This window comes from Corvus cornix, chromosome 6, assembly GCF_000738735.6.
Source record: "Corvus cornix cornix isolate S_Up_H32 chromosome 6, ASM73873v5, whole genome shotgun sequence".
NCBI lineage: Eukaryota > Metazoa > Chordata > Aves > Passeriformes > Corvidae > Corvus > Corvus cornix.
In genome coordinates, this window is record NC_046336.1 from 28,690,610 (window position 1) to 28,819,900 (window position 129,291).

Genomic DNA, 129,291 nt, shown 5'->3' on the forward strand with positions numbered 1-129,291 from the left:
ACAGCAAACCATTCAAACTATGGGCAAAATACTGACATACAATTAGGACTTACATATTTGCACATGTTGTATTCATTTGGACTTCTGTGGGGAAATAACCTTCTCTAAGTATCTTAAAATGATGATTTTAACTAGTTAATTGCGTAAGAGAACTAATAAATACTCTTCTCAACTGCACTACAGGTGCCATAACACACCTTTAAGAATTAGCAGTGTCAGTCCATGTTCATCTGCAATCAATACATTAAAATGTTTAGCTTTTCTAAGTCTTTTTGCCCCCTCCTTTTCTTTTTTCCTTTAATAACAGTCTCATGCTAAAAGCCTGCCATTTCTGTTGGAGAAAGATAGTTCCAAGAAAAAAATCCACTGTAAGCATAAACCTAATCTCCCTGTCCCCCCAAATTTTCTGTCTACAGTTCTATCTACATTTTGCACAATGGCTTGAAAAAACATACAAATGAATAGTCAAGAGAAAGGGATACTTATTAGAATTATGACTTTTATTTTTATTCACTAGAGCAACATTGAGGAAAGAATTTTTACATACAGGTTTTTTAATCAACTTTACAAGCAAATTCCAATATACAGTATTTACTCTGGCCTGTGTTAAAAAACCAAAAACAACAAAGCAGATAGCAAGGGTACCTCTTGTTTTAGCTAGTACTGAATTGAAGATTTTGTTACACAGGAATTATATTGGGTTTATGGTGGTGCTTTTACAATTAAGTAGGCAGTGAGCAGCTTTACCACAACAGTGACTGAATTTCCTTGACAGCACAGTTGTAAGATGACTATACTGAGCCCTACCACCAGGGTCACATTAAATCCACTCTGCTCAGAAAAAAGCCCCTGTAACAAGATAAGGAACAGTTACGGAAGCCCAATTCAAGAACTGATTTCCATTTGTACAGCAAGGAAATGTCCATATTAGGAGGATTATGTGCTGTGCAAAACCAGAAATACTTCCCCCCCAACATGCAACCTACCCCAGTATGACACTTTAGAATGTGCATATGGCTGTGACATGCAAACAAAGGAAGTCACGCAAATGGTATTCAGTTTTCAGGCATTGTTACGACAAGTCAGCATTTTGATCAAGGATGAAATGAACTGGACTGACCTATGATGCAGTCTAGTTGTTTTGTCTACTCTCACTGCTACAAGATGGAAAGCTGAGGAACCCTTTTTTTTTGGAACTGTTTCAAAATTGTGTTGTTTTGGATTTTCAGGGCCTTCGTAATTATTTCAAGAAAGTCTGAGAGATAATATTGCACTTCTTTTCTCAAAACCATATTCTGGGACCATTATTCTTTAAGAGCTATGCTAGTCCTAGGGAAATCTTGCCATTAGCTTTGATTGGCAGTAGGAAGTTCTAGCTTCAGGGAAGGGGAAGGCAATAATGATCTGGCTGCATCATCAGTGTTAGAATTCCACGGTTAAATTAAAGTCATTGCACAACAAAAACTCAGTACACTATATGAATACTTTTAAACATGCTACAGTGCATATTGATTCTGTGAAAGTGATGTGAAAATACCTTGGAAACAGCAACACTACCGGGGAAATTTGTTTCGAACAAAAGCCACACACAGCAGGAGGCATCTAGATTATTTTAGGCACAACTCCAAGCAATAAAGCTCATTTAAAGTGCAATTCTGTTCTCTTCTTTTGTGTTTATTCACTTGTTAAAATGCGTAATTGCCTCTGTACACACATACTGAACAGTAGTTTAATACTTTTGTGAATATTGCACAAAAGAATGAGAAATCAAAACCAAAAAAAATGGCAATAAATCAGTTTTATAAACCTAAAAAAAAACCCCTGAAGATATCAAATACTTAAATGTATGCATTTTGGATAATCTGCACCAGTACTGATGAGATATCTGCACCTTTCATAAGGTAGATATGTTACCTGAAAATACTTACTTAATCCCATTTGACAAGCACTCTCAGTGCCCTCTCATCCATCACTCCCCAAACCCCATCTTTCACCGAGGTGAAGCTTCAAACCTCACTTCACCACTTCTCTCCCAGCTGCCCATCTCCTGACAGCCTTTGCCCGTACTCTGGACTTACTATACGTGCAACAGAGCCTTCCCTGGAAAAGTATGAAGAGCCCAAACATGCAGGTGTCTTAGAGGGATGCGGGTTAGCAGCTGAACACAAACACAAGCCAGGCTAGCATCTGTCTCATCCATGATCAAATCCTGCTGGCTCCAGCTCAGTGTCTCACTAATCTGTCAGAACAAAATGGGGAAATGCTATAAAAAAGGACTATAATCTACTTATGTTCCTTTAACACATATACACATGCCCATATAAATATAACTTTTTTCTTCTGGAAAGAAAAATTAGGAACTGTCTTTTTAATGAAAACCTTGATCATCTCGATTTTCTTTGCTTAATTTGCTTTGATAATCTCCTTAATTTTCAATAAAGGTGCAGACAGATATCTATACTTTTAAATGTAAACATAAAAATTGAAACATCACTACATCAGGCTGGCGATACCTCCAGTATAAGAAGCAGAAGATGACGGATCTCTGTCAATAACATTAGGTGAAAATCGTATTTTTACACAAAATCATATACAACTAACAATAAAATCAGCTTCTCTTCAAGGAAAGTAAACTTAAAAAACACACCTTCCATAGAAATCTATATGGACCGGAAAATGAACCAGGAATCTGATCATTCCCTCAGCAGTCTTTAAACTCCTGAGAAACAGTTAGCTGCCAGGAGCTAGTTTTGGGGAATATAAAAAGTCACTTTTATTTTCTTATTTAAAGCAAATACGTACACTAAATGCCATCTGATCCAATGGTTTTCAAGGAAATAAATTATTCCCGGAGCATAATTGTTACTGCAATCTCAAGTTATGGTTTCTGATCCTATACCAACTATCACAATTAACATTATTTGTCTTGTTATGTCTTGCTTTCATTGTCATCGCCTCAGTTCACAGAAAGTCCTGCAGCTCCCCTATTTCAGACTGATATAAGTAGTTCTGAAAAAGAATCTCCCCCTACCCATTTTTCACCCCCAAGCTTTTCATTTTTCCACTTCATCGTCAGTTAAATAAAATTACAGTGTGAGAAATGCAAAATGATTCTAGAACATCAACTATGTACTGAAAACTCAGGTGAGACAACTCTTTTCCTTCACCCAACTGAGGCGTCCATCAGGATAGACCCAGATAAAGGGCTTATATTATAGAAGCTGAATATTGAATTCATTTATGAAATGTCTACACCCACTCACTTTAATTCTCTCAAAGAAAATACTGTAATATGTCCATGTCCTACAGCCAGAGCCTAGAACAAACTAACACTGTGTTGCATTTTACTGACATTATGTGCTCTTCAGGAACAGATTTTGAGCCAAGTTGTTGCAGCGACCTTCTGCTGCTGATTTTAAAACCGACTCAAGAACAGGAGGAAAAAAATCCCCAACCAGTAACATCCAAGAGAGTCATGGGAAAGAAGGGAAGAATTGGAGATGGGACATAACATCAAACTTCTGGAAAGCTTCTGCTTTCTGGATATGCACACATGTAACTCACATCATTTGTGTCATGGTCCCAGAGTGCACCAAGACTACTTTCAGAAAAAAAAACTTCTCCTAGAGAGCACAAAAAAGTTGATTTTTTTTTTCTGCTTTATTTCCCCAAAAAGCTCCTTACCACTTATCATGCACTTCTTCAGAAATTAAACAAAAAAAAAAAAAAAAATTTACAAAAAAAACCCCAAAACCAAAATAACACATCTCTGAAAAACTCTTAAGAGTACCAGCTCTGGATTAGGACATAGTAGGATTGCTCAAGGCAAGTAAGTGGGTTAATTTTTTCCTTTTTTAAAAAATAGTTGCATTTTTAATATAAGTTTTATTCTGTAAAATAGTTTCAAATTCTTACACATATGGCAAAGTTTGTGCAAAATTTCAAGTCAGGTACTTCAGAGTCTTTCAATATTAAACAGAAATCAATAAATACAAGCAGAACAATAAAAGTTTAAAATATTAATTAAAATGCATGTTGTGCAACCTCAACATAGGTGTTCTGGACCCCTTATTCCCAGAGGTTCCCTACTTACCAGTTCCCAAGAGCCTGCATTGGAAGGTTTGGACAAACATCCTTAGCACTGCATTTCAAGAACCTACACAGTAATGTGTCTATTCAACACAATAAAAACATACCACAATCGTTTAACAAACGATGATGTTTAAGCGAGAAGATTCATTTCACCCTGTGAAATCTGCCGAATGGCTGTGAACAGTGAAAACGGGATAAATAAAGAACAGAGCAACTTCAGATTACAGCAAAACAAAACAACACAACCCACCCAACCCCTCAGATTAAATAACATTAAATATGTCAGTCTTGAGAGAATGATAAATACAAGGGTTTTTGCATAGGCCTCTGGAATACAGAGTCAGAATTATGGCCAATAAAACATCTGCTAGTCAGTCTAATTTTCTACCACTCTGACCTAAGGAGTACTCAGAACCAAGAAGTTAAACAGAACAGCGATTTCATTGTCTAATAACTCAAACAGAGGTAAGAAATAATTTCTGCCATCCTGAAATAGTGCAGCATTCTGGCATTTGTGGTCACCACAGGACTTCAGTATTTGCTTAATGACTAAGATTGCAATACCATCTTTATTACAGACCAACGATAAAATAAAGCACTCTCAAGAGAAACTGCACAGCTCGTAACATCAGCCTCAGAACACGGCAGGATGGAGAATGCAAGCCCTAAAACAGATGCAATTTCGAACAGTGACTTGGGATTTGCAGGCTGCAGGTACGGCAGGCTCCAAGGCAGTCACAACACAGGAAGTGGTTTATGGCATGGCATTGTGCAGTGAGATGTGGGTACGTCCTCAGTGTGTCTTTGTTTTCGGGAGACGGGAATGCCGACCGAAGGCCGTGCTGTCCCCGGAATGCAAACCAGCAGGGTGTGTTTGCACGTTTTCCTTTCTCTGGGCTGGTGGCCTCGGGATGTTAGACTTCAGGGAGGTGTTCTGAGGCTCTGGAGGTACTGGTGTGGATTTCTGACTGCTCACTTGCTTGGATTTAACAAAGGACGTAGTTGGTGGACGAAGTTTAGACACTTTCTGACTCTGTTTACCCTTTAGGTTATCCTGCCCAGATGTTGGCTGTGTCTGAGTTGAACTACTCAGTGGTAGAAGCTCACGTTCCTTGGAAGCAGCGGAATGATCTGCAGATCGTACGAGAACGGCCATGGTAGGAGGCACTAAAGCAGTTGGGGGTTTCGCGATTCTCGAAGTCTTTGGCTGAGAAGCCTGGTTTGTGAATGAGGGTTGACCTTTCACAGATAATCCAGTCTGCACCTCTGGAGCATCAGCTCGTGTAGAGGTCTGAAAGTGGGAACGAGGTGGTAATGTACCTTTCTTATTATCAGCCACCTCTCCAGGGTCTTCAGTGTTTTTGTTTTTCAAATTGTCCATATAGGATGCATTTTCATCTTTTGTGTTTAACTGTACGCTCGTTAAAGAGTTTCCGTCATTCAGGCTATTTGGGAGAGAGACATTTGCAGCATTTGGATTCTGATCATTTCTATTGTCATGCAGATCTGGTTTAGGATATTCACTGTGGGCCTCGGTATGTAGAGTTTTTATTAGTTTTCCCTGGGCGAGGTCTGTGGAATTGGGAAGGCTGCTGGAAGGCTGTAGTACTTGAGGCTGTTGAAGAGAAAATAATACAAGAATATATTAGGCAGAGAAGACACCAGATACGCTCTGAATCCAACGTGCGCTGACTGGATGCTTGATAAGGGCTGTATATCTGGGTCTTTAAATCAAAACTTTGACTGTGGCCAAACAGGATGGCTCATGGGATGCGCACAAATGGAACTTGTAACTGAAGTGAAAAAAAAATATACCAGCACTGAAATAAACAATAACATACAGACCAAAAAGAAACCGATCGGCTTAAAAAAGAAACATGAAGAAGGCATGGTTGATGGTTTCACCCAAATCTGCAGGACAGCACAAGAATTAACGTCGGTGCAGATCAGTTCTAATGAAGTGCTTAACCCAACACAACAGCTGTGTCCAGCCTACAGTTCCTACTCACTGCATACTGACCTCAACTATCCCAACCTTTTTACTGCACAGGCAGGAAAGGAGTCTGATGGACCACGTGCATTTAGAGGTTTTTCCCTGCCTTACTGAGGCCAGAAAATCTGATGGAAGTATGTGGTAATCAGGCTACAGACAAAGCTTAGGTAATCTTGAACTGAATTTAAATGGGCTGATAAAGAAGCAGAGTACATGTGAAACTAGAGATCACACACTACTACACTGATAACCACAGGATAAAGGTAACTGTAGAAGATTTTACATTTTTTCAGAACATACAATCTAATCAGACACGCATCGGACAAGAGAATTGCCAGTACCTCTTCTGGGTAATTTCTATTCTCTTTGCTCTGTCCTGTAAAGAGACTTGAAAGATTAATGGTGTACTAGCTTCACAATACATCCTAGACCTGCAACTTGGATACGGATCTTGGAAGCATTATTAAAAATTCTGCAGTTCGTGGCAAACTCCAAAACCTAATACAATTTAAACTACAGTTTTAGCAGGCTTGGATGATTTTTCTCATTTTCTTTACAAAGGAGGGGAACTGAATTACTACAAATTAGTCATCACTCAACTACCTGGATTCTCACCAGTTGACAGATTGCATGTACACAGTAAACAAGCTTATTCTGTTTACTAGTGAAATAGAGCAAATAAAAATGAAGCAATGTTTGTGTTTGGGAGGTTTGACTAAAAGTGTCATTTTAGTCACTCTCCTGAATTATTCACAAGTTGTAAAGAGAAAACCAGTTATTTGTCTGGTCTTTTTAGCTCTTCTTTGAATCAGAGGGAAGAATGCAATGATAGCTGTGCATGCCAGATTCCTGTTAAACTTTTAGGGCCATAGCCCATCTCAGGATTCTTTAGGCTTTTCATCTTTTCCCTGGCAGGACTACTACTGAAAACTGAATCCTCAAAATTCCTCATCAAGAAAAAATTTAATGGTTAATGAGAGGATAATCAAGGTTTCTCGTTCTATTTTTTTTATTTATGAGCAGTTTTTCCCTTTAGAATATAACAGTTCTACATGTAAGGAAAGGGAAAATCTGGATCTGTGACATCACCTATCAGTGATAGACATGGAAGGCAAATATCCTGAACAGTCTGAATATGACTCTTTTGGAAAGAGGGAAAAGATTTTTAAATAAGACAAAGAAGCCTCCAAAATGGTGTCAAATGAGTACCAAACTATTATTCCTTATGTGACCCAAAACTAGTTTAACTTTGTGAATCCTTCTTAACCATACAACCCTACAGGAAAGAAATGCTAAACACAAGGAATAATTCAGTACACTGAGAGGGTTACAGCTTAAATAAAATTAGTCCTCCAGATATTTTTTTCCATTTTCCAGTGTTTATATATGGGTTACAGAAGTTATTACCCTTCCAGTCTAGGAGCTGACAGGCAGATGTTAGCCAAAACGATTTACTGATTTGAGATTTCACCTGCAAAACCGAAACTGCTAATAATGAATGCTAAAACCAAAGCAGTATGTACCCGATTCCCATGCAAATACTACAACAAATAAATCATATTTTCTAATCCTACTTGAAGGAAAAAAAATTAAAACATTTATAGCACACAATATAGTGTCAAATGTGGAAAAATAGTTGTCAGAAAATATTTCCCCCTCAGCTAGGAAGGGTTTTTAAATGTCAGTCTTTGAAAACACAGATAAATATCTAATCTGATCAATAAAAATTCTAACTTAATATCAAATAATTCTAGGTCTACTAAACAACAAAATTAAAAAACTGGTAAGTCACAAAATAAACTAAATTTGTGTGGAAAATGGAGTTAAACATGAACACATCTGAAATACAACAAAGCCATCAAGGTTTCAATAATGCTATATTGAATTCTTCTGACAAAGACTAGGTAGTATTTGAGCTTTTCCCTCTGGGTAATTTTGCATTTTACATATAAAGATAGCCAGATACATGTTTTCCTCATTATCCTTCATAACCTTAAAAAGTCTAAGCAGCTTATTACTCAGAAAGTTAGCAATTCTGAAGTAGAAAATAGCTACGTGCTCAGAATTATGAGGACACTAAAGCTCTGGTATCAGCTTTGCCCAGTTGTTTTAAGTACTATACTGCTTTCTAATTGTGGATTTCTAGTCAAGGTCTGTCCAATTATCACAACTACAGATTTTAATCTCATCAAATTGCTACACGCATGAACATTCAAGATGACACTGAAAGTAGCAAAATGCCACTTGCAAAATATGCAAGTAACAGTTCACAAGGTACCTAACGCTGACAACTGAATTATTGTCACCACATCTCATATCTTTGCCTTAAATACAAGTTTTCCTTTTACAAAGAAAGTCTTGGAAATTCTGACCATATTACAGGTAAAAACAATGAGCCAGCTGAAGGACTGAAGTACTTGTGAATTCCATCACTTGAAGGAGGAGAAATAGATCAAGAAGCCTTCTGCTTTCCAGGCATACTATTTTATTTCGCACAAGTCCTTGATGAAAAAAGGGTTTCATCTACATTGTTTTGAGAGCACTTCTGGAAATATTTCTGGGCTGGGACAGACCATGACTTGGTACAAACTGCCATGCTACCCAGACTTCTATTTATGTCCCATATAGAAACGTGGTAGACAAACACCTGCACTCCTTTGGGATGCTCCTAAAACACGAAGTTGGACTCAAACAATTCAAGTGCAATGTAACTGGAGACAATTAGTTCTCCTCAAACTGGAGTACATTAGACAAAGTGCTCTGTGCACATGCTCCTTTCTGCACAAAGAAACAGATTCTTCTGTACTGGCAAGAGCTTCAAAGCCTTCCAAGTATTGATGTGCTAATCAAAATTACTCAATTCACTCCCTACCTCTGCTTAAGAGATTTTTGTATTATTTCTCTCAAGTAACACTGGCTGTTACATCATCCAGAAAAAGATGACATCCACGACAAGGATTACTACTACTGCACAGTTATGAAACTACTGAGATTGTACTAGCTTTGTGTTGGAAAACTGAAACATCATGTTGTACTGTTAAACAAGTTAACTGTTAAAGAAGTTAAAAACGTGGTCATGACAGTGATACTCATTCAAAATCTTTAGTTGAAAATCCCCTTCAGTTTTGCTTTGGTTATCTCGATCCCCATCTGGATTCCCTATATAATACCTCCATAGAATGAAATAAAGGCATTTTCTCCCTGCAGTATGTTGAGGAAGGAGGGAAGCGATGCAATGGAAAATCTGAGAACTGCATGCACATCTCCCACAGACATGCATCATGCATAGGGCAAAGAAAAAACCCAACAGTGAAAATGCGTGAGGGGGAGACGGGAATAAATCTGAAGTTGTACTGTACCACGCTTTATCACAGAAGTAATGGACTAACTTCTCAACTCCTTGCCAATGGCATAATGGAAAGCAGAGACAAGAAAAAGACAAGGACAATGATGTCAGAGGACCAAGACAAAACAATGAGCAATTGCCATGACAGAACTGCAACTTTTCCCCATTTCAATTGCAATTACCACATCCCCCATTGGTTTTTAATCTGTCTGCAAGAACCAGAGGTAGCAACAGTGTTTAAGTAATGCAGTACAAAAATATTTATGGCAAGACCTGCATTGAATACCTTTGCTCTTACAACTTTAAGGTTTTTAACACAGTTAATCTCTTACACTCCAAATACTGCAACTAGAATTTCTGTGTATTATTACAACTGTATAAATCAAAAATCTTTGCATCCATGCTTATATACATTCAATATCTAACCACGAACAACAAGGTCATAAAAGGCACAGCATTCTATCCTTGGATCATGTTGCCTGTATTTTTAATAACTCATCTTCCTAGCAACTCATGAGTTGGAAGAGACAACTACCACAGGTTCCTTTTGGAAAGGAGTGGAAGGGAAGGGTCAGAAACCCTGCTTCATAATTCTTTCATTTCCTCATCAGTTGTGCCATCCCTCCTCTCCCTGCCTTGGCACAGGATAAGCCATCATTTCAAACCAAGGCCTGTGCAGACACAGCCCTGCTGAAAGGTTACACCAGACAGCTCTCATTTTCCACCTCTGGAAAACATCAACATTTCACACCTTAAATCTGTAGCATTTGCTAATACCTTCTTTTTGAACTTCATTTTTTTTTTCTTTCCCTTTGATCTAGCTGTATTATATCTATATTTCAACACTGAAATATAGGATTCTGCAGTAGGGAGTATGACTTCAAATAATGACAAAAAACAACCCTAATTTTTTTTAAACTACCATTCACCACCACCATGAGACTAGTAAAATAATTGGTAATGTGGCACAGCGTTACTTTTTTTTCTCCGTAGTCTGTACAGAAACCGCAACTTAGAAAATTTTATTTTCTCAAATAAAAATTACTTAAAGTAATAGATACCTAAATCAAGGCAGGTATTTCATCTACAAATATAGATATATGTGCAGCAAGCAGATAAATATGACGATATACAGAATTAAGTTTTGTTTGCAAACATAAATTTAGTTAGGTACAAGAGACATTTCTCTTGTAGTTGAATCTGCAACTACCCAAATTGGGAGGAAAGAATTTTTCTTAAAAGACTTTTCTTCATAAAGCTGAACATCCGTGGAGCAAAAGTAATTACATTAAAAAGACAGTAAAGTAATGATTCCAGGACATTTTTAATAATTTGTCACAGAACTTGCCAGCTAATGCTCTGGAGCAACTTGGTTCTTCTAACACAAACACTTTGTACACCCTCCAAAGAAGCTGTATTGGTCAATAAAGCTTTGGAAACATTTCAGTGCTGAGCAACGTGCCTTTATTTAAAAGAAAATGCATGAAAAAGCATAGCCTGCGTCTGATTTATAGTCACTGCATAGAGTAGCTTTCTTCCTGGTGATAATAAGCTGTGTGTCACCTGCTAGAATTGCTTAGATTATCTCTGACTATAATGCTTACATACAAAAAGTCTAAATACTTTTTCCAGGACGTGCACAGTAAGTGGAGATGTAACAACTGCAATGCTTGAATAACAAAGCAGTTTTGATCAGCACTTCTGTGTGGAGAAGCACTTGGGGTAAGGGGCCTAGAGAAGGTGGTGTAATATTCTTGTATTACAATACAAGCTCATGATTGCTTCCTTACCAATGTGTATTCTAAATGTTTGTTTCTAGAGCTGCCTCATTAAAGCTCCAGAACACAAATGGAAAGGGTTTTAATTGTATTGAACAAAGTTTGAGATGTCATCAAAATATGTCCTAAAACCAAATGAAAAATAAATGACCATTACACAGGAGTTTAGTTCAAGACACGTGGGAATAACAGAACAAAATTATAAGATTTTTATTCCCAAAATGACAAAATCAATGTACTTTTATCAAAGTGTTTATGAGATGCAAAGTGCTGAATTGTTTCCAAGGCTGGTGAAGAAACATGAAATTGATAAATGTGAAAGTATTAAAAATTAATTGTCATTAAAAGTGAAAAACATACATCCAACGTTGAAGTGTGCTGCAGTGCAGTGATATGCTTGCTGACATGGTGACTGGTGCATAGAGAGAAGAACCATAAACCTACACTAGTGTAATATTACCTAGCAGGGATATATTTCCTGTTCTGTACAGCAGGAGGGAAATTATTTTTAGTTGTTTATACACTGTAATATGAACAGTTTACAGATTTATACCCTCATAATCTACAGTGCCTGTAAGTGATCTATGTATCCATCAGCTATCAACAGCACAGTGAAGAAACCTGCAGAATTCACAAGCAGAGATTATATTTTAGCTTCAGGATCCAGAAGTTAGGAAAGAAGTGCTTGACTTCCAAGTCTATACAGAAAACACAGCCAGACAAAACCTGAGACTACTTCATGTTTCCATCATCTTCTCTGTCTGTATTATTGCAAAAGAACACTGACATTAGTGTGTCAGGCTGTCCTACACTCAGGGTGATGCCCAGCTCACCACATGCCTCAAAACCCCATAATGTGGCATTTCATACCAGCTCAAAAACCTGCACACTGAAACCACTGAACCAAGTGGGAAAGAATACTACTAGTGACCATTCCAGTAATGTTCTACTTTACAGAACTCTTCACACAGTGAAGAGGATTTCATTAAAAATGTCTAAGGAACCTCCTAATTTATACTAGATTTTTATTCCCAGTATGGCTCTTTAGAGTAAACCTAGGACTTAAAAGCTAATGGAACACTCCACTAGTGGAAACTTATTTTCCTAAACAATACATTAGTTATAGTTTAGGTTAACTAGTCAAGGGCCCATTTTCATCTACTTTACTTCCTTTACTAGTACTTCATAGAATGCAATATGCAAGATGCATACTAAAAAATCCAACCTGCTTTAGCAATAAAAGTTTACTGTGAAATCCCAAGTAAGAGGCCACTGTTGTTACTGGAGGAATGAGGTGGAGGCTCAGAAAACTAGCAAGATTAGTAAAGTATTCTTCTTCAGCTAAGCAGCCACTGTGAACGATGTGACACCAGAGGCTCACACATGGCAGCTGGGACACCATCCTCCCATTCTGACTCTCCAGTCACCAAGCCCCAAAACCATAACATTTATATGATCCTCAGGTCTAAAACTGATCTCCTTGAAGTCAGTCTCTTCAATAGGACAGTGAATTACCCAGGCTGTGCTACTGCTGGGCCATCCACTCAGCAACAGAAGGCATAATCATCAGATTCTGGGGTTCTAAGTTCATTACACACACAGAGTCCCACATCAAACACCACAGAAAAATGAAGCACATCCCTTATTGCACAGAGAAAAGCCCATGAAACAGGCTGTGCATTCCCGATGAGTTGTTCACATGAACATTGTCAGAAACGTCAAGAGAGTATTTGAAACACAAATCACAAAATGTAAGATTTTTTCTTGTGATGATGCAAGTAAGGATCATCGCAGTGTGCAATACACGTAAGCTTAGTTTTCCAAGGTGCAGCTTACTCTTCAGATCTCCATTGGCCCTGGAAATCTTACTTTGTTTCCATAATTTTACTTTTTCCTTTATTTCTTGTCCAAATACACTCTTGAGTTTTGCTAGACAAACACTGTAATTTGCAAATTACAGTACATTTAAAAAATATAACTTTAGCGTTACGAAGTAGTTATATTTCTTCAAACACTTATCTGTTCATAATGCAATACCAAAGCACGAAATAAGACTTACCATTTCTCTATGTCTACGTAAGCATACACTTTTAAAATCAGCAATTGTCTTTTGTTTTGCAGATCGAAGCCAAGTGAACAAATGCATCTTACATCAGCCCACATTGTAGCTAGCACATAAGGAACGTTAATAAACATGCAAGTTGTGCAACAGCCACTTCAATGTAAGAGAAGCCTTTTTACAACAAATACCAAGGGGGTTGGAAAATTAGTTTGAGGGAAGCCATTCTAAAAAGTTAAAACTTTTTGTGAGAGACAACGCAAGTGACACTTTCCCACCAACACTTTTCTGTACAATGCGTTCACGTAAATATGCCCACAGACGCGCGTGCGGACGCATGAGCAAACAGAACACACACATGGATGGGAGAGTGCATCACAGCCATGGAGAACAGGGAAATGCAGCAAGCAAGACTGATGTTAAGACAAGACTGGAAACAAGGGCCTACTCGGGTTTGCCTGAAGAACTGCTGAGGTCTATTGGCATTTAATGACTGTTATAAAGCTATAAGTCGTAGCTGCTCGTACGCTGGCTGAAGGAAGCGTTTGGTTAGCCACAGACTATCGTGTATGCCTGGAGAGAGATCTGCCTGAGAAAGGAGGAGACTACGAGATGAACAGTGCGTGCAAAGGGGAAGCTTCTACTGGAACACGGTGAGGGAGATGAGTGAGAGGTACAGACTCACTCTGTCTGCGGTGCGGTGGAACACTCCGAGGGATGCCCTGGAATGAGCCCTGCCAGGGAGAGAAGGAGGGAGCAGAATACCCACCCTGTGCAGAAAGAGAGAGGGGGAGAAGTATAATAAAAAAAGAGAACAGGGAAAAACAAGACACCAAAAAGCCACACCATTCTTTTTCTTTTTCCCCCAGAAAGGTATCATTATATTTCCCAGTTGTCCTATTTTGTAAAAGCAAATGTTACACGCTACCAAATCCCAGATGTCCTAAACTAGTCAGAAATCTTACAAAATACCTCCATTTTTATTCAATATATAAGCACACATTTCTGTCCAAGACAGCCTTCGGGGAAAAGTATAGAAGCTGAGCTTTTCATGATAAAAATACATGATAAAATTGTATTTATACAGCTTTCAAATGTATTTTAGAAATGCCTCACCAAGTAGTAGCTTGCTTAGTTCTAATCTACTGAAAAACCAGTCAACTTTAGCTTACAACAAAAAATTTCTAATGCATAGAAACAAATCTTCCAGCAAGTCCTGGTGCTTTAGAGGCCACTTTACTCCAATTTCAACAGTATTATTTATTGTGGTAGAGGAGAGACAACACAGAACTGTTTTCCTTGCACTTTGCTCTTGGAGCTTGAGTCTTCCATGAAAGGATCAGGGAACTGTGCAGATCCATGCTGTGCAGGGTTTGCCTGTCAGAGCTCTCAGATCACCACAAGTGCGACACATTGTGGTTGCTGTGTTCTCAAAACAAGAAAAAGTAATTTTCTTACTGCTTATCCTTTTCCCCACACCCTTACCTTTGCAAATCCAAGCTGCAACTTCCCTCTTAAAAAACACAATCTTGACTTCCTATTTCAGCAGGACAGGCTTAAGTATTTACAATCCTTTTGCCATTTAAGCAGCTGAAAACTGCTTTTCTAAGTCTAGGAACACTGATACTACAATAATGACTGCCCCACTCCTCCTGACCAACAGCAACTAATTGTGGCTACTCTGTCAGCCAGTAGGCTGAAGGTATCTGAACAACACCTGCCTGACAGAAAACAGGAACCCAGCTTGCCCCTCCTCTCCAGATTCTCTGCTGCAGATCATACTGCCAGGGCTGGACAAATAATAAAGTATTTGATTTCCATGCTTCTTGTAAAACAATGTTAAACATCACATTATTTCTAGAAATAAATATTCTGTGTTTGTCTTAGGAGAGTTTTAAACACTCCCCTGATCTTCCAGTTATCCTAATCTAATTAGATTTTATCCACCACTATTCCAGGTTTCAGTACTGCTAAAATGAAACTTAACACAAGGATTTAACCAAGTCTTTGAATTTGCTAGTCAGAACACTCTTAATCTAGAACAGGAAATAAAGAAAAAAGCCTGACAAGGCTGCTTTACTGTTCTTCAGCAGCTGAGATAGATTTTGCTGCAATAATTGTTTTAAGGGAAAAAATGAAACAAGTTCTTCAGTCTGATTATCTCTAGATGGAGATATTGATTACCTAATGTGTTCTTACAGTCCTTTAATCAGTAGTCATTAAGATCACAATTTTTAGACTGTTGAATGGAAGAACTGGAACAGTACTAGCTTCAGTCAAGCAATGGGACAAAATAATATAACATGCTGCATCAACTGAATAGGTATTAAATACATAAATATTCCTGGGAACACGATTAATCCATCAACCAATGACTGATGAGAAAATTATCAAAAGCTTTGGATTTTCATAGCATGGTACAAAAGAACACTACATTTTCCAGGTTTCCTCATATTTCATCCAAAATTGAATCCAGGTAGCAAAACACCAAGAAAAACTCTCTCCCTTCTCTAAACATATCTGAATCTGCACGTAGTAAAAAGCACATTATTACCAGGCACAAGTCTGATTTTGCAGACTTATCTGAGTTGGCAATGGGCTTTTTCCAGACTTCTTTGAAATTTTTAACACATTAAGAAGGGAGGTGAAAATTTCATATCCTCTCCCTTTTACTCTCTGAAAAGAGAGATTAAGACAAGCACAAGCCATCTGAGCTAGCTAACAGTAAAGACACTATTGTAAAGGCAATGAAATATTTGCATGTCTTGACACGTTCCAGAAATTTTTAAGCATCCATATTAGCACTTCAAAGCACAGCACTAAGTACAGTCTTCTCAATAATTCTTCATACTAGTTTCTCGTTGCTCTGACTGGAGAAGCAAATGAAGAAAGTGCAATAATTTCCTTGAATCTTTTGCCTGCTGAAGTGAACTGGTCTCCAGGCATATTTTAACCCCCTTCTCCCAAATGCTGCAGTTGACATTGCTCCATATAAGTAAGCGTCAAATAAATGTCAGGGGGGTTTTTTGTAATAAATAAATAAATTAATAATAAAAAAAAAACCAAACAAGAATTGTTTAATTGTACATCAATAAGGTAATTAAAATCAACATCAATTGAAAAAGTAAGGATCAGGAGATACAGCACTGGGAATTTATTAAGATGAGTGTTATGACTTACACTGATTATACAAATTATAAAGGATGTACCAATCCCATTGATATAGCACATTATGATTTAAGTATCTGCAAATATGCCTGGCTTATGAGAAGATTAATTTTCTTTTAATAGTATTTATTGTACAAAATTCCAGCAAATTTACTAAGCTTTCTCCTTTAATCAACAACTCATATTCATCTCCTATTAGTGAAATGTGTACTGAGGTTCCCAAGAAATCCAAAGAGGAGGAAAAAAGAAACACACCAATAAACACATCTCCTCAGATGACGGTATGTACTCAAAATACACAGATAAAGTGGCAGTCTCCTACTAAAAGTAAGAAACAAGAAAAACCTGAATCACCACTTACTTATTACAATGTCTGTAAAAGTCTCAAGCAAGGAATGCTAGAATTGAAAGACGAGAACATGACTTACCTCAACTTCTATTAAAAAAACCAAACCCAAACAAAAAAACATTTGATGAGATTCTTCTGGGTTCTGAAGCAACTTTTTCCACTTAGACTTTAAAATTAGACAGCAGTTGGAACAGTCCCTCCCCACAGCTATTATGTGCATCTAGCCGCTACTCTTAAATCCCATTCCTCTTATTTTCAGATACTGGATTTGTGAAACAGCAAAGGCATCCCCAAAGAGAAGGGAATCAGAATTTTAAATCAACATAAGATTCAGGAGTGGAAAAATAAGAGCAGCTGAGATAAAGCAGCCTACAAACCAGAAAGACAAATGTTCTTCAAAGATCCTGATGAATTGTACTATTGCTTTATGTTGTACTAAATGCTTTATGAAGTTCTGACTAACTGCACTGGGAAAATCTGTTGGTTGTTTCTTCTTTTAAATGCTGCTATGAAGCCTAAGGCCAGACTTTTCCATTGTTAGTTATGAGCAGACCTCAGCCTTAGAATAAGAAATCACATGAACAAAAGCAATTGCTTCTGCCAGAAAAGGAGAAGCAAAATATTTCTAAGCTACTGCTGCACAGTAATTTTAGCCCAACAGCCAGATATTCCAGCTCTTTTCTCAAGGATACACCAACATGCAAAACTGCTACTGCTTTAAAAAGTCTTTTCTGCTGCAGAAACAAATACAGCAAATATCCTTTTTTTAATCCGTTCAACTGAAGCCTCTGAGCACTTCAATGAAGAGAGGATTTTTGCTGCCTCTCACCAAGCACTGCCAGTTGTTTCATACACACTCAGAGCTCCACATCATGAACAAACCCAGAAGGACAGACTTCAATATTAAGGCAAACAAAATGTTTCCGCAGCAGTCTCCTGGCCTAGCACCCAGAAAGAAACCATGAATGAGCAGTTCTGACATGCAATAGTCCTTCTGAAAGTATTCAGATAAAAAACACCACCAACACAGTTTTATGTGCTGGTTTACACTAAACCAACAAGAATTGTTTGTGAAGGGTTCAAAGACCTCTCCTCTGTGTAGTCCCTACATGTCATGCACAGTCACAGCACAAGAGACACGTGCACAACATGACCACCTGGTCCAGCTATGGTTTTGTTTCACCAAGAACATGTATAAGAACATGGAGCAAACAGCAGACCATTGCACAATGAGAGAAACCAAGGCTGGATATGAAGGTGAACACTGATACAGTGACCGGACCTCAAAACCTGCAAGTTTAAGAGTTGTGGAGCTGACACAGACAGGATGTTTAAGGCTAAGGTGGAAGAAGATACTAAAACCAAAAGGACAACAGCACTCAAAGACAGACAGAAAGGATGACAAAGGTTCATCAAAACAATTGACATGAAAGGCTTTGGAATGACAAACTGGAACAAAATTCAAAAGGGAGGCAAAGAATATCTCAGTGCAAAAGCAGAGAAGATGGAGCAAAGAACAAGACCATGCATGTTCCCATGCAAACTGACAGGTTCTGTTATTCTACCAGAGACAAGAATGAACTTGAACACACATTTAGGCAGCAAAGCTCATTCTCATCACTGGGAGCTGTTACCAAGGGGAAATACCCAGCTTTTACTGTACACTCTATCTACTCTTGCAGGAAGAGCAACCAGGAACTCAGAAGAACTGGTCCTCACAGGCCAGAATCTTCTGCAGGTATCTTGGACCAAATTCAGGGCTTTGTAGTTTGTTTGCTTGTCATTTACTTCTCAGCATCTGCAAACAACCTTTCCAGCCCAAGAAACCAAATGATTTATCAAAAAAACTTGACTTCTAATCCTCCAAGTCCTAAAAATATCAGTATTTGCTATTACAGAAAGAATGCTGCAAAGCCTGCAAGAGAAGTGTGGCAATAGATGCTCACATTTTTCTTCCTTGTAAGCTGTCCATTAACGTTAATTTCTTCAGGTAATTTTTATCTTCTTCCAGGGTTTGCTTATTTTCTTCCATGATAGTAAAATCCTAAGACACACTAACTGGAATAAATTCTGTATAGGAGATCTGTAAGAGATCCTTTTAGAAATGTCATGGTCTACCCTGCCAGCAAATACTTGTACAAGCCTTCATCCCAAGGATAGTTAACCAAGAATGGAACACAAACAGTAAGAAGTTACCTAAGCTTTGAGCATGTTGCCAGGACGCTTACAAGAAATACCATGTCACAGACACAGTAGACAGGCAATAGGTAGCTACCTATCATTTTTTAAGAAGCCCAATTGCCAAAACATTTCTTTTCAGCCCCTAGTTTTTATTACGGGAGTACTAAGTTTCAAGGATTAACTTAAAGTTACATAGCTTCCACTTATGTACATATTTACCTTTAAATAGAAAAAAACCCCTGAAAGTACTTCGAAAAACTGTGGTCCCTGAAGAGAACACCACCAGACAAGTTTATAATCACATCAGAATGGGCCATTTTCTAGAAATATTTCATAACAAAGAAACTACGTGAACATGATTTTTAAAAAAGACTACGTTTAATGATACCCACTTTAGTGGCAGAACCATGAAATAATCAGAAATAGCAGCCAGTTCAAATGGCCAGCTGAATAGCAACAAATTGCTGCAATTCATATGGTCTTAAATTCCCAACTGAAACAGCTGATTTCTACTCTCACTGTTCCCTAGTTTATTCTAGCATCTATTCTTTATGACACACTACATTAACAATGTTTGTTAGGCACATTTCAGTAAGCATTTAAAGTATTCCTTGGAACACTAAATCACTGTGTTCCCAGACTGGTACTTACTCCTGAGGAATAAACACATTGTATCAGTTCTGATTTGTATAGAATATGTAGAATTTATAAACAGTCACATTAGTCTTGAAAATTTTGATACCTGAAGCACCTGCCTCATATCCACCATCATTTAAAATGACTGGCAGGTCAACACAAATAGGAAAAAATGAAATAGTTAAATATTCATCAAAATTGAAAACCATTACCAAGCTGAAAGAAGCAAAAAGTTTATCTGCCTCAAAGGAGCCGTTCTGTCCTTGCCAAGACTTCAATTACAGTTTGGTTTTTAAAAAAAAACCAGCTACTCTATATAAAACCTGATAATTTCATAAACATTAACAACATTTTAGGATTTATATCACATTTAGGACCAATAAACCTGATTTCTCTCAGTCTACATTCTTAGGTCAAGACCATTAAGTTAAACTGAACAAGAATGTTAATAAAGCAAAACAGCTTCTTCAAGAGGGTTTTTGGGATTTTTTTGAGTAGTGAGAATACGTTTTACTTAGGTGTCTCCTTCTATTTATTGTACTCTTACCTCAAGAAAATAAGAGCTGTGTCTCCTTTCTATTGCAAGAGACGTTTTCTGTTATTAGGTTCCTGATCAAAAATTATTTCATACATTTATACTTCTATTAAGCCATGCAAAGAATCATCCAAATGCATGTTAGCAGAGGGAGCATTAAGCCAGAAAGCTGGGGTCTGACCACTAGAACTGAAATTTGGCTGTAACAGCCAGACCATTGTCCTACTTGAAGAAATCCCACATTAAGGAGTTCCTGTTTCTGTTGGCTGATAGAAAGCCTGTAACCTACAAATACGCACGTGAAGACATTGAAAAGACCCCAAAACATTCTGCTCCAAACTTTCGAGCTATCAAAAGCTCCTGAAAAGCAGCATAGTTTCAGTATTTGTCAATATTTCATGAATTTTCCTAAGTCCTTTATTAACTTCATGAGAAACTTTGCACGTGGATAAACATACTGAGATGTTTACATTGTGCATGTAGTGACCATATGTCCAGAAATGTGTGTATCATACACATATATCCACACACCCAACCATGAATACAGCAGAGGTTCCTTCATCTCTTCTTACAGATACTGTCCCTTAACCCAAACTTCCTCCTGACAATAAAATGTCTTTTTAACAAAACTGCAATGTAACTTAGAAGAAATATATGGGCCAACCTGACCAAAACAGACAATTGTGCTGAGTGACTCCTTGTGCTCGAGACAGCAATGCAAATTTCCCATCTTCTCCAATATCTTTGTCTTGTCAATTCACACCACAAGTTGCACAAACTAAAACTTGTGTAGTTAGCAACTAACTTCCCATGATTATTAGACTGTTTCTGAAGCCATTTGAAAAGTGAGCTAGAAAAAAAGGAACATGGAAACAACAGCCACTAACCTGGAAACAGGATCAATGCACAAAGACATCAAATGAACAACACACACATGAAATTAAAACTTGGGAAAAAGAAACAATGCAAGGGCTCAGAAGCTTCAAAGCAAAAGGAGAAGAAACAAACGAGATGAACAAAGACATTACATGTACATGGGGGAGCAGAGGTGTCAAAGCAAACCAAAAGCTACTTCAGGTTATTATCTTTTGACACTGGGTTCTTTATCAGACAGAAAGAAGGAGGTTGGAAAACAGGGATAAGGCTGTTTGCCAGTAACTGGTGAACACACAGCACGGTGGTGTTTCTGCCCTAGTGCTATATATTTAAAAGAGCGATTTTAGAAGGATAACAGGGGTCATTTTTCTTTACTACAAGCTTACTCAAGTAACATCAGGTAGGATAAAAACAAAGAAACAAAAAAACTAAAACCCATTTTTAACCTTTTAATAAAATCTCCTAGGGTTTCTAGCTAGAGCAGTAGATTCAAAATCCAAATGCTATTTGCTGGTGACTAACAAAAGCCTTGTTTAGCATTCAAAGGTAATTTCTTCTTAATATATAATATCAAATATGTTTTCCCTCCCCCATCTTAAGTATTTTATTGGTGTTCCATGAAGAATGTGAATTTTACATAGTGAAAACAAATGTGATCCATGCAACAACATATGGGAATGAAGATGTCTTTTGTCAAAGTGATTTTCACACAATAATTTTTTTAAATGAGTCAAGTTATTAAAATAAATTATAAAAAAATAATAAGAAGAAACATTAAACAATATTAACTTTTGCTTTTACACTTATGCACCGAAATTTAGAATATACTGTTGCTTTTCCTCAACAAATATGAGAACATCAACAATGAAAGTTTGACCAGGAAAAAACCCAAAGAGACACCTATGACTTTGAAATCAGGATATAAGAAAATATCTTAAGTACAATTAGATATACAGTTTGGATTGACTGTAACTTAAATACTGCAAATGGTGATTATTTAAAGAGAAGGCTTCTGAAGTTTAATTATTTATTTTTAAAGAAATGTGTGTAATATTTGTTTACATAATAGGGCTGCAAAAGAACGCAAGGGCTGCACAGCAGGAAGGACACTACTCACACACAGCACAGAATCTCCTGAACAAGGCTGACTTGTGTGAGAGCCAAGATTACAGAAGGGGGGAATGAAAGGCAGAAGGAGGTACCCAAGCAGGAAGGGCCCACTTTACTCACAGAACTCCTCCTCCAGGAGGTTTGTGTGAATTTATCGGCACACGCACGCGCTGCCCCCAGAGGTTTTTGACTGTCCTTCTGGCAGTTACATCTAGTGGCCTTAATCACCCCCAAAAAGAGAAAAAGAAACAAGAATTAGTTAGAAATTAACCAGTTAAGCCTCTTGACAAGTACAGTTAAGGCCCAGTGTCCAAATACCAAGCATTACTTGACTGTAGAGCGCAATATGATTAAACTGTAGAAAACTACTATTCATTTAACTGCTGCTTTTCCCAAAGGATACTGAGAAGCAATCCAGAACAAATATTGACTTTGGAAAGAGTTTTTGTTCCACTTAAATTTCTGAAGCACTATGTTCTTCAAGTCATCTTTCAATCATTACAAATACAAGTTTTACCCATCTCTACAGCAGAGTTCTTTTGCTGCACCAGTTACAGGTTACTCCAGTAATCAGGTACATGACTGAGCAGGAAAGGAGAAACTTCCTTCTAGGAATCTTTGAAGCCTGATGGTTAAGAGACTAAGTGTACCAAAAAACCAACACTTACTGCAAAATGCTAACAAACAAGGTAATTTGGTTTGGTATGCTGTGATGTGGAATTCTGCAGTTTAAACAGCACAGCAGAATGCCAGATCTTCATCTTTCAGCTCTGTTTTAGAGGGAATGTTCCCAAACCAGAGAGGAAGAGAATGAAGGCCACAGCTCAGTTTTAGTGCACACACCCACAAAAGCACATGCTAAATGTTTCATTAGAGATTATGGTCACACAGTACTGTCTCCAGCTATGATAAATATACATGGTGTGCACCTCTTGGCATCTCATCTACCCTGCCTGTAGGATCTTGTTGTGGCTTGAAATGGCTTGAAAATGTGGGGCTACCTTACAAGAACTGTCACAGCAGGTGAATTTACCAGAACCAAATGCAAAGATACACATGGCAAAATCCAAACTCAGACCAAGAGCAAAACTTTAAAAGACACACGCGATTTTTGCTTGAGGCCTTGTGTCTCCCTGAACCTAATTTACGATGAAAGTGCCCCCATAACTTCTCCTTAGTTAGAAAATTTAATCTGACTATTCGACTTGTTTTGCATTGTTTCCTGAAAAAAAAAAAACCAATCCACTTAGAATATTATCTTCCTCAGCTTTAAATTTTATGGTGCAATTCTTTATTAAGCTAATGGATATTAGAGGAAAGAAGGGGGAGGAAAAAAAACTAACAAAAACTTTAAGCAGAATGATAGGCGCAATACTTGTTCATTTTTAAAATACTTTAAATGTAGCCTTATCTTTTCCTCACTGTTATTTTTGAGCAGTTTCTGTAACTTTGTGTTCAAAACTGTTTTGGAAATTAAATACATTCAACATCATTATAAACATCCTTGCTTTGTGCCACACAAAATCATGACCAGATTACGGAATTAAAGATCCCAGGAGAACAACTGGGAACCCAAACCTACCTTTGTTATAGTGAAAGCGCAGGAAAAAAATCAGCTGTCTAAGCTCTCTTAAAGCCTTCATCAGTACTGCCTATTGAAGTTCTGCTCTGCAGGGCACACCTGGGATTTTGCTAAACATTTAGGATTATACTTACAAGCTGCTGCTCTAATTGGTCGATTGTTTCATCCTTTTTCTTCAGTTCATCTTTAAGCTGCCTGATCTCGTTCAGCAGATCATCCATCTGCAACAGAACAGTGGTTTTCTATAAGGACTGCACTGATCTAAATCAACATCTCTCCAGGATATATGACATTTGGCATGCCTGGAGGGCTGGGAGTGACACAGCACATGCTTTCCTCCTCCTATTCACACAGAGAGAGGGGCTGCAGGCACATAGAATAAAGAGTGAAGAAACTTCACCAAAAGTCTCTTTAAGAGAGGCCAAATTCAGCTGACCCACTAAATTTCCAGGGTAAGTAAATCAGCTGCATTTTTGAAACAGTAATTCATCTGTTGTGCAAACAAGTGACATATGTAGATGAACATGCCCAGTGAGCAAACACTACCTACAGTCCTCTTTATCAACAACAAAAATTACTGAACTCAGAACAGGCATTAGGTTTTAAGTGTTCTTCATCTTCAAGAAGTATTTATAACCTTGTTATATCTTCAGTAAGCACTGTTTCCCTCCCATAAATACAGAATTAGTGATCTTTATATCATGATTTTACAATAAGAGCCAAGCAAAGCTACAAAACCTTACCACCACAGAAAACACAACGTTACAAGTCTGTGACTATAAAAGATGATCCCATTTGGAATATCCGTTGGGGTTTGTTCTGCCTTTAATACCTGTTCTAAAACAAGAAACTTGCCACTGACTTTGTGGGGTTCACCTATGTTAGCATTTAAACAAAGAAAGAAGCAAGAAGCAGTACTTCAGTAACACACAAGCTTTGGGTGTGTTTTCTAAACATAAGCAGGTTTGTACCTCTTATTCTTTAGAGTCAATCAATGTCATTTACCTTAAAAGTTGACTCAGGTTCTTGTGGTTCTGGACTTGATGGAACTGAGAATGTGATGTCCTGGAGTGACACATTTTCATCATTCTACCAGGGGACAGAAACAAGAATACAAGCTTGAATTACTTGTTCAAACAGCATGTTTCATTTTTCCCCCCATAGGAAAGCTTCCCTTGCTGCAGCCTGTGTACAGAGCCCAACTAAGGGCCATGCTAGAGACACCTACACTGAATTTCCATAACTTGGATAGAACACTACATCTCACAGATTTTTGGCACTGTTTCAGTTTGGGTTTTTTTGTTTCTTGGGCTTTTATATAAATAGACTGTTAATTTTGAGAACAGTCAAGTTTACATTGTCCAGCACCCAGCTGTATTCAGTTCTCAAGTAGCTGCTTGTCCCTTCTAGGCCCATGGCCAGCAAGTGAAAGACTGATGAAGCAGCAGTTTACACTTGACATTATGGACAAGTTCTAACAGAGTGCTTTGAAATAATTTGCACAATAATACCATAAAAACACAAACATTATTTAGTTCACAACATTTCTAAAATGCTAGAGGAAAAGTGCAGCAATGAGAATCCTAGAATTACTTACAGTTTAACGAATTATTTTTTGTATATTTATATTGTATTTTATATTTATCTTATATTCCCCAATAACAAATTTCACCAACATTTTATTTTAAGCAATGATTCAAACAAATACACACACTCAGAAGTAAAGCTACAGATGGTCACAGTTACAACTGTGAAATAGTCATCATGGGAATGGGCAAAAATACAAAACAAGACAAACTATTTCAAGCAAAAGTATCTTGCATGGCTTTTCAAAGCTCTGTACCTCCAGTATACCTTTTACTGCTATTAAAATGCAGGAAAGTGGAGCAATAAGAGATTCCACAACAGCAGATTAAGACCTAATTGCAAACAAGTTCAGTATGTCACACACTCCCTGGTGATACAAATCAGTACTCCAGGCCTGGGCTACGCCTGACTCATTCACCAGCAAAGCAGGAACAGAGGTCATCTGCAGCAATTCCCTCACCACTGTCATAATTACCTGAGTAAACATGTAGAGAACACAGGACAGCTGGAAAAGGAACAGTTCTAACATTTATCAGTAGGAACTCAAGCCTCCATTTGAACACATGCTAGGATTAATCTATGAAATGTCTTGTGCTTTTTGTTTCTTGCTCATCATATTGCTAAAATGAAACAGGGCCAATCAGCAAAATAGAGATATCCTTGTACAAAAAAGAAACTAGAATTACCAAAAAGATTATAGACTTAGCAAAGCAAATGCAACTGGTTATATGCATATGCTATTTTTGGCAGGCTAGAAATACTAAGAAGTATACCAAGATATCAAATTTTGGAAACTTGGAGAGTATATATACTTGAAAACTTTAAGTAAAGATAAAATAAACTTTATAAAGGTATCACCACATTGCATGTCACAACAAGCAATATAAAAAACTACCTCTAACATTTTTACAATAGCAGAACACATTATTTATTTTAGTATAATCACTAATTCAGAGCAGTGGCAATTTCACCAGGGTCTACTGAATTTTTACCAAGGTCTAACCGTTGATTCTCAATTCCAAGTTTTCTGCAGTCCAAATCACTCATTTGAACAGTCTCCTTTGCTAGTGGCATTTCTATAAAGATGCAAGCAGAAGATGTGTTAACTGGCCATCAAGCAGAGGGTGCTATCCACCTGCTGACTGCTCGGCATTCTGAGTGTAATTTCATCCCGGTCATGTCAATCTCACTGCCCACTGTCAAACACTGCCACAGTGATGGTGCAACAGTTAAACAACTGCTTAAACCCAAAATTTATCAATTTGATTTGCTATTGTTTGTTCATTTCTTTTGGTTCTGTTTCTTTCAAGCAAATTTAAGTCACTGATGTGAACTATTTTGTGGCTAAGAAAAAATAGTAGTAATTGTAGGGGCAATTCATACAATTTAATACATGACAGAAAAAAGGCTTTTTGTTTCTTAAGTCTGTTTCTTTCTCAACTTCAGGCTTCTCATAAACAAAGATGAATCTCTCTTGTGGATCTCACCAGATGCAAAAAGAAAAGAACAAAATGAGTATGTATTTCAAAGGTACCCAAGTGACTTACTGATCTAAAGCCTCAGCAAAATGTACTGATGCATTTAACAACTTTGCATTACATGGTTCACATCTTCATTCACACCTCTTCATACAAATGGGACATATCTGATAAGCTACAGTGAAGATCTGTGCTTGAAAAATAGGATTTCATTTCCATTCATGAAAGGTAAGTTGAAATGAAACATTTCTCATAAAAGCTGCCTCCCACAGAAAGAAGAGCTTCACAGATCTCACAGTTCTGTGAGCTGCTTTGTGTTTCAGTCCTCCTTGCAAGAGCAGCAAGTGCTGATCTGAGGTAAAACAGGGTGGTTGCAAGCCATTGCTGGGTTACTACAGAGGACGGTCAATCCTTGCCAAGATGAAAGGCTCCAGGGCAACAGAAATAGAACATCCTTATTTAAAATTGTATTAACACATTAGCCTCCACCCAGAGCAGCAAGTTTATGAAATTAATTGAGGAGGAGGGAGAAATTTTTAAGATCAGAAGAAAACTTATTTCTTAATAAACATGCAAATGAAGTACCTTAGTCAATGTTTAAGAGGCATTACCATTTACATGTCAATTATTACTAGAGTTAAACTTCCAAAACATTTTCCTCTTACTGGAGTTAGCACTCCAGTTAAGCATTAAAGAGAGAATGCTCACCAGCAGTACACCTCTCTGTAAATAATTATAACTGCATTTAGCACAAGGACAATCTCCATTTTTCACTCCATACAGGTTAGTATAACAATTCTGGGAAGTCAGAGAAGGTTATACTCACTACTGTGAACATTTTTTGAAACTCTGCATGAGAGAAACTCCTATTGCTGATTGCACTGTTTGAAGGCACAAGAAGATGGCAGTGTGTGAGGAGCAAGCAGGCAGCACGAGTTCTGCTGGCATTGTTATCCTGGTCACACAGAGCTCAGCCAAGGCTCTATTACTCAAATAACTATTTATTTTTCCAAGCTGAACTGGGAATGCAGCACCAACCCCACACTGCTGCAGCTATGTTGCTAGCAATACTCCAGCTAATTTATATCCAGTTATGTGAGCTACAGTCACAGCAATGAGTCCAGTACAGCACATTAAGTCTCCCCAGGAACCTGCTAGGTATACATTCATTATGTGCTGTGCTCTACACTAAGTCATGCTACAGCTGATTAGATAATTGTATAAAACTGAATTTAATTACAAACTCTTCCTATTTTACTGTAACTGTTCCTCTGAGACCTTGTGCCTAAGTCCTGACTATGGCTGTGTTTCTACCTATCCAAATTAAATATTATTGCTGAACGTCGTAACTGGAGAAAGGCAACACATACACTTGAACGTGTAATATTGGTGGAGCTAATAGAAGAACTTCTGCTTCCACTATTAAAGCTGGAGTTTGAAAGCAATTGACTTTGTACCTCGATTTTTCATATTTTGCAAGAAGCTGCCTGTGATCCAGTCCTAGTTCAGAGCTCAGAACGCTGAAGTTCAACTAACTGTTTTCAAACTATATTTCTGTTCAAGAAGTAAAAAAGAATTGCAGAATTTTTACTCATTCCTGTTAGTATGAAGTTCAATGTTTACAGTAAAGGCTTAACACTTCAATGCAATGAAAAAATACTTCATACAAGTTTTGCCCCAATTGTTTAGTAAATTAAGGTAGTAAAGGTCGAAGTTTGCCCCTCTGTAGCAGGCTAATTTACTTCTACATTACTATTCATGTTCTTTGATTAAAAGACTGGATCATACACAGGAGAGTAGAATAAATATTCAGAAGTCCAGTGATGAGTTTTGGAAGTGGTGAGTCAAAACAGGGTTGGGTTAGGTCAGGAAAATACAGCCAAGTATGCCTGAAAAAGTTTGAAGGGAAGAACATCACCTGTTGTTACCAAACTCACTGTTACAGGGAAGAAGGGAAAGAGGATCAAGCATTTGTCAAGACAAGCAGAAAATTATGAAAAATTTTCAAAAAAAAAATTTTGAAAAATATTTAAGAGTAACTGCTTCATTCTGCACATTTAAGTTCTTTTAAAAAACTTAATCTGAGCTACTTGAGGCAAGGTTTTTATTCTGCAACCTGGCTGTTATAACCTAGATCAAGACTTCACATATGGTATTTTGCAGGGCCACACACTGCTTGGCTAAAATGTGCAAAACTTTACACTGTGAACCACACACACAACATCCATCAAGTTGCCAAACTGTCCTTGTGTTAAAGGCATTAAAAGCCCTGGAAAAAGGTTCCCTGCTACCTCTGTATTAATGCCTGGGGCTGTTGGGGGGGCACAGTTTATGGAGCCCACCACTCAGACATCAGGTTCTAAGAACACACCTTCCTCCTCTGACACTGCATTATTTTTTTTTAATAACTGATTTTCCACTGACAAAATCAGGAATACATCTCAGTTAACACAGGAAGCAAATGCTCACATTTCTAAAAGGCACAACTGTACAACTGAATTAGCCTCAAGGTTGATTTGCTTTTTGTTTTGCTGTGTTTTGTTTTAGTGTCTTACTTTTTAGGCACAAACTTACTTTCATTACATTATCCTATTAGAAAAACACAGCAATGAATCTGGTATTAAAAGACAACATCACACAAACACTTTTCAATGCTAATCTGTATATGCCTCCAAAGAAAGCCTCATGGACTGTTCTTTATTATGGTAACAAAGGAATTTTTGTAGCTGAAATGCCATACTTCTGCTGAGTCATTTAGCAGTTTACCAACTCCCACAACTTGCCAAGTTTTGAGGTGCATTGAAAAAGCTCCTTAAAAGCTTTTGACAATTTCATGACATAGGAAGGATAAATTTGAACACTTCCAATGGAGATGACCCAGTATGATTTGCTAAGCTTCTTGTCAAACACACAGAAAAGATTAAAAGAATGAGGAAAACAAAGCCTTAAGAAAAAGCTATTAGCACTGACTTGCTGAATGAAGGTTTAATCCATGGGATCAATTTTAATATTTTTAGGGGTTTTTTTAACTCCCAGCTTTTTTGAATTTTATTGGATAAAAGCTGGTTTTCACATCCACTGATTTTCTTTTTTAATTCCTAATTTTAATTTTACTCAAGAGAAGTAAAATTTAATATTGAATAAATATTAAAAATTTTAGTATTTAGTATGTTTTGTAGTCAGTAAAATGCTGACAAGGCAGAAGAAGTACTCTTTGAAACAGCAATAAAAAGTATACTTACTTTCTGGAACTTTGTAATTCAATGTCTAAACGAAATGCCGATATCCTAATAAGGCCAAAGAGAGCATAAGGCCACCTTGGCCCACTCCCCAGTCTATTCTACTGCTTCAGTTCCTGTGAACAGCTCACCTGGTGCAGCAGCCTCTTGAGCTTGAGGAGCTGGGTCTTGACAGCGGTGCAGTCCTGCACCATGTGCCGCAGGGTCATCTCGTCCAGCATCACCGTGTTCTCCGCCAGCGGCCGCGCTGCCTGGGAACCGCTGCCCGCTCCGTAGCTCTCCAGGTGACCCACAGCAGACTCCAGGTAGCTTGAACCCCTACAAAAAATCCAAAACATAAAACCACAGTGATGACAAACTGGAGCTGGCCAGCATTTGGCAAAAAGGAAAGCGTTACGCAACGTGGGCTATACTTACATACTGTGGCACACAGCAGGAAATAAATAAATCAGAAAATGTCAGTGCTATCTCACTTAAATACAGAGTTTTCCTTTCCACTCCCAGAGACCTCTCTCAAACTGTAAACTACAGTACCCTAAAACCAGGTTGTTCAGCAGAATTTCTATAAGCTGTCATTCAACCCTTTAAGGACTATAGGGTTACATTTACTTTACCAACAAATTAAAAAGTAAAAAAAGCTGTCCAAACTTATAAAATGCAAATAGTAAAACATTGCAGTGGCTTTCCATGGAACACATAAGGTATTTTAATCAACATGTATAATATTGCATCAACACAAACAACAAGTACTTGGAATAAAAACAAGGAATAAGTTGTGAAAAGAAATTGTTATAACCCTCAGTGATGCTTCCACTCAGACATAAAACTATTCTGAAAATGTACTCAGTATCACTTGAGACCCCTTTGTGCCAAAAATGAATTGCTCGCTGGTGCTTCAAACATTTGTGAGGATATAGAAAAGTCCTTTACCTGTTCAAATCATTTTTACCATGGATATAATGGTCAGTATGGCCAAGATGATAGTGATCCTGTGTATTCCATCGCTGCTGAGGTGCTCTTTTCCAGAATCCCTCCTGATGTTGTCTCACATTTCTGTCTTGTCTGTCATAGCGGCTCATATTTTCACATTCTTCTACAGAGAGCATAATGTTAAAAAAAATTTTAAGACTTGTTTCCAGGACCTTGCAAATAAAATATTAACTATGTGCTGGTAACAGATGCAGTGTAAAGTCTGTGGGGTTCGTTGTTTTTTTTCTTTTTACCTGATCCAAAACAGTATGCATTTTAGAAGTGTCAAGCAGACTTCTGTAACAATGTCACATTTTTATTAAAATATAAACTTGTTACAAGAATAAGAGCAGCCTGTAGCAGACACTAAAGAACCCAGCTTTAACAGTATTTCCAGTTTAAGTAGAAAGTCATTTGGAGGAGGTAGAGATTATGGAACAAAATAAATTTAAAAGTAACAGTTTCCTGGCTTTCTTACTGATGGTATCTCTAGGCCTTTAACAAGCTCTAACAACACACAAACACAGAAAGACAACATTGTAAAAAGAGGCCAGTATTGCACTGCAAAAGAAAACAGTTTCGTTACTTAAAATACAGATACAGCTCATCCTATTCATCTTGTTTGGTTTTCAGATTCAGAGCCATTTAATCTGTATTTACCTGGACAACCAGCATGACTTAAAAAAAGGAAAGCAAATATCTCTTTAAAACATCAGCTTCTACAAAGCCGCAGGAATTCCACAAACATCTTCAGGGAACAAACGCTAAATTTGGCAACAGCCTGGAAACAACTGAGAGAAAGCCAAAACAACTTCTACTCGGGCAGCCAGACCCAGCAAAACGAGTCCTAAACTGCTATTCTGCCGCCACACTTTGTCCTTCACTTACCCAAGAAGTTTCCCTCACATTGTCAGTCCTTTTCCAGCAGCAGCTCCACACAAGGGAGCAGTGTTTCCGCGCTGCCCCTCAGCCCCGCACAAGGCTCCCCTACAGGCCTTCCTTCCTGCTGGGTTCCCAGCCTGCGTGGGCTGGGAGCGAGCCCAGCTTCACCCTGTGATTTAAGCGGCCCTCCTCACTCCCTGCATACTTGTTGAGCTAGAACTGTTTCTATAAATAGTGGCCAAGCGGCATCCCAGGCTCCAAAGTGAAACCAGGAGTTTCTGAGGACCTGGAAAGTCTTAAGAGGCTGACGTCAGTGAAGGCGTACATAATTATGGGAAAAGTGTTGGCAAGAAGTGCTCTTAAACATTATTAGAACAAGTACTCATACCTACAGTTCAGTTTTTATCACCTAGGAAATAACCAAAAAATTGCATAATAAAATAAACTTATTCACCTAAACTAACAGAAGATTTATTTTCCTTTAGCAGCATCTTTCTACAGCTCATAACGCATGAAAATTCACAACAAAATAAGCCCTCAGTAAGTTTATAAGCAATTATGATTTTCAGCTTTGGAAAAGTAAACTGAGTAAAGACACGTGGAGATTAAACAAGAACAAGTTTTGCTTTTTCAGGTGGTCATGTTTACGTAAGGGAAAACCTGGAGGTGGCTTTTGAATTCTTCTTTTCAGAACCTCTTTGCTGAAAATACAGCGATTCCAAGCTAAGAAGCAGAGATACCCAGCTTATGCCAGACTAATTTTATAAGGAAAACCAACCTCTAAAAAAATGCCAAAAGTAACAGTAATTAGCTTTTAATATTTTTGTGGCAAACATTCACCTTTAAAAACATGCCCTTCTAGCAGATTTTAAATTAATAATTTGTAATGGAATTACTGATGCAAATGCAGTGCATGTTTCACATATACAAGGAAATTTATGAGAAATTGATTTACCCTTTAAAATTGTTTCTTAGTTTTCCCCAACAGAATTAAATTACCCTTATTGAAAGAATATGCCCTAGGCTTGCATTGTTACCCATTCTGAAAAATTAACTGACTAAAAAAGTAGAAGATTCATACCTGTCAGGGCTGAAAAGTTGCATACTTTTAATGTTCTCAATCAATTCACCACAAGTACTTTGAAAAACTCATTCTGGTATTTAAAAGATTACGTTCAGCACTTCGTTATGTGCACAGTGCTAAAACACGATGTGCCACCATCGTGGTAGATGGAAAACTGTGCTTTATTTACTGTAAATCTGGCTTCATATCTTCATACATGGAGGAGTCTTCATCCAAAAACTCAGAGGTGCTCTCAAAAACCCCTGAATATCCCCATACTTCAGCAAGCAGATGAAAGTTACACAAAATAAGTGAAGCCTTCTTCCTTTCAGTGCCTCTTTGCACTGGGTAGGGCCTGACAGTGCTCCACATTCAGTGTTTCTGTTCACTCAAACATAGATTGGCCTCCACTGAATTTGGGAGTAAAACTAGGACCCATATTCACATAACAATAGCTCATAACAATAACAATACTCATAATTCCTATGAGTAGGTCAGGAATAACAAAAGCAAATGCCTCAAACCTTTCCAGTCTGACATTTGAGAAAGTGCAGCCGTAATTTCCTTTACCGTGTTCATTCTATTCTGAATTTATATTATTGTACTACCTTCTCTGTCAAAATTCTGCCAGCACTCTCACTGAAAGCAAGAGCGCATAAAAGACATTTTGAAAACACATATCTTAAATTTTACACCTTCTGCTACCCTGAATTATATGTATATATATTAGATATTGTCATTTGTAGAATAAGCAATTATCTCAAAGAATTATGCTGTCATTCACCAAAACTAAAAAAAAAATACTGTCCCAGCATTTCCAAATACAGCTGAAACATGAGACTGAAAGACTAACTTAAAACTTTGAAATTGATGCTATAGAAATAATTTTAAAAAAACACAGTGTGAAACAAGGTTGCACTTTTATTCAAGGCAGTACACTTCTATATTGAGAATTTTTCAAATATAAGAATTGTACTTGGGAAAACAGAAATATCTCCCTTCCTGTATTTCAGAAAAGAAAGAGCTGTTACTTTAAAAAAACACCGCAATTTGAAGAGTGCATTGACTTATTAAGTCAAGAGTCGGAAAAAAGCAACTCAGAAGTCTCTTAAGCCCATGAAGCAGTTTCACAGTGAGATTGCTTGGCTGCCTGACTAACCTTTGTCACGAGGTGGGTCCTCAGGCAGGTCCACATCAAGCATGAGATCATCATCTTCAAGATCACATGAATCGAGATTATTCAAGATATCCTACAAGAAAGGAAAAGTGAGATACAGCTGCTTCCATGATATTTCATTTACCCTGCCTTCATAAAAAGTTTTGTTACGTTTTTATTGTGCACACATCCAATGTTAGCAGCAGCTCCTCTCCTCACAGATGAAGATTGGCCCTATTTGAGACCATCTATACAAAACAACAATCATCACACCTCTGCTAATATGACACAGTAACAGTGCTAGATGAAACAAAGATGGATTAAAACATTGTTCTGCCTGATGCCTATGGAATACTCCACAGACTTTTTTATTCATTAATATCTGGCCTTCTCTGCAGTTGCAAGCATTTTGAAACTCAATTACTTTGTTTACTTAGGATTCAAAAACAGCTTTGTGACGAGATGATGCTAAATCCCCTTATTTCGTTATTACAGAATCATTGAAGGAAAGTGGGGAAAACCTATGTTATCTTGACCTTTTAGGAAAACAAAGCTTCAAACATGCTATTATGAGCACTAAATTCTGCTTCTTTTTGTCTTTCAGACTGTGGTTCATATAAAGCTGTCCCTAAAGGGACTAACAAACAATCACGTTGCATGGGTGTGCTAACGGCCCAAGAAAAATGTAATGAAGAGTTAGTGCTAAATGAATTATACATATTAAATATTGTCAGGCATATTAAAGGACTGCAATGAGGGCAAGCCCAATCAGTGTTAAAAAGACAGACACTGACCTCTCTTGCTTGAAGAGTACTGAAAGAAAGAGAAACTGAGGAGGTCAAGGGTGTGGAACACCCAGCTCACAGTGCAGTCAGACACTGCCAGCGCTGAACAGCCCCAACAGCCTGGGCAGAGAACCCAGACACTCTTTCACTTCATTACTCCAAGAAAACTATAGTCACTTGGTGTTAATGAGTTTAACACAAAGCAGGTCTGAGGAAGTGCTGTGGATATCCAGCTGCAGCTCTTGAGCTCCCAGTAAAAGTCAGGCCTTTAAGGCCCAAGACCAGACTCAGGCACTTCACATCGGCCTCTTTCCTAATAGCAGAAACACAGATTTTTCTTAGCTTTATCGGCTACCCCTAAAGGTGATGCCTGGCACCAATACTGAAAAATTTACCAAATGATAAGTCAAATAAGTGTTTTATAACTATTTCTCATAGTAATATGATCATTAAATATTTAAGTGAATACTTGCATACAGGTTATGAACACACTGCAAAACAATATTCCCTTGGAAAGCCACCCCTTTGCTGGCTATCATTTCTTAGATTTGCTTTGTCACAGGTGAAAAGGAAGAACATTAACAGGCACTTGTCAGAAATGTTGCTCCAGCTGTTCTTCAGCAGCCTTCCTACAGTGCTCACAAAGCACTACTGTATTTGATTATAAATGGTAGCAAGAGCTAAGTATATTTTGAGATTCTTGGGGGGGTGAGGGGGGGGTTGGGTTGTGACACAGAACATTAAACATTTTGCATTTCTGCAGGGCAAGTTATTGACTTAGGAGGGAGAGTATGAGACGAAAATAGTTAATACTCACTTTGTAAAACATGAGTAATAAAAAGGAAAGATGGAATACTTGAGACAAAACCACCTGTTTTCATCATATTTCAAAGTCCCATCTGAAATGCTTTGTTCACAAATAGCATTCTGGGCATTTACAGGAAAAAACAGGAAAACTTACACAGCAAGGCACTGGGAATAATAAAAAATCCAACTATGGAAAAGCTTCACAAAAAAATGGAAGTCATTTAAATGAAACATGGATTTAATATTTGGGACAACAAAATGCCTGTATATTTTTGCTACTTTTGCTTCTATTTCTTTACATTTTTACAGAAGTTTTTTAACTAATGCGTATTTTTTTAAACAATTCTGCAAAACACAGGCATGCTTGAGAGGCAGTTTTAGTTTGTTAGTTGATGAATTGTTTCTGTGCCATGCTTTCATCTTCCAAATTAGTGTGAACAAGCATTATTTTCTTCTACTGCAATAACTTCAGTGAGCATGACAAATAAAATGGGAACAGTGGCCACAAACACAAAAGAAAGTGGAAAAGCTTTGCCACTGCTGTGCAAATGCATTTAAAAATGCACAATATAAAAACACACTATGCCACAGAGTTTACTAATAAACCTAGATAAGCCACCTTACTACTTTGAATCAGAACTTCAGAAGCCTAATGGTGTCAGAGAAGGTCAGTATTTGAGATTCCAAACATACTTTCCTGTCAACAGCACATTTCATTATGCTTCCCTAATTATATATTCTTCACCACACTGAGGAAACTCCAGGAAAGGAAACTCCATGCTACAAAAAGACCCCACAACTGCAAATACCAAGACTGTGTAATCACTGAGCCATGTGTGAATGCACTTTGAGCACTTCCCCCTGCGAGCTACTTGGGAAACACAATATACAAGTAGATGTCAGCAATGTCCTCCTGAAATAGCTGTAAGATAAAGTACAAGTTTCATCAGCACATTAGTGCATTAAAAAAAATAAAATTTAGATGCTGCCACTGATACTCTTTCTACTGCATAAGGAACTGCAGTTAATTACATGGGAATAACATAGTTAATAATGTGTGCTTAACAGCAATTAGCATCATGAGCTCAAATAGAACAGGAAATAGAAAAATTCTTTCAAAGTGCATCAGCTCCAACCCTAGAGACTATTACATGTTTCAGCAATTATTACAAGGTACAGAAAAAGAAGAATTCCATTCTATTTGTATAGGTGAAAAGAATAATGTATATTAAAAGGGGTATGTTTTTTACAAGGCTGATTCAGCACTAGATTTTCAAGCTGGTACAACCCAGGAAGAGTTTGAGTTTGGGACTGTGAAATCCCAGGTCAAACTGCAATGCTGTCCCCAGGCTCTCTCTCCACAAAGCTCTTCCACTGGACACAGGCAGTGGTGTTTTGTTTGCTCCTGCAGTAGAACAGGGAAAGCATTAGGTGAGACAGATGACCTGTGCATCCTGGTGTAAGAACTGAGTAACTTGAGCACCCCCACAGTAGGAAACCCTCATAATTCCTAAGGAGAGGCTAAAAAGGCTAGAAGAGGCAAGGGCAAGGCATACCACCAGTGTGTAATTACACCACATTCAGCAGGTTCACTTCATTGTCCTGCAAATCCTTTCTGGAGTGATTGTCCTTCGGTGCTGTGTTTTACCCCGGGTTCACCAAGCACACACCAACAGCTCACCTGCAACAGCTTGGGATTTAACCCAATTTGTTGGATGCATGGAGCTCAGCACCTCTTTCTGGAGAGGCATAACAACATCAAGTTGCTTTGATGCATCAAGTTGCTTCAACTGCTTTGAAGATTGGGGAACTCTATGCAGAAGTGCTTTTGCTGAAGTAAAACTTGAGATTTCATTGTAAATTCATGTTCCCCATAATGAACTGGAGTGCAAAATATTCTTTTCAAAAAGTTCAGTTTCTAAAAATTCCTCATGCAACATGTATCATAAGCTTTTTCTTCCACTGAAGAGCACTATTTTTCAGTCCACCAACCAATATGAGTTCAATTTAGCTTAACAGCTGGACCTAGGCAAGAGGCCTGATTCTCAGCTTTCCAATTTTTTGAGCTGAGTATTGTAAGGTTATAATGCAACCAGAGTAAAGCATAAAGCACCTGAAATAGAAGACAGATAGATACTTGCATTTTCTCCCTAATAAACGTAAATATGTTGACCAGTGGAAGTTTATAACACAATGTATATTACAGTGGAATTAAAAGACAAAGGAAGAAGGCAGGCATTGAGGTTAGTGCAAAAATACAAAGCAATTCCAGATAAACAGCCCTCGAACAATTAATTTCAGAGAGTGTTACCAGAATTGAGAAGAGTCTGAGCTCAAACTATCAATGCCAAGTTAGGATATTTTGCTGGAAAAGCAATTGCTTTGAGGGAGTCATGAACTGATGGTGGTGAGTACTAGGAACAACTCACAACCTCAGACCTCACTCATTTGTTCCACCTCTAGGAAGCAGACAGCTAAAGGAAAATAATTGTTTTTATTACTGATTTAGTGACTTAGGTCCTGCTTCTGATGAGGATGAGAAAAGACCACAGTAGAAGGTAAGTGTGAGTGAAGGGAGAGAACTACAGGACCGTGAACCTGGCCATAAAACTCAGGCAAAGCATTTGAGAGTAGCACAGAAACTAACAAACCATCATTTCAGGTGCTCGAGGAATGAAAAAAGGAAGTGGCTTTTAAAAATAAACACAAAACAGACTGGGTAAATCAGTCATCTGAAGGGCAGCAAAAGGATAACTGCCTAAGTCAAACACAATTCAAGGCTGACAGAAGAAAAGAGGGAAACCTCCAGTGTCTTTTTCAATGCTATTTTCAGCATTTGACAACATCTGAGATAGGGATAAATAAAGAAATAGGAAGTCTCCAGAAAGGCAACTTTATTTAGGAACGGAACAGAACTCTTAAGTGAAGGCAGAAAACACAGAGAGGAAAAGCACATAGTGTACTACAGGGATGAAGAGAAAAGCCCACTGTAAATGAAGTCCTTAAAACAGAGAAAACCACCCAAGGAAGAGGTGGGATAGAACTCTGCAGGTTACCAAAGACAGGACAGGAAAGGAGTACACTCTGCAAGTCACATTAAAGATAATTAAGCCAAACAGCCAAACAAGTATTTTGTAATTTTGCCCATGCTCCGTAACTGAAGGTTGCTGTGACAACAAATGTAACAAGAACTTGGTTTTGAAAATCCAAAACATTTTTTGTTTAACTGTTAAATCAAACGGTCTTAAATAAAGATTTACTATTCCTGAAAACATTTTTACAGAGGCACTGCATGTTCTACCTAGATCTACTGAAGGTATAGAGGAATTCATTATTAGCTTAAGTTACTACATGCTGTATCTGAAGGATCTATACTTGCTCTTTTTAAAAATTTCTTTTTAATATAAAATCAGACATCAGACTGTAAAAAAACTGAAATTCGGTAACACAATGATAAAAGAAAACCAGAAATATTAGCCATTCTGTTGAGACTTCACCAATTCATAAGCAACAGCACTTTCAAACACACAGCACCTCAAGCAGCATTCTTTGACCACCATCTAGCCTCCACCAATGAGGAAAGCTGAATGGGGGGAAGCTGCAGAACCACCCTTCTACAGAATTACAGCAAAATTTAAGATTTCCTATTTTTTTTTTAAATGGGCTGGTGCTTTTAAGTAGAGAGTTTCCTGTTTACTTTTAAGCACAATCACAGAACATGGTCAGCAGTGATCATAAATAGTGACAGAGGAGGAGGAGAAGCAGTCCTTCCTACTCACTGCTTCCAGTCTCTTTGCACGAGAAGGCTACCAATACCAGAGGTCCAGCACTGCTTTTATAGTTTACTTAACCAACAATGGGGCATTTTATACTATTAAGCAATATGTAATTGCTATAGCTACTCTTAACAGGTAGAAATAATTGTGAATGATTCTCACTCCACTGACTTGCACTTGTATTAAACATGCAGTGTTTGGTTTAAGGAAAATATGGAGGCTTCCAGTAATTCCCAGCTGAGAAAGGAACCAAACAATAACCTCAGAGGAACAGCACGGGCATGGCTGTACCAGGAGCTCAGTTGTTTCCTCTGTGCAAGAGTTTTAATTCTACCTAGAGAGACTTTTGAAGTAACCTGAATATGACACATTATCCAGCATTAATGTGTTCTACTCTTACACAGCCAGCTTAATACACTTGTTTCTAATAAAAACCAAAACAATCCTCAAATACCTCCAAACTACTTTGGGGTGATTCTATTTTGACCAATCTCTACATGAGCTGCTAACAACAGCGGAAGGATTCCCTCACTTACTGTACTGCTGCAGAAATGTATTTATGCCACATTACCCTGATACATTTTAACAGCATGAACCAAGAGCATAAAACCTCAAAACCAGCTCACACATGGATATGCAGTTACCAGCTCATACAGAAAACGTCCCTCACAGCCTATGAAATAAACCAAGTGCTAAGTTCCACCAGTGTTTGCTCTCATATTTCACACACACCACAGCAGCTGCTGCGCTCCCTCCCTCTCTTCACCACACAAATCCAAAGGCACAATTAATGGATGCCATAAACAGAACACGTAAGCACAAGTGAAGTTGCCCTACTTGGTTTTACCAGCCAAAACAGCATGAGAAGATTTACTGTGTCAGGTCTGAAGGAAGCAGCTCTCAAAGGCATATAAGCTTTCCCATCCCACAGGAAAAAAGGTAATTTGCCATGAAAGGTTGTTCACAAAATGTCATGCCTCTCAAACCAGCATCACAAGAGGTTTGTGAACTGTAATACAGTCATATAACCTCTTAATGTTTGACAACAGGGACACCTACATCAGACAGGACAGACAGACGGGCCATCTCATTAAGTAATTCAGTTTCTCACCCCCTTGCCTTGCTATTATAGCTAAACTCTGAAGCTGAAGACTGGAGCAGAGGTGGGACAGTAGATGGTGGCTACTTTCACTCTAAAATCAGTCTCTAATTTCATGACATTTCCTTTCTCTGCCATGAGCAGAAAACTGCCTGCCAGCAAACTCCACCAAAGGAATGGCTGAGGAGCTGACAGAACACACTGAAATGAGTTTGTGCTCTTAGTTCTGTATTGACAAGCAACAATATAGACTGAATTTTTCACAGCAGTTGGAGTTTTTTACTACAAATTCTGGACATATTAATCAAGGATGTTCTCCCATTACTTTAGTCATGTTTAGTGTGTTCACAAATATTATCTGTTCATAATGAAGATTAAAGGCAAAAAGGTGACACTGACTTTTGAGGATTTGAAATCAGAACCAAGCAGTCTAGTGGTTTTCCAAACATAACTTTTTAGGCATTGGCTTCTTAGAAATTAAGAAGATGAAAAACAAATGCCACAGATGTTTATACTTGTACTATTGGAAAAATGAAAATTATGAAGCTAGAATAGTACAATTTAAGTAAATCAGAATAATTTTCGTCAGATTCTGGAACATGACATGGACATGTTGGGACAAAAGAGCTTGGAACTTGGACATGAACTTAGGAGCTTAAATGGAAGTTACCAACTACAGCAACTTCCAATAAGCAGCTTCCAATGAAAAAGAGCTGCCAAGGCTGACACATGTATTCGATTCCAATCCCAGAATCACTATATATACCTGAGCAGGAAGTTTGACCACAGAAATGGCAGCTTCCCAGATCATGTATTTCCAAGGAATCCTTCTGTATCCCAAGTAAAAATTCACACATTGTTTGCCATTTCCTAGAATGCATCAGTAAAAGCTAAAATCTCAGAGAAGACTTCCTGTGCTAATGTGGTATCTCTTGCCAAGAGAAATACTGACCTAACCCAGAAGTCAGGCTTTCAGGTAAAGGAGTGTGAAGGACCAATGAATTATTCCATTTGTCCTACAGGACAGAATTTCTCTGGTGATAAAGGCAAATAATGAAAATTCTCTCAGCAGAAGCAGAAAACAGAACTCCATGCTGCCATTCCTCATTAGTGATGCTGTGTGCTCTCTATCCATAAGAAGTGTTCTCCACTATGTTGGGCATGAAGGGAAATGTTGAAGGAGGGACAACACAAATTGAAAAGTATCTGACGCTCTCTGGGTTTGCTCTCAGTCACTCCCAGGAGGTTCACAGACACTTTGTACACTGCATCCACACCCAGTGAGGAGTATCTGCCACTAAGGATTTCCAGCACTGCCCATACACACCTCCACCCGGTGATTTCTGAAGTGCGTTTACCTTGGTTTGTTTGAATACCTCCTGAGCAGATAAAATTACCTCCTCCTCCACTGGCACTACAGTCTTGGGCACATTTTCAGAGTCTCATTCCTCTGCCACACCGATGAATCGTGGTATCCACTCACACATCTACAGGGAGAGGTTACCCAGTTTCCTCCTCCATGGTCCTGTTCTTCACAACAGTGCCCAGATGAACTTGGCAGCTGCAGGAAAGACTAAAATCTCCAAAGCTTTACAGGCTTGGTAGGCTGCAAACAGGCAACAGCTACTTCAAAAATCCAAATTACCCCAATATAGATATATAAAAAGATTCCCCAAGACTAGGACAATTATACTTTCTTAATTAATTATGCCACAAGAATAATGTCTTCTCTCCTTTCAATCTCGCACCCTCACTAGGTACTGGGCATCTAGTAGTGTCACCAGTTCTCACTGTACCACATTCACTAGCAAAAGAAATAAATAAAAAAATCTCTAACCACAAACAAAATTTTAAATCTGTATTTATTAATGTCATAATGAATTCTAGTCAAAATGGCACTGACTAAGGTGAAATAATCCTTTGCTCTCAGGCACAGAACAAACTCAGACCTTACTTCAAGAAGCGCTCAACTGAAGTACACAAATTACTTCTATGAAGCATCATGGGAGCACAAAATGCAATTAATTCTCTGTATTAACTTCACCTTTTGTATTCTAAGAAAGGAGGAAATGCAGTAAGTCAACACTGTTCATCTGAGTACAGCCTCTCAATAAGTATGTGTCTTATAATGCTGTTCACTGGTTTGGGAAAGGTCTTCATTGTTCTTTGCAAGATGAAAAGAAAAAAAGAACTAAATTTCAACTGGCTCATTAGATGAAAGACTTTTAATATGTGCTTCTTGTAACTAGCTTTCACCTGAAGGGCTCATCTCATGACTACTCTTCTAGAAAATTACAGCAAAAAAAGAAGTTTGAGAAAAGATTACATACTTTTACATTACTTGCACTTCTATTTTCATTACAGCTGTAACCAAATGTCCCAAAATTTAAAAAGCCCGGCTTCTCATAGAACAAGAGGCAGTGTTTTGGCATTAACATACCGAAAAGAAAGTTCAGCCAAAGAAAGGAAGATGGGTAGAAGACAACACCAAGAACACTTCACTCTAAGAAAACAAATGTATTAGAACTACACATATTACAAGTCTGAATTCACATTAATAAATTACTCATTTGAGAAATCAAACTGGCAATTTAAACCTTACTATAAAGTCATTCTGAGAAGTGAATTACCAAAAAAATTTAAGGTAATTAACTCTAAATTACTTGTAAATAACTAAATTACTGAAAGACATTAATGACTGAATTAAACAATTCTATTTCAGCAAGTTTGTTTTCTCTAAGAAGTAGAGCATATTTCACTGAGTACCAATGCTTCAGGACCCAGAAGCATTCTGACCAGTCTCAAAAACTAATTCAGACCTGCCCTTTCCCAAGTTCCAGTCACAAAGGGGAAAACTATAACGAAGAACAACAACAAAAATCTTACAAGATTTCACAAATTGCCTGGAAGAAGAGAAAAACCTAAGTGTTTCATACTCAGGCTAAAATTCTGGCCATGTGTCAAATTCATTCATTCCAATGAGATCCAGATTTCATCCCAAGAGCAATTAAATTCTCAGCAAAGCTGTTAAAACCCATCTGTCTCTTCAAGCCAGATTTCAATTATTATTCCTTAATCCCATGCCCTTATAATTACATTGATGCTCACTCTGCATATACCCAAAAATACTGGCTTTATTTACTCCAGGAAAAATTAACACAGCAGAAAGATTCACATTACTACTGGAGCCTACAGGAAAAAGGGGTAGAGAACTTGATCTGATAGTACAGGGAACACTCTGAAAGCTTCCTGTCCAAACCTATTGACCCAAATGAAATTGTTTTAAAAGAAATGAAAAAAACCCAAATCACACCACAACAACTTGTTCTCTTGAGAATATTACAGAAGGAAGCTGAAATTACTGGAATGTTTTCAGTTTAAAGTTTTACTTCTTGCAGACTTTGAGCACTAGAATATTGTAGCACCTTTAAAAACAAGCAGATACCTCAGAACAGTAACAGCTGTGCTATCTACCCTTCTCAGTGTAAACAAGGACTTGGACTTGACAAAAATATTCAAAACTTCACTCTGAACAAACACATATTAGAACTTCTGTTTCTCAAGTGTCTATTTAATGCACTGGAGAAGAGAGAACACCTCAAACCTTGCTACAAGAAGAGAGGGCAAGCAAAGGAGCCATGAGACTGCAGTCAGGACGCCTGAGGCTACACTGCTTACACATATGGTGAACAGTATTTTCAGACAAAAATTAATGAAAACAAAAATCTAGCAAGGCTGATATACTAAACTACAATCAGGAGTTGTACCTCACACTGCTGAGCAGCTTTCTGCCATGAAACAGTAAAGGAACTGGGCATCACGGTCAGCAACTGAAACGCAGGGCAGGAGCAAACAGCACAGCTAAAATCATGTGAGAGCACCTATAGATAAATATTGCCCTTGTTGCTAATTTACAGAGCCATCAGCTGCTCTGCTAAGCATCAGCCAGTTCACACAGAGCTGAGCAGAAACAGCACCAGTGGCTTGGTGCTCAGCAGCAAAGATCAGCTGTTGAAAAGAGTATAAAGAACCCCAACAAAATCAGTGCTTAGAAATTTGAAAGGAGTTCAGCACTTAGAAAGCGACCCAAGTGATTTGTTGACTTCAAAGCTGGAAATGGAACAACAACAGGGATAGTGGAATAAGGTATTTTGTGTTATGCAATTAGACAAAAAAAATATTTTCATCCTTACAAAACCCCACACATTTCCTACCAAGTTCTAAGTCCCTGTCATGGTTTGATGCCAGTTAAGCGCCAGGCACCACAAAAAACTATTCACTTATTTCCACCTTTCAGGCAGCTCTTCTTTTTTTCCTTTTTTTTTTTCCTCTGCCTATAAACACCAGGTTTTGTTAAACCACCACAGTCCCCCTTATGATATTATATAGATTTGTACAACTCTTAAAACCCCAGCACTGGATTGCACATTTTCTCTATAGCTGTTCACTTAGTTAGTGAAGAACAACAGAAGAACTATATTAAAAGAGGCCAAATTTATTTTATTCTTTGCCCTCATGTCTTTATAACAAAGATGTACTGAGAATAGCAAAGATACTGGCTTTTCTGCTCCCCAAAAAGGAACAGCAAGCTTCAGGGGCCAACAACTTCCTTCTGTTGCCTTCCTGTGCTGGTTCTCATTTTAGAAGCCCAGTTAAAATCCCCCTTTCAAAGATGGTCCAAACACTCCTAATCTAAGATTACCCAACGAGAGCTGCACTGCCATCTATGGAAAAGCTTAGGAAAAGCATTTAGCATTTAGTATTTGTTGATACTAAGAAGGATACAGCTTAGAACACTAACAAAACAACAGCAGGATGGAAATGAGAAAGAAGAAGGCGAATTGTGCACTAAACATGACCAGTTACTCACCACACAGTTCCCTGAATTGCTACTCAGCTGCAGTGCTTCTACTCACCCCAGCCTGATGCCACGGGAACTCCAGAACTACAGCTTTGGTGACTGGCCTGGAAATACTAAATCCAAGAGGCAGGCAGGCTGGCATTAGCCCAAGCACTCCAAATTCTTAAATCTGACTCTCATCAATTGGATTTTGACACACAGATAGGAACTGCTTTTAACTCACCACACTAGAGGATAGAAACTGCATAATTTGATCACGTATCTCCCAGCAATCAAAACATCTGATGTGTTGACTAATCACAATAATTATTCTCAATGCCTTCACTTTTTTGTCTTTATAGTCCTTGCTTGCAGAGAAAAGGAAAAACATGGAACAAAAGCTTACAGTAACCTGCTCAAGAGCACAATTTTTCAGAAATAATGAAAAACTGCATCAGAAATTCTTCTGCATCTTCAGATTACAAAAGATCACTGTTTAATCTTTAGGCTAAAGAAATCAAATATGTCATAGTTTCTACCAAAACCAACAAGTACAGGAAAAAAACCAAAACAAATCCCACTACGAAGAGGCAGTTCAACACTTCAGAGCTACATTTCCCCCTTAAAACTCAAGCTACTGAAAATACATTTCTGCCTTGAAAAAATAAAATGTGCTATTGATGCTTTTCTCATTCAGATAAAAGTCACAGTAGAGTAAGCACTGAAATTCTGGAAAAGCATTAACAGGATAAAAATCAAAATGGGTGGAAGCAACACAATTTTCTAGATTCAACATCAAGTCTTACAATCTCCTCCTTTCTCCACTTCCCCAAAAACTAGTAGTACGTTCTTCCATTTTTAACCCCTCTCTAAAAGCTATTTACTTTCAATAAAGAAAGAAATAAACCAAAATAGTGAACAAGAATATCAAAGACTTCTAAAGTACCTCTGCTTCACATGGCTTACAACAGCTTCTGTCAATCAGCACATTGATTCAGTATCAACTCATACACATGCACAAATTAATTGACAGGGGCTACATGTATCAAAACCCAGATATACAGTCCAAAAGCACGGTAATAGAAGTGTCTTCCCTTTGTTTGTTACATTTCAGAGTATGTATCAAGATATATTTAAAACTTACCAAGGACAAAGCTTAAAAACTTCCCTCTTTTCCTGGCATGTGCATGCATGTGTCTGGGGACAAGAATGTTTGTTTCTGTAGTGGCCTACATTAAACTTGGGTTTTTCCCCATAAACATCAATAAAGCTACAAAACTCATACTACAAAAATCTCTAACAGCTTTTCCAAGCTGGCCACGATTGCCACAAAAAGTTAATAACCACTGCTAAACTCTTTCATGCACTATATCCCAACATTATAATTTAAGACAGAGAGCAAACAATACCACAAGCAGCTGAAAATAGATCCAGAGTTCATATTTAGTTACACACAAAGAATATAATTATGTATCTGTGCCCAAGTCTGAAAGTGGTATCTACATACTAAATTGGCAGTGATGACACAGTACCTAACACACCTTAAACACACGAAGCATTACAATTGATTAAACCAAATTGGTTTTGTTAGATGTTCTGGTTGTTAACATCATACTAATAAAAAAGTTGTTTAATTCAGAAGTCTGTGCAGATAAAGGAATATGAACAGGATAGACATAATTTTCTTCAGGCCCACTGAAATCCCAAGGTTGGCTCCCTGATCTCAGATGGAGGATCACAGCATGGCAACAACTCTCCATCCACTCCTCACACTGAATGATGTTTCTTGCAGATCAGTTTGAGTTTAGCAGCAAGAAAAAGGCTGTGCTGCATCTTGTGTATCCCACAGAAGATGTATGAAGAGCCCTGCTAGTGAGCTACAGCCAGCTCTCTACCTCAAAGATTCTATGCTTGAACAAACTGAGAAACCAAAAATCAGCTCCAGCTCACGAGGGCCCTATGAGCACAAAGCACAGAAACAAGAAAGGCAAGAAGCCACACAGGCAACAGCTATCTTCTGGCTTTTCACTCCTACGTTTAGAGGTTAGTAGGAGGTATTGAACTTATCCTTTGCAGAAATCAAATCCCTTTATTCTTTGTGAGCACTTCTATGAGACTGTGTAAGGAAGGATCTGTTCTGTCCTGGCTTCAGAATAAGGAAAGAAAAAAAATGTGTGCGAACAGCCTAATCAAGGTCACCTGTCCCGAAACAGGAGTTCCTAAACAAGAAGTTTCACAAAGCCATCAACAACAGAGGAAAGAATTATCAAATTAAAAAAAAGGCACTAATATTTAAAAAATATACTTAATAAGCAATACACTCCACACTAATTATGCAGGTTATGCACAGAAATACATACTATGCTGTTCATTTCTGAAGAGTCGTAACTTCCACACGGATGGACACTTCCTATAGGTTCCAGCCCCTCTTCATCCCACATGTATGTGCCGTCAGAGCTGTCAGACGGAGAAAGCTCAAAGGAGGAGCCAGCTCTGTAGTTCATCTCTGAAGAGATGACATTCTCAGTAGTGTGTTTTGTGCTTTCACTGTTGTCATCCACTGCTTAAAGAAAACAGCAACGGTTAAGATTCCAAAACCAATCCAATATTCCACAAATAAAAACTGAAATGCCTGCTACTGGTGTGCTAACTTTCTGTTACAGTACAGCTCCAGCAAAGACCTGAAAGCCTTCTACAGTACTGCTCCCTCATCCCAGAAGGGGGAAAAGCTCAAGGTGGTTTGGCAGCTACAACTAAGGAATCTTCCAACCTACATCTTTGCTAACCATTTACACTGCCCTAATTCACCCACCGTGGAAGCTACTTTCTAGAAATCTGCATCTCTTTAACATATTAGAAGGTGGGTCCAAAAATATATCCTTTGGATCTCATCTTTCAATTGCAACATCTCTCAAACAAGCTTTTGTCATGAGAAGCCCATCAAAGACTTGAAAATGTGGCTTTCAAAAGCATCTTCTTGTGTCTTCAACTAATGTTTAAAGAATCAATATGCATCAGAAAAAAACCAAAAAAACCCAGTAACAATCCTGTTTATAATTGAACTCATTTAATTACACATCCTACACTTATTTCCACTACTTAGAAGCAGTTACAGCTGTTCTCTGCCTACAGAGGTGGAGGGAGCACGAGGTGAAATTTTCTTAAAATATCACCAACCCAGAAAATGAATGGCAAAGAAAGGATATGAGAAATCCCACAACCACACCACAAATGTGTTTAAAGGAGGTCACCTTCATTTTTATCACAAAGAGCTCTTCAAAGTAATGCTTGGGAAAAAACTATTATGCAGAAAAGGCATAAGCAAACAAATACACCAGCATAGAGCCAAGTTCCACTCTGAAAAAATGCACAAGCAATGGGCAATTACATTCAGTAACTTAATTAGTGTCATAGAATTTTGATTTAGCACCTAAAATTTCAAACAGAACAGAAGAAAGGTATTTACCAGACACATTTATATCAAGCCAGTCATCAGCATTACAGCAAGATCCTCCACCTTCCTTGAGAGATGTGAACGGCTCGATGGACGTTCTGCTCCCATGCTCTAATTCCTGAAGGCAGCTCTCCTTCTGCTGGATTTGTACAGGTCTGTTTGCATCTTCTATATCTATGAAATCATCACTGAAGTCTTCACTCAGATCGTTTTTCTCCGAGGATGACAAAGAAGATATAGAGATCTCATCTCCATCATCGCTCATACACATGACTTTTGACCCATGTTTTCCCAGACTTTCATACAGGCCCTCACCAGGTTCTGTTCTTTGAGCACTGCTCTCTAGAATACTGTTTTTATCCACAGCTCTATTGATGTTTGCTGAAATATCCACGTTCTCCACAACGCGCGTGTCCAGAGCCGCGCTTTTGCTGCCATCCACACCAGTATTCCCAGCAAACCGCTGCCTGGTAGGCTTCAGCAGAGAGGGCCGACTAAATCTGTATCCATAGGAAGGTGCTGACCCAGATCCATTTGACAGCGGGGGTTTCTTGGAACAAGGAGCTGACATAGCCGAGTACGGTCTGGTAAATCCATACTTCATCGGTTCATTGCCATTGGGTACATCCAACTGACATGCATTTCTTGACAGCAGAGTAGACCTCTGCGACGTCCTGGCAGCAAGATTTTGACTATGATAAGGCCTTGTAAGATCCACAGCTTTATTAAAGGAATGTGACCTGGTTAGAGATGCAGTGGGAAGGAAAGAATTCTGAATGGAATGTGAAAAACTTTGTGATCTTACCATTTTGTCACAGGAGAAAGCCTTGCTGTTGTCTGTGGATTGTGCCAGGCTTTCTCCTGAACTTGTCCTTGTGGTACTGGAATTAGCTCTAGGTCTCTGCAAACCTACCACCGGCCGATTTCCATAAAATCCATTCAGATTTGATCTTGGAGCACTGAGTCCAGAGTATGTCCTTCCTGACAGGGTACCTTTGGTGAATTTAGCTGAACTAGAGAGTCCAGGTATAGACTTTGGGTTCAATTCCTCAGTAGAAGATACAAACATATTGGTTTGCTTTGCTGCTTTTGACACAACTGAAGCAGTCCTGTTCAAACCCACCCTGAGCTCATCATTGCCCAATGCTCCTTGAGATTGAAAATGTTTCTCAGAATCAATTAATTTTTCATTACAGTTGCGTTTGGAGTTGGCTTCCCTCCCATTCTGATCGTTAAGCTGATATTTATTTGATTTTTTCCAGTTGAAAGCAAAGGAAGACATTCCAACAGTGCCATTGTGCTTGCCAAAATTTTTGCCACCATTACTCCCTGCTAAGTTCACAGCTGTCCCGTTTGGCATAGGTTGCAAAACACTCCCTAAAGTTTTCGTTCCATATTTCGGTAGCCTGGAAACCAAGGATGTCCTGGTTTGATTTTTTTCTTCCATGAGCTATTGGGTACATTGGTCCTTAAAGGGTGCTTGAATCTAAGAAAGAAAAATAAAATAAAACAACATTAAACCTGAATCAACCACACATTGAACCATATAGTTTTCTATACATTTGCAGCTATAGGCTTCCTGCATGTCTGTGCCTAACTCCACCATGCTGATAAAAAGTAACCCAGACACATTTTGGGAACTCCAGAGTCACAGCAGTTATTTGGCAGTAATATGCTTCAGATCACAGCTCCATCCCCCAGCTTTCATTCTCTACATAAACCATCTTGGTTTTGTTTTCCTTTCGTAATCTAGAAAATAAACTTGAAAAGGGGTTGGATGATTTTTTTTTTTCCATTTACCCATTTTGAGTAACAAACTGAACCTTTCAACTGTGTTACAATTATTAACCAATAAATGTAAGATTTAATATTTTTAAAAAAGCCATAAATATGACATAGCACAAACCTGTGGTCAGCAACGTAAACCTGCAGAAACTATAATGTAACATCTGATTAAAAGCTCATTTTTTGAGATTTTTTTCAGTTTCCCTAATGCGTAAAATGTAGGAAATAACCACACATCATGCATCTCACCACAACATTTTTTGTTCCCAGACCTAATTGACATCCCCAAATCAAGATTCACATTCCTAGTCACTGTTTCTTCTTTTTATAGACACTGTAGTCTATTTTGGACATCATCTTATTCATGTACAAGACCTGAAGTACAGTGCAACAGTTGCATAAGGTCAGTGTCAGTAAGTGAATTTAAAAGTTCTACTTACTCAAAGTACAGAAAATATCTTGTGTAACCACACCAAGCATTACCCTAAAGTGAGTCACTCCCCAAGCTGCAAGACCTCACTAAGGAATGCTTAGTTTAAAAACACTTAGATAAAACGGAAGGTAAAGTCAAAGATAAAATCGAAGTGGCATTAAATTCATGCAAATTGAAATACCCTTAGGATTTGTCAGTGAATAGGATGTCCCAGAGCAGTATCTTCTGGAAGCAGATCTACATTACAAAGACAGAAAGAGAAAGGTACTGAAGACAGGGCTTTTAGGGGCTCCTAACTTGTGAAAACATCAGAATCCACATTCTGCAACTGGTGTGTGCATGTCCATTTTGAAATACACAAATCCCGACTTTTCAAATACTCAGTGAATTCTTGTGCACCAGAGGCACAACCCTCACCCCAGGTGTGCAAAGAAGGACACAACTGTTTCCCCCTGGGACCAGCAGAACATTCACTACATATGACGCCCGCCTGCATGTGGATTGAAGTGTCTCAGGTCAGACTTCTTGCCCACAGTGCACCTGCATACCTTCCACAGGAAAATATTATCAGGCTTTAATAGCAACATCAAAGTTGCTATTTACTTCATGTCAACTACATACAATAAAGCATACCTTTTTTTTTTAATAACTCCATTAATAAAAAATGGCCTTTACCATGCTGATGAATTCATTCCCAGCAAGCATCATACTGCAGATCCCTCAGAAGATAACGCAACTCTAAAGAAAAGGCAAGTCTTGTGAAGAAATCATCCAAACTGAAAAAGTTAAATTAGAAAGCTGCTAATTTAACTTGCATGCTTTATGGATAATTCCCTTTTCACATCTGTCTACCATCTCTTAGGTAACTGCAAAATGTAAACGAGGCCATTAATTAGATTACTTTAATCCTCCACCAAGTGCTGCAAATTAAACGTGGAAAGGAGACCTTTCAGTTCTCAGTAGTAAGGGCTCTTGCTCATTTATCCTTTCGACAACACATTATCTTCAAGAAAACTATGCTGATAGCTTAGAACACTTCAGATAATTAAATTAAAAGACAAACAATACTTGTCTGTATTTTATTAGCCACTTAACTGTAACTACTGTGCCATCTCCTCAAGTCCAGGTTACATTTGTTTCATTGAAATACAATGTCATCAAAAAAACCACTAAAACTTAACAGCATTGTGTCTGGCAGATGTTTCCCAGAAAATGGGGAATTTTCTTATTAAGTTCTCTAAAACATTCTTAATCTTTACATATGTATACTAGGAAAGATTATACTAGCCTAACAATGAAACTCCCTTATCAAGCAGCACTGTACCTACAAGTTAGAGTATGATTTCTGCATCCCAGAAGATTCAGGTTCAATACAATTTAAATTGTAGCCTGCTGTACTATAAAGAAATTCAAAGTATTTTTAGACAAGCAATCTATGGAATTTTTAAAAACTGACATTTGGGCAAACAAGTTTTATATTCTTTGCCTTGGGAAATTCATTATCTAGTGCACACAAGCCTAATCGGGAATTAAGCTAATTATAAAGAGCCTAGCCTTACATAATGATCCAGGGAAAAGGAGTTAAAATCCACAGACCCTCTCTGAAGTAAAATCTGAATTAACTGAAAAGCTGCTACATCCTTACCTTCAAGGATATTCAAGATCCTGGTGATAAGCAAAAGGATATTCATTCTTGCCCTCCTTGGTACTTTCTCTACAGGATTATTTACACCTAGACAAAATGCTGCACTGTTAGTGGCAAGCACAACATTCACTCTTATTTCATTCACAGCTTTTTTCAGCTCCACCAGGAAGGCAGTTTCCTATACATTAACTTCTCAGCAAAGTCTAGCTTTGCATCTGAGACTCTATCCTACAGAAGAAGACAGGTTAAAGATTCATCCATTTGAAAGTTTAAGCACCTGAAAATACTGCCATCCCTATAATCCCTGCCACCAGGAAGATAACAGCATTTTCCAGTTCCAGATTCCTGAATGGGACCAAGTTCCCCTCCTATTGTCACAGCAGTGCAGAATACCCAGCTGATGGATGAAACACATCTGACAGACTGGTGCCAGGCCAGAGCAATTCCCCTCTGCAGATCTATCGCCATGCCAACAGTTTCAGATCTGTGCTTCATTCACAGGAATGAAAGTGCACGTGTATTTCAGCTCTGTCCTGTGCACAGCTTATAAATCACCTCTTACACCTCTGGGTTTTAACACTGCAGCTGCTGGTTATTTATTTGTTTTTCAGGACAAATATTATGCAGATCTTTTCACCACTGATTTGTGGTGAAACAAACACAACTTAAGATCTATTTTTCTTAAAGATGTAATTAAAAATGCATTAGAGCAGTTACGTGAAAATAGCTTATTTTCACCAATGTAGGGAGGCATTGAATGTCACCAGGGAATAATCTGGGAGGTCCCTGCAACAGAAGCAGCAAAAGACTTCTTTAGCACGCACTTAAGAACATTGCAAGATGGGCAGCACGGCTGCAAGTCAATTTTCAGCTTTAAGAGGACCATGGGAGCTTAACAGAATACAAGAAACACGCAAGAGATCCAGCTGGCAAACACCTGCTCTGAGCATGACAAGCCCCGGGGAATTAAAGACCACGAATCCTGAGGAAACTGTGCGTGCTGTATGAACTCAAATGAATCAGAATGCAACCAGAAATTCTGATGGCTTCAAGACTGAACCTTGAGTATTTACAAGTTTTTGTGTTGTTTCCTCTGCACAGACTGGTTTCAGTTTAGCCAAAAGCGCCTTCTCTCCCTCCACTCCAAGATCCAGTAAGATTTATCAGCTCTGCAGTAAATTCCTCCAAGCCTGCCTTCCTTCTCCTGTCTTCAGTTTCTCCAAGACACCTGTTCTTGAATCAATTCCCAATGCTTTATGAAGCCATCCATGAATTTCAGCCTCTCTCCCTTTCCTGTGTCCAAACTGCTCTGATTAACACCAGCTGCCCTCACACTGCCTTGTGAAGCAACATAGTCAGGAAGTATAGCGGGCAATTCCAAGATGGTGAATGCTTATTATTCTATTTTTCTGAAATCACCTTGCTTTTCTGTGTCCCAAGTTGTGGGATTCTGTTTTCAGATCTCAAGACAGCTTAGAGATATGTCCTTTTCTATTTTTCCTCCTTCACATTTATGAGGTTCTAGCCCCTTTTAAGGGTTGATCTATCAAACACCAAGCAAACCAGTTATCCAAGCTGCTCTTGTGCTCAATTTTACGGTCAAAACATACTAGGTCAAAGAATATCAGCAGAACATAACAATGAATAGAGATAAAGGGAGAAGGAAGCAAGAAACACATCATAAAGAGATTCGAGTTTCTGGATTTTTAACACTGAGCAGTATCTTTAGTCAATACAGCAGAAAATATGACATCCCATGCCATCTCTAAAAGCATTCTTGTGATTCATCAGAATCCTTAATGTTTGATAAGACAAGAGGACATAAGCACTTACTGGAGAAAAAGAAATAGGGAAATGCAGCTCTATTTTGTAGAAGAAAGCTACCACAATGCTTCCAGAATCAAAAACTCCCTTTGCATCCCTCAGGGCCACACTGGCAATTCACTTTGCCATTAATGCTGTTCCACAGAGCATCAGGCACCTCAAGGAAGCAAAAAAGGGCTAAGTGCTATCTGCCCAGACATGGATGCTTTGTAATTGTTGCCCAGTTGTGTATTTCATATTAGTAAAACAGAAACTATACATTTTTCAACTCCAAATTTTTACACCAAACCTTACCAAAACATTGAAACAAAACAGGGTATGGGTTATCACAAGCCCCTTTAGATTTTATTGAAAAAAAAGTTATGCATATTTTACCTACAAGAAAGACCTTTGCTAAACATCTGTTTCTCAAACAAGTAAAGTTGCCCTGATTTTCGGCATTCTTACACAACTAACAAGGTGGAAAGCAGCCAAGGTCCAGATGTTTAGCCAGCTGCAGCAAGGAGCAGCTTTAGCACAAAAAGAAGAAGATGGAAGTAACTGGGGGAAAGATAAATTATTCTCAGTGAAAGAGAGTATCAGGGTCTGTGAAAAGGAAGGAAGACTTGCCAGTGCAATTTCATGTTCCTCTTAAGTGTTAATGCAGGTTATTATGGGTTGTTCATAAATGAGACATGAAATGCAATGACAGTTACTCTTTCCTGCATTATGGTGACAGCCTAACTGTTGTCAGGGACAGAGGTCAGCTAGAAATTGGAATAAAGCCCTGGAGATGCACGACTCCTCTCTGAAGCTGCTATTCATCTGATGCATCCTCTTAGAAGAAGTCATCAATTCCTTTCTTCAGCAGATCCTGTTAAACCTGAGCAAGCAATGTCCAGCCTGTACCTGCAGCAGATATGAACAACAGGCTCGTCTATGCTAGTCTGCATACTCCAAACTCCAACTCCAAAACACAAGAACCAGAACACAGTGGAGCTCACTGGACATCCAAACAACACAAGGCCCTGATGATAAAAGCACTACAAGTGCTGACCCCAAGAACACTGCAAGAGGTGGGAGGGATGTATTGCCATGTATCAGAAACAATTAACATAATCAGGAGCAATATATCTGGCTCCAGAGCAGAAACACCCCTGCTAGAAGGAATTCAATTACGTGGATTACTTCACTTGATGTGTTACGCAAGGAACAGGCTCCTGTGAACTGAACCAACCCAAGAGATTCGCCCCCAGTGAGCAAGTCAAGCTTCTTCACTAGGGTTGCTTAATAGGTCTTAAACTGCAAAAGATGCATTGTTTTCAACATCTTTGTTGGAGAAACGAAGAGCCTTTACTTGCTCCTCTCTTTGATGATACTTAAAACTGTTACCAAATTTGCAGGTATAACAAACAGAAAGGAGGGAAACTGAAGTAAGAAAAGACAGACACTGTCTGCCTGCCTTACAGTTCTCTTGCCCTGCAGCCTGAAGACAAAGTCACACAGCTGCAAAGAAGCCAAAACCTGTTAATTATTCACCAGCACCGCCTCCCAAAAACAACCCCAAACTAAGGTACTGTGACTATAAAGCACGTTTATATCTAGGTTCCTATGTTGCCTTAACATTTCCTTGCATTTAAGCAAGATTTCTGTCCTGGAAGATAAGCCATAATTGTGCATATGCTTGTGTGCAATAGATGCTGGGGATTCTCCCACCAGAGTCTTTTTTCCAAGGTTTCTCAAACAGGTAATTTTTTGGCATTCTTACATGACTAATAAGGCAGCAGATAACCAGAAACCTGCCTTTCTGAAGAGTTTTAAAAGTAGCATCACTGTTTACATCATAAAGGCAAATTAAATTTTATGCTGTGTCTAAGATTGACCGAAAAATCCCAAACATCAGTTGCAGTCTAGAATTAAAGCTTTCTACCAGTGAAATGTCAGATCTCGATCTCTCCTTAAAAAAATTTGTGATTATGTCAGCATCAAAGCAACTGACAGCAGAAACAGGCCCCTGCTCGTGCTGATGCTATTAGTCCTTCAGCAACAGCATTTCACATTGGTAACTTAATCTGTCTGTAAGAATAAATCCAGAAAGATTGCATCTGTCTCAAAAGCAATGTCCTACTGCAAACCAGTAGGAATTACCTGCTGTTCTCCAGCAAATATTTCACTTAAAACCAGAGGAATAACCCTTTTTGCTCAGCACTATCCACTGTCACCAAGTGATTCAAACACACCATTCCCATCTCTAACTGTTCTAGGAAAGATTTACTTCACCATTGACTCAGTAACAAAGAGCTGGTTACCAGTTACTGTTTTCTACTTCTTACATAGTATTGCATGTTAGCTGGAGCAGGATTTTCTTGCTGATAAGAACAGGCAGGCTGAAAGCTAAGTGAAACGTGGTATACAACTAATTATAACTGGAAATATCCCTTTTTAGACTGCCATGCTGTCCATCCTACTCCTCTAGTTTGCTTATTCAACTGATGCATGTTCTCCATGTAAAAACACTGAGCTGTCTTGAGCTAGAGCCCTCTTACAGTGGTATAAATGTATTTTTCAGTACGTATTTTGCAATGATTACATAATGACTAATAACAGAACCAATACTTCCTGTCTGAACTGCTGATGAACAGTTTATCTATGTGAGTATTTTAAGATTAAGAATTTCCATGGGTTTAAATCTTCAATGAGGCTGTGCTTCCAACCAATATGGAAGTTGCTTTTTTCCCCCCTCCAGCCACATACACTCATTCTTTCATTTTTTCTTTCTCCTGCTGCCCGAGTAAGAATTCTAGTTATAGGTTAAGCTGAATGGCAAGCAGAGATAATAGGAAGAGATGGCATTTGATTCATAGACTCGCTGCTACTGGGATATCTTCAATAAGCCTGAAGAGGTTCACACGTGATAACTGAGCAAGATTAGACAAGCTGAAGCAGAAGAAAGGTAGAAAAAAGTAGTTCTGAGATTTTCTTTTACATATATTGCCAATGCTGTTTCAATATAGTTCAGTTTTTCACAGATCGTGATCTTGAGACAAGAACATGTCAGCACATTGCTATGCACCTTAAAAAAAAAATCACATTGTTAAGTCAGCCACTGCTGGATTGAAAGAAAATACTAGAAAAAGGACTGACAAAGAAAATCCTTAACACTGCTATCATCAGAGACAGACAGTGAATCCTGGATAAGCTGGAAATATTATGTAAATCATGGCATTTCACTGTGTGTGGATTGTGGCACTTCACTGCCCAGATTCAATTCTCCATATAGGTCCGCCAGTCAATTTTATTTTAGAGGTAAAGAATACAAAAATCCCATTATCTCCTGTGGCTGCCTTAAAATAAAAATGCACCAGGGAAGGGATGATCAGGGCAAACACAGAATGTGACTTCCTCAACCTTCAACTGCTTTCAATTCACAGAATTTCTTAAATCTGATGCAGTTTGTTTAGGAACCCTCCACAGATCTCTTGTCCACTATTTTGCATAACCTATCCTTGAGCCCCCAAAGTTTTTGCATCCCTGACTGCCTTAAGCAAGGAGTTCCAGAGCCCCAGTAACAATTCTTTCAAGGTTATTTCATTGTCTTGCACAGATTCCCAGGGAAAACTACTAAAACTACCTCTAAACTCCCTACATTGCCAGAAGAGGCTACTGACACCTTCTCTCCTTGCTACCAAACACACCAGTTTGTTTCATATCTATGTGCTTTCAAGAAGATACTGTATTATTTGAAGTTTGACTTCTCTTTAACATCCACCCTTGATCAAAAATACTGCAGCCATACACTGGTGTATTACAGCTTTCAGCTAATCTTTTTTATTTGTAAACCACATCTTCAAAGTATCACTTTCTGGCTACTGAGTTTCATTTCATTAGCGCTGGACTCAACGCAGCTTCAGTCTACAATTCCACAGCTATATATCAGTTCCCAGTCTCAAAACCAAACTCTCTAAAAATGTTTGAGTACCAAACAACTTTGCAGGTTTGCCACAGCATAACAAATGCCAACATGTTTTTGACAACAGACTGGCAACCTCCGGTATTTTAACGCATGTTTTGTGTTTTCCTACCAGCTTTCTGACACACCAACAGCTATATCTGAATGTACTTATCAAGGTCAGTTTCCTACAATGTGGAAGACACAGATATTTGTTATATCCTGAGAGGTTTGCAACTGAAGGGGAAAAAAAAAAAAACCAAGATTCTCCAAGAAACTGAGATGCAATTTTCAGTTACCAGTGACAGTTTGTCACATGATCATTTTCAGACTCAGTCATCTATGTTGTATTTTATTCAAACTTACAGGAAGGAGATATGTATCATTTGTTTTGCTTAATTGGGATCTCAATGTAGTCATAGTAAAGCTATACTTACACAAATTACCATTTCAGAAAGCTTTCATGATTAAATGATTTACAGAGAACGATTTTTTTCTGTTTTTATCTGTTTACTGATAGACAAGGCTACGCAGGTTGACAGATTGTGCTCCTCTCCTCAAGGCTCCTGCTACCGACAGCAGCAGCCTGGGCCTTGCCAAGTTTCTACCTATGTAAGTCTGTCTTACTGAGATGAAGGTTACTCAAAAGCCACAGCATCCCTGAACTCATCAAAAATATGTATCAATGTGGCTGTGTAATGACTTTAACATATGAAACCAGAAAAAAAATCCACTTAAGTAAAGCCTATCTTTAATACAATTTACAAAAAGAATGTGTATTGAAGTATCATCCAAACCCACACTGTAGTGATAAACTCTGCATCTATCTAGAAGAGATTTTTGAATCTCCAGCCTAAAGTAGACATATTATTGAGTAAAGAGAAGCTGGGACATTCAGTTCTCCCGGGATGCTTCCCTTGTGCTGTGTGTGTCACAAGCCATCTGCGCTGATTAGCCTAAAAGCACAGAATTTCTTTGGCTTCAGGGAATAAATACAGAAATTATTTGCAATTTAAGGGTTATTCCTGATCTGTAAGTTGTTCAGTCACCTCATCAATGTAAATCCTTATCATCCATTCCCTCTGGCTAAGAAGCCAAGCCTCCTTGCAGCGAGGACATTGCCGGCATTGCCAGTACTTCTTCAATAAAGGCCATTAAAATGCACTCTGCAGAGCAGGACCTCAACTCAGAGCAGACTAAGTGCTCATGAAAAACCCAACACTCTGCAGTGAAAACAGCATTTTAGCAAGAACTTGCGACACCAGTGCCCCATGTGACCAGGGATAAGCAAAAACCCCCACCCTGAGGAGACTTTCTTCAATTCCTATAGGATATTGTCAGCAGAACTGCCACAGCTGAATCCTCCTTTGAGAACAGAGAATGGCTACTGAGCAAAGTCCACATCTCTGCAAATCAAATTACTTTTGATAAGGAGAAAACAACATTCTCAGAATGTCTTCCAAAACGCACCTACTTGGTAGCAGTTTAAGAGTGAGCTGGGGTGTGTGTCCCAGAGCTATGAAGAAATGCAAAGACCTTTCCTGACTAGCCAAACTTCAACTTTGGGACAATTATTCAGTGCTGTTGGGATTTTACTGTAACATACACGCGTGCAGGTATCCAGAGATTTACATAATCTGTTTTTATTGCTCCAACCGAAACACAATACAGGATTTTAAACCTAATTATCAAAAGCACCATTAGTATTTTGATCTCCTTAGCATCCCTGTTGGCATGGAACTTAACCCTGCCTGAAAGCTTCTAATTAAGAAGATGGTGCTGCTGTTTACAGCGAATGGTGGCTAAAAGAGAACACCAAAACCACTGTTGATATATTTTATCATATTACTTTCTGTAATCTTATATTCCTTCATCTCTTTTCCATTTTGAGAGATCCACACTTTCTAAAGATTGCAGGCGAGCAATGTTCATCTCAACATTGATGGCATGATGGCTTTTTATCTAAAGAGCCCGTGCCAACAGTTCCTACTAACTGGTTTATTCCAAATAACCAATCCCTCTTAAAGGATGATCAGGTCCAAAAGTAATGGATTTTACTTCACTGAGCTTTTACACGAACAGTTCCATTAAACAGGATTACTCATTAGTATAACAATACATTAAATGAGATCATTATGTTAATTGAGACTACTTCTACAGTTTCAACAGCTTTACAATTAAAAGACAATACTGGGCAGTTTTTAGAGCCCAAACAATGATATTTCTATAATGAAAAGTACTATCCATGAGCAGAAATTAAACCTCAACTCCAAAAACAACTTTTCTAGTCTAAGTTGTATATTCACATAGATCCTTGGCTGACATTTAGGTAGCTGGTTTCTACTCATGTTCCATTTGTTAGGCCATCACCTCTTCAGCTTGGAGGCATGTATTTCAAAATGGCCCCAGAGAATTTCAAGTTATGTGATCATTACATACATGAGAAAAAAATCTTGCCGATTTCATTCATTATCAGCAAACAATGTAAATATTTACTTCCTCCAGCTAACCCAAGACTTTTGTATATTTCTCCAGAAGAGAGGAATTTACTAAAGTCTCAGTGAATACGTGAAGTGGCTCTCAATTGAAAAACATAAAACAATGAGAACTTAGATCCAACTTCACTTCACTTTTAATACCTTCATAACAAAAAATTCTATTCCACACCAAATCAAGGCTCGAAGCCCACAGACACCAAGAACAAACCTGTTATGAACACAGAGTTCTAACCCTTCATGTTGCACCGATTCCCCTGAAAAGTGCTTTACATCTTTACACAGCATACCAGATGGAGTACCAGATCGACAATCCTTACCTTAATTTGTTGTCTGGCCTGGACACTAACGCTCTGCTACAGCATAAAGTTCCCATGCAGTTTTGCTTTCTTAAACTGAAGATAAACAGCTCGACCTCCTCCAGCTCAAAGTTAAAGGCTGAGGTTGCCTACGTTTCATTGTGTGCCAAAGTACATTTGACAGAACGTGAAGTGAACAGCAGGCTCTGGGTGACGAAAGCAAAGTCTCAGTGTCATTAAAGTGAAATCACCACAACGTACAGAACATCCCCTTGGTATGAATCTCAACAGATCACTGCTAAAATAGAAATGCCACCATTATAATTCTTTTCCACCGTTACTATTCTTTTTTTTAAACTGTTGTCTTTGAACAAACACACACTGGGTGCTTTTGCTGCTTCTCCTTTTCGGAGATTAAAACCTTCGAGATACGAAACCTCACGCTACAAGACCTCTGCGACCGGGGCTCGCAGCAGCTGCTCCCAACGCACCTGCAGGTGCGTCTCCCCGAACATCGAATTAAAGGGACGCACAAACCACCGCAGAGCCGGCACCGGGGCGCTCCCGGCGCCGGGCCCGCCGTGCCAGGCTGCCCCCGAGCCGTAGCACGCGGGCGGCTCGCCCTGTGACATTCAGCCGGCCCGGAGGTGAGCGCTGCGCCCGCCGGGGACGCGCAGGAGGCCGCCCCGCCCCGCCCGGCCGCCCTTCCCCGGCCTCCCGCGGCCCGCGCGGCCGCCGCTGCCGCAGCATCCCCGGCCGAGCGGCGACCCCCGCCCCGGCGCAGGGCGGCGGCGCAGGGAGGAGGCAGGGGCCGCTCCCCGCCGGCAAAGAGCCCCCGATGAGGGGCGGCGGGGGGCAGCGCGGTGGTGGCGGCACCGGCCGCCCCGCACTCACCGCCAGACAGCGCGGGCCGCTGTCGGCCTCCTCGGGCAGGGCCGCTCCGCTACCCTCGGGTCCCCGCCGCCCGCCCCGCCCGGCCCCGGCCCGGCCCGCGCAGGGAGGGGCGGAGGGCGGGAACACGCAGCCGCCCCGCGCCCCTCGGCCCGCCCTGACGTCAGCGCGGCCGCCCCCGCCCTGCCCATGGCGGCGGCGCGGCCCGGGGGCGCATCGCTCGTGGCTCTGATCGGCCGCAGGGGCCCCCTCCGCCGTGGCCCCGGGAGCCAGCGCAGCTCGGCACTGTCACGCTGCCACGCCGGGCGGGCAGGGCCGCGGCCCGCCTCAGCCAGTCCGCCCCAGCCATCGTCGAGCCCGCTGGCAGAACCAAGGGCAAATGAGAGTTGTTAAAAGCATTGCAGGAATGGGCCTGGGGGTGTCCCGGCCCTGCGGCATGGGAGGATAGAATCGTATCATCGTCAAGGGCGGAAGAGAGCTTTAAGATCACCCAAAGCAGCCCGGCACTGCCACTGCAACCCCTGAACCATCAGCCAGCGCCGGATCCCAATGACTCGTAAACACCTCCAGGGACGGTGGCTATACCACCCCTCTGGGCAATCTATTCCAATGCCCAACCACCCAAACAGTGAAAAAATCGTCTTCTAGTATCTAATCTGAATCTCCCCTGTCTAAGTCCCTTTCCTCCTGTCCACTCTCTGCAGACACGGCAGAAGAGACTGGCCCCAGCTCAGTACAACCTGCTTTCAGCAAGTTGCAGAGAGCAATGAGGCCCCTCCAAGCCTCCTCAAGACTAAACAACGCCAGCTCCCTCAGCTGTTCCTCACAAGACATGTTTTCTAAACCTTCCACAAGCCTTGTTGGCCCTCTCAGGACACACTCCAGCTCCTCAATGTCCATTGTAAAGTGGGGGCCCAGAACTGAAGGCAGCACTCGAGGTGCGGCCTCAGCAGTGCCCAGCACGGGGATTGGGATGATCCCTGCCCCGGTCCTGCTGCCCACACCACACCAGAGAGCGCTCACTGGGGAAAGGCCTCACAGGTGACCGAGCTGTACAAAAAGCCTGAAGGACTCCTGCAGCCAACTGCAGGAGACCAGGTGCATGCTGGTGCTCACAGAATAAATTGAGTTTAATTTCCTCAAATTTTCTGCCTGTGCGAGGAATTAGAAGGCACTGACAGAAGGTTCAGGAAGTTCCTTGCCAGTGAGGTGGATCACTGAGTCACTATTTACATCTCAACGCTCTGCCTTAGGGCTTGTGTTTCTGCATCTCCTGTGGTTTGGGGCCTTCGTGTTTGTGTTGTCACAGCATTTCAGCAACTCTGTTGCTGTGCTTCAACATCAAATGTTCAAAGTTTCTTTTCTCTCAAAAGTTTTGGTGGCCAATTTTTCTAAGCTTTTGCCTGCCTGCTTCGCTAGGCCTCCCAGAGGGAAGAAGCCATGCAGTCGCCTCAGGCTATGTTTGTGTAGGAATAAAACCAACACCCTGCAATTGATAAGCCTTGTTCACCTCTTGACTAGAAGCTGGGCATGCCCAGATGTCAGCCCATCTGCAAGTGCCTCCTCATCTTTCTAGACACAGGGCATGAAGACTTTGGTACATTTGCCCTGTAGGCAGCAGAAAGGCCTTTTTTAAAAAAGAAGAAACAAGAACTGAAGCATTTATATGTTTTGGGGTTTTTTTGCTTAAACTTAAATGTACCGGCCACATTAATGCATTTATTCTTAGAACAATCTGAAATATAATGACTCCCCTGTGGTACAGGAAGGGGGGAAAAAAAAGGCAAGCAGAGAGATTAAATCTCTTGTTTAAAGCTGAAGAGATAGCAAAGCCAGGAAATGAACTCAGATTTCCTCAGTCAGGCATCAGTGCTTTAACCACACAATCATCCTTTCTTGCAGTCATTCTCAGCTTCTGAGCAGCAACTGCATTAACATAGATTTGATTTTTCCCTACTTTGTTCATCAAAACAACTTCACCATTCCCACTGAAATTTCTTCCAAATAACTTTCTTCTCCATTTCCTTCCCCAAAATAAAAGAAATTATATTACAGACCCACTGGGGGAGTTATATTTCCCACTGCCCTTCTGCAGGCACTGGCGGGTGTTTCTTCAACACCAGTGCTTGAAGTCCTCTCTCACAAAGCGATTGTGGAGCTCCCCTGGTGCATCTCTGAGGCACAGTGGGCGAGATCAAGGAATAAAGATCAGACAACCAGGAACACTTGTAACCAGCAAAAAGGAGGCACATAAGCTGTGTGTGCTGACCTGGAAGTGGTGGTATAACCACATTTTTTAACTCCAGCTCATGCTTTTATAATCTGGAAATAATTATGAAACAGAGCTCTGAAAGAAAACTGCATATATAAAAGAAGAAAGCAACCTCGAGATATTTTAGGACAGATTTGAGAACCTCCACTATCTGTTTAGGCATTTAACAGATTTTCATATGCTTATATAGGCTAAAGATTAAGATCCAGTCTTGAAGCAGAATTCACAGTTTTTGAAAAAGGAAGCATTACATCCAGCACTCCAGCTTCTGTCTGCTTATCTCAGAAAATGGTGTTAACCCTCCTAGCGACAGAGTGCAGACTGACGTCCAGCTATGATCAACTGCAGTATCTTTCCTACCAGTTTATGATCAGATGTTTTCAGCTTGAGGTCTTCACCTTGAGGTCTTCACCTTGAATTGATTTTCTATTAAATTGATTTAAATGGACATTACATTACACTGGGAGATGGACTAAAAGCTTGTTATTATCCCCTTTGCTCACTGACCTGGCAGTATGCTGCCTCCAAAACCAGAGACACAGCAGTGGGTGACACAACCACCCAGAGAAGAGCTGGGTACGCAGCTAGTAATATTCACACAAATATTCTCCCAGCCCCAAGAGTTCACAGGCCAGGGATGCCACTCAAGTGGAAAAGGAAAGAAGGATTTCTCGAATTTGACCATGTAACAGAGCCTTACACACTACAAAATCTGAACTGGATATTCCTAATTCTCTGCATTACAATGAAGCTGAGTTAGTCTGCTTGAGTTAAAATTATCCTCAAAGCAGGGACAGTCTGCTTTCTATATCACTTCATAAAAATTGTCTTTACCATGATGGTCTTAAAAAGAATCCTTGCTAAGTAGCTCATATTCTGTGACTGCTGCAAACTAATCTGTTCACAATAATTTCACTTCTACTTTGTGCATCCACTTTCTGTTACTGCATTCAAACATGTTCTGCTTGTACTCAGATTTTATGCTTATTGATGAGCTGTATTTTCTTTGTTTGCATTCTTTCTAGTTCAAAAGGGCTAAGCACCCAGGTGCCACTGTTTTTTCCCCCCACATACAAGTAATAATTTATTAATTGTGGGCATTTTACTTTTACAAAATACTGCAGCATGGACTCTCACTAACTCACCAACATTCAAGAAAAGGAAAACAGACATTAGAATTAGAGGCCATATGCTTCTTGGGGGTCTAGGTGGACTTTTGATTAAAAGGATGACAGTGCATGCAGTTGGATGGTTAAGGGTTGAAGTTGTTCATTTCAAAATATCTCATGATTCTGTAAAATTTATTCATCAACAGGCATAAAAAATGAACTTTCAGCTGTCTTCTTAATCTGTGTCTCTACAAATAATGTTTTTCATTAAGGAATAAATACATCCCTTATATTTTGCAAGTTTCACTTTGACCTTACAGAGTCACTGCCTCCAGAATTATTTGCTTTTCAACTTCTTGTACTTTTTAAGCTATACAGGTATTTTCATTTTTCTACTACCTTAAAAATATGGACTAAAATGAATCTTTCAAGTTTATGAACTTGTTTGCTGAGATAATAAGGAAAGCAATGGGCTAATGTCACATAAATAAATACTTAACACAAGTGTGCTCATGTATTATTAATATTATATATTATTATTATTATTATACACTTGTATATGTATTATTTTCATGTATAGTATCCACAACTAATTAAACTTTGTACCATTCTGCAATAAATAATTGTATAAGAATAAAAGGATTCAGTTTGGTGCAAATTGAGGTCTTTATAGTGGGTCCCCATCACTGCATCTTCTTCCCTTTTTACTTAAGGGAAAACACAGACCTGAGCTCAAACTCATTCTGCTGCAATACCTGTTTACCTTGTCACATTTAAGACTAAGTCCTTTGTTTTTCTTATCTTTGAAAAATAATCCAAATTAAGTACTTGAACATTTGATATCTTTTCAGGCCTTAGTGCTATCTACCACTTTCTTAATAACATTCAGTTAATAGGGCAATCATTTCAAAAATGAAGACCTGTTCATTGCCAGTTAACAGCTGCTTCATTATTTAAATTAATTGTCTCAGATGCCTACCTTGCAAAGACACTGTTGCTGTATTTATGGGTTCAGTGAGCCTTCTTATCCTTCTTCTAGAAAAGTTTTTTTTGGCCAAACACTTCTTCTGAACATTGCTTAAAGAATACTCAAATATCAGTCCAGGATGTGCTTTTAAAACTCTGTGGTGTGTTATTCTGTGGCCAGCCCTGCTGATGTTCAGAGATGCTCAGGATGCACGACACTGTCGGTTCATGCAGGAAAAACAGAGATTTTACATAGGCCTAAACTGCTCTTATTTTTCAGTGGTGCTGGAGTAGAAGTAGCCTGGACCAGTTCAGTAAAATCTGCCATTGAAACCTGCCTCAGGAATCTTTACACCTTGCTGCTGCTGTGCTCTTTCTTCTAAGGCTGTCCATGCATGATGTTTCAAAACACTACATTAGTCTAAATAATTTAGACCTACTTATATCTAAATTATTTAAACAGACTAGTTAAACAATTTAAGAAGCCTAGTTAAAGCTGCTTTTAAAATACAGTCTTTGTTTTCTGCACCGTCTTCAGCAGCCGCATTCCAGCCATCCACACATCCACACCACTTTTACAAACACAGGGAAGCATTTCTAGGCAGTCAGTAAAATGGTGCAGCACGTTTCTAAAATCCAAGTGTGCTGTCTTCCATTTCTTCTTAAAGAAGATACTGCTTCTCAGTGTCTGACTGCTAGAACACATTAGTGTATAATATATTTCATTTAAGTCTGATGCAGTTTCTTCCTTATTTTTCATTGCAACTTAATTTGTATTCATGTAGGCTGAAGGGCAAAAGGAATATGAATGCCTACTGTTTCCATTATTCAGTGGGATTTTGGAGGATTCTGGAACAGAAGTAGAACTCCTTATTTCGGCTTGATGTACAGCTATGGAAATTATTTCCTTTATATATTTTTTTTTCTAAATTGGGACAGATTAATGTTTTTCTTGCATTTTATAACTGAAAGGTTGACTGATAATCTCAGATCTCAAAAAATAGCCTTTTTCTAGTGACATTGTTAAGGGACTTTATCTCCTATGTTTGGGATTCTTTCTTTATCTATGAAGTCTTTCAGTTACACAACAGGAAAGACAGCAGTCATGTTTCTAATAATGGCCTTCAAATTTAACAGAATGAGAAAAGTTGACTGGAATTCAATGAAATCTCAGTAGAAATCAGTAATAAAGATGAAAATGTATTTGCAATTTTATGGCTTATCATTATGTAAACACTGTTAAAAAGGAGCCTGCTTTAAATTAATGCTAATCCTGAATTGATTAATGTGGATAATTTGTGGTTTTGCTAATTTTGTTATTTAATAACATTTTAAATCCTACAATCCTTACGATGTTTAATGAATATGAAATGATGGCTTTTTTGTTTGTATAGGCAGTGTCCTCCATTTTACAATATCATGACAGTTTTTAATCCTGAGATTTGCAGAAGTAGTAATCTACTTATAATCAGCACACAACACAGTGCATAATGGACCAACAGAGCTGTACATATTAAGAAATAAAATGTAAGGGAAAATAAAGCCTCTGGGAGAAGAATACAGCAAGAGTATCATATTTATGTATTTTCATTTGACTGCTCAAAGAACAGCATTCCTGTTAACATGCACCAACGGGGAAGAGTCACAGCTGGAAGTGAAGAACTAAACATGATCCTTCTGGTTCTTGTTCAAAGCAGGTTTAGAAAGGACAAGACACCTGGGTGGAACACCCAGTTCCTACGTGCTGCTGGCACACCATTAAATGTGATACACAGAGAGCAGTTTGAGTCTTGGCACACTCAGTGTCCCCCTCTCTTCTAGGACTGCCAACTCACCAACCCTAACAATAGTTTGATTAAATGATGTTCTCTCAAACCTTTTTTAAAATAAGATACCTGCATAATCTCCTTATCTGTTTCATTGTAACATTTGCTATTTTGTTTCAGAGGTTTAAGGAGTGCCCAGAATTACCTTTATGTGCTCTAGTTTTGTTTCTTTAGATACTGTTTTTACCAGTGACAGATACTTTGTAATCGGTCAGAGACTACATAAGAGTGATAGAGTGACATCACAGAATGGTTTGGGTGGGAAGAGATCCAAGAGTAAAGAACTCACAGTAAAGAATTTATGTCTCGTCTAAACCTGCCCTTTTTCAGTTTAAGAATCCGAAAACAGAAGGATTTATAGATTAATCCCACCTTCCTTTCCTAGGGAAAATTCCTACTCACTGATTAGGGACTTATGAGAAAAGCATTACATGAGACACCTTTTGCATATTATAAGGAGGCACTAATGATTAAAATACGTCCCTGATCAATTTAATCATCTACTTCTCAGTGCAGATAGATGAGATCACAGGAAAGAAAACAGACCCTGCACTGTAGCTGTACTTCACATGGATTCTGGCCACAGCAACCTGAAACGATGAGGCTACAAATCCTCCTGGAAAGGCAAAGTCACAGCTCAGTCTCTGGCTTGATAGATGCAGAGCATATTGCACCTCCCTGAGCTTGGCTCATCTGGATCCCACGGAGGAGCCCCTGCTGCCTGTGCAGCACAGGCCAGTCCTTGGCTGAGCAGTTGGTTTATGAGCAGCCATGCCCTGTGCAGAATTCCAACTTACCAGAAGCTGGCACAGGGAATACTTCCTGCCTGCTCAGATGAAACAGGAAGATGTTTCAAGAAGATTCATATATTTTTCAAGTCTTGATACATAGCTGAATCAGATTGCAGAAAGGAATTGACTCAAAGTGATGTTGTTTCCACTTCAATCATGCTAGTTTTTCATATGCAATTAAATCATTTCAATTATCTTAAAGAAAAATACAAGCAGACTGTTCCAGTAGCACACAGAGGTTTCAAAATACAGGTCAGGACTTTAAAAATAGTTTTATTCCATGTATGTATTTGACCCTAATCTTTCTTGTCTGAACATGTCAAAGCATCAGAAGATAAAAAATGAAAGCTGAAATTCCATTACATTTGCAGTATTAAATGGCAATGAAAACCAAAGATCAGATTAAAAGATGCAATTGGTTTTTCTCTGGGCACATGGCAGTAACATGTGCACTGAGGAGCGAGCTGACCTTTTCCCAAATTATGTGTGACCAAGAAGTAATTAACCCAATAACAATGTTTCAGAGCTCCATGGGAACATCAAGGACAGTCACACTATATGCCCAAAATCATAGCAGCTTGGAAAAATCAGGAGATATTATATCACAAAATGTTTTATAAGAATCCTCTTCTTCTTTGATGCTTACGCTATCCCTCCTATTTTGTTAACTCTGGTTACTCAGGAAAGCAGTGCTTATATATGGGCATGTATACAAATAAAAACATATTGCTATAAAATGTAACTTTTACATATACCTTCATTTACATGTATGTGTATATGTGTGCATATATGTACATATATGTGTGTACTTATGTAGAGATACAAAAATATAAAAATTATTCTTTTGGGAATCATCTGGAGAATGGTAGTGGATGTTTAGATGGTTGCTAAATACCGACACTAGGCAGTTGGAGATAGAATTTCCTGGATCATTAGTGACTGTTCCTCCACGTGGGGTTGGGTAGCCCAGCTCAGCATGGGCCAGAGGATGAGCCCTCAGTCTGTCTCCAGAGTCCTTCCTTAACACTGAATCTTTCTGGATACTGTTCTCAAAGTCTGACATAGTTCAGTTGTAATGAGTGGTAAGTCCTTGCTTTCCTGTCAAGAGACCTGGATTCTCACAAAGACAACACAGACATTTTATTATTACACCTGCCTCTTATACATGGATTTCTGAAGGCGTTTATCCCAAGAGATTCTGAGTTTCCTGAAATACTGGCACCAGAGAATCAATCACTACTCTGTCCAGGAAGGCACATAGCAAGGTTCTGCTGTGCTTTTAAAGCACAAGGTGTGGAAGGTGTTTTTCTCTGAGTTGATAATTTCTAACTGGTGGTAGTGGCAAGTTGGAAAGAGACTGAACTATTTTAGAAATGCATGCAATAAATAATAATGCTTTCCATGGCTGTCACAAGGCTCCAGGACAAATACTAAACAGCATGACTCTGGCATTTTATGGCCAAAAATATGTTTTCAATCTATGCTGGGAAATAGAAGATGCTGGCAGATGAAAAGTTACATGCAAAATCATGAGAAAAGCTGCTGCTCTTTCAGGCTCGCTATCAAGGCAGTTGTGAGAAATATTTTGCACTCAGTCTTTTGAAATCAAGGAACTCCTGGCGCACTATAAACTTGAATGTACCCTCAGAATTTGCTTTGACAGAGTTAGGGCTACTTCTAGTTAATTGTAAATAAAGTGAGGAACAGAAAGGTGCCAGGATCAAGCTGGCAAGCTCGTGGCAGAGACAGAGCTGTAATCCACCATTCCTCCCAGCCAGATCCATACGTTTAGGATTGAACCATGCAGACCCTGTACGGATCCATCCCATACCAAACTGGTGTAGAGAAAGAAAATAAAACCTGATACACTGCGTGTAAGAAAGCTTTACCTGTAACAACTGTGAGTAAATAGGAGAAATATTTTTGGATATCTGCCTATATGTTGATGGTTAAATCCAAAGTTCCAGAAGTCCCAGAGGTGCTCCCAGAAGGAGAGGCCAATGCAAAGAAGCTGGAGGTTATCTCCTTACTGAGAGGGCAGTTGAAGTACAGAACTAACTCAGACTGCAATGATGGACATATTGAAAGTATTATTAGATAAGCGCGTAGGAAATTAAAAACCTACACAGAATGCCCAGATAAGTGGATAAACTTCTAGAGAATGGCTGGCTTTCTTCCATTTAATCTAATTCTAAGCTGTTTATTTGATTGCAAACATGTTTTATATGTCTGTTGGGGTTTTTTTATACTACATTTCTATAATCCATCGCCATCCTTTTTCAAGACCAGGATGGTACTCTGGTAACCTGACTCTAAGTTGCAAGAAAAAGTGAGGGCAAATATTTTAGAGAATGAAATCAGTAATACAATGACAGCTGCTGGGTTTGAATACAGTATCTATAGGGAAAGAAGGATCTTGGTGAAAAGGGAATGTTCTTCTGCATGATTCACTTATCCCAGTGAGAATGGAACTACCTGAATTAAGGTTTTCCCAGTGCATGCAATGACACACATCACTGGATGTTTAGAGCATTTAATTTCTGCTGAGACCCGTGATTTCGCTGCTGTGTGAGTGACACACAGTGTTACACACCTTAGCATGGAATATAATCCTCTTGTGCTCATCAGAAAGCACTTTAGGGAAAAAACCCTTTTTGGAGCCAGAATGTCTAACCATAATTAGCTCGAGATGCACTGTGGTGTCCAGGGGGAAAAGGGGTTTGGAGCCATTTTCATTATAAAAGAGGTACCTTATTAGTCCTGTGAAAATCTGCCAAGATGACAACCCTCACTGATGTGAAAATTGAGCAACTAAAGTTCTCCTACTGATTCCAAAATACGTCACAAGAGAGAAATGAAATGGGGAAAAAAAGGTTTATGTTAATTCTCCTTAGGAAAGAACTCTTTACAGGTATAATCTCCTAAATAAGTAACTGCACCCTTCATCCTGGCAGATACAGTGTGACAAAGTGTGTTTAAAGTGACTATTTCCTAAATATATTTAAATATTAAGGAAATAGTAACCTGTGCTGCTGATGCACCTGAATCATGAGCAGTATTGCAGGCTCTAGCTAAGAGAAATGAGCCTTAGCTTTCCCTGGAGCTGTGTTTCTCCTACAGTCCCAGTGAAAGAATTTTGCTTTGGAAGGCATCGAAGCAGCTGCAGATAGTAACATGAAGTATCATTTCTCTAGATGCAGATGCCCCAGAGTGGTCCAAAGATGGGAGAAGACAGAGGGAAATAAGAGATTAGGAAGAAGGGGAATCAGAAAATTACAAAATTAGACACATAACAGTTTTTCCAATCAGAAGGAGAAGACGACCTTGTTAGTAAAAGAAGATCAGGTCTCATGAAATATTGAAGAGAGAAGTGAAAAAAAAATAGTCCTGTCATGTTTCCCTGGAGTGGTGGAAGCCCCTACTTGGCACTTGGTCCATGTTGCTTTGAATTCCTGATGCTCCTGCGGGGGCATCCCCTAATGAGAGAGATACACAGGGGTGTCACTGCAGAGCCACAGGTACAATCTGTAAAATTTTACACCTGAGGCCAATTTTTAGTACTTAGCTAAATACACACTTTGCATATTTAGTGAGTGAATTAAAATGTAAGTGATCATCCTTAGACCTCCTTTCTAAATCAGTGTTTCTGTGACTCTCCCTTTGTCACTGAATGAATGAATAGATGCCATTTCATGAGTCCTGGAAGGCCATTGTAGTTCTAAATGCAGAAATGCTTACCTGGCAATGTTGGTATGTCAGTAACCAAGGTTACTGGCTTTTAAAAAAAGCTTAAGCAAGAATCTGCAGTTCTCTGACACTTCTAGTTCTGTCCTGTTCCTCTGGGTACAAATTGTAGATTCAATATCAGCTTGGGTAGTATTTTATTACAAATGTTTTGTTTTCAAATATTATTTAAAGGAATTCATTCCAAACACATATTTCCTGTAGGTGCATGATGGATGCGTAAACATTTCCTCGTAAGATTTTTGGCATAGGCACGATGAACATATAGAATTATTGCTTAAAATAACATACCCTCATAAATAAGTTTTCAACACTAGGATTCTAGTTAAGGGTATATTGGAAGACACAATCATTTTTTCTGCATCCTTAACAGATCTTTATTAAAAAAAAAATATATATATATGTATATATACCTAATCTCTCTCTGCTGTTAGGGATCATGAAAATCACGGGGCTGCCTGCTTTCTTCCCCAAGATATTGCCCAAAAATTATGTTGATTCCAGCTTACTATCACCAAGACTTACTACAGGGGTCCACAGCTGATGACTCTTACAGTAAAAGTTAATTTGGAAGAAAAGCAACCCGCAGATATGTTGATGGATCTTTTCAGATATTTCCATGATTAATAATTCAACAGAGGATGATTTGAGCTTCTTACAAATTTAGAAAGCTATGATGATAAACGTACCAGATTAAGGAGCTGGGAAACCATAATCCTTTATTTCTGCATGACTTTGAAACAGCTTTAGGGAATATATATTCCACTGCCAACATATCTCTCTTTGGAGCTCGAAAGTCCTCTTCAGAGGAAAAGACACTTCAGGATCCATGTCTAATTAGTCTGTGGCCTTTTTGCTAAAATACATAACCTTCAACCTTCAAGAACGAAGAGCACGTAGTCACAAGACTGAAATGCTGGTAACCACTGGGAAAACCATCCTTCAGTGGTGCTTTGATCTCTGAGGACTAGCCTAGGACTAAAACTTACTCTGTTGCTCTTTTAATAGCCATCAGACCATATTGTCTGTCAGAAATAATACACTGCCTGCACTGAGATGTGACCCAGCTGGTGACAGCAAATTAAATCTCACTATGTTCCCTTTACAGCTCCTTTGAGATAAAGATCTTATTATCCATTACCTCTGTCTTTGTAGAGCATGTAATTTCATATGAAATTTACTCATTTAAAGGCTAAGAATATGTTTAATGCTCTGTATTAGATGGTCTTTGGTCACTGCCAAGAGGGAATGAAGCTGGCACTGAAAGTTCATCCATGTGGACAGTAAACAGAAAGAGTAAAACCCAATTGGTCAGAATGGGGTTTATATTTGCTCTGCAACACTGAATTCTGTAAAATAATATATACGAGTGAGAATACATTTCCATATCAAAATGCAGTCAATAGTAGGAGACTGTATTTTAAATAGCATAGTAAATTCTGTATTGTTTCGTTTACAGATAAACTGGGGGGAAGGAGGAGAAGGAAGGAATATACTGGAGACCTTCTGTCTACAAAGGTGTTTCTTTTCTTACTGAAGGGGCAAAAATCATCATGACAGATCTGGTGCTTCCTTGTTTGTACTTAAGGATGAAAGCTACGTCCATATTTTGGTTTTCTGCTTGTTTTTATCATTCATTTTCCTATCTCCATTTTTTACATCTATTTATATCTGTAAGAATATACATCATATATATGTATCTATATGATAGCCTTGGCAGCTTCTTCTTGGAGGAATGAACTCAAGCACTCAGTCCCATTGGCTACTCAGAGACTTGGCAAAGGACACCACTGCTGAGCCATTTCAGGCATTGCTCTGAGATGCTTCTCAGGCCAGCAGCTCATGGAAATACTGAGACAGAGTCTCTCATGTCTTGCTAATGCCTAGTTTTTTAAAAGAGCTGGGAGAAGTAAAATAAGGCAGAGGAAGAAAGAAGAGGTCGTCCCAGATTTTGTTTGCTGGTGGAGATGAGAGCGCAATCTCAGCATTCCTTATCTCTGCCTTATCTAATCGATATGCATCCCTGGACCAGGCCTAATAATGATGCAGTTTTGAGGAGGGTGTGGGGGAAGCAGGTGTGCTTCTCCAAATCCCAGGGATACTGAAGATGGCAGAGATGACAGCAAAATTCCTTCCATCCTCCCAGCCTTTCTCCACAGCCACTTCCCACACTTTCTAATCACTCCAGAAAACCTAAGGAGCAGAGTCACCCCCCCACTGCCCTGCCTGCCAATTAGTTCTAATTGCCAGCACATCAATTACGATCCATTAATTTCTGGTTCCATTCCTCCCTTGTTTACCAGACATTATGTCAACCCAGTGCCGAGGTTGTATCAGTAGCTGTTTTTGTTTCCTTGCCTTCAGCAAGCACCCTCTCCACCCTCTCTCAGAGACCATTGTTATGGGCAAATGGGACATTCTATGAAATGTCTCTCATGTAAAAATCCAGCTTACAGTCTGGTTCTAGTATGAGAGTGCCTCCTATGAATCGACCATCTTTATTTAAATGTTAAAGCTAATGCCATTACAAAGTCAAATTAGTCTGCCCTCTAGACCTGTAATAACATTTATGTAGGAAAAGTATTATGCTCTGTGTTCACTCGGTCAAGTGTGTCACTCCTGAGTGCCCCTGGTACCAAGAGTATTTCCGCAGGGGCAGGATTGGTTTCATTCACCCACTATGTGCAGCATGACAAGTCATTCTTTTCACGTTTTGCACTAATTAAAAAATAAACATGTAGTATGACAAGTTAGGTTCAAAAATCTCTGAAGGACAGACCTGCATACAGCTGATACTTTGTGCCCTCAGCTATGACTTATCCCTATTCTCTTAAATTACATTCAACTGGCTGCTCAGTTCATAAAGTAAATGGACAGCTGCAGCAGAGAGCAGACATTTTAATAGCATAGTGCTGTAGACATGGCTGCCTGCCAAAGAACACATTGTTAAAGCAAGCAGCATAAAATGAAAAATTAAGATATTGGCATCACGACCTACTGGTAAGAGCTGAGGGTCAGTAAAGGACACAGCTATAATCTAAAAGATTTCTTCCACTAGATTAAATTTAGGACAGGCAAAGCATCCTTGCTTTGGAGAAGTGTTCTGCAGTGCTGGGAACTGAGGCAAGTCTCCAAACAAACATAGAAGCCGCTGTTGCTGTCCTGGCCACCTCAGCTTCTCTGCTTGGCAACTGGCAATTTGGTACAATCTCTCTTTATAGCACAGCTGTCGCAGCTGGACATAGCAGCACTCAGATCAGCTCTGAAATGTGCATTCTTGTAATCAATACTTATTTTAAAGTATGTGCTTCATTTAATACTCTGCTTTGGCTATTGTTTATTTATTCGAAAAAACATCAATCACTTCTTGAAATTGCCTTTTGCCTAAAACAAATGCAGAATAACAGCAGCAAGGGAAAAGAATATATTCGAATACTCCTTCCTCAGTGTTTGCCAGTGTTATCACCAGTTAACAAACACTGCATGAAAAAAAAAATGGTTTGGAGAAATTCTCTAGTTAAATGGTTCAGCATTCATTATTCAGGAGCTCCAAGCATAGGAGTGCACATCCCTTCCTCTGGGTGCAGGCTCTGTGCTCCAGTCTTTGCTTACTTATCATCATGTGCTGTTAACAGAGCCGTGATTTTTTTATTGCTGTCCTATACAATGACTATGGTATAGGCTGTGATGTGTCTTTATTCCCCTCAGTTAATTCTTCTGTCACTGTGACCTACTGCCTCTTCTTTGACTCTGATTTCTTTGCAGAAGTTGTGTTTTACTCCACAGACATGTTTAAATAGCTTGTCAGCATCTGTATGCCATCCCATTTATTTCTGTGCCTGAGAGTACTCTTTCCTTTGGAGCAATTTGGAGCTGACCAATTAAGCAAACAGCTAAAATTGAGATGATGAGACTCTTCAACAATATCTTATAGGACCTGTGACAATATTACAGTATAAATTGAAATATGTTTTTGCTTGTTTGTTTATATGGAGTCTGTCTAGGAGTATTCCCAGTGATCCCTGGAGAGCACAGGTAAGAACTGGAAGTCTTCTCAACCTGTGGCTGTTCACAAGCAACAGGCAACAGTATCTACAATTTTCATTATTTGCAATCACTTAGCCTAAACCAAAGGTATGAAATACAGCCTGTATGTGTGTGCCAGGAAATCTTGTCAGCTCAGTGCAGCGAGATTTTCTTCCACAAGGCAGAACAGCTCAGAAATTTCTAAGGTGAATCATCAAGAGTGTCCTTTGGTGAATTTTTATAATAAAGCAGGAGCATTACTAAAGCTTTCAATGATTTACAAGGTGTGTAGGAACTGAGCCTGAACATCTCCAGCACAGTATTCATTATTCATCCACGTTAGTCAAGCAGAGCTCAGCCTTCCCTGTGCTGCACTGGGCAAGCAAGCAATGTGTGATTATCCAGAAAGCCAGAGCCAGCCTTGCCACGTGAGGTGATGAGAGCAGGGAGAGAGAAGGGCAGCTCTGCTCAGCCACGGGATGCCAAACACGTCCCAGGACGTGGGGGTTCCTGTGCCACATCCCGCTGTGCTCACATGGGAGCGCAGGAGGTTTTACCTCCCCTGCGATTTTTTCTTCCCTCTTCACCCCACCCAAGTCCAGCACATTTACCTGTGGGTTCAGACCATCTCATTACAATTCCTACACTTTCAGGCTAGGATTTTAATGTGAGGTGTTTCTCTGACCTTGCTCCAGTTTATTTTTACACACCAGGAATGAATTACTGTTATGAATAATGGTGCTTTCAGATATTTTGGGTTAGGAAGGTATACAGAAGAGCTTGGGAAACCAACTTCTTTTCAGTGGTTTAATAGAAGCAGATGGAAATAGGAAAAAAATAGTCTTTTTCACATTATACATTTTAACAGGAAAGCACATGGTGTTTGTACCACTATCTAAACTTTCTTATACAAATCATCTCAACAGGGCATGAAATGAACAGCCATAGTTTCATTCTCCTAAGCTTCCTCCATGAAAGTTTCAGCTTGGATAACCCAGTGTCTCACACCCTAATCAAAAGGTGTTTAAAAATGCAAGTGCCTAACATACATAATCAGATATAGATGTTTTATAACTGCATCCATAGGGATTTTTTGGGCTTATCCACACTGGCCCTAATTGATTGTGACTATCCCCTCACTTTATTTTAGAGCAGTCAGAGAGGCTGGGTCAATTTCTTGCAAGAAAATGGAATTAAATTTGCATTATTTTAACACAGGATGATGAAACAGGCTGGATATAAGGGAAGGTTAAAATCAGGCACAGAACAATCAGTCTGACCCTGCTTACTCACAACTTCCTTGTCCTGGGCTGTACCAGTCAGGGCTACTACAAACACAGATATTAAGCTTCCTTCCATTTTAAGCAGCATTATTAAGAAGGCCTGGAAAAGTGGGACAACTGAGCAGCTTAGTATCTCTCTCACACAATGTGGAGACTAATCTCTCCTGTCTTTACTCAGGACGCTCCTTCTCTGGGCTCTCAGCTGACACCTTTCCCTCAGCCCTGTCTGGGCGAGGGAAGATCTGGGTCCTGCAGTGATTGAGGTCACTGGGGCAGCAAAACAACCACGAGGCTGCAAACCGCGGGCACCTGAGCCTGCTGCAGCCCAGTCACAGCCACTGGCTGACCCACATGGGGACAGGGCAGCCACACAGGCTTCCAGCTGAGCCACACATCCCCACGGATGCCCCAAGGCCACAGAGCTTCTCACTGATCCTCAGCTCTGTGAGAGCAGGAGGCTTTTAAGCATCATTTCTCACTAGGATCTCTGAACAGGGAAGCGCCTCTACCCGTAGTTAAGTGGCTACATTAAATAGGCTACAACAACACTTTCCTCTCTGAGGGCTGTATGGAACAGGATAAGTCTAATCAGGGACTGAAGATTGAAGACTAATATGAATAATCTTTATCCCAATGTCTCCTACATGCATTTTTGCTGATAAAGTTGAGCTAGAAATATGAAAGGCAATTTTAAGGAGAAAAACTTAAAACACAGTTATAAATTAGTGAAGCTAGAGTCAAATGTAACAGTAATGAGTGCAATAAAAAAAGTCAATTTGTTGCATCTTCAGGAGATGAGACTCTGAGAGTAATAAAAGTAACGTACATGCTTAAGTATGAGCAAAGTTAAAGTGACACCAAGGCTCACTTATTTCAGTTCCTCTGCCTTCTGAAATCCTCTCTTAAATCTTAAGGCTTCAGTGACATCTGCTGTTGAAGACCTATTTAATTAATTAGCAGTAATTTAACAGATATTCCCTCTAAGTGAATTCTTCTTCCACGGATTTTCTACTATCCGGCTATATTTGCAAAGATTCCTACCACAACTTTTTAATCTGATCAAAAAACCTCTGAAACCCAGCTCTTTTCTTTTGTTGTCATGTTCATCCAACAAGGTGTTAAATCACTCTTACCTTTTTAAAGCAACAGAATTTTTCTCCCTGCCTTGCTCCTGCCTTTCCCTTCCAATTTTAATACACAGAAATTGCATGAGCACGTATTTAACTGCCAATAAATATATTCCCAATGTGTTCAAATCCATTGGTGGAATACCAACATGGATTTTATGATCAAAAAGCAGCCGTGACAAGAGGAAACATGATCCTAAAGCTTTGTAAGCTAATGCTTCTGTGCTCTCACAGGAGCCTTCAAGAAGCAGGAAACAGGAATTAATCTGTGGTTCCCTTTCATGTGTGACTTTAATGCTTCCAAGAGCAGAACAGAAAGCCTTTAGTCCAAGCAGTCCAAGAAATGCTTAAAGTAAGGCTAAAAGTCTGATTGTTCACCTCAGGGCAGAGACAGAATTATTCAGAACTAAACTCTCTGCACTGCAGGTCACACCTCCAGATACGTGATATGGTGATTTCTATCCTGGATAAAAGGTGTTGTATCAACATAATACTCCAATAACAAAATATGGCCTAGCAGCAGACAGGATGCTGCTGTTTAGTTGCATTTTTTTCTTGTCATTCTGACAAAGAGCCCTTTGTCACATTAAATTAATGGCCTGTGGTGCACTGGAGTTAAAGCCACAGAGCTGGGGGTCCAGAATTTTGCATCCTGCTGTAAAATTTGCGGCATGAACTTGAGTAAGGCACAAAGCCAAATCTTCAGAAGTATGCAACATTTCTGGATGTTACACTTCAGACAGCAGATTTGTCTTGCAGAAGAGTCCCCAGAGCAGCAACAGGAGTGACTGGAACATGGGAGTGGTTTGTGCCCAGGAAGCTCTTTAGACCCAGGTCTGCCAAGCTGCTCACCCAGAAATGGGAGTGCTCAGCATTAACGCACCCCTTGGAAATACAAATCTCCTGTCCCCTTTCACAGAGGTGGTGTGCTTGATACAGGAATTCCCCACTGGTTAGGCCCTGTTTGTTGGTTTGTTGGTATTGAGCTGTCAATAATAAAAAGTAAAGTGTGAGGTAAAACCTGAACTACCACAGCCCAAAGCAGAAAGGGACTTTTTAATTTGATTTCATCAAAGTGTTCCACAGGGTAGAAGTGACACTCGAAGGAGTGAAGGAAAGCAGCGAAGGGGAAATCTGCCCCACCAGACTTTCAGTCCTCCACGTCACAGTAAGCCAGTGGAATTTAAAGAGTTACTAAGCATAGGATTGTATTATTTATTTCTAATCTCTTTTAAACTGTGGCTGTGACTGAAACATCCTCTCTCTTGAGCATTTTGACCTTGGATACAGCTGTAGTAAACAGAACTAGTTCAATTTAATGTTTTTCCTCACTGGAGGGGATCCAGGTCCAACTTTAGCACGATTTGGAGATGCTTAAGGGTTCCTGTACAGCTGCCTAGGCAGAGCAGGGTCCAAGGGTATGAAAAATAATTGACTGAGGAGGAGAGACCTCTCTACCAAAGAGGTAAGCATTAGCAATCCATACATTTAAAGAACTGAACTAAGTGGGGCAGGGAATCTAAACTCCACTTTAGCCAATCCTTTTAGGAAAAAATTGATGAACAGTGCGGATTTACATAGAAAAAAATAAAAGGGTACAAAAAGAGAAACAAACAAACAAAAAAAGAAGTTTATCTTCCCAAACTGTTTTTACAATGTACTTTAGAGTTGGCTACCTTACACATTGCTATATCTTATTTCATTTAAAAGCGTGTTTTTCATAACACTTTTTGCCAGTATGTATCAACTGAAAAAAGCTGCTTTAATATGGAAAGCTTACTCCAAGGTTATTTCCCTATTTTTGGAATCAAAACCACATAAATGTTGTACCAGTGAGAGGTTTCTCTTGCACAGAATAAGCAAATACTGCTCAGTTTATATTTTGGACTTTGACACTTCTTTAATGAAGTATTGATTGCATTTTTACTTATTTGTATTTCTGTTAGGTTTCTTAAGCCATAAATTACAAAAAATTACAAAGTTATATTTCAAAAAAATGTATCTCTTGTTCTCTAATTAAACATTTATTCTTATTCTCAATTAAATATTATATTCTAACATATAAGGTCTAATTAGTAACATTCTATTAGCATTATTTAACATTATGCTAAGCCATACAATACATTACCCAAGAAATTTTCTTCCACATTTGGACTGTATGAAAAAGTCTTCCTTAACTGATTTATTTTTCCTTTTCGACAGAAGTGGGATTTGGGTAATAATATACTCCTCTTCTAAAATTCCTGATACTCCAAAATAACATATAGATCCCAAAAAAACCCTTATTTCAGTTTATATGGCAGTAGATTTTCATTATCAAATAATTTACAGTGAGTTTAAATCAGGCTTTTCAATATATGTTCTTCTTTCTATAACTTCCACTAGCAATTAAAGACTCCACCCATGAGTGGAATACTTAAACACAAAGTCTCTGATTATCACCAAGACCTTGACTGCTAATTGCACATTTTCACAAAAGTGAAACATTCTGAGTTTGACTTGCAAAAGCCACTGCAAGACTGTAACACTTCCTTGCTTCCAATTTTTCAGGACCCCATGAGACTCCAGCTGGGAGTCCCTGGAGACAGTTCTGCATCACATCCCTGATTTCATGTCCCCCCACAGCCAGGCACAAAGGAACCCAGGCTGCTTTAGCCCTTGCTAAGAGGTCAGAGTGCAATAGGACGCTGTCCCCTGAAAGCTGGGAAGGGGCTGAATACAGAGGTGGGTAAAACTTGAAATACCCTGTTTTCTCAGATTTGTCATGAACCCTTTCACTTATTTATCCAGCTGGTTTAGACATCCTTCCCCCTTTCTGCATCTGCTGTAGTTGATGTGAAAAGCCTCCATTCACTTTTCCATTCCCTTGAAGTTATGCCCCAAAGTTATCATCTCTTTTGAAATTATTTAAACACTCTTTTTTCAGTCCTTTGCCTTGCAAAAATGACCGGAAATATGAGATCAGAGGGGAAGCTACTATGCCAATACCTGTTGAAGTCCAAGACCACCCAAACCAATACATGAGTTTGAGTAATGAAGCATTCATCTGAGTGAACTGTTAGTTCTATTACTTGCAAGTGAATATGAAAGAATACTTAGCTAAAGATTCCAGCTAACACATTTATGACAATTCTGAGTGAAAATTTACCCAAACATTACAATGACCTAAAGGAGAACTAAAATGATTGCCCTGCAGAAGCCCAGCTCACTCCCATTTGTGTGATAGACTGAAGTTTGAAACACCACAGTCCTAGAAACACCCTTGAGCATACTTCTTGAAAAGGCTGGAAGGAACAGATGGCTTTTGAACCCTGATGCTATTGGTGCTGTCGGCATGATGGAGCACTGTACCCTCATTTGTACTGATTGGGGTCAAATCAGCTCTAGCCTGTAATTTACCCTAACCACTGAGTCCTTTTTTCTAATTAGAATATCTGTCATTACCTATTCCTACAGTAATGATAACCTACTGAACTCTAATGAATCGATCCCATCTGCCTTGCTGTGCATATCCTTGGCCATTCCGCTGCTCAGAACCAAAAGAATTCACCGTGGCACACAAGCCAGCAATCACAAGTGCTGCTCCTTGTATTGGGATGTAAATGGAGCAGTTATCCTGGGCTGGGCTGTGATTTTCTGCAGGATTTTATTACTGAAGGGTTTGCAAGGCCATTCCCATGAGAACCTTTGGCAGCCTGCACAGCTAAACACGACATACAAAGGCACAGGCGCTGTTCTTCAGCCAAGAATTGATGGTCTTGTGTGAAGGAGAGAGGTGAAGGGCACCCAACAGCTGCAGTCCATCCAAACCCCAAACTTTAAACTCCAGACAGTTCATCCATTACAGACTGAATTCTCCCAGCTTTGACACCTGGGTTAGATCAGAGGCATCTGAGCATCACCCCAACAGGTAACAGATGTGATCCTGGCAGCTCTTACAGAGTGATGTTCAGAGCCCTCACAGTGCAATTATGTCCTGGAACGCTGCTGGAATAGTTCATTTGATCCTACCAAAGATGCCTTCCAGGCAGGAGCGCTGTGGAAGGCCCACGTGCCATGTGTTAAGCTCAAAAACAATTTGGAAACTGCTGCTTATTTAAAGAGGATTTAACTACTGATTCCAGCTCATTCTGCCATGGACAGGAGCGTTTTGCAGGATAAAGAGGACAACAGCAGTTAGATTACTAACATTGCATCCGGTTTAAAAACAGTTTTCACAGGTCTACATTTGGTGGGAGAAGAGATTTGCTATATTTTTTCCCCCCATAACTGTGCATATTCAATATAGTTTATTGACTTCTATTTTTTCCCTTCACGCTTTTCTTCTTGCTTTCATGCACAAATTGCTGTTTCTTTAGTTGTGTTGAAAAAAGCTCAGGAATTAACTGAATGGATTCAAAATTTCTAGAAACAGTTGTGTATTTGATCCAGCACTGACTACAGTGCAGGAGGCTGCATTTTTCTGGAGGAGGTCTGCTCATCCCCATGAGCATGTGTTGGAATAGAACACTATCAGCAGCCACAACGAGAGAGTTTTAGGGAATCTGGAGACCGTGGCCATGTTTCTTGAACCCAAGCCACTGGCCACACATTTGCCTCCTGAAAGGATGGCAAAGAAAGCACACACACCCTTCTAAATGATGTTTTTAAATTTTTGCCCATAAGTAAAATTTTACTGTAAAACTGGACAGCAGCTGTAGTGGTACAGGGAGACAACTTGAACTAGGAAAATGATAGCTAGATTGGGAAAATTTAGAAATAACCCTTATCCTTTACATTATCCTTCAACTCAGAAAAAAATCCTTTCCCATTAACTCAGAGCAGATCCCAGGTGTCTGAATGAGTTACAACAGCGCAGCAGAGCTGCACAGAGGTTGCTTAGTTGTGCATATCAGCAGTGGCAGAAAAAATCTGCTTTGATCAGCCCCACAAGACCTTTACGGGAATATTCTCTTTCCTCATGAGGCTATTCTGTGACACACAGCCTAGTTATGCTGGCAGGAAGATTTGAAGTCTCAAGACTGGCTGCTCTGGGTTGGCCTGCAATTATACTGGTGGCTGAGAGGGAGGATTGATTAAATTGTTACATTCTTTTGGCTAAAACACAGTTGGGCTGACTTCATGTGCAGCTCAAGAGTGAAAAGAGATGCTTCTAGCTTTTCAAGCTCCTCATAATTCACCCTAAATTAATCACCTCTATCATTTCCCAAAGGAAAGGCTTAGGAGCATTTGGCACATGAAACATTTTCCAACCAACTCTGCATTGCTAGGTCTTGGCAAAAAACTCATATATAATTTCCAGGTCCAGATATTTGCTTCTGGAGCATGAAGAACAAAAGGCTTGTTTCTGGATTTCTCCACTGGATCTGTGTTCTGTGGATCTGTGGATCTCAGTGATCTGCCAATAAAACACAGATGCAGCAACAACCCCCAGATATTTTGTCAGGATCAGACTGATGAACAACTGGAATTCTGTAGTGACAGATTCCATACCAAGTTCTCCAGAACGGATGCACCAGGGATGAATTTTTATAGGACGGGATATTAGATCAGTGTTGTCCAGCTGGCCTGAGGCTCTCTTGGGTCCCACAAGCCCAATGGCAGCAGGAACACCAGTGTCCCATCAGTATTAATTATGAAAAGAACAAGTTGCTTTCTAACAGCTTGATATACTATTTTCTTTCCAATCTTTCTAATCTGGAGTTAGCAAAGGAATAGATGGAAACTGCCAGCTCCGACACAACCTCAGGGCAGGATCTGGTGATGGCTTCTTACACAACTGCACCAACCAGGCAGAGTTCAGGACGTGTTGGACAATGCCCTAAGGCACAGAGTGTGACTCTTGGGGTTGTCCTGTGCAGGGCCAGGAATTGGACTTGATGGTCCTTGTGGGTCCCTTCCAGCTCAGGATATTCTGTGATTCTAGGAACTGAACAGCAGGCTTTACCTGGGACTTGAACATTGTGTTACACTTTTTCATTTCTTGGCTTCTCTGAGATTTTAAAATTCAAAAGCTGTGCTTAACTATTACCTGTAATAGAATCCAGCTCTATTAACTGTACTGTAAGGAAATACATTCATGTTCACAGAATAATTATCATATGACTTAAAATAAAACTTGACCTATACTTAATTACTCATATAATGGAAATCTCATTGTACTTGTACATCGTCTATTTATACTTCTCAAACTTCTACATAAAATCAGTATTTTATGTAGGTCTGAACTATTTTACCTAATGACTATTTGATACCATAACTGGGACTAATTCAGACAGAGAATTACCACACTGTACCCTCTAAAACAAACAAAAATCCAACCTAAATAAAACCTAACAAAAAAACAAAAAAACAAACAAACAAAAAAAAAAAACCACCAATAAAAAAACAAGATCTGGCTTTCTCTGGTGGGTTGACCCAGGCTGGATATGAGGTGCCCACCAAAGCCCTTATTTGAAAAATATTAATGAGTTATTTTGCCATAACTGTTATGGCTATAATTACACACGTTATTCTCCCTTGTCTATCAATGATAACTCACCTATACTTAAATATTTCTGCTTCATCCTGACAGATACATAGATACTAACTTAATCTTTTTGCATTACCTTACTAATGTAGAGCTTGTAATCACTAAACACTTTTTAGTCAATGTGGTGCTATACAGCAGTGCCAGATAGAACGCTCAGAGCCAATCACTCTGCAGGAAAAGCTTCAGATGGCTCTTGGCAATATTCTGGCACCAGTGACGAAAAAGGGCAAATGCAGTGCAGTCTAGAGGTACAGATTTGCATAATATACTGCTTCAAGCTGCCCAAGCAGAACTGGAATAGCTTTCAGGGTCTGTCTTCATGGTGTTAGAATGGCAACAACAGGGGTTGCTCTAATGTTTTATCTAAAGCCACAGAGCTACAGTTTTCAGAGGAGCCTATGAAAACAAAGCACAGTAGAACATACCCATGGACACTTGCTGAAATCCCTTGCAAAACCAAAGCTTTGGATAACAAGTAAGTTCAGGAAAACCTTCCTGCAAAAGTAAGAGACCCTCCCAGTTCTTCCCCCACTAATTTCCAGACAGTTTGATGTATAACCTTAGAAAGGAAGCACTATTAGCATACTGTGGAGCTGCAAGTGTTAGCAATTACTTCCAGCATGAGCGTGGACAAACATTTTGCCAGCAAACCCAAGGGCACACTTATACTGCAAAAGCTTTTAGGTCCCATCAGCTTCAGGAATACTCCTGATGTTTCCCACAATGTCAATTCCAGCAAGACTTTGCTTTCACACTTTTCAATTACCACAGCTGCGTATTAAAGTGCAGAGCACAAACTTTTCCTTCTAGGCCACGGCAGTGAATGTTTACGGAAGGTCTAAACTATTATTTACAGTAGTATTTGCTTACGAATGTGCAAACAGAGTTTAAGTACACCAAGTCAAGCTCTGCAGTGCTGCCTGTGTGTTGTTCACCATTGGTACGTTCTGTCCTTAGCAGGGAGCTCCTCTTGTACCACCAGAAGAGCCAGAAAAGCTTCTCCACGTGCTAAGGAAGCACCAGGTATCAGAGCCACATGGGTTAATGGAATGGGCCAGGGAATTGATTTGTCTGCAGCGATACAGCAGAACGATGCACCACAGGATGACACTGCAGAATGAGGGAGTTGCACCCCAAGGGATCCAAGAGGAATTTTCCTGGTATCTGAGCACTCTATATAGCTATCTAAAATAGATTTTAATGTGCTTACGAGACTGAAAAGGACCTCTATAAGGGCATCCAGCAAATTCTGCATCAATAAAATGTTTGCCACACAGAAGTTTAACTTGCAAATGCTACAGAATTTTCCTTATATTTAATACAAGGGACAACAGCTACAGGACAGTGATAGAAAATTAACCAAAGCTCCCCCCCCCCCCCCCCTCCCCCCCCCCCCAGTCTGTAACAGCACTACTGGCTGCAAGCTGGAATGCATTCAGCTCAAACACTGCTTGATCCAATTTCATAAACCAGCTTCTCCTTTTTTCTCTTTTGTCCATTGTATGCAAATAGCTTGAAAATTCGAGAAGCTGCCTCAAATTGGATCAATGGGCTAATCTCTTGGGCTTTTGGCTCCTACCATCATCATAATTATGGCAGTAATAACAACATTCAGAACAGTAATAGCAGTCATTTCTGCAAAGCCTTTACCCTGTGGCATCCTAAAATCTCCATGGTCTGAAACAGGAGCTCTCACAAGGCCGGCTGTGGGTAGGCAAGGACACAGCCATCTTCCAGGGACCTGGCCAGCTGCACAAGGGTCATTTATTTACTCTTTTGTCTTAGTCATTTGTTATCAGTCTGGCAGCTTCTGAGCCAGCAGAGAAGCAGGCTGCTTGTGCTAGAAGCCTGACCCTGTCCACTCCAGAACATAATGTGTTACTTTCTTCATCTGGGTGTGGGGGCTGTCCTTTCTGAGACACCATGTTCAGGAACAACACAGGGGGTGCTGAAGTTTCCTCCTGACCATCCAAAGAAAGAGCAAGGAGGGCAGTTTCTGCCCGGTAGCCTTGGGAGCTGTGTGGATATTGAGCATATTGTTACCCTGTGAAGGGGCTCAGCCTCCCAAAGGTCACTGTGCAGCTCTGGAGGAGAGCAGAGCATTAGGGCTGCTTCACCCTAGGCCACAAAGCAGATTAAAGCTCCCTCTATTTCCCCAAAGCACCCTTGATAAAGTTTAAGCCTGGCTACACACAGTATGAGGAATACATTGCAGGGTTAACTCTGCCAAGTGTATGAGCTCATGGGAGCTGTTTGAAAGTACCCAAACACCAAATCCAGCCTAAACAAAAGGGAAGAGAAAATTCGAGGCGAAGAGGACAAAAGTTTCAGCAGTTAGCACATGAACAGGGCATGCTGTGCAACTGCTCTTGAGTTACTGCAATGACATATGTAGCTAAATTGCCAGATCTAAATGGTGATGCAGTAATTAGAGTTTAGGAGCTTTTTCTGTTCAGAATAGCTACTTTCTGCCTTTTATAACTGTCTCAAGCTGTACAATAGCCTGAAGAAGATCGTGTAAGTTCTATCCCAGAAACACTAAATGAACAGCACAGCCATTTTTAATTAGGTGAGCAAAAAAAGTTTAATTTTTAAGTACCCCTTGCCTCGTGCTCCTGTTGGTACATCCACCTACCTAAGCCAGCTCTGCCTCTTCCCAGCCCATAGGCCTGCTCATGGCAGCACCTAGGGATGGGAGATTAACACTTCTCACTGCATCCAAGGCCTTTTCCCTTGCACACAGGGAGTCTTTAATGACCATCCTGATCACAAACAGCAGGAATCAGTGTAGGACATTTTTATAGACTGCCCTGCAAACACGGTGGGATGGGTACTGCTGGGATGTGCAGGTTTTGGAGATTTCCGGATGAGTCACTTCTTTCTCTGTGACTTTCCAGTCACAAGTGCTTCAAGGACAGAGATATTTTCCTCAACTAACAGATAAGCTACATCAATAGCTGGTGCTGTGATGGGGTTTATGTACAGAGGGATGCCAGGATGTATAAATCCTTGGCACTCAGAGACATTAGAGTACCAAAGAGCTCCCATAATCTGCATATCCTGAGACAGAGACTGCACCTGCAGCAGCAGGGACACAGCCTGGGCTACACTTTCTGGACACTTCCCACTGAGGGCAGTTTTGCCCCACAGGAGCTGGGGAAGCCCTGGGGTGAGGCCAATTTGTCCCAGAACAGCTCAGTGCCTGCCAGTCCCTGCTCAATCTGACCCTACCCTGACACTATTCAGGCCTGTAGTTTATACCTGCTGGTGTACAGGCTTCCAGTCAATCCCCTTCCAGCCCGGGTGATTAACCCCAATTCCTTGTGCTGGAATCTGCTGTGGGATCCAGTGGAGAGCCAAGCCCAGCTGCCCTTGTGCTGGGAGACTTGAGGAGCTGGGGCTGCACAGGGAGAACGACAGCTGGAGTCCATTCCCACATCACCTTCAGGAAATCTACTCACTGATGTACTCCTTCACTGCTTGGCTTTTTCAGTCCTTCCTTCCTTCCTGCTCTGCTACAAGCAAAGCCCTACCCAGACCTCCTGAAGTCAATGGAAGATTCCCATTGAAACAGTAACTTTGAAGGGTTTTTTTCTCATAGTCAATTTATAGTTGAATTAACACTACAAATTTTCTTAAATTCAAGCATTTAAGTCCTTCTATGCAGTTCAGTAATTAATTTCAATTCTCAATAAGGGCTTTCATTAAAGTATTTGCACTGTTGAAACCTTATTTCTACAAAAGAATGGGGTGTTCTCTGGAAAGATATTTAAATGGTTCCTCAATTTTAGATAAAGTTACAGTGTGATTGCAATTACTCACTCTATACTATTCCATTTAAGTTTTATGATGTTTCGAGGCCCATATCTAAAATTAAAATGAAGGCTGGCTTCTTTCACAAGCTCATACAGGAACTGCTTTGTTGTTGGCTCCTTAGTAGGCAGTTGTTTGGATTTGAATTCACATTGCACACAGATATGTATAACAAAATAATTTAACAAACTGGTATGCTCTACTTAATAATTTCACATTTTAAAATAAAGTACAGGTGACTGCCAACATTTTTTTTTTTAATATTGTCTCAGCAGTGTGGGATTTAATTATTCTATTGAGTTTTATAGATAATTGAAATCTTTTTTGTTCTCTTTTTCTCACTTGCTATGAGGCACTGACCAGCACTACAGCATTTTATGCACATGTATCAAAGGCTGTGAAAAACCAACCTGCAAGATCCCAACTCTCCAGGCTCTACACAGGGAAAGGAGCAGGGAAAAGAGGTTGCCCTGTAAAACCTTTGTGCTTTGAAGTTGTTTTTACAAACCTGGTCTTAATCCAGAATCTGCACAGTCAGTACAAACTGGAACCAGCTTGGGGCCTCTCAGCATCTACTGTGCTCCCTATGTGCTCTGAGGGGGTGAAGAACAGCAGGAGTTCAATGTGCTGACTTTCCACCCTCCCTCCTGTATCTTCCACCCTGCCTGCCCAAGGCTGGGCTCAGAGATGCTCACTCAGTGCCCTAATTGCAGCTCCAGGCTTTCTCTGTTCTTCCCAAAATCCTCTACTACCTCCTATGAGATCAGTGGGAGGGAGCCATTAAAAAAAAGAAGAAAGCAAGCAAAAACAAAGCAACAACTCTACCCTAAGGTATGGGATGGGGGAAAGGGGTCCATTCCTAAGGGGCAGTGCTGACCTGAGCTGCAGCACCCTCTCATGGGCCTGCTCTCGCTGCTGGCTCTGCCCAAGCACCCTCGGAGCCCAGGGCTGGGTGATGTTGGGGTTCTGGATGGCATTGGGGAAGCAGTAAGTGTGATGTGGGGAGCTGTGGGAAGTGATGCAGTGTCTGAGTATGCGCTCCCTACCCTGAAGGCAAAGAACAGGGCTTGACCTCTCCCTACACAAATGGTGGTTGCTCTGTCCAGGCTCTGGAAAACTGGGATAAGTCTTCATGCTTATTATTTAACTCCTCGTGTTGCTTTTCAGAAGCAAGAAATTTTCTTCTTCCTAGAGAAAGAGTGGAACAGGTATTTATTCTGTAAGAACACACATGATTTTTTTGTCTGTGTTTTAAGAAGGAATAAAAGGGCAGCAGTAAACAGCAAAGCTTCAGATTCAAGAAGCTACTTAAAGCAGCTGTGCTGCTGCCTCCAGCCAGCAGTGCGCTCGTTTCAGCAGCTGCATGGCATAAACAGAAGCTGCTCCCTCTTATCTCCCAGCTAAATCCCGGCCTATGGGGTTTAACCCCATAAAAAAGCTGTACTGTGCCTTCAGGGGAAAGTGATTGTTTCCTCCCTGAAATGCCTCAAGCCACATAACCAAGACACTAAATCACCAGAACTTGCACAGCTTCTTCTTCTGTACATACTGAGAGTGCCCAGGGTCTCTGCTGGGGGCTGGAAGAGGAGAGCCTGACCTGCCAGCTGATCCCAGTGTGTGATCCCTCGGCAGGGAGCTGGGGGCCACAGGGTGAGGAATCAAAGAATGCCTGCAAGGCAGAACAGGGCTTTCTCTGCAGAAGCCTCACATCAACAGTGCCAGATTTAGGGTCTGATGGAAAAGGACCATGGCCTGATACTGCAGAAGAACTAAAACTCCACCATAAGTTATTTTACAAAGTCTTTAGCATTACACCAACAAAATAAAATGCAAAATGTTACTTCTAACACTCGCTAATTAAAAGAAATAAGCAAAATATTCCAGCTGCTAAACAAAAAGTGTCCAGAACAATTTGCATTCCTTCATGCTAAATAAAATCTTTTCAGACATAAGAAAAGCATTTTCTAGATATAATTTACACAGTCATCTCCCTTAAATTGCTTTCCAGGTTTTGTTAAATGAGATAGTTTATTGGATACCCAAATCTGTATGAATTGTTTCTGAGAGTTTCCTAGGGAGGTATACAGAAAAGAAATGAAATGAATGAAATGTAGAAGTGACTGTTGTGGAGTCAGTGCAATTTCTTCCCAATGAAGGGAGCTGTTTAACAGCTTGCACTCTGGTGGGGCTTTATTGCCTGTATGAACAGAGGACAGAGTCTGCAGGGCACCTGACACCACATCCTCAACACAGGAATAAGGCCACCCTAATAATACAAAAAATACTTTTTAAGATGAGGAATTTTACATGAGAGAAATGAAAATACAGTTGGAGGGGCTTTCTTTCTCCTATCTGCTGAATTAATGATACTTCAGTGTATTGAGTAATGCCTTGCAATCAAAAGTTGAAGCATAAACTGTGAAAGCTTCTTTTAATAGCAAAATCCCAAGGGACTGTTCACACATTCTCTTCTCTGTGCTACAATCTACTGCTTTAAAATCTGACAGTGTTTTTTTCAAATTGGGAAATCATAGCAAAAATAGAGGTTAGAAGTATTTCCAGATGCAGCCCTGCAATTAGCATCAACAGCTACTTAGAGCTTTTTGCTAATTATGTCACCCAAATACATGCAAATAATATGAAAAATGGTGGGGGGGACACATTTTTAGCTGCTTTTACAGCACAAGGAGATTATCCAATTAGACTAAGAGATGCCTCTGGGCTAATCCCTGCTGGATGCTCAAGACAGCCAGGCATTTTAGAGACATTACTGATTGTCTGGAACTGTAATTTAACTGTGAGGCCGCATGGATTTTAAGGCCAGGGATGAGGAGAACTCCCCAACTAGCCAGGATGTGAAAGTGGCTGCTACAGAAAAAGCTTTCCAGTACGGAGAGCTGGTGAAACAGGAGCTTCAGGGGATTTGTAACAGGATAGCAAGCTTTTTACCTTTATGTCACTGGGGTTCAAACCTGTCCAGATGGGAATTGAAAGTAAGCAGAGGCCCTGACAGCTGGCTAAATGGGTTTGTATTCTCAGACCAGTGTTAATGGATGAAGCCTCTCCTCCAGACTCCAGGCACTACTGCAGGCGTGAGCACCTGCTCAGAGCAGGAGTTCCTCCTGGGTGCACTGCAGTGACGAGGTATTAGTTGCTCCAATTACCAGTGCAAAGCCCTTTAAGAGACTGAAAAGTGTTTTGCAGTGCCTGGCATGGCTGCTCTATGAACCTCACCACAGTAAGCAGCTCCATTTGCTTTTCTTCACACGAGCTCAGGATCCGAAATCACAACTGAGGCAAGCTCACTAATTGTTGTCTTGGCCACCATTCTGTTTGATTTTAACGTGAGCAGGACAGGGCTGCTTCACATTTCAGCTCCTCCTCAGACAGCAGACTAGCTGTAAAGTCCAGCCCAAACTGAAAGAACAAGCCTGGGGCAGCAGTATCAGTTACAGGGCTCTCTGTGATTATGTGGCACTGTACAACATGATTCCCTTCTTCTCCTGTGCTCCTGGCACATGAAAGCTCCCAGTGTTGGGAGCTGAACTTTGCTGACCTACCAGGCACACACCAGAGCCCTGGGAGGGGTTCACAATGAATCTTTCTTTCCTGTGTAGCTGTGTTAGACTGCACACGAGAATAAATGGCACAGCTGTCGGGATTTATGGCAGACTGCAGGCACAGCTTCATGGTGCTGTGTCCTGGATGCACAGACACACAAGCAATTGCTGTCACAGCGTAAGAAGGAGTTGTTTTTGCCCGCCTTATTAATCCTGAATAAATAATGATGATAATCACTCACTGAAAGCTTATAGTTTAATTAACTTACAGCTGTTCCCAAGAATCAAAGGCAGAAAAATACTGTTGAAGTATTAAATAATAGCTACAGTTACTCTTTCAGGGCAATTACACAGAACTGAAGACATACAGCTCGTACTGATTTTAGAATTGTGTGGCTTAAATGCTATGTAAGGCTTTGAAAAAAACTAGGAATTAGAAAAATCCATCTGACTTGCTCAGCACACTGGGCATCCAAGAGCAGTAGTGAACACTTAGTGCAAATAACTGAGGGAAAACAGGTTTAAAAATCACTGAAATTCCTAAACTGCACTTAAAAGTTTGAGCTGTATAGAGATCTCCAGACAAACCTCTGAAAGAAGCAACTAAAGTTAGGAAATTCAAGAATTAGTCTAGCAGTACAAGGAGGTAGTATCAGTAAGGATTATGCCACAGTTTAATGTGTAATACAGCAGTACTATTAAGTGATACCTAAATACCCCTCAGTGACTCAAGGCCCCACCTCTGGAAGTGAGTTTGTGCACCAGCTGAGCACCTGATCTCAGAGTCACAACGTGGCATCGTGGGGCTGTTCTCTGAAGCAAGCACTCCACTTTTACTTTTCACGTTGCTAAGCACCTTTCAAACACAGGAGGGCTGTTCTATCCCAGGCAGTGGAGATAGTCTTCCCAACTCACACCTTGATGGAGTCTCTCCAGGGAGATTATGCTGCAAACAAAGGCAGTTCTAGCAATACAGGTTTATACGGTAAACTTCTCTAGTTTTTGTTTAGATGCTCACTTTAGAAATAGTAGTGGGGCTCATTTTGTCCACTACTCTTGTGTTTTCTATCAGTTAGGAGGAGGTATAACACAGAGAGAAAACATGAAGCCTTTCTGTCTGCCAGAGGCCCATATCTAGTACAGAACAAGACAGGAGTGGCAGAGGAAAGCACAGGAGTTCAAACCCAGTAAAACAGCACTGACTGCTGCCTGTCATGATAATCCCAGCACACCATCAGCATTGTCTTACTCATAAACCTCTCCATTTGTAGTTGAGACACAGGACAGTTTGGAAAAGATTCAGATGTAAATTCACACAGTTTTTTTCAGTAGAATTTTTGCTGATATTTATTATGGAAAACCCAGAGAAATTTAATAAATTGGTTGTACTGAAATCAAACATAACAAGAACTTTGCCAAGGGGCAAAGCCAAAGGGCTGGTGAAAGTTGTTGTGGGCCAGTCAGAAGGGAGGTTTGACATCTCACTGCCCAGGGGTCAGAGGCACTAGACTGTGAAAACAGCCAAATGAGAGGTCAATAGCATCCCACGTGCTAGAACAGAGCAGGGGGAAAGACAGGAAACTCAAACCAGAGTTAAATCAAGACCAAGTCCTTGCCTCAGCATGCCATGAGTGTGCAGGAAGGTTGGCTAAAGATGGAGGGGAGCATGGTACACTAACAAAGATGTGAAGGGGCTACAGTCTGATCCAGTCCTTCCCTTCCACATGCACTAAACCTCCCTTTAACAGCTTTCAGTCAAGGTCAGCTTGTGAAATGAAGACCCCTTTTGTACATAAGAATATCTAGAGATGTCTACACAATATCCACACAACAGATACCACCCTGAGTCACAGCAGGACGTGGTGGTGCCCACAGCAGTCAGAAAGGAAAAGCTCAAAAGCTGTGCTAAGGTGCACACTGAGATGGTGCCAGCAGGACTGGCCACGGGAGGGGATTGCAGAGGAGAAGGGTGCTGAAGTGTACACACACAAGGCAGTGGTTACCTGGGGCTTTGCAGGCAAGATTTCCTGCAGCCAAGCTGCAGAGGAGGAAGAAAATGGGATCAAAACTCGTGTGATCTTGCCAGCAGCCTCTGAGACCATTCCAGAAGAACTTTCCAGCAGACTTTGCTGCAGGGCTAGACAATGACAGGACCACAGAGGGCAAAGGACAGATTTGCAGAGGAAGAGCATAGGGAGGGATGTGGAAGGCAGCTGACTGGCCCAGAAGGTTGAAGAGGATGTGCTTGATATGAGCTCTGTGGTGTTCAAAAGGCTTTGGCAGCATAGGAAGAATCACTAGAGAAAAAACAAAGCCAGGACCAGGCTGGGAGCAAAGGGACCCCAGCCAGCAGCCACATCACAGCACCAAAGGGGGGAGCAGGCAGAAACTGGAGAAGCAGGCAGAGGTCTTGGGAAGGTTTCTGAACATTCTTTCCCGGTTTATTTTACCAGCTAGCAGACACATGCTTCCCATTGTCCAGGTCGAGTTCCAGCTTCCATTCTAACACCTCTTTCCCACCCTTTCACTCTCTGAAACAAAATCCTTAAAGATTGCAGCTTTCCACCTTTGGTTGCAGCTTAGGGGGTGAAAGGTGCAGAGTGCTGAGACTCAGCAAAGGACTGTGGTTGTTCCACCCCACCGTGCTGCACTCCTGAGGATGCCTCCACACATCCATGGTTTACCATGCTGCATATGCTGCTGGCAGGATTTGTTTGACAATTAACACCCAATAGGGAGGTGGTGTCACAAGTCAGATCAGAAGTGACAGGATCCACCTGGGATTCGAACCTCAGTTCTCCATTTCAATCCCATCTGATTTCAATCTTAAATTGCATTTCCTGATAAATATTTGGTTGTCACTTTTACTATTCATATTATTACACATACAAAATAGGAAGACGTAAGGATAAACACATTTATATATAAAATAGACCTAAAAATTACTACTCTAATGCTAGAGAAAAGAATTTCCCAGATGTAATATAAACTTGTATTAGAATTCAAGCTGAAAAAGGCCACCATTATTTCTTTATAGCCTGTTTTTCTAACAATGTACTCTGAAAACCCTATTTTTTCCTGGCAAATATTATATTCCATTCTTCCACATGTAGATACTCTCAGATGGGAATACAAGGTTAGACTGGAAAAGTTAAGAAAACGACAATAACACATAAAAAAAAAAAATTAATCCAGGTCACAACTTTGCAGTGGAATATGACAGTATTAACCTTTGTTTTGCAGAGGCGGGGGGCAGGGGGAACTAAAACCCATGGAGCTGCCACAGAATGAGCTAAAGCAGGGAGGCTTGTTACCTGCATCCCTGTGTCCAGCCCCCACTGCCACCACGTTCCATATGCCAGCCAGGCTGGGGCTGCATTGGCCGAGGGGACACAGAGGGGACACAGAGGGGACACAGAGGGGACACAGAGGGGACACAGAGGGGACACAGAGCATCCTCCCACGGGTTCAGCAGCTCCGGTCTGCATTCCTCCCAGCCAGAAGGAAGCTGCACGTCAGAACAGGGACTGAGACAGGGTGAGGCCACGCCTGGGGCTCCCAGAAATGGGCAGCAATGGCAGGGAGAGGCAGAGACTGATCCTGCTTTGAGCTTGTGCAAAAAGCCTGGCTGGAAAGAGGCAGAGTAGGGGGCTCTAATGCCCCTCCCAGTGCAGGACAGGCAACATCTGGCAATGAGAGATGGATTACACCAGCTCTGACATAAGAGGAAGTGAAGTGGCAAGAGGATAAAAATAGCGAGTGAAAATTCCATGTTAATCTTACAGGATAAACACTCCAGATTGATGCTTTCAAACACTCGCTTGAAATATGCATTCTTTAAAGGAAATTCTTTTTTTTCCCCCTAACAAAATCACTTCATGACTGCTTTTATAGCTTCATTTTTACAAAAAGCCTTATTATTATCATTAATTAATTTCTACAAAAGATGTCATCAAGGACATGAAACAACATACACTGCTAATTGAATACTGAATAAAACCAGCAGTCATTTACATGACTGGCAATTTTTAAATTCAAATGTTTTAATCATAAACCAAAACAAATTTGCATAGAAAGGCAGTCTGAGGATATCAGCATTTCTAACTCGGTTTTGTCTGTTAGAGGCCTCTCCATTATCAGAAGTATTCTAAACTTTGAGCCCAGCCCGACAGCATGAGAAAACTTTTTCCTATATTAACCTTTCATTTAGTACCCTCTGCTGGCCAAAACAAGCACAGGCAGGGAAGCCAAAACCTCGACCTCCAGCAATGAAAAAGATGCTGGAAAACCATGGGTGACCTTCAGCAGGGATGACCTAATCTGTCACAGGGGAGGAAGCTCACAGGCACACTCAACCCGAAGGAGAAAAGTCAATACAACACAACGCAATGCATCTCCCACAGCCTAAGCAGATTTTCGCTGTGCAGGAAGTGACACAGGAGCTCTCAGATGTACCTTCAGCTCTGTTCACCTGCCTAGCATTGGCTTTTGTTAAAATTGCTGCTTAGTCACCTGGAAAGAATGGTGAAAGCCTGAGGCCTTTGTCTGCTCCTTCCTCCTCCTTGCCACCGTAACCTCATCTTCCCTTCTCCTCCCTTTCTACAGCAAAACCTTTTAAGTGAGAAATTTTTCAGCAGCTATTGTGTATGCAGGTTTCTTGCCACGAGCTGTACTGCCTGGAGCAGGAGCCCAGAAGATGAGTGAGCAGGCAGGGAGCACCTCCCTGCCCCTGCAGGCTCTGCCCTCAGGTGACAGGGATGGTCCCCTCTATCCACACTGAGTGTGAGCAGACCCCAGGGTCAGCCCTAATCCAGCAGCCTTTGATGTATCACTAATGTATGAGCAAGGTAAAGCCCAAGCAATTGCCCTCTATCCTAGGCTTTACCTGTCCCTTCAAGCTGCCAGGACAGCTGGCTTGACTCCTGAGAGAGTCACCAGCCAAGCAGAGCAAAACATTTATATCAGGCTCAGCTCCTCATGCAGAGCTCCAGTGCCACCTCTGTTCTGACCTGTCACACAGTTTGCTGAGCAATGCACAGCAGCATTCAAGCCTTTTCCTAAGCTTTTCACCAATCAGTTAACAACTTTTCAGTGTTCAGGGTTTAAATTAGTTCATTCTTTCCGTTGGCATTATATAGCATTTATTGATTCTGTGTTTAATGTGCCATTGGAAAGCACTGAGATCTGAAAGCTCCTTGGAGTTCCTATCATGTCCATCTCCCATGACCTCAAAAAAAAAAAAAGGTTCCTGGCATGTTGTGCAATTTTACAGGAGTCTTAAAATCTTGGCTATGTCATAGTTAATGCAGCTTTGTGATGAAATTTAACTAAAAAGCTTTTCATCACTTTGTCTTTTAACCTGTATGTAAACCAGGACACTGTCTTAATCCGTAATGGCTTAGTACTTTGATAAGCTCTTAAAAGTGGTTTTGGAAACAGATTTTTCTGGGGATCACAAGCAAAGTATGCCTTTGTCCACTGTTTCAACGGTGTACTTGAAGTTCAGCAAATTAGGGGCACGTAATTTCCTTTGAAGAAGCCATTATTTAACCAAGTTTGTAAAATCACGGAATAAGCAGAGCTTGAAAGGACCTTCAAGGATCACCAAGTCCAACTCCTGGCCCTGTCCAGGACAATGCCAAGAGTCACACCTTGTGCCTGAGAGCATTGTCCAAACGCTTCTTGAACTCAGCCAGCCTTGGAGCTGTGACCACTGCCCTGGGAGCCTGTTCCAGTGCCTGACCACCCTCTGGGTGAAGAACCTTTTCCTGATATCCAGCCTCAACCTCCCCTGGCACAGCTCCAGGCCATTCCCTCAGCTCCTGTCACTGTCACCACAGAGCAGAGATCAGTGCCTGCCCCTCCTCTTCCCCTCACGAGGAAGTTGTGACTGCAGTGAGGTCTCCCCTCAGTCTCCTCCAGGCTGAACAGACCAAGGGACCTCAGCTGCTCCTCATACAGTTTCCCCTCAAGGCCCTTCACCATCTTCATTGTCCTCCTTTGAACACCCTCTAGTAGCTTTATCATCTTTCTTATATTGTTGTGCCCAAAACTGCCACCAGCACTCAATGTGGGGCCACCCAAGAGCAGAGCAGTGGGACAATCCCCTCCTTTGACCAGCTGGTGGTGCCTGATGCCCCCCAGGATATGGTTAAAAAAACTATTCAACTACTCCTTCAGCCAAAACAAATGGTGGTCGAAGTCAGACTGACAGCTCTGAATCTCTATATCGCTCTTGCTTTCTCACATTCTTAAAAATACACAGAGTATCCCTGAACTGCCACTATTACCGCTTTGATTGTCTAAGTTTATTGCTTTCTTCCCTTTTAGAAATACTACAGTGGAGAGTCCACACCTCAGAACAGAAGAGAAACCACACATGTGGCCAGCAAGAGCTCAAAAAGCTTCATTATTGACACCTGCCCCTGGCACAGCATGCTGAAGCACTTTTCCACTAAACCTCACAGTGAAAATCCCCTCCTGTTAAATAACAAACACATCATTTCTAGAAATTGGGCTGGCAGAAAGTTCTGTTTCCTTTTCCAGATGTGCTTCTCTCCCCTTAAAGTACAGTGCATTTCATTCCCAGGTGCATTACCTGAGGCCCAGGGGATGAGAAGTCACCTCCTGTAGGTGAAATCTCTGGAGATCTCCCCCATGCTTCTCTCAGGACTGAAGTCTGACACAAAGAGCTGCTGTGCTGAGTGCTTAGCAGGCAGCAGCACCTCCTGGAGGTCCAAGCTGGACTGAAAGTACAACAGCAGGGACCTTTCAGCTACACATTTACTCCCTAAAGGCTTTTACACAGCCACCCAGTGAGATGCACAGTGCTGGGGGACTGGATTCTGGTTACAGCTATTCCAAACAAAAAAAAAAAAAAAAGTCTCATGTTTAGCACCAATTACCTCCCTTTTCACCCTGTCAAGTAAAATTCATGAACTCTAATACCAACTATTCTCTAGCAGCAGAAGAGCCAGTATTTTCTTGGCCAAATTTCCGTGCTTTTAATCTATTTTAGTAACACAAATTCCAAGCTAGAACAGGGATGCCTTAAACTCTAATCTCTTCTATGCATTTCTGCAGATAAAAAGCAGGAACAAATGTTTTCTATCAAATATTTGAACCTAAGCAGGTAAGAAGCAGAAAAGGAGAGCAGAGGAAGGAGTGGAAAAATAATCAAGGAAACACACGAAAAAAATACCAACTGAAACATATAAGTGACATAAGAATATTGTGATTTTTTTCCTCCTCCCATCTGTTTCTCCTCTATCACTTATTTCCCTTCCAAACACCATTTTGGTTACTTTCTGCTTCATTATTGGCACTGGGAGCCCTAAGGATTCCTAAATTGAAAGCCATGCCCTCAGAATTGCTTGACTGACTTACAGATCATAGAGACCTTGAAAACAGCCCCACTGCCCTGTGCCTGCAGAGTTCAACTCTTCACACAGAGCATGTGGCCACAAGGATCTCAAAGTGACAGCTGAAACAGTAAATACTATTAGGGAGGACAGAGAACTCCTTGGTAGCTCTCACAGGTCCTGATAGACCAGGCCAAGGCCAAGTCTCCAAACCACAGTGTTCTAGAGACCTTTGCATTTTAACTCAGACCTTAAAAGACAGGCCTGCTTACCTATGCTAAACCCTTTACTCTGCTTTCTGACTTTCCAGTTATTAGGATTTGCTCAGATCATGTTTCTCTGCAGCCATATGGATTTTTTTTTTTTTTTTTTTTTACACAGAAGCTGTAAATAAAACTCATGAGAATTCCAAATAAAGCCAGACTTAGCAATCCTCTGGCTTTCAAAAGTAAACTTCCTTTAATTGATATTTAGCTCAGAGGCATGTTGCAAACACTCAGGGCATTGCAGTGTTCCCACAATTCTTCAAAGAAAGCAAGTCTGTTATTTTCCTGTTGATTTCCATCCTCTGAGTCCTGTGACACAGGTGGGAACAAGAAGGTTAACTGAGATGAGTGGATCAGCTGCTCAGTGGATGGCTCGGAAACCTGGTAGGAGGATTTCACATCAGCAGCAAATCCCCCAAAATGTTCTGTTCACAGGGGAATCAAAGAAATAACCCCAGCTGGGACCCCTGGGTCAACCAAGCACATCCTTGGAGTTTCAGTCTACAGGGTAGATTTGTTATACACATATTTAATTAGCTCACAGCCAGAAGGTGACAACATTACCTGGCTGATGAGCTATTTAAAACACCTAGCAGTTCAGGGGCTCCCAGAAACCAGCCATTCTAAGTGCCAGCAGCACAAAGACAAACCACAGGGAACAAAAGAGTTATTGAGTAGCCAGGAAACAAGATGGTTATTAAACATGTGAAGGAGACCTTTAATTACTTGCAGCAGTTGTGGGAAACATTACCAGTTGCATCTCTATCACAGACTTGAATTTTACAAGTCATCACTGGAAGGCTGTAGACAATCTTGAATTTGTTTTGCAAGCCAGTTCAAAGAAAAGTTTAAATATGGAAACAAATACTGTGTCTTTTCTATGGAAAGAAGAGAATATTTTTTATTTCTGCCAGCTTCACGCTTCCATCAGATTATCTTTAAAAAACAAAGCTTTTAAAATACAGCTGCAATCATCAGGCTTGAGAGGTATTACAAAATACCGAACCAGGCAAAGGGATTAACTCCTAATATCATCCAGCTGAACAGCATGAGCTCATCTGGGCTTAACCTTCTGAATCCATTCCATTTGTAGGACCCCAGCAAAAGCAGTAAGTCACAGCTAACAAGCAGGCAGCTCTTGTTTCAAACATTGAGAAGCTTGGAGGACTTCCCTTGCATCTCCATTAAGGAGCCCAATTTTTACTGGAGAGGGCATATTTATTCATTCATGGCTGCTGTGCTCCCATTAGTGCCAGGCTCAAGGGATTCAGGAGGGATCCTCTGGTGCAGCACATCCCTTGGAGCTCCCAGATTGACCATGAGCACACCACATTTCTCTCCAGCTCATCGGTGAGCACAGGGCTGGCAGGTGACGTGCGTGGCCCTTTAGCACATGGATCTGGGGACACAGGTCCCTGCCTGGCCCCAGTGACACCCAGCTGCAGCAAATGACTTACAGCATATGGTGGAGAATGAGCCCCATCTCACACTGGTACCTTGGCCTTTTTGTTCATAGATACATTGTTGGAGCTGAAATCCCCATGGAGACCTGCTCCAGACAGGCCTGCTCACAGCAGGGATGGGGACAGCCAGGAGCCCCAAACAGGGAAGAAGAGGGCCCCACAGAAATTAATCTGTGTGGATGAGCTGCCAGTGCAGGGAGACTGGAATACTCTGGCAATGCCAGAGGCTCAGGTATGAGTTTCCTCAGTGAACCACTGACTAGAAAATCCAAAGAATTCAAAAAGACCCAAACTGTTCTCCTTACTCTGCTTGCAACCAAGCTGATAAAGTGAATTAAAAATAAAATTGGGACATCTGGGCTTAGGAGAGCTTTGTGTTTGGTAGAGAAACAGGATGATACGAGTGGAACATCTAAAAAAGCTCTTTGCTGTTTTCCTGTAACTGCTGGCCCTGCCCAGTGCCTGTAACATCTCAGTCCTTCATGTCCAACTGGACTTAAGTGGAAGCTTCAGAGAAGCGAGACCTGGGATTCCAGTGAAGCTGTTCATGCCAATGCTCATTTCTGTGCACTGTGGGGCAGCCTTTGGCTATCCCATCCCCTGAAGGAGCTGCACTGCCACCCCATGGGGAGGGCACAGAGGGAGACACTTCAAAGTGCTTTGGTGACCATCCATCCTGCAGGAAGGGGTAACACAGGACTGACCCAGCAAAATGGATCTCTCCCTGCCCCTTCCCCAAATCCCCCGTCTCCACATCTGAGAGCAGCCTTCCCACACTCAAGAGCCCTCCAGCACTCCCTGCCCATCCAAGCTCAGTAGTAAAAGCAAGCCCAGCCCCTGGCTCCCTGTGCTGCTGCTCAAACCCCTGGCACCAGCCCCAGCTGCCCAAGTGCCTGTGCAAGACCTGGGAGGGCTGGGAGAGAGCAGGTACCTGCCTGAGCCCTCTGGCACCTCTTGGCCCTAAAAAGCTTCTAGGAAATGGGCATAATGCTGTCACTGGGGAAAGGGAATTAGTGCTCAGAGCTAAGGGCAGACTTAGTGCACCACTTCACGGCTCTCAGGAGTGGAGAGCCAGCTGGCTGCCAGGCTCTGAAGGAACAAGACTACAAGGCTTTCCTTTTAATCCCCTTTTCCCTTTCAACAGGCTGGGTCTAGAAAAATTAGTGTCCAGCACAGTGGGACACTGAGTGGAGGGAAGGCTGCCAGACAGACAGGATGCACACCAGAGGCACCAAACCAGACACTGGACCAAGTGTGTGGCTAGGACTGTACAGTCTGAACTGCCCTGGCAGCTCTCTGCTCACCTCTAGCTGTGAACGGGACTCACTGCTTAAAAAACGGGCAGGGAGACTTTCAACTTGAGTTTCTGAGCTCCCCCAGCACGTTCTACTGCTGCACATTGAGGAAGGCTGTAGGGGAAGGGCCAGGCAGGGCGGCCTCACTCCACATCCACCTTCCAAGTTTATCTGGGGGAAGGCTACAGCATGGCTGCTTTGTGGCATAATTACCTAACCCTCCCTTGATGATTTTCTTGGCCCATCCTGAGTTACACTTCTTTTAGCACCTTTATGCATCCCACCTGAACTTTGTTTTGAGAGGCAGGCTCCCTCAGGAGGCACCATGGCATAGCTGCCCGTACAGATCCAACCCGGGCCATCCAGGACAAACCTGGGCCAAGTGGTAACACTTGAAGCTAATTAATCATTTACATCACACCAGACTTGCTGCAGAAGGCAATTAAAAGGAAGCAAAATTCTGAGTGTGATGCACAGCATGGCATAGTAAATAAAACATTCCCAGTTTCAGCAGTCTGCTCCCACCTCCATACAGTGGCTCAGGCTGCATCAGGGAGTCCATCCCCTTCAGCATTCCTCACCACAGGCTTCACGGGAGCTTCTTTCAAGCATTTATCCTTAATTATAAACCACACTGAATAATTATGCAATTTTTTACTGATTAAGCCAATTTGATTGTTTGGGATGATTCAAACAGCCCACATGACATTAGATCTCATGAGAGATGATTGCACAAAGACTTTTAATGTGAATATATCCATCCCTGTGGCATTTAGACTACAGATATTCAAGTGTGACTGACATGTTCTGGTAAAAAAAAAAAAAATTCTAGAAAGAACAACTACAAGCTTATAGAAGAAATCCTGGACCAGTCTGAACAAGCCTAAAAGTAAGGAGAAATTAACTTTAGAACCTGGTCCCCATTCAGAGGTGTTATTGCAATCACAGCTGATATGGGGCAGTATTTTCCACCCTTCCAAACAATACTGAATAGCTCCATGCAGGAACACTATCCCACTTGGAGAAAATTTCAAAGGCAACAACCAAAATCTGTCTCCAGTTAAGAGGCAGGACTCTGGCCCTTCACTCCCAATTACAAAGTACATACCCCAAATAAGAAGCATACAACCAACAGAGTAAGGCAATTTAGGAATAAGATTCCCCAAACATAAAAGGCAGACAGAGACTTGCTGAGCACTTATCAAGTAATTCAAGTTCACCTCCAGGACCACTGCCTGCTGAGTTTGTGCACAGTTGCTGCAAAATTACTTTCAGCTGAGGTAATTTGGCAAGTTGAATATCAAATTTAACTGCTCCTTTGCTCTGACAATGCCAGTGCATCTGCTCATGGAATTCCTCCTCACTGTTAGTTTTCCCTGTTGATCCCACTGGAAATGGTGAATGTCTAAGAGCAGAGGCTGGCCCCAGGCCTTTTGGGAAAACAGCCTGCCAAGGTCACTGCCCCTGTCTGCATCCCTTCTGCCTGTTATTTGTGTCCTGTGACAGCCTGACAGGAAACACTGACACACAAAGGGCGAGCAGCAGACTCCACAGTGGTTCTCACTGCCTGCTCTCCGTGTCTGCCAAGTTTTGGTGGCAGAGGAAACAAGCAGCATTCACACACCTGCTGGGCTGGCTCACAGGCATAGGCAGGGATGCTGACAAACAGAAAGACTTTCAGGAACTAGCTGTAAAGACAGATTCCCAATAGGTGTCTCCAACTGCTTCCACACGGATACATTTTCCATGTCTCTGCTGAAAGGGAGCCCAGCACAGCTGTCATCATGATGGCTGATCTACACATTTGATTTTTGTTTTCTTGCTTCATTTAAAGAATGGTTAAATTCCTCTATCTTTCCTCAGCTGTCAAACTGGGACCCAGCAGTCTGCCAGATAACATGCAGCCAGCAACGAGAAGCTGTGAATCCACAGAAGCACAACCCATTTCCTCTTCACCTGTAAGGAGCCAGACCAAAAGTGGACCACAGCTGCTGAGACCTGTGGGTACACTGAGTACATTACAGAGCCTCATCTTTCCAGGCTCCATGTCAACAGCTCTCTAAAGTGGTGTGCAGTGCTCCTGGACAGTGCCTGGCTGACTGCAAGCACAAAGGATGCTGCATTTGCAAACCTGGTTCTGCTCTACGAGTACTCCTGGCACCACTGAGACATGGCAGAGCAAAACTCACCCTGTGGAGTGCAGAAACCCAAACATCCAGGCACAAGCATGACGGGATCAGAGACCAGCATTTCTGCACCACAGCTCTGGCCAGAACTGCTGGCCCAAGGTGAGCCTAAATAGAGCACCTGGGCTGTGGCAGAGGCTGTGGGTGAGCCCCGCTGAGGCTCATCAGGGTCATTATTGCTTATTAGTGGGACTGGTAAGGACCAGTTTCCCTACAAAATGCAGCAGTTTGGCATCCAGCAGAAAGACAAGTGAACTCTCCAGAGACTTTGTGTGTGAGTCTCAGAGCAACATGGATAGAGGTAACAGCAAAACACACCAAGCTAGCTCACTGACTTGTCCTTCTCTCCTGGGGCAGTGTGATTGTTCTCTAGCCTAAAAATTAAGTGAATATCAATGAAAGTTATTGATTGGCAGCTCTGCAGATAGATATCCCATGTCCATGCACAGAGCAGACACTGCAGAGAAAGACATGACAAATACAATGGCATCGGATGCAGCAAGACCGTGACCATCCTTCTCCTGGGCTGTCAGCAGGAGACTGCGCTGTGGAGTGGCTTCACCTCCACACAGAGTGCAAGCAGCGTGCTTGCTTAGGCTTTAGTCACTCAATGCAATGAGATTGCATAGCCTCACTGCCTAAAAATTACCTTCAAAACTATTTAAACTGTTTATACAAGGTGATCCTTTCAGATTTCTCAGGGTACATCCATCCAGCTTGCAATAACCTCCTTGTGCCCTTTTCCCATGGGGCAGCAGGTTCTGCACAGCCTCAGGCTGTGCTGATGGGGCATTTGTTGCTATCCTTATCAAAAGTACCAAAACCTGACTGGAGTGAGAGGTGTTTTGGGAGGAGAACAGAGATACAGAGATCTCTCACCCAGGGAGGTGAAGAAAGAAGTGAATGAGAGGGAAGTGTTGGGACCCCCAGGCCTGAATTTAAGGCTTTGCAGTGCGATGTACACTCAGGCATGTCCAAAATAGAGAGTTGAGGTGTGATCAAGTTGCTTACCTGATGCCACAAAAAAGATCTAAGAGCTGAGGACCTGTTTGGAAACACAGCACAGAAATTTAGGACTTCAGTGGAGGTCAGGAAATTGAGGAACTATTTTTTGTTTTTAGGGCACTACCTGACTTCTGAGAAGCAGCAGTGTGGTGTAACAGTGAATCAATAAAGAGAATAAATGATGAAAATCTAATGGACTCTCAACATCAAGCTGTGCTGTACAAATCTGCCCACCAGGCCATCTCAGATAACACTGCATCTCAGATAACACTGATAAATGTCCTGAGACAGACCATAGGCAGCAGCAGATTAAGTGATTATCATTCATTTCAGAATGCATCCATCTACCTGTAAATGAAAGTCTTAACAAAGCAGTCTCACCTCTTACTTAATCTTCTCTCTTCTGAGGAGCAGATCAGTGACTCAACTTTTCCCAGCTGTGCCTCCCCACAGAAGAGCTCAGTTCACAGTGTCTGGGTCCCAGCTGGATCCCCACCCCACCCTGCTCCAGGAGAAAGGACAAACAGGTCACAACCTGCCAACAAGAGCTGACTGCAATGCAGGAGGAGCTGCACAGTCACATACTTAAAGCCTCGAGCCTAATGAATGAGGGACACAGGCAACCTGAGCTCCTATTTATGTCTGCTCTGTGACACAAGCGACCTCACTAAGTGTACAAGTTCTCATTCCTGTCTAAAGAGTGGAATATTTTTTCCTCAGTGTAGTAAAGAGAATGCTTCCCAAAGGCTCTGGGGTTGGAGACACAATTATGAGGAATTCCTCCCCAAACTCCTTAGTACAGAATTAGATGTTACATAGATGCATTCTCTTAGGGCTGGCTGGATGGGGCTGGGGTCCCTGGTTAAACTGGAAGTATTATTATTTCATTTACTAAATTTATTCTTGTAGCATCATCCCTAGCCATCTCCTTTACAGCATTATAAATAAGCCTGTTCATCAGTCTGCAAAATCACATATGACAAACTAAATTTCCATTATTAAAGGTTCCCTCTTGCCTCATACCTATGACAGAGGAGACAAGAGTCATGCTGGCTGGTATTTTGTCCTTTGGATAGCCACAGCTCTGCAAAGAAGGAATCCCTTTTTGCTAAAATACAGAGACACAGCAGGTGAGGCAAGAATCCAGGCTAAAATCTTTTGAATGACAGGCTAGTGGGGAAAGTACCAGACTTGTCACCAAGTAGCACTGCCAGTGTTCAAAGAGCCTAAATGCTCTTCTATTCTAGCATAAAAAGCTGCTGTAGTTCAAAGAGTTTACAAAGATTTCCCGCACAGCAAAGGTCACCCCCCTGTCTCACAGGGACTTCTCATGAGGAGTATCTCCCTGTCTGGTGCAACTCTGGCTTGAGAAGAAGTCTTGCATCTGACATTGCCCCCGTGCATGTCCCACTCCTACACACAGAACATGTTTGCAAAGCTGTGCTGGGAGCTAAGGGAATGATCCAGCTGCAAATAATCCCACTGCGAGTGTTCACACTGGAAACAGCTCAGTCCATGGGAGAGGGGAAAGGGTTGTGCATGAAGAAACGTGCATGGCACAGAGTAACAAAAGCCATTCAAGCTGATAGTGAGCAGATCTGATCACAGTCTTTATTTGATGATGCAGTTCTCTAAATGCATGTGAAGTACAAAGGCAAGCTCCCCAGAAAATATGGAGGGTCTATTTTGTGGGCTCACCCTACAGAGCACCCAGAGCTTGGGCCTCGTCCCAAAACCCCTTGTGCTGCTTCAGGCCAGTGTCACACCCAGGGCTTGTCCCTCTGTCATTTAAGCCCTTATCACTGCCTGTCTTCAAACCCCATCAGGGTGATGCCAAGAGTTAAAGCCAAGCCTGACTGTGTCACCTCCTGCCAAGAGCAGCAGGGAAACCTGCTGTCTCAGGGATCTCAAGGGCAAAGGCAGAGACCTAATCCAGGCTGAAGAAACTATATACATTACAATGCAATTATATACCACCTCTCACATGCTCTCCATTACTGACACAGAAATAGAGGTATTGTCACCACACAGGGCATCATCAATTAGCTTTTTAAAATATGCTTGATGGCAAAAGTTTCAAGGGCAGCACAAACTGTCAAACTGCAGCCTAACCTCTCTACATATGATTCAGAAGATGGTATTTTAATACAGGCAAAATATAAGCAGCTTCAGCCATGCTATTATTATTATAAGTTAACTGTGAAGCTATTGCTATTATTTCCAGATGGTTATTTAGTGGTTTTAATTTCTGGCACCTAGAGCAGTTTGTGGTTTTTCCAGGGTTTGTAAATATTTCTTAAATCTTCCTGACACAGGGTTCAGTAAGTAGGTAAAAGTGTTGTATTTCGCACTGAGCAGAACGGGCAGACCAAAGACAAAAACCAGCCCAGAATTATAAACTGCCTGAATAGTGGGGACAAAATTAGGAATAGAAGGAAAATAAAATGAGATTAACTGAGGTGTGAACACATAGAGAAAATAGGAAAGTGGAAAAGTAAGAGACAGGGCTCAAAGGAAATGTAACCAAAGTACTTGTCTTCCTCATTTTGGCCAGCTAATATGATACCATCCCTGTTTTCATACCCTGTTGCCCATGGAAAGAAAAGCCTAAGGAAGGCATCTAGGAGAAAGGAGGCTCTCTCTCTTTTTATCAAACAAAACAGCATCAGCAACCAGATTTCAATTAGCCAGAAGACCTCTGTAAGAGGACTTTAAAACCATGCACAGCTTGAAGGCCTTTGCATCTGCATATGTAAATGCTGATATACACTGATGCTTGTGTAATAAAATGAGTGCACATCCCTCACAAAGTGCTTGGACTACACCAGGTAAAAGACCCTGACAGAAATTGAGCTCCGAGCCCGCAGCAGCTCAGTGGGAGTTGGTGACTTTACAGAGCACCTCCAGGAGGAAGGAGGGCTTTATCCTCTGCTTTCAAAGAAGACTCTTATAGTCTTGCAAGCCACATTTGACATCCAGCTTGTCCTACAAGCAAAGAGCAGCTTCTGACTCTCTTTCCTTGCAGCTTCCAGTCTTTTTCCTCCCTGTTAAGCTGGAGGGAGTAAGGACATGTCAGTGGAGTGCAGGCTGTTTGCTAACAGGAACAGTCAGGGAGAGAAGTCAAAACTACTGAGGCACTCTTTATCCCCAAAAAAGCTCTTTGCTGTGGGGGAACTGAGAGGGAGCAGGTTTTTCACGGAGGTATCAAAGCCATCTCTTTCCCTGAGCATTAATATAATCTGCACCTGTGCTCTCTCCTCATAGCAGCACAGACTTACCTCCCCCTCAGGCTTTCCAAATAATGAAGGTAGCTGCAGTCCTGGGTCCTCCTGTGGGGACTGCCAACGTGGGAAAGGGTTTTTGGAGAAGTGGAAAATCTCAGGGAAATCTCTTATGTGGAAAGTTAATAGGTAGATACTCTCGAGGCAGCTTGGAGAAATGGTCACACACGTTTCATTTTCATAAGTGGAAAATATGTGGTCAGACTGCCAGATTTCTCAGCCCCTTTTGTGCATTAGGCAGCTACATAGAGATGATGAAAATGTGTGTGTTGGGGGGTTCTGCCTCAAAGATGAGGGGCCCACCTCTGATTAGGCTGTGCTGCTTGTGGCACTAATCATTTCTTAATTGGCTTTGTAAAATGTGCAATTACGAGCACATTCTTAGCACCTTTCTAAGGCAGAATGGGTTCCCTGGGCCAAAGGCTCAGCTCCATAACCACTCACCCTGTGCATAATTTCCCTGGCAGGAGAAGCCTTGTCAATAATTCATGAGCAGCACTTGCAGATTGAGGCCCTCGAGCACTTTTACTGTTGTTGGGAAGAAAGGAAAATGGGGTCGCTCTGTAAAGGTGTGACGTTTATATAAAAAAAAAAAGCCAACATCACTTTCAAAATACTTTGTTGGATTGTTCATAAGAGCACAATGGAGCTAACCTGATCATCTGCTCCAAAGTTCAGAGAGCTCCTGTGTGGGCTTCTGAAAGGCAGGAACAAAGCCAGCTTGGCCCAAACAACAGCTCATTTGTCTTGCCCATTTAGACTGCTGACTTTCCTCAGCTGCCTGTTAGTTTTCATGTCTTCATATGGCTGCAGCATGCATTCCCTGGCTTTGCTTCCATCTACGGCTGCATCAGATTGGCATGCTGGAGTGTGAAGGCAAATTTCATTTCCTTGTGGTCTTGTACTTGAAATATGATGGCAGAGAGACATTATCCCTTGAATGCATTTCACTGACAACCTACTTTGTATTTCCAAGTAGATCCTTTGAGAAAAATCCGTTTTTATTTCCCCACCTTTCTACTCCAACTTCCTTTCAGCATTTTTCTCTGAGCCAAGATGCATTATCAGATTTTTTTTTCCCCTCCATCAGATAAATAAGTTAGGTGCATACAGAAGTGAAAAAAGGTTGTTAATCAATTAGCAGAAGTTCCCTGCTGACAGCAGTGCAATCGCTCAGCTAATATGATAAAGATGCTCATCAGAGATGATTATGAAGAAATTATTTCCTCCAGGAATTGGCTGTAGCTTCCCTGACAATACTGCTAGGAGCAGTTTTGGTCAGAGATGTTTTCTCCCAGAGTGCACATTGATCACTGGTTTCCCTAGCAGTTGCTAGTTCTACTTCTCTGATTCTTCCTCTATTCCCCTGTGAAAAAGCGGATTTATTACCATAAATGAGAACTATAAATCTGGGATACCATACGTCAGACAAGCTCGCCCCAGAAGCCAGGTGAGAGGGGACACATTTGTATTCTTTGGCTTTGTAATGCCAGGTTGTGAAAACAACAGGACAGACCACACATCCATGCATACTGTGCCAGCCAAGAGTCTGACTGTCAAAATGCTCCCCCCCGGCCTTTGGAGGCAGTGACCTGGAGCTGAAATGGTGTGGCTGTTCCCACTCCCTCCTCTGCCTGACCTCCTGGCCCCCTATTCCTCCCCTCATCCCTTTGCCCCTCAGAGAGCAGCCCCTTTCCATGTCACAGGGAGTGCTGCCCCTGCCATCTGGAGCAGCATCCCTATTGCTCCAAGCCTAATTGAATTTGAAGGGAAGTAGGGAGCTGGTCCTGGGGAGAGACATTTCCTGACCCTGCCTTATGACCCTGACTCCTCCCAGTGCAATGTCTGCTGGGAAAATTAAACACCTCCTGAAGCTCTGTTCCTTTTTCCCTCTCAAGCTCAGGGGTTGCCTGCTATTTACCCTGTGGCCCAGCACATCCTGGAATGATGCCTTTCTTCTCCAGCTGACTTCCGCATTAGCTACCACAGAGGAGCCCCTTCTGTGACAGGAACCTCCCACCATCGGCCTGCTCCCAGTCCTGTGCCTCCAGAGCAATGAAATCTGCTTTTTCCCCATGTGGAAGAGTCAGACACAGCCCCCAGCTCCCCTCTCACTCTGAGCTGTAACATAAAAATAAGATCCCAACAGCGTGGAGGAGAAACAGCACCCAAACACCAACAGCTCTCCACATGAAAGATGCAGGGAATGTCAGGAACTAATGGGTTTCCTTCCTATGGCACAGGCTGAGCCATGCTTATGGACAATCTGTTTTATGGCTGCTGAAATCCAGCAACAAGAAATTTCTAATCATTGCTCAAAGAAAATACAAATGGATGTCAATTAACACATAATCCAGATGTGCTTACAGGTGCCAAGGTTCTGGCACCATCACAACGTTAGGTACCTTATTCTTAGTATGCATCCTAATATTAGACAGACATAAATTAGAATCAAGTCTGACCCAAGCCAAGAACAATTCCATGTAGGAAAGGAACAAGGCACTAAATTATGTTCACAGACAGAGAAGGAAAGCTCAAGGATTTCCGACAATCACTCCTCTTTGACAACACGTTCACCAAGCCTTTGAGAAAACTTCCACCTGAAATGGTTTGGCCTTACATTACCTGAACTCCCAGGAGGAAACTGGGCTTGGGAGCAAGAAGCCAAGGGGCTGGCAGTGCAGGACATCACTGGGACAGGCTTCTCAAGCCTCTCTGTGCTGAGGCAGTCACAGACTCACAGGATGTCCTGAGTTGGAAGAGATCCACAAGGATCATGGAATCCAGCTCCAGAGTCCTACTCCGAGCAGCTCCCTGGAAAGCTGTACACTCATAGGGAGCACTAACAAGGTGGTGAAAATTTAATTTCACACTGAAATCTAAAGACAAGACTCAGCAAGGAATGGCCACTGGCCAAGTGGTAAGATAAATGGGGCCACTTTTAGGAATAAATCTGAAAAGCTGGACACCACACCAGAGCTACCCCAATGTCAGGAACAATTTGTTAACACAGACAGAGTCTGACACACGAGTAGCTGTGTCAGCAAAGGGAGAACACTGAATTAGTCCCCCCGAGCTTGTGGCTGCACTTTCCCTGCACACACATCTCTGCTTCAGTGCAAACCCCGTCCCAGTAAGCATCATGTGAAGGGTGGGGGTTCCCCAAATCCTCTGTGGTCCCGCCTTTGCAGTGGCATCACTGCTGCTTCTCCTGTCAGAGGACACTCCAGATGCCCATCTGTGACTGCAGGAACTTGGCCATGGGGACTGGGGGTCACCTGAATTCAGCAGAGGCACAGAAAGGGCCATCTCTCTTATCCCTGCCCCAGACAGTTCAGTATGTGCTACTGGAGACACCTTAGTTCTCCCTTTGAGCTGCAGAAACCTCGTGGAGTGATTTAGTGGAGTCTTTCCTTGGGGATGGAGACGAATGGTTCTGGAGTCAGGACAGAGTCACAATTGCTATCCAGGCCATGCTGGGACTCTAATGGATAACCTGCAGTCTGCCACAGGAAAGAGGGAGCACAAGGAAAATGCACAGGAAACCCCTTCCACCAAAGGGCTGAGCTGTGCTCAGTCACTGCTGCTAAAAAACTGCCTGGAAGTATAAATGTTAATGTTATGCCAGATCTGGCACAGAGGCAGAGATTCATTCCATTTCATTATGAAATGATACAAGCACCATAAAGTGTCAGCTTTCAAGTCCATAATTTATAAATTAAGTGTAAATAGCATATTCTGACCTCCTCCCCAGCCACTCATTTATCCTTCCCCCATGAAAAATTAATGAGTCTATAAAATAGCTTGTAAATTTAGAGCAGTTTGGTTTTGTTGTTTTTTTTTTTTTAAATCAACAGAGTGATTTTCACAGAGGCCCTGAAGCATTAGCTGGCTGCAGCCACTGCTGTTAATCACTGGTCTTAGGTGTGCTCCTATGCCCCAGGAAAGGTCTTGCACCTCCTGCTAATATTTCTGATACGGACCAGTGTCAGGGACAAGCCCTCTGAGGTTTTTAGGCTGTCCTAGTAGAGCAATCCCTGCTTTCCACAGCCTGGCAGGCTGCTTCCTTCAGGGGGTGCTTGAGGACTTAACATCTTATCCAAGACATCAGGAAAAGAATTAGCAAGACAATTCTTAAAATAAAATTTTCTAAGTGGAAAATTCACCCCAGGCAAAACTTTTGGTCTGTGGGAAGGGAACCGAGCACAACCAGACCAGCTACCTCCCTATTTCCACTATGAGGATTCCCTGTGGGGCTCTTCTGCTATGTGGTGACCTTTTAAGCTTTCCTTTGCACAAAAAGCTGCACTGGTCGTTTTGCAAGGCCCTCTACAACTTTGGGAGGGTATTTTGGGGTATTCCTGCCCCTTGGTGCATGCATTTACCAATCCCATGCAAAGATCGGAAAAAAAACCAGGTGACAATCAGGGAGGAACAGGAGACAGGTAAGCTGAGGAACAGATGGGGGCAGGCACAGCATTCCAAGGTGTTGGAATCATGGAGGACCACAATGGATGAGTGCAAAGAACAGGAAACAAACTGGCCTGGAGGTGCCCACGTGGGTGTGAAGGGGCTTTCCACACAGCTGAGGCCATTGCTCAATAAAAATTGTTTCACCGAAATAAACTCTTATTGCTAAGGTCTGTCATGAAATATCCATCATCTCTTTTCAAATGAGCAGAAAAAAAGCCCATACACTGGAGTAAACAAGGCAGAAAAAACAAAGCATGGAGAGTACATTTCCTCTCCTATAGCCAAGTATGACCACGCTGAGCATCCTTTCTTCTCTGCAGCCTATCACGAACAGAAAGTTACTGTGACAATTTATGACAAAAGGGGCAGATTTTATTCATCAGATTCCTACAATCAAACATTAAAATCAATACTATTCCTCTGGGGACAAGATGGAGAGACAAACATCATGACTTTATCTATGCTACATGTAAAATATTTGTAATTGAGCAAAAAGCCTGATCTCAAATGCTTAAAAATATATGGCTGGGGCAGCAAATGTGATTGGATTTCTTATAATCGAATCATTTTAGTCCATATGTGGCCCCCAATCTGTTTAGGATTGTTAAAATTCCTGGATATTGTAGTGCCTTCCCCAGAGAACGCCGGGAAGAGCTCTGGCCAGCCTGGACCAGATGGGATGCCAGTGATTCCAGCCAGCAAAGGCAGAAAGGAGGACAGTGGTTAACTCCTCCTGTGCCAGCCACCGCAGAGGAGGGCTGGACAGGGAGATAAATGCAGGCTGCTTTCCAATGCTGCAAGAGGCAGTTTTTATTTCAAAGCTCTCAGGAGCAAACCGGTGTAGCCCACAGGGACAAGCAAAGCAAGGACCAATTATCACATCCTTCTGAAAAACTGTTCAGTGATGGAAGTGGAAAGTGGGGGTGTTTGCAAACTCCCATGGAAGGAGGGGTCCCAGCAGCCCAGGAGGAAAGTGAAATGTTGTAAATGAAACCAGCACCCAGAAGATGAAAGGCCTCTTGGTCAGGCTGAAGGTGTTTCTAAAAATCTTATGGAGCTGCACAGGATCAGAGAGCATTGAAAGATGCATGAAAGCCAGCGGGGCCCTGCTCAATTTAAAAACAGCCTGGCTGCTCAGCCTTCCCTGCCCCTCTCTAATCTGACACTGAAAGGAGTGACCCAACACTTCAGAACGTCCACCACAGGAAACACTTGAATGCTCCTTGTCCACCAGCCTGGATTAGTTCTATTTATACAAATTTAATCCTTTGTCATGTAAAACAAACGACACCATAGCTAAAAACAAAATACAGGATTACCCTATTAAAACAGTGTAGTGATTATGGACAACACCACTTCATTCTGCTTCTGACTTTCTTAACTGAGATAACCAGCAGTTTTCAGCTAAGCTGGAAACCTCACCTCATTTTTCCACACCTGCCCAAACTGTTATGCTGCTTTGATGACTTCAAGGGAATTCTGTAGGTGTTTTCCAAGGAATTATTTAACAGGACTTTACCTAAAGTCCTGGAAGCCTAGGGGCTATGGTAAAAGGAAAAGGAAATGAAAGCAGCAGCTCAGGACTTTCAATATGTTTTCCTCTAATTCATAGAGGAGCTGTCAGTGTAATACTGACTCCTAGCTGAGTACGTGAAGATCTTTATTTTACACTGAATTTACACTTGTGGAAGAACAGATTTACCCTAAAAATAAGGAATATTCCCATCTCACATCCTACAAGATCAGCTTTGCACAGGAGATAGCCCCAACATGGTATCTATCATTTCTTGACAGACTCATCTGAGCAATTACAATCATTCTTAAAAATACGGAATATAAGAACTGTGAGGAGCAATCAGGTGTCTGTAATATTTATTTTGTTGGTCACTAAAAGATCTTCAAGATTCTCTTTAGTTTCAAAAGCAACAAAAACGATCATTTTCAAATGCCAGCATCTTATCCTGGAGAGGAACTGCTAAGGAAAAACTCAAGTAATGTTAGTGGGTATAAATTATCACTGTGTAATTACCTGGAGAACTTCTCAATATAGACGTGCCATAATGGGAGCTACAGGTCCAAAATGTAGGTCAGTGGCTACAAACCCACTATGTACTGCCAGGACAACCCACCAGCGCCCTAAACAACCTATTCCTATATTCTCACCTGGGTACAGGCTGCAGGAAAAGTTCAAGTCTGCTTTTGACTTAGAAGGAATTCCCTGTGTCTCCTGCTTATTAATGACTCTGAATAGGAACAGACTTAGTGCTTTTCTCATTTGACAGTTCTTTGCATTGCCAGGATTTGACAAAACCTGGAAGAAATAAAAGCAGCTGCCCCACTAAAGTACCCTCAGTAGTTTTAAGTGCCAGACTTTTGCTTAGGATTGACTTTCACAGCTTCAAAGAAAAGTGTGATTCTTGCTGGAGCCCAGCTGTGTGTCTAGAATTATATTTTTTTGGAGCAATACTAACCAGAAGTACATTAACTCATCAAGGACATACTGGCTCCAGTAACTATCAAGCAATGATTTGGACAACCCCTCCACTTGGGAGGGGATTTTTACAGATATTTGCATCCCCCTTTCCATAGCCATAAGGGCAAGTTAGATTCTTTTGCTAAGAAGAATAGATTGCAATTTGAAGCAGCTGAAAATGCAGAATGTGTTTGGATGCTATCATTCCCCCCTTAGACATCCATAGCTACCTCTGCTCAGGACTATGAAGGTAGTTTATACATGAAGATTAATTCAGAAGGCATTTTGCAGGCAGACAAGTAGCTGGGAGCCAAAGACTAACAATTCTACCTCAGTTGTTGTTCATAGAATACATATGTGCATGTGTAAAAGACAGAAAGGGAGAATGCTGCTTGTCTCATAACTCAAAGATTAGATTTCTCATTCCCCATACATTTTTAATTTGCTTACAGAGTTTCATGAAACAGAACTCCCTAGGCTGGGCTGGGGGCATAGGGAAATAGTCTGTGCTTGGGAGTTGCCAGAACTAACAGCCAGGGGCTGATCCAGCTGGGTGGGTGATGGATGGGAAGACAGTGCAGCCCTGTTCCTACTCTCCCCTGTATCACACTGACAGGGAGGACTGGAGCTCTCCTGGCCCTTCCCACAGACAGTTTCCTAATGAAGGTGACCCAACCTGCTCGAAGAGGGGTTGCCAGGGCATGGAAATTGCTTCATCAGAAATACCCATGGTCCATTTTTTGCATCTCCTTGCCAAGTACAAAGCAGCATGATACAATTCCCACAGCTGTGCTCTGTGGGGTGAGCCAGGGTGAGCCTCCAAGCATCCCTGTGGCAAGGCATGCCATGAAACAGCAACTGAATGCTGCAGGCAGGGCCTGCTGAGGGACAGTGCTGCCAAGACTGCAGGACAGTCCCCTGGCTTGCAGAATCCCTCACCTGAATACAGAGATTTGGACTACAGTTCCAGAAAATGAACATCTGAATCGTCTTTGAGAGCTTCAAGCTAAATCCCCGAGTCTGGCTTTTTGTTCCCATTTCAAAGCAGGTGCTTTGTTTTAGCATTACTGATCTTTTAGCAGAGCCACTACATAATTGAGTATAAATCAAGCGTCTGGTGTCAAAGGTGGTCCATCTCTCACATTTATGAAAGGCGTGGATGGGCAGCAGGGTTGGAACAGAAGTAGGATCTCTGAACAGCCCTCTTGAAGTCACTGACTCAGCTCTGAGGGGAGCAGAGCCTGCTCATTACAGACTCTGTCAAATGAAAAGGCCATTGTACCAATTTTTTGCCAAATCAAGGACTGATTTATCCCTATTGTAACTTCACTGAATTCAGTCAAGCTATACGAGTCATGAATTTTGCTCTTAACTTTCTCCATAGAGAATACTTTTTTCGCCCTTTGATAGTGCTTCAGTGAACCTCTGAAAATTTATGTGCACGGATTCTGCTCCAGCAAAGCATGTAAGCACACACAGGAAGCACGTGAGAAATTGTCCAGAGAGGAACTGGATTATATCCATACTTAAACCACCACCAGCCTCTTTCACCTGGCATCCTTGCTCATGTTTTGTTCAGTGGGAGACAGAGGGCTCCTTCGAGCATTTGCCTTCCAGTGCTGAAATGATGACCACAAGAAAGACTCCCATTGCCTTCCCTGATTTTTCTGTGAGTAATGGTTTATTTTGATGGCAGTGGGGAGCTTTGGGGAGGACAAGACAGGGAGTCCATCCCATCTACGACATGTCCACTCTGCCCAGATTTAGGGGTTTTACCAGACATGAATGACATCTGTTTCTGAGATTTGCCCAGAGGTATCCCTACTTAGCACTGGTTGCTGGCCTACAATTCTCCCTGCTGACTTCCACCCATGAGACCCTCCAAATTCCCAGCAAAAACAGACTGTAGTCCCTGCACCTACATTGTGACCAATATTTTTTCTGTGAAAATAAGTTTATGTCCTGCTTTCAGGGCACATTTTTGATGCACCTCATCTGACCTACATTACCCTCTTCCAGGCCTGCTCTAGGACCTTACTGGACTTTGCAGCAGCACCTTTCTCTCTTGTTCCTCTTCCATCAGGGAAACAGTTTGGTTCTGGCTAGGTGCTCACATTTTCATTAGTTGCCAGATCTGTTACACAGACTTTACCTGTGCTGGATTTCATACAGAATGATGGTTTGTCTAACAGACCCTGTGCCTGTATCAAGGCTCCCACATGCTGTCCTTTTAAAAAAGCCCAGTTGCTGAGCCAAACTTTTCGCCAAACAATTCATGAACACCTTAATTATTCCTGCCATCTTCTGCAGTGAGAATAAATGCACTGTAAATATTTCTCTTACATTGGCTGATGAGCAAATTTACATTTTCAGAAGGATCTGCTATGCAAAATCTGTTGAAACATCTTTCTACTTCTCCCTTATCTGCTCCCCTCTTCTTAGCAAACTTTTAGTATTGGGAAGGCTTAAACAACCTAGCTCCGAATCCAGGGAGACAGTGGTACAGAGTTACTGCAAGTCGCTCTCCAAACACTGGACAAGAGACTTTATTTAAAAATAAAGCCTTCCTACAATATTCTGTCTTTTCCCCCTGCAAAGTGCCTGCCTGGAAGCTCATGCAGCGCCCTGGGGCTTGCCTTTCTGAGCAGGCATCCCCACAGTACTAATCCCAGGGCATCTTTCCTGACATCCCAGGCCAAGAAGTACAAGCAGCATGTGAATCCTGGCCACACACTGCTCTCACTCAGCAGGAGTGGCCTGAAAACAACCATGGCTTTGCTACAACTGCTTTGTAACCCCAACAAGCAAGTGCTTGGCTTGCTGTGAGCCATTTCACATAGACCCTTTTGCTGCCTCCTCCCCCAGCCCAGACACTTTTAGAGCTTCTTACACAGCCTCTCCAAGCCAAGAAAACCACTCAGCTCTATTCAGTAGACTCCTGACAGCCTTCAAAAGGACTGCTAATTCCAGTCTGCTTTAAAAATGCAGAGCATTCTCTCCCTTGCAGCTTTTCTGCCTTCCTTGCTTTAGGTCAGCACCTGTTGGGCCCATAAAGCACCACAGCAGAAACTCAGTGCACCTGAAATTATTTGGAGCTTCCACAGTGCTGAGGGCAGGGAGATCCCACACTCCTTGGGATGGAGTGGGCCATCAAGCTGCTAACACAAAAGTAGTTTTCTGGAGGAGAGTGGCGCACCCCTGGCTGGCTTGGACTAAGGGCTGACAAGGGTTAACAGCGTTTGCTCCTCTCTCCATCACACCCCCCTCCTCCTCACTGTGCATTTCAGTCACAGACCTGCTCCCTGGCCAGCCAGTGCTGGGATTAGGCTGCAGGAGCAGCCGGGCTGACACTCGGTGCAGGAGCAGGGTCCTGGGCTCGGCACGCAGCACACCCCAACTGCTGCACAGCTCCAGGAGCAACGCGAGGACTGAAGGAACAACCATCAGCACTTGGGAGATTGCAGAACTGGGCAAGTTTAAAACAACCAACTCAAGAAAATACCAAAATCCTGGCCTTTTTTTTTTTTTTTTTTTTTTACTTTTCTTGAAGGACTGCAAGCATTTTAGTTGCTATGTCTGTTCAGGAGCCATATGGAAAAATCAGTCCTGTCCTGTTAAACTGGTTGCACAGTTTTGATTTTCATCTGCCTAAAGAGATCTGAAAAGTCTATGTTCTTTTATGCTTTTTTGGCAAAGAAAGCAAGTTGTCTGAGGATCATCTGACCAGGAACACAATAGGTAAGCACAGTATTTTTTGTGTAACGTATTTCCAACGGTCTGAGAATATATTGTTTGCGTAACTGAGTGAAAACAACCTTTAGGATGATGCTCTCTTTGGGATAAGCTGATTATAGGTTTGTTGATCGCTTGGTTTGTTTGTTTTCCTGGACAAGAAAAGCTGAGCTGCTGTGGTATCAGTGTGGTTTGCAAGATCCTGTCATTTAAACAGCAGAAAGACTTTTTTTTTAAATCCTCTCCAAAGCACAGAGCAACTCAGATTCCACTGTCAAAGGTAAAGCAAAATATTTGGGGTTATATTTTAAATCTGTTAGCTATAATTAGACTACAAGAATAACAAAGTGGCAAAGTGACTCAGAGTCATAAGGAAAAGCTCTAAGAGCATTAAAACAGAATTGATTGGAAATTATAACTATTCTTTCAACTTGTTCAGATGGTTGTTTAAGCCTGCATTCAACCAGGTGCTAAAATATTACAAACAAGAAGAGAATAAACCAACTTTGTCTGGACGTTGAGAGGGACATTCAGATGACCTGGTAATAATAATTTCCATAATCATCTCACTGATACTAAAGATGTGCTTGACTATGGGAATCCCAGATTCTGTACATAAAAACCTACAGATGTATTCAATGCTATATTTAAATGTGCATGTTTGAAATGGATTTTAAAAGGAAGGGGTCCTTTTATAAAGTCACTTTAACCGCAATGGACAGCGGGTCTGCTGAACTGGAGATTTGACCGCCTAAGATCTTCCCCACTTTCACAGGCACTATGGGGAAAGAGCTAATCTCAGAAAGAAATAAAAATCTCTTAAGAATTGAGCCTTTGTCCTGTATGTTTTCTCCTACCACCAACCAATAATCAGATTTAACCAGGATCTTTGCTCCTTGCTGCTTCTAAGATGCAATAGGCTACTTTTTCCTCAAAAAAGGGATCTCGCTCACAGAGCTCCCTCTGCTTTCCAAATCCCTGAGCTACAGCTGGCACCTGCATTAAAGGTCTATGCCCTTTCCACTTTCATACTTTCTGAAACTGCATGTGGCAGACAAAAGAGTTGTAAGCATAATCGATAACTGCACATAGTGCACTGTCAAAACTTCTCGTCCTAACTGGAGTCTCCTCCTCTGTGCAGCTCTGGGCAATGCTCACACCAGTTTAAGTAATGCCAGTATTTGCTGGGGACTGGTTTTGTGCTTTTCTTTCATAGATTCCAAGCTGATAATAAGGCCTGTTGAAAAAAAAGGGACATAACTGATTTTTTAAAATCTCTTTCCACAGTGAATACAATACAGTTGTAATAGTTCCAGTGAGCAGAAAAAGCTGAGACAGGCTGAAAGTGGTGCAGGTATGAGAACGATGGGCAATACAAAACTCTAAGAACAAGATTACTGCCCTACAGTGATAAAGCCTTCTTCCAAATGAGATACACAGAGCTTAAAATCTAAGTACCAGTTCAGGGATTCTTATCCAGGATTCTCCACCTTTGACCAAACAGTATCTTACACAGCTCTGGATAAGTTATACTGATCCTCTTATCTACACGCACCTACAATCACAGTGGACAAAATAAAAATTCAATGATCTCTGATAGAACAGCAAGAGCAGCAATGGTTGGGATGTACTAATCTCCTGTGAGTTTTAAAGGGACAGTTCCATTACAAATAGCTCAGCCTTGAAATTTAGTAAGTGAATGCCACAAACTAGAAAAAAAAATCGTTTAAATGTAATTCTTCACTCATTCTGAAAGCAGTAAAAAGATTTGTTTGAATAACTGTGATGTTGAACTTGTGCTCCATTGACTATACTTTTTCCTATAATCAAAGACTTCATAGTTTCTGCAATTAAATCTTTGCAGAGAGATCCTCTGAGGAATATTTCTGTGAACTTTAAACAATTTAGCAAAATGGAGACTGGCACTATATTTGAATGCCTGTCTTACTGGGATTACTGGGATACAAATACCAGGAAAGGCACAGAAAGAAAGGGTCACATTACTTTCTCTCCTGTGGCAGCTGTTTCTGTTCACTTTTGTCATCTCACTTTGCAGTACTGAAGATGTCCTGGTTCTGGCTTTATCTTCCTCTCCATCTTCTCATGGCGACTTCTTTGTGCCATTCTACAAAACCAGCCACCACCAGTTCCCAACAGAGCTTCAAGACCAATCTCTTCAATTTCTACCACTCCCTGATACTGGCAGATGGTAAGGAAACTACAGTTCACCTGCTGAAGGATATACCCAAAAGGTAAGAGCAAATCAGCCACTGCTACTCCCAGATATTTCCCCATGTCACTGATAATTGCATGCTACCAGTGCAAGCCAAGAATCCCTCTGCACCTGCAGGGCTCTGTCTGTGCACACTGAATTGCCAGAAAAATGCCCCACTCCTCAAGTGTCATTACACTGCCCAGGATATGGAATGAGCCTCTGAGATGAGGTTTAGCTTCCTGTAGACATTTCAGCAGCTTTCTGTGTTGTTTGTCAGAGAAGCAGCAGAACTGATACAGGACAGGTGGGCTCCAGCAGCAAACAGTTGTGTCACAAACAGCCCAGCTTCAGGTCTGCAGAGACAGCAGCCATCCTACATTCATGGTGAAATACAACCATGTTACCTAGCAAATTAACTACCCCAAAAATCAGCAGAATAGCCACACAGACATCTGGAAAACTTCTGCCACTGTCCTGCACACTAAAAGTCTTTTTGTTGAATGGCAATACAATTTGCTGAGATCAAAAGTGCTTTGCATGTGGAAATTCCACATTCTTCACCTTCCTAGACCATCTGCAAAGTCTTCTGCCATACCTAGATATGTAGGTGACCTAGATACTACAACTGGCACTGCATCTGGGCAGCAAAGATCAATCTACTTGTTTGGGAAGAGATGCACTTTGGAGAGAGAGCAGCAAATACAGATTTTGACATACACCCGAGTGGTCATGGAGCAGAGGGTGAGCCAGATTGCTCAGTCTTCATATGCATTGCACAGAAAAACTGGAACATGGCACATGTTATATAATGTGACCAGGAACAGAATAAGGACCTCTCCTCATTAAAGGAAAAGGGGTACTGAAATTTTAAAGAAAAGGGAATTTTTCTACGCTCTTGTGGCATAACATTAAGACTGCAATTAGGAAGCAGTTTAGCATGATCAGGAAGGTTCTTTTGAACCCCAGTCATGCAAACAGAAACACAAGAGATGACAAGTTTTAGCTTAAAGACTTGAGAATGTGGAACTGATTCCAGTGAAGCTTCATTCTGGCCTAGTAGCCATACCCTGAAAGTAAGCCAGACCTCCAGGCTGACAGGATCTATCCATAATGACTAGGCTTGTCTCACTGGTGAACAACAAAAAAACCCTTGAATTGCCAATTGCCTTCATTTCAGTGCAGAGTGAGGCACCCAGATCCAAACATTTCTGTGGCCAAGTCCAAACATTGTACAGTCTGTATAAAACCAACAGAAATAAAACAGAGCAAGACAGGAGGTTGGGCTTTTTTAAGGCAGGAATCAAAACCTGACCAAGGAGACTGATGTCACTTTGTTCTGCTCATGCACATGAGGTAATTAAGGTAGAACCACCAACAGGTGGTTATGGAGACAGCAGTCAGCTAAATCACATCCGTCATCCAAAATAACCAGCTAAGGACAAGATACAATGTTCACCTGAAGTGCAAAAAAAAAAACCTCAGAGGGAAAGATACTGCCTAAGCTAAATGGATAAAGCTTCTAGCAAATACTTGTGGAATAGGAAAAAACTCCACAGCATGTTTTCATTCTGCATCTGAAGGCTGCAGACATTCACCATCCCTTTGTGTGGACACACCCCAGAGAACAGTCATTTCTACCCAGAGCACAGTGGCCCACATCAGAATGGCTGATTACAAGGAGTTTCAGGCAAACTTGAATTCCCTGATACATTTCCCTCTATTTCTATCCACATTCACAGGTACTACTTTGTTTTGGAAGAGGGCAGGGTCCTCACCCCTTTCTCAATAACAGTGACTCCCTGTGATGTTCCCATTGAGTGGAGGATACTTGTCTACAAGTCTCCACCAGGTTTCCCAGGAAAAGCAACACCAGGTAAGGCCTTTGGTCTGCCTAAGTAGAGGCAAAGAAAGCATAAGTTACTCATACATAACTGTATTATAGGAAATTTCCCACAAGCCCAAACATGCCATTGTTCCCTCTCCTGTGAGCTGCCATGGACTGACCCTGTCCCTATGGGTGAAACATGGGAGAGGAACAACTGCAGGTCCTCCAGGCTGCACAAACAGATCAACTTCGTAAGTGTTGGTACTGGGCCAAACTTCCCGCTGCTGCCTCAGTCATTTTTCTGTGGCTTAGGCTGCTTGAGACAACCATTTGCTCCCCACGTGAAGCAGAGAAGATTTAGCCATTTATTCTTGCCACACCTACCACAGCAGTGGGTAATAAATTGCCTTTACTCTGAAAGGCAATTCCTTTCTCTTGCATGATTTTTTGAATTAATTTTTCAAATTAAAAATCTAAAAGCTGCCATTAACAAGTTCTTACCTAAGCAAGTACACCTGACTGATGAGAACAAATTCTACTCCTTTGAATTGATAAGTTTTCCCTCTTCATGAGACAACAGCCTAAAACTAATCCAAAGAAAAGAACCTATCATAGAAATAATGAGTCTCCTTAAAGAAAAGTACCCTAAGAGACAGCAAATAGAAGAAGAAAATTGTAGGGGCATCAGGCACAATACAAGCCAAGCTTTTGTAAGTTGTGGTTTCATAATTATAGTATTTTTGAAAACATAATTCTACAGCTGCACTGCTAAAATAACAGCTCCTCAAATTTTATTTTAATAAATTGCCAGTAGCAACTTATTTTTACTAAAACATATTTTTAGTTATAATTGCTGCTTTCAAGAAGAAAATACAATGTTCCCTAACAATAAAACTTGTATGATGTGCTTTATTTCACATCTTTTAAAACAGAAGTTACAAGTCTGCTTTTTGCCTGCAGGTGACCATGATACACAAGAGGTCTCAAAATCTCAGAAGGCTCCAAGCATGGTGTCCACCATCTTCAACTACAAGGGAAATTCTGTAGAGACTTACATGGGAATGTCTTCCCATTCTGCCGTTTACCTGCTGGAGTTCTTATCCACCGAGCGAGACACGCACATCACCGTGTACTTAACAACTGACACAACGTCTGGGCACCTCTACCCAGAGCTTCCCATGGACCCACGCATAGATGTGATTGGCACTGGCCACACAACGGTGACTCTGACCTGGAAACACAGCCCTTCTGTCTTGCAGCACAGGGAAAGCATCCAGTACTGTCTCCTGGTTAATGAAAAGCACAACTATAAGAGCTTATGTGCTGCTGAGACAGCAATCAGATCCTCTGGAATGAAGCTGCCACCCACATTAGCTCTGTCCCTCTCTCCATACCTTCTGGAGCCACAGCAGGTGATGATATTGTCCAACAGTGAACTGAGCATCATCAACAAAGTGAGCAGCGGGGAAGTCAGGCAGGTGTGCATGGGCACCAAGAACACTTACACGGTGCCCAATCTCAGCCCCAGCACTCAGTATTACTTTGATGTTTTTATTGTCAACCTCCTCACAAATGCCAGTGCCGCATACACTGGGACATTCGCCAGGACCCTGGAAGAACCTGAACCCAAGGTGACAGAGCTGAAAGATGGCAAAGTGATTCATGTGGTCCTGGATGGGAAAAAGCAGAAATTCTACAGTCTGCAGTACCAGGCGAGGCACAAGAAAATCCACTTCACCTTTCAGTTGTGTCGGGGCCAAATACGGGTTCACATAACAAGGAACGGCAAAACAGTGGCATCGGAAAATCTCTCTGGGCTGAGGTATTTGTCCCTGAAGGGAAAGTTGCTGGACACCTATTTGGTGCAGCTGAGGTCCACAGAGGAATCTAACTCTTCTGTGAAGGTACAGGCATCCCCACATTTCCACAAGCCCTTATTCCCACTTCTTCCAGAGAGCTTAAAAATCAAATCCTTCAGTAAACTGAGAACATGCAGGTCTGTGACCATTGCCTGGCTGGGAACACAAGAAGAGAGCAAGTACTGTGTGTACAGGAAAAGGATTGAAGAGGATCAGATTTGGGGGGAACTGCAGAGTGCAGACAGGTGCTCCGGGCCTGAATCTCGGCACAGATCAGAGAAAGTGCTGTGCAAGTACTTCTATGATCTAAACCTCCAGCGAGCTGTCACCACAGAGACCATCAAAGGGCTGGAGGCAGGGACATTCTACTTGTTTGATGTTTATCTCTTTGGGCCATCTGGCATCCCTGTCAGATACCACAGCAAAGTTGTGAAGACCAGGAAAAAATGTTGAAGGTTTTAAAGGAAAGCTTTGAAGTGAGTGAATGAAGGTTATTATCAAAATCTACACCACTCCAAGTCAAAGGCCCTGCAGTTTGAACCGTGCTGACACAAAAAATTTAAAGGCAGAAGAACAAAAAAACACCTTAGATAATTACACTTACATCTCCTCTCCTGTGTAAGGTGGGGTGCTTTATTTCTTCTCTTGTCTCATTCAAACATTAAAAACAGAGCTGTGAAACAAACTCATATGCATGGACATAAAATAGCCCAAGAGAACCCATGAGAAATAGATTGGTTACCTAAAATGCTCCTGAAATTCAGCACAGAAGTGATGGAAAATGCCTCACAAGAAGCACACATCATTTTTCAAGTCCCAGAGTTTTCTACTTTCCATAACTCATTCAGCTAATGAGGAACTGAGAGACCCCACAAATCAGACTACTCTTGAGAAACAGATTCCTCACTGCTTGAACAGGAATGGAGGCAAAAAGAAATTGAAAAAGCAGTGGAACTGATGTATAGCTCCTTCAGTAAAGCAGGCTGAACTACATCTTCCCCTATTGCCCACATGTTTGCTTGGTTTCGTTCCTACAGAGAAACTGTGCTTGGTTAGAAACAGACAAAATTCAGGCCAGGAACTGGCTCTGGATCTGGCTTTTCTGGGGAGTGTACAAATACACTGCTGTGCTACTGCCCATGGAGGAAAGCAGCAACTGAGGAATCTTGCCATAGAAAGATTTATCATCTCTAGCCTCTGATATCGAGCTCATCTCTATGACTCTGTAACTCCTGACTGTAATATATTCATTCTTTGCATCCCCAAGCCAGCCTATATCAATGAATGCATTGCTTTGACAAAAATTAAATGCAATTTTCCTATTAAATATCATGGAGAAAAAATATTTGCAGTAAAAATTCTGACAAATGCATTTTGATTGTCTTGCTTCCTTGACTACCTTTCTTACATGGTCTGAGTGTAAAAAAAAAAAAAAAAAACAAAAAACAAAAAATCAAGTCTTCATAAAAAACTGTCACACTCAACTTCAATTATCAGTAGAAAATATTTTGCACATAGGCTTGTGGCAGGCCTGGAATCTACCTATGAAGAGATGCAATAGATGCACTAACCCAGAGGCTGCCAGAGAAACCTTGCCTGCAGTAATTCTTTTTCCTCTACAACTACACTAAACACATACATAAATGATTAAATCCATTATTGTGTATTTGAGTCATTCTCTTGCAATTCAGGGTCATCAAAGCTCCAGTTTACCCTGAGTAATTATTACATCCAAGCATGTTTGGAGGCCCTTGGTGAGGACTGAATCAGTCCCGTGTGCAGGCCGAGGGTTGTGTCTCCTGCTCCAAAGCCTCTCACAGCCCTGTGCACCCTGTTTCAGTCACCCTGTGACTATTCAGCCCCAGATGGGGGCTCAGGGCCTTCCCTGCTGCAATATCTGGGCTTGGCTTGCATTTCTGCAGGCACTGTTCCGGACTCAGCAGTGCCATGGCAGAAGCCACGTGCTCTGCAGCCTCCTGTCCACACTCCACAGGCCTTTTGGCTAATTACAGGGGCTGGCAGCTGCTCTGCCTTCATTCCAAGGCACGCTCTCGCTTCATTTGCCTCCTGCCAAAAATAGTCTGAGCTCAGAGAGCAACAAAGGTCATCTCCACTTGGAAATCTCACTGTCTTCTGCCTTCCTCCTCAATTTCAGGCATTTATATTCTGGATGAATTTCACTTAGATGCCCTACAACTGGCTGTAATAACAACCATAATTATAATAGAGGAAGAACGGGAAGATCTGTCTAACAGCAGATACAATATATTCTTAATCCCCTGCCCTCAGTCTGTCAGAGCATTAACCCTTGCTTTTACCCTCTGTACACAATTGCCACAAAAATGTCCCCTGGAAGAGGAAGATACATTGGCAACGTGACCCATACCAGTGTTTCTACTAAAGCAGGTTTTTTACAACAGAATTGGCCTTGGGCTTCTCAGCAATACCGTGGTTCAGGGCTGTAGTGAAGAGAATGAGGAAAAGATAGAAGGAGAGCCTGAAAGACAGCAGAGAGCTGAGCAGTCAAAGGTGGCACAGAAGCAAAGGCTGTGTGTTGCGCCAAGTAGACTGACAGTGAATCTATTAGGAAGGAGTTCAGGTTTGAAGGACAGTAGATATTTCAGAGGGACTTTGAAAAGAGCCAGGAGATTCTCCTCTTCCCAGATTC

The 129,291-nt window shown here is 41.1% G+C and overlaps 2 protein-coding genes and 1 long non-coding RNA gene across 9 annotated transcripts; 2 read left to right on the top strand and 1 right to left on the bottom strand.

Annotated features, from left to right (window-relative positions):
- Window positions 1-479: 479 nt before the first annotated feature.
- On the bottom strand, window positions 480-62,233 carry CCSER2 (coiled-coil serine rich protein 2). 7 transcript variants are annotated; one of them, XM_039553535.1, is made up of 13 exons: window positions 62,144-62,233; window positions 61,271-61,455; window positions 48,853-50,326; window positions 47,747-47,946; window positions 34,083-34,173; window positions 30,940-31,102; window positions 30,141-30,327; window positions 24,711-24,794; window positions 23,840-23,926; window positions 22,244-22,342; window positions 13,954-14,038; window positions 9,445-9,484; window positions 5,586-5,707 (listed from the first exon to the last, which is right to left on the bottom strand). In XM_039553535.1, exons 3-13 carry the CDS (start codon window positions 50,285-50,287, stop codon window positions 5,644-5,646), a joined length of 2,535 nt encoding a protein of 844 aa, XP_039409469.1. In that variant the 5' UTR covers window positions 50,288-50,326; window positions 61,271-61,455; window positions 62,144-62,233; the 3' UTR covers window positions 5,586-5,643. The 7 variants fall into 7 exon arrangements, with proteins under 7 accessions (XP_039409466.1, XP_039409464.1, XP_039409465.1 ...); XM_039553533.1 differs by having other exon boundaries at window positions 47,747-47,949; XM_039553536.1 differs by lacking the exon at window positions 9,445-9,484.
- An 18,396-nt stretch (window positions 62,234-80,629) lies between these two features.
- On the top strand, window positions 80,630-107,040 carry LOC109144753. Its single transcript, XR_002045690.3, has 3 exons — window positions 80,630-80,749; window positions 81,835-82,008; window positions 105,438-107,040. It is a non-coding gene; the product is annotated as an uncharacterized LOC109144753 (long non-coding RNA).
- A 12,941-nt stretch (window positions 107,041-119,981) lies between these two features.
- LOC104690180 (protein NDNF-like) lies at window positions 119,982-127,995 on the top strand. The gene is made up of 4 exons (XM_010400831.4): window positions 119,982-120,730; window positions 122,781-122,976; window positions 124,679-124,812; window positions 125,725-127,995. The coding sequence occupies exons 2-4, from the start codon at window positions 122,789-122,791 to the stop codon at window positions 127,074-127,076; spliced, it is 1,674 nt and encodes a 557-aa protein (XP_010399133.2). The 5' UTR covers window positions 119,982-120,730; window positions 122,781-122,788; the 3' UTR covers window positions 127,077-127,995.
- Window positions 127,996-129,291: the final 1,296 nt, after the last annotated feature.

Bases quoted from the DNA above. Each gene is read 5' to 3' on its own strand.
- CCSER2 (XM_039553531.1), bottom strand. From the start codon at position 50,287: ATGGAAGAAAAAAATCAAACCAGGACATCCTTGGTTTCCAGGCTACCG. The intron at 30,328-30,939 runs GTAAAGGACTTT...GATTTTTTGTAG, and splicing joins GGTAAAAATGATTTGAACAG to GGGTTCAAGCTACCTGGAGT. The intron at 22,343-23,839 runs GTAAGTATAATC...GGGGTGATTAAG, and splicing joins ACCAATTAGAGCAGCAGCTT to GCCACTAGATGTAACTGCCA.
- LOC104690180 (XM_010400831.4), top strand. From the start codon at position 122,789: ATGTCCTGGTTCTGGCTTTATCTTCCTCTCCATCTTCTCATGGCGACT. The intron at 122,977-124,678 runs GTAAGAGCAAAT...CCACATTCACAG, and splicing joins CTGAAGGATATACCCAAAAG to GTACTACTTTGTTTTGGAAG. The intron at 124,813-125,724 runs GTAAGGCCTTTG...TTTTGCCTGCAG, and splicing joins CCCAGGAAAAGCAACACCAG to GTGACCATGATACACAAGAG.